Consider the following 106,514-nt stretch of genomic DNA (forward strand, 5'->3'; position numbering starts at 1 on the left):
AATATATCATCAAACGGTGAATCTCATTTAAAGTAATAACGGATTTGTGCTACATGAGCTCACACATCTCATATTAAAATTTTTGTATTTTATGAGCATAAAGTACTATTAAATTAAACTTAATATATGCTTTCATTAGATATATTAGAATGACCCATAAATAAACACATTTTCTTTTGATATAAATTTTAAAAAATAAATGTTTACCCTTGACTAACAATTAAAACACGTCTACTGCATGTTCTCCAATAATACATATTATCATAAGGAATCACTTTGGTATTGCATACACAGGATAAATACCACCAATCGCAGTTAGGTTCCAAATGTTCTACTTTGCCCAATATAGCGTACACCGACCCCTGCAATATTTAATTGTGACAACTTAGGTACAACTTCATAAATCTAAAATGAAAATAGACAAACAAATCAATATCAGTAATGGTTACCATTGCACATAAACCAAGGGTTGATAGAGTATGTCTAATTGTTTTGTACACCCACTGATCCAATACATGTGCTTTTGTAGTTTCATTTATTGCATATATCGAATGAGGCTTAGAAATTGTTCTGTCCAGCATTCTATAGATATAAAAGACATATTTTATTAAGTGAACATAAAATGCATTCCAAACTACTCCGTGTATATACTGTAAATAGGAGAAAACTATAAACCTTTGCTTCAATTCTGCAGCGGCATCAATATTTGGATTGAATAACACCCTTGTATATTGTCTGAAATTCTGAACAGTAGGTATACCTGAATTATAATTTAGTTATGTTGAATTTTGTTTAAGCATCGAAGCCTTATTAAAATTACACGGTGAGGGTTATGTGATACCTTTCCAAAAATTCATCCTTCCAAAAAGCAATACAACACATGTACTGTCGGATGCATCAGACTTTAAAAAATTAATCAGCTTGTCCACATAATGGCCACGTAGAATACACTTAAATCGATAACTAAACAAAACATAAAGATTAATAAGTTACTCTCTCCATCCCAAAATATAAATAAAAATAAAAGAAAAAAACTTGATGTATTGGGTTAAAAATTTGGAGTACTTTACATTATTTATTTATTAAAAAAATAAATAAATAATTGACAAACGAAAGTCTTAGTTTTATAGACAAACGAAAGTTTATTTAATTTTATGCTAAGTATATATTATAGACAAACCTATCAAATAATCGGTATCATAGTTATCATTAAAAATCTTATGAGGTTCACTGATCATGTATATATTAGCAGGTATCAACTTGTCATCAAATTTTTTGATTTTAGTTCCAAATTGAAAATTAATTTTATAGGCATGATTGGTGGTTCTATATGATCCCACATTAGTGGCAACACTAAAGTTGCTTATGGAATACACATGGCCCTCAGTGAGTTCCTTTTCATATTTGTAAATTAATGTTCTTCGAACTGTTGCATGGATCTTTTCACCCTAGAATACACACAAAAAAAAAAAAATTAGATATGATTGCTTAAAAAATTTAAAAAATAAATTGAAAATCAAGATGTGAATAAACCTTCTTATCCATCAAAACCATTTCTAAAGAATATGGCAGCACATCTCTATTCATATCTTTAACAAACCACATGCGAACAATTCTAACCAATACATTCCATGTTTCTTTGGATGGAGAAATTTCAGAAATATAATTATATTTTGGAGGCATTTTCTTAAAAATTCAAGTAAATAAAAAACAATGAAAATAAACAAAGAGATATAACTATAACTAAAGAGAAGAGAATTGAGAAATGATGAGTTTTAGGGTTGAGATTAAGGTCCTATATATAGTGAAAAAAGGACATATGAGTAATTTGGTCAAATTAAATGTTTCCTTTTAAATTACCCTAATAAAAATTTAGGAATGTTTTATGCACATGATTTGAATCAAGACACAAACAATGACTTTATCCATACCATCCCCACATATTTGCGATCCAAAAAAAAAAAGCATAAAAACTATAAGCAACAATCTTCCCCACATATTTCCTTTTTAATACTATTGTGCCACAATTTGACAGCTTTGATTGCTATGAAATAGGATCACCACATTAATATTACTTTTTATAAACATAATTACATATTTGCCGATCAATATCAATTTGTATTGAATGTAAATAATCAATTCCCTTTTTATATATTATTATTATTATATATTTGATTATTTGAATTTTTTGTGTAAAAAAAAATTATATAAATAATTAATAACAATTTCCGAAAAAAAAACTATATATTATGTCTATCAATATAATACAGATGTTGTGACAAATTTCCGGAAAAAAAAAATTAAATTAAATTAAATGGACAAATATATGAATGTCAATATATAGAATAATCAATTGCCGAAAAAAAAAATTATGCCTATCAATATCAATTTGTATTGAATGTAAATAATCAATTCCTTTTTATATATTATTATATTATTATATATTTGATTATTTGAATTTTTTGTGTAAAAAAAAATTATATAAATAATTAATAACAATTTCCGGAAAAAAAAAAACTACATATTATTAGTGAGCAATCTCATATATTCCTGTTTTATAGTATATCCTACAATTAGTGACAAATCTCGGTCATAATACAGATGCTGTGACAAATCTCGGAAAAAAAATTAGTTAACATATTTCCTTTTTAAAATATCTATATTCAATACAAATATTGTAGGATGATTGTGAGCAAAACATTTGAAATTGAGCAATAAATACAAATATGTGAGGATGAATGTGAGCAAAGCATTTGAAAATTTGCATTAAATGAGGCTTAGAAAATAAGCCTCAAATGTATAGTATTAAGATTAAGATTAAGATTATAATAATTCAAAATTTAAGATGAGTCGAGTTAGTAACATGAATGAATTATTTCGAGTTTGTATATTGTACTAAAAAGTGTGGTTGTATAATTTTTGGTAGTATAGTTGTATATAGACATATATCATACTATTCTTTTGTGCTAATTCAAAACTCCAACAAATGATTTTGTGTCAACCTCAAGTTTTAAACGAAAAGTACAGATAATTCATTGTTGATTATAGACGTTGTAAAAATTAAATTATACACAAATGATTGCTACTAATTCATTGTTGATTTTTTATTTAGAATTTTTTTCTTATTGGTCTAGTAAATATCAAAAGAGATGATGGTGAGTATGCATTTAGTTTGTGATGATGTTAAAATTTCTATTTTCTATATAAAAGATTTTTTTACCGGTATTAATGAAATTTCTTTTATACAAAAAAAATAATTTATTTAAGAAAATAACTTTGCACGGTATCTTAAGCGTGTGTAGTTGATGGTTTCCGGTAGTAAATATAAATCATATCTAAATTATAAAAAAATTGCACATAAATTATAAATGTTTCCGGTATTTCTTTAGTAATATTAATTAATATAGTACAAACTCACATAATGATGTTGGCTAGAGACTTTGAAGTGTGCCCATCTCAAAGGGCTCAGGTTTGATTCCTCTCGGAGAAAGAAAAAAAAAACTCTAATTTTAAATTGACCCCCACAAGTGAACGGTAGAATTGATCCCCTTAAATAGTCGATCATTGGACGGGATACTACATTTTCAAAATAGGAAAAAAAATTAATATGGTACAATCATATTTTATTTTACCATAAAGGATTATATATATGTATATATATATATATACAACAACAACAAATAAATTCATTCATTTTATTTCCTTACTATAATAATTTTTGTTTAAAATAAAAACATATTTTAAAAAAAAGCACAAAAAATTAAACTTGTATTTTGTTAAAAAAATTCCTGCAACCAAAAATAATTAATTTATTCAAGTTTTCAAATTATTGGAAAACAAATTTGTGATAATAACAATTTGAATTATTTCTTTTTTAAGTATGCAAATTAAACGCAATGTTATGTTTGACTTTTTTTAGTGAAAGTCATACGTATGGAGCATTGAAACTTAAAATTCTTTTCTTTCTTTACCGGGTAACCGATTGCACAGGTTGACAGAAAATATTTTGTTTTTAACGTGTTGTGAACATTGTTGTCTTCTACTGCCTTTCCTCTGTGTTATATTTTGCTGCGGGATGGATCTATTCATTAAATTCAATATTCAATCTATTAAAGGAAGCCAATAATTTCGGATCAAAAAATGGAATTCAATAATTTCATGGAATCAATTTAATGTTATTTATGTATGAGAAAAATAAAAATTCATTCAATTATAAAAAAATTAACAAAGAAAACATTTAATATTATATATTTTTATAATTAAATTCGTTTATTTATTTAATTTTATTTAACATTACTTTGTTACATATATTGCACGAAAATTCATATAAAATATTTAAAATTTATTTATTTTTATAAATTAGTTTGAATTCATATAAAATATAATTTGTTTCAATTCAATATATTTTTTTTACTTTGTTACATCCTGTATGAGAATTCCTATAAAATATTTTAAATTTTATTTCGCTTATTTATTTCAATTCATTAAAAAAAAAAACAAATTCATTTTATAACATGAAAATTCATATAAAATATTTTATAGTTTATTATATATACACAACACATTTTCATGACAACATCGTTTTATAATTTTTCTTATGATATATATGTATGAGACTCTTAAAGAAAAATCATAATAAATAAAAAGATGAAAGTTAATTATACTAAAGCAATAACATAATCTTTCAAACCAAAGCAACACATTGCTTAAGCTGTAAAATAATATTTACGGTAGAAATATTACATCTTTTCTATATATAAAAAAAATACACAATACACCTTTAAAATTAATTTACATTCATACTTGTGAGAAAGATTAACAATCACTTAAAACTCATATATTATGATTAACAATCACTTAACCCTAGTTCACATATCACTTATATTCTTCTTTTGGGTTCCACATCTGCAAAAAGTGAAAAGAATGATGAATATATAGATTAAGAAGAATATCGATAATAGAAAAATTGAAAATAGAAAAATTGAAAATAATACAAAGAAAATAGCTAAAGAGAAAAGAGATGGAAAATGTGTGATTTGAATGTTCAACCAAAGACCATTTATATAGGGAAAAACATGGGTATATAAGTAACTTTATCCATAATATGTAATTAAACCGATTAATAACAAATATATTGATTCCTTTTTTGGTGAATGTCATCTTATGATTTTTTGTAGAAAATTTAATATTTAACACACAAACATTAGAAAGAAGCAAAAAATCTCATGAAAATTAAATGCTTATAATGCAATACTAAAATTAACTTTGAAAAAATTATTATAATTTTTAAATAATTTCGTGATTATTACTTTTAATTATAAAAATAATTTAACAAATAATTTATTTATATAAAATATATAAACCGACTACAATTTTTAGAATATGTTTTTAATTTTTTTCTTTATTTTTTCAATATCAATCACTTGAAATTAAATGTTTCCTTTTAAATTACCCTAATAAAAATAAATCAACATATAATATTATATTTTAGGAATGTTCTATGCACATGATTTATACTACCTTTTATATATTGAATAAATCTGTGATACGAAATTTGAATTTGAATCAAGACACAAACAATGACTTTATTATAAGCAAAATTTGACAACAATGAAAATTTTAATTTAGGTAGTAAAATTATAACAACTTTCTAAGCAAGCCAAAAAAAGCCAAAAATCTCGAAATATTGAAGTCAATTTAATGCTATTAATGTACAAATTATTTTCAAATAATAATTTCGATTTAAAAATTATTTTCTTTTGAAATAATAATAAAATAATAATTTAAATATGAAAATTAGTATTTAAATTCGTTTTTTATTAGAAAAAAAAATCATGAAAAAAAAATTTGTGAATAAATTTTTTTCTTCCATAATCTTTCATAAATATGTACTTTATTTGAAATATAAATATATATTATTAATTTAAACTTGGTTATATTTTTATAATATTTAAACAAATTTGGTTAATTATTACTTAAATTTATTAAAAAAATAAATTGACTTTGAATATCGATTATTCACGAAATTTAATATATAATATTTTATAATATAATTTATTTATTTATGTGTTATATATTTGTGATTTATTTATTATATTTCATTTATATTATACTAATTATAATTATAATTGTATGTTTGGAATTTTATTATTTGAATTTGAAATATTTCCTTTTTAAAGTATGCTTTTAATATGGTTGTGTGAGGATGAATGTGAGCAAAGCATTTGAAAATGAACAATAAATGAGAGCTTAGAAAATAAGCCTCAAATGTATAGTATTAAGATTAAGATTTAAATTCAATACACGGTATATATTAGGCCACAATATGCACAATGATTGCATGAAAATTCTAATATTCATCTTACACATCAGCTACGCGCTTATTTATTTTGCGACATTCATAAGGAAGACCACAAGCATAACGTCTAAAATCACGACAATAATCATAAACAACCCATTTTGAATGAATCACTTTTAGTTGCTTCCTTGTTTTAGAACTAAGACCTTTATTTTTTCCACCATTGAAACTTAAGCAATTATTTGATGGACTAGGAATGCATGCACTGGCATCGAAGTTTCTAAATCCAGCTGTGAATGGAGCCTTTGACCAATCAATTTTCACTTTTCCACCTCTTGTTGCCCATGTATATCTCCATTCCATAGTGTTGTGTATAATTTCATTGGTTTCCTTGTTGGGAATGCAACACCAATATTTTGTCTATTATGTATCACTCTTATAGGTATGTTATCCACCAATATATATTCTGCATAGATTCCAAACAAGTGATATAGTTATATATACATTGTTCCATATATAGAATTTTACATCTTTTTTATATTCTTTTAGAAACAATTTGGTTAAGGGAATTAAACTCTTGTCAATTAGATCAAGGTACATAGATTTATTATAGTTATAGAATCATGTAATCTTAAGATTTGGATCGTGTGCAATGTTATTGCACCCAATCAGACCCAATCAGCCATGAGTCCAGATCAGCTCCATTACCTTATGCTCCATTTTGCTCCATTACCTTTATAGATGTTTGCCATGTGGCAATCAATGTATTTAATGGCTCAGATTTAATCTTAAAAAATCAACAACTATAACAACACTCTTTCCTTCTTCTCCATCGATAACGTTTCTCTCTTCTCCCGTCAAAGCTTCAACAACCACAGCAACAACACTTACGAGCTAACAGATCTACGCATCTACAACAACACCGATGTGGCTATCTCTCTTAATCACCGTCCATTTTTTGATTTCCTGCTTCCTCGCCGTTCATTGTCGCGGTGCCGCCGCTATGTTTCCCCTTTTTAGTTATACGATTAAATGAAATCAAAGAATGTTTGGTTAAACTATTGAGGGAGACGAACAAAATTTGAGATTGTCATTGAAATTGAATATATTTTTTTATTAAAAACCGAAGATTGTTTTGGTGGTATTGTAATTGATTTTTAATATACTGGATTGCAACTTCAAAGGGAGTGTTGCTGGGAATTAGAAGAAAGAAGCACCAATCAGAATATTCTGTTGTTGGGTTGTAGAATCAAGAGCAAAGAATGAGATTTTTTTTTTTGCAGAAACAACTTTAAACAGGACAAAGATTGGAGTTTTTTTGCATGAAGTAGCGTATCAATATTTCGGTTAGAGAAGAGAGTGTTTGAAACTTGTTTCTCTCCCTTTTTTCTTATTCAACGACGAAATTCGTAGCGGCGAGATTTCAATTTCATGGCAAAAAGATGGCAGATTAGAGAGACACACACAAGAAGAAGAAAGAAGAAGAAGAAGAAGAAGGGTTATACTATGTTTTGTGTTTTCTAAAAAAAAAAACACAGAGTAAATCTGGGGCATTAAAAACTTTCATTGCCACATGACAAACATCTATGAAGGTAATGGAGCAAAATGGAGCATAAGGTAATGGAGCTGATCTGGACTCATCAGCCATGTTGGTTAATTTGTGGAGGTTCTAATTAACATTTAATTTCTAATTGGTGTTATTGATCATTAATATATTAAATTTTTGTGTAATCTAATATAGAATTTGGGATATGGGTTAACTCAGGTATTAGGTCTAGAAGAAAGTTTATATGGTGATCCAAAATTTGAATTCAGCAACAAGATGTGCCATATTTAGTGGATGACATGTCTTGAATAACATTACTTATCTTTAGTGGAGTGAACCAGTGAAAAAACAAATGAAAATCCTAATAAGTTTAAAGAAAATTTACTTATAAAATAAAAAAAAACTTACATTATGCGCTGAGGATTCCAATCAATAGAGTAGGTGTGAAAGTCTTGTGTAGGATCAAACCAAAGATAGAATTGCACCTCATGACCTCCATTACCATTGGCATATAAATTGGTTGAGAGAATATATGGATCACCAGACAAGTTGCCCAAAAATTCCATATCAATCTCATCATGGTGTGGTCCTTGAGAACTTAGCTGCATATATACATATAGGGGGCTGCTAACTTAGACCCAGTTGGGTCTAAGTTAGCAAGGTGCACCTTTTCAGTTGGACAAAAATACTCATTCTTTTTAATTAATTAACCAAATTACCATCAATGGACGCGGATCCAGTGTCGCGCGCGTACCGCAGGACCATGGTTACAAACCGTTGATTTCCATCAGACAGCCAAGATCTGATCTCATCAAGACTGTCTGATCAATCAGACAGCCCAGATCATCCGAATCCATCAGATTCCAGCGCGTGCACCACACTGGATTACACCCTGAAGAGAGAAGAATCTACTTTTTAAAAGCAGGACACGTGTCGCTGTCTGATCGGCTGGGCGTGATTTTTTTCCATTTAATACTTTGAACTCAATTATTTCGTTGTAAATTAATTTTTTTTTTTTTTTATACCAAAATTCATAATTTTTTTTTCTCTACAAATAGAGACTTGGTTCGTTTGATTTGGACACAGAAAAAAAAACCCAATTTTTCACTACCTTAATCTCATTTTTCACTACCTTACATCAACTCACTGAAACCATTCTACCAGCAAAATGGTTTCAGATTACAACTCTCTGAAACCATTGTACCAGATAAATGGTTTCAGAAGCAAACACAATTAATAAATTACTCACTGAAACCATTATACCAGTAAAATGGTTTCAGAATACAACTATGTGCAACCATTCTACAAGCTAAATGGTTTCAGAAGCAAATAACTAATAATCAACTTACTGAAACCATTCTACCAGCAAAATGGTTTCAGATTACAACTCTCTGAAACCATTGTACCAGATAAATGGTTTCAGAAGCAAACACAATTAATAAATAACTCATTGAAACCATTCTACCAGTAAAATGGTTTCAGAATACAACTATGTGCAACCATTCTACCAGTAAAATGGTTTCAGAAGCAAACACTAGTTTTTAATTACCGTTTTATCTCATTTAATTAACTAAAAATAGTTTCAGGTCTCCAAAAATTTCATAAAATATACCAAAAGTTCCAGAATATTATCTACTATTTTCCTGGTATAATGGTTTCAGTGAGTTGGTTGAGTGGTGCGTGTTAAATTACAACACACAAGTAACGTATTTAGTAGACAAAAAATGAGATTAAGGTAGTGAAAAATTGCATTTTTTTTTCGGTGTCCAAATCAAACGAACCAAGTCTCTATTTGTAGAAAAAAAAAATTATGAATTTTGGTATAAAAAAAATTAAAAAATTAATTTACAACGAAATAATTGAGTTCAAAGTATTAAATGAACAAAAATCACGTCCAGCCAACCATTGTGTGACACGTGTCCTACTTTTAAAAAGCAAATTTTTCTCTCTCCAGGGTGTAATCCAGTGTGGTGCACGCGCTGGAATCTGATGGATCAGGATGATCTGGGCTGTCGGATTGATCAGACAGTCTTGATGAGATCAGATCTTGGCTGTCTGATGGAAATCAACGGTCTGTAACTATGGTCCTTCGGTACGCGCGTGACACTGGATCCGCGTCCATTAATGGGTATTTTGGTTAATTAATTAAAAAGAATGGGTATTTTGGTCCAATTGAAAAGGTGTGCTAACTTAGACCTAACTAGGGTCTAAGTTAGAAAACCCCATACATATATATCAAATTAAATAAACAATACAGGCAATAGTACCTAGAATTACGACTGGAAAAATATATAAAAGATCATTAGGCCATGCGGGTTCTCCATAATAATTATGACCCATCCCTTTAGCCAATTTTACTCTTAATACAGGATCATTTAAGTCAGGTTTTTTTGTTATTGGGATAGGTGAATTCTTAATAGATCCATCCTCCGAAAGTTAAAAGCTCCTTATATTATGCAATGTGTTAGTGTGTGTAACCATAATAGTTTTAATTTGTTTTCCCTGTGTATAATTTATGCCGCGATATAACGATTTGAATTGGCTACTGCCATAAATGTTACCCATATATTCTTGCGGTTATAGCTTATCGATGACATTTAAATCAAGACCTTTATTTTTTCCACCATTGAAACTTAAGCAATTATTTGATGGACTAGGAATGCATGCATTGGCATTGAAGTTTCTAAATCCAGCTGTAGCAATTATTTGATGGACCAGTTTTCATTCAGCATAGTTTGACTGCTAAAGTTAGTGACTTCATTCAAAACAAGCAATGGCACATACACCATATAGTGTTTCTCTTCTTTTCCCTACTCTAAGGCATTTGGTGGAACATATCTAAGTCTGGTAACAAATGGACGATTGCATAGTCTGGAACTCATCTAAGTCTGGTAACTTGTCTCTCAAGGAAGCATACTTCAGTTCAGGTTCATTGGGCTAGTAACATTTGGGGTGCGTTTGATTCGTAAAACAACAAGTACTGGACAGAATAGTACAGGACAGAACAAGATAATACAGGACAGGACAAAACTGTACCGGAGAGATATAGAGCGATAATATCTTTACATTCGAAAATAAAATGGGTATTTTCGTATTTTTCATAGTTGTACTGTGGACAAAAAGTTGTCCTGTGGTTCGGTGAAGGACAAAAAATCTTGTTTTTGTCATGTCCCTTGCTACCTAGTTTGTCCAGTCCTATAACCAGTTTCAAATCAAACAGGGTACAACAAAAGTTGTCTAGTCCAATCCCCTGTTTTTTAGCGGATCAAACGCACCCTTGGAGTAATGATATGCCACCTTCAAAATCATTGGTAGCTTGGCGTCTTAGAAACTAGACAACACAATGCAAAACTGTGATTCAATGAGTGATTTAAGTATTAATGTTGCAGATTCGGAGACATGATAGAATATTCTGGTCACTTTAATTTTATCATATTATATGTAGTATGAATTTTGCTGTTGTACGCTATTAACTTCAATGTTGTGAATTTGTTCGCAGATTCATCTTTTATTAGCGATGTTGAATATGTGGTTGTATATGATGTATTCTATCCAATAGAATTTTGTCTCTCATACTTCATTATACTTCATTATACAGTAATGAGTATTTTTACAAATGTTGAGTAGGCCTAATTATTATCTAACTAAATATAGAAGATAATAATAATTTATACAATTGATACGATGAATATTTTATATTCTAATACTATCGATTTGAGTGAGTGAATATCATTTTATTATTGTCAAAAAATAATAATAAATTTCATCGATTAAAATGAGAAACCAATACAATTTTAAGGACTCATTTGATAATTTACTTGTTAAAACAAAGATAACATAAGAAAAGGTAGAAGTATTCAAATAAACAATATTTCACATTAAATGTATGATTTAGTTAGAATTTGATACGAGAGTATCTTTTGCTTTGCGATGCAAGGTGAGAAACACTACTATTGTTGTGAGCACTACAAATATATATAAGCAGATTCTATCTCCACCACATAAATTACACTCAACAAATATCTTCCATATGAGTGATGATCTTATGGATATCCAACAGTGATATGAACTGCATTTTTTGGCCACAAAAAAGACTGGAACATGTTACATGACAATATATGTATTTTGGTACCAAATTTTTTTATCCCTTTTTTATTTCAAGATAAATATTTTTTTTTTTTTTACATAGGATAAATGTTCTGTTCTTATTTGAAGTTTAGATCTATATCAAAATCAAATGTTTATAATATTGAATTCTTTTTTTAGTGCACACATAGTTTACCAAACAATTTAGCCATATATGTCACGGTTACATCTGTAATGGATAATTTTTAATTATTAAAAGTTTATTCCGTGAATGAGACTTCACATTATTAAAAGTTTAGATCTACATCAAAATCAAATGTTTATTATATGGAGTATTAACCGATAGTTAGCCGGTTTAGTAGTGATTGACGTTGAACTTGGTAGGGAGGATCATAGTTTGATCCCCGTAACTGCAATCGGGAGGAGGATGAAACTACTTGATGTCGGAACTGACCTGCACCAAACTAGGCGGTCCAGTGTACCAGATACTGATGGTGAAAACCAACAAAATAAAATAATATGGATTATTATTTTTGGATAACTTAAGTTATCTCCCACATGTATATCAACAACTTAACTCAGTTGATAAGAACATCACATTTTATATGCAGATGTCAGGGTTCGAACTCCAGACACCCACTTATCTAGCTTATGGTGGAATTTCTAACAAATAAACTAGTGAAACAAAACAATAAAAAATAAAAAGAGACAAATATGTGTTTGGATTCTCTCCATTTTCCAAAAAAAATTGAGATGCCAATTATTATAATGTTGAAGTAAATAAATGATATAAATACATGTTTTTTAAGAATTGTTGATATTATTTAAGTATTTATACATCAAAACTTTTGTAACTATAGTATCTAATTATTTTAAGAAATGAACATAATCTCTAGTCCTAAATTACTTGGAAAAAAAAAAATATATTGTTAAAAGTTGATTGCAATATTATTTCATTTATTGAACTTTATTCCACTTTACGAGTCAAAAAAATAATAATTTAGGTCAACTAGTTTAGTTGTTAGAAATTCAACCTAAAATAGTTTAGCTCAATTGATAGAAATTTCAAGTCATATATACTACCAAATGAAATCTTCTCTCTTTATCAAAATCGTTTTTGATAACAAGAGGAAAAACCAACAGGAGGGAGGATTGACAAAAAGGCAAAAGTTGAAAGTGACATGAATTGAAATACGTGGGTGCATTCAAATGCACACTAGGATCTAATTGGCCAAAACAACTTGTGGCTCACAAAACTTCACACACCATATAGTTCAACGAAATCATTGAAATATAACAATCTAGAATGCATGTAGAAAGAAATAAAATTCAATCAAGAACGACATTGTAATTTTTTTTACCTATACATTCGATTAAATTACACTATAATGTCACTTTTTTAAAATTAGTTTCTAAATTATTATTATGTGGTTGATGAATATTTACTATATATGCTGATGATGATATGTTTAGGATAGTGGTAATGTGTTAATTGCTATGCTGGGCGAGTTTAGTTATTGAGATATTTGATAAATAAAAAATTGTTATTTTAGATACTACACTACTCGACAAAAAAATCTCATTTATTGGACGAAATTATCTCATTTTTGGACAAACCGTTTACTATTACGAAAACATCTCTTTTAGATTCACATATCTCGTCATTTGGGTGAGTTGAAAATAGTTTTATTAGACGAGCACAACATATCTCGTCGTCATGTTTAGTTTAGATGCCTTGGGCGGGAGTATCTCTCCCCTTTTGGCGAGGTGATTTTATATATTCATTGTGTTTACTCAAAGTTAGTGGCATATAGGGGAGTGTATCTCGTATATGTATTTTATCTTATTGCAGCTTATCTCGTTTTACTTATTTGTTATAGCCCGAACCATCTAGCTAAACTTAAAACCGATAGTTGAGCAAAGATTGTCAAACCTTTCTAAGAATGAAAAATTGGTGCAAAGACATTTCAAACCTTACTAAGGAAAGAAAATTGGTAGAAAGTCTTATTTTGTCAAAGAAGCATATTCATAAGAGGTGTATTTTGCACGTGGATGCCCAAATTTATATGCTTGGTTGCAGTTATCTTGAATCTGTATCATATCTCTTCTTTGATTGTGGTCCTTCTCATAGGGTGTGGTGCGGAGTGTTGCGTCGGTAAAGTGAAAGTTATCAACAATGAATTAGTTCAAATGGTAAGAATTTTCAACCTCTTACAAAATGATCTGAGGATTCAATTTTTAATTCCAACGTATGAAAAGAATTCAGTTGAAAAGAAAAAACTTACATTGTCATCCAATTCGATCCAATTCCACTTCAGTCCCACCTTAATATACCAACTCAAATATATCCAAAAAGAATGAAGAGGAAAGGGCAGGTCAAAAGTTAAAGGTAGATATACATATACCCTAAGGCCTAAACAAATGGAAATATCATGAAGACCAAGGAAATGAGAAAAAGGAGGTGATGACATGGATGAAAAGGGTGGGACAGAAGAGAAGTATCTTTGTAATTACAAGGGTGAATCCAACTGCACACTAAGATCTTATAGGCCACAACAACTTGTGGCTCATAAATCTTTCCCTTTTCTGATCTGGCATTCCAACACAACTTTATTCCTTTATAAAACCTCTTCATTCAAACACATAAACCATTGTACCTCCCTCTCTATCTTTCTATCTTTCTCTTCTTCCATAACAAGTAACATAGCAACTCTTCATTATCCATTTTTAGCTCCAAAGTAAACAGAACAAATAAACAAAAACAACAACATGATGATTAATGATTCAACCATAAAGCTTTTTGGGAGAACCATTTTTCTAACACACAACAACATCGATGTCTCTACCGATGATTCTTCCTCAGAACTTGCTTCTCGACTTCCTTATGAAAATTTATCTGATCATAGTCTTCATTCATCTTTATCTTCAACTTCTCCACTTGAAGTGAATTCTCCAACAGAACATGTTGCAAAGAGATATAAGGTATGTACCATACCATGGCTGTTCACTTGTTTAATTTGAAAACATTTATTGTTTTTTTGTTTCTTTTTCAAATTTGGTATCCGGCCCTAGGACCGACAAAACATTTATTGTTTTAAATTATATGTTGTGCTAACTTAGGTGTGCATAGATGTTAGAACTTAGAATAAGAGAAAAGCCTCTGAATCCTAACAAATAACAACCATATAATGAAAGATGATTTTTGTTCTTTAAAACATGAGATTGCAAAAATTGAAATAAAATATAGTATAAAAAAGAACCATATAATTACTCTTGCCGATGTAGCACGGACACTTGACGCTTCCATTTCCAACAAGACACGGACACATGTAGTTACATCCAATTTCTTTCAATTTTCAAATTATTGTCAAGTATTGTATGTAGTATTTGTGTCTGTGTCCGCGCTTCAATACAATTTTGATGTTTATATGTTAGTCGTATCTTATCTAACAACTATATATCGATTTCAGGAAACATCAATCAAAGAACTAACCTCAATGCAAGATGATGAGGCTTCATTCCAAACTACAGAGGATTCAAAATCTCCCACATCCTCAAGCCTTGTTGAGAACCCGAAAACGCCTTTATCTGAGACAGAAACTTCTGAACTGAATTCCAGTAAAATTGATGAACAAAGTGATATGTCACAAGACAAATCTCCAAACAAACCAGACATAATTGTTCCATGTCCTAGATGCAAAAGCATGGACACAAAATTTTGTTACTACAACAACTACAACTTCAAACAGCCTCGACACTTCTGCAAAAACTGCCAGAGATACTGGACTGCTGGAGGAACCACGAGAAGTATGCTTATAGGCGCAGGCCGTCGCAAGAACAAAATCTCTTTTCCTTCTGATGTCTCGCATAATGGTCAAATGAGTACTACTGTCTTGGCCTTTGGATCAGATTCTCCAATGAATGTTGGATCACATGAAGGAACATCTGGTAAGAGTTCTCAGAGTGTTTTTCCTCCGCAGTTTCCATGGAACCCGACAATGTTTTATCCTGTGGCATTCTATCCCAATATAGCATACTATGGTGGTTGTTTGCCACCATCTTGGAGTGTACAATCTATCTCACCACAATCTTGTGCTCCAAGTAATCCTTCTTTAAGGAAACACTCAAGAGATGGAGAGATTATCTTTCATTCCAACTCAAAGAAAGGAAAACTTGGCTCAGAAAATAACAAGATAGAAAGTAATAATAATTGTGTGTTGATCCCTAAGATACTAAGAACAGGACTTTTCAAAGGATTTGCATCTAAGGGTGACGAGGAGAGTTATGTCGTTGAAGCATCCTCATCAATATTGCAAGCTAACCCTGCAGCTTTATCAAGGTCTCTTGTGTTCCATGAGAGGATTTGATTGGTAATATTTAGCACTAACAACTCGGATCGAAGGCATGTCTGTGTCTGATGTACAACAAGTTGCACTATCAATGTCATGTCTGGTGTCAATGTCTATTGTAAATTATAGTGAGAAAGATTCATGAGATTCCAAAATGTTTCTCAAAGTAGATCATAGTCCAGTACAGTTAAATTCTGCTCTAGTGCTTTTTTTTCAGAATTAGATGACTTTGTTGAGTAAATATCTTTTATGTAAATATTATGTATATGAGACACTGGAAATGAAATGAAGTTTTTGGACTGAAATTCAATGGTTTAGAATAAATATAAGTACAATTAGCTATCATATTGATCTCTTACTCAAATGAAAACACAATTTAACCCTCGATCGCCTGTTCTACCATAAGGCCCTCGCAGCGGATGAGGCGGTAGAAAACATCAAGGTTTTGTCGTGGCATTGGTTGCTTGAGCTAGGGACAATTCGACTCCTGGTTGTTCAGTCCTCTCTCATTTTCCTGATCTAATAGTTGTTGATTCACAAAGGAAAAAAGAATAAAACAGAAGAAATTTCTATTATATGGTGAGCAGAGGCGGAACCAGGGGTGGCTGGGGTGGACCGTGGCCACTCCCGGAAAATGAGAAATTACTATAATACCCTTGATTTTTCATAAAATTAAAACGATATCTATATATATAAATCATAGATAGTTGTCCAATTGACTATCTAAATCCTAATCTACATCACTCACTTAAACCAATGAAAACCTTTCATTTAGCCACATCACTCACTTATATTAATAATTAATTTAATGAGTGGTAATAATTGTTGTTATTATTATTATTATTATTATTATTTTGAGTTACTATTCATTTTAATTTTTTTTTTCATTTTATTATTTTGTGTATTTTATTATTTTTGGTTCAAAATAGTTAATATTTTTGCTAATAATCAATTTACTACCTATACAAATAATTTTTTGACGTTATAGTATAAAACAACGCATAAGACCCGTGCATCGCACGGGTAATCGTCTAGTACAATATATGATGACGTCCAAGTCTTCATCAGATCTGTATGTCAATTTGAATCAACGAAACAGAGTACTAAAATGAAAAACCAACAAACGCCGCACAAAACGACGACAAACACAACGCTGCACAAGACGACCACAAACACAACGCCGCACAAGACAACAAGAAACTTAAAAAACAAAAAACGAAGAAGCAAATCTATGTGAATAATCACTTATTTAAATGAAAAAGAAAAGCAAAAACAATTTAGAGGGGTGATTTTGGGTCAAAAGTTGATCCTAAAACCACCCTTTCTTGGTGGATGAACAAAGGAAAAAACTATGGTTGATGGGGAAGGAGCGCATGTAAAATTATTTTATATTATCGGTACAAATTCTATTTTTTCTTTAAATTATATAATAATTTATAAATTTTTAGCGGTCCATCCCAAAAAAAATTCCAGTTTTGCCTAGGGATGGCAATGGGGCGGGGCGGGGACAGGTTTTGCCCTCCCCAAACCCAAACCCATAAAGTTTGGGTTTCCCCAAACCCATCCCAAATTCGAGCGGGGATAAAAATGATAATCCCAAACTCATACCCAACGGGGATCGGGTATCCCCATTACGCCCCTTTCCACATGAATTTAGATTATATTTTAGTATTTTTTTATTAAAAAAAAAGTTAAATGTCCAAAATTATTTTCTCTCAACAATATTTTTTTAAATAAAGAAAAAAAAATAGAGAAAATGGTTTGTTTAATACTCAAATTAAAATAAAAAAATAAATATATGAACGTAATTTAAGAGATTGTTTAAGCGTTTCTAATTTAAAAGAGGTGAAATTTAATTTTTAGTATAAGCGGGGACGAGGACGGGTTCGGGGTGGGTATCAATGTACCCATTACCCGCCCCAAACCCATATTTTGAAATCGGTGAAAACCCAAACCCGAACCCAAACCCAGTCAACTCAAGTTTTCCCCATCAAAGCGAGTATGATTTGGGTGGATACCCACGGGTATGGGTTTTATTACCATTCCTAGTTCTGCCACCAACGATGAGTATAGAAGTAGCGATGAATGAGATGAGTGTCCACTAAAGCACGTGTGAAAGAAAAAGTTAAATATTTTTAACTTTTCCCCCACTTCTTAACTTTTACCGTAAAAAACAAAAATTCCCCCACTTTTTATGACGTTGAATATCTATATGTAGATATAATCAATTTCATTGCTTTACAAGGATGGTTCTCCATTTGTGTTCTTGATACCTACCGGTACCTGAAAATGGAAGTATTGCCAATTCATGAATTTGTACATTGTTTCTACTCTAAGTACAATAATTAAGAAGTACAATAACACGTGATTTTTGTAGTGTGGAGGACAACATTGCCTTGCTAGCTAGCTCCTTTGTACAAGATACATTCGCTTAAGTGGAGGACAAATTAACACAGATCAAAGAGATGGAGGAAACAAGTACTATCTTGAAGCAGCAGCAGCAGCACTTTGTGCTTGTACATGGCTTTTGTGCAGGAAGTTGGAGTTGGTATAAAATCAAGAGCCTTATGGAGAACTCCGGCTACAAGGTCTCCTGCATAGACCTCAAAAGTGCAGGAATTGATCAAACAGATGCCGATTCTGTTCATACATTTGATCAGTATAATCAACCACACTTGGATTTAATGTCTTCTTTGCCTCATAATGAAAAGGTTAGTTCTTGTGTATATGTTTCTCTTATACTACTTGTATGGATCGGTCATCGGATCATAAACAAATGGAGCTGATCTCAACTCGTAACCAAAACAAAAAAAACTATATGATAATCATTAGACTAGAAAGTTAACAATGTTTCTGTCTTTAATTTCTATTTATTTATGTATAGGTAATATTGGTGGGCCATAGTGCTGGAGGATTGAGTATTACTCAGGCTTGTCATAAATTTCCCAACAAAATCTATTTAGCAGTGTATTTGGCTGCAACTATGCTCAAATTCGGATTTTGTACGGATGAAGATCTAAGAGATGTGAGTTCTGTTTCCTATTTCAATAACTAACTTTTATAATATCTTGGGTCGCTCGATGGTGAATGTTTGAGATCTTAGAGTGTGATCCTCTCAGGATCTCAAGTGAATTATAGCCAGTGGCGGAACTAGGAAAAAAAGTTGGGGTGGGCCGAGAAAAAATTATTCTTTAATTTATAATGTATAAATTAAAGAAAAAATAAAATTTGCACTGATAATGTAAAATAATTTTACATTAATAGTACCCGTTTATTTTACCAAATCATCTCATTAGTCCTCATTAAACTCTGAGCACAAATTTATATTTCATACAAAAGATTAAGTCATAATAAGCACAAATTTGGTCATTAAAAAATTTAATTGTGTAACTCTAAATAATATATTTTTTGAAAAAAAAGATAGAAATTGTGCTTCTTTTATATTGATATATCTATATATTTTTTGGAAAAAAAAAAATAAGATCGAACAAACGGAAGAAAAGAGAAGAAAAAAGAACAAAATGTTAAAAAACATGCTTTGCAAGATTCGAACTCACGACATGACTATGCTATGGCATGCTACGATCCACTAGGCTAATGCCTACATTTTGCATTTGGACGCGTAACTAAATATATATCTAGTATAATTGTTTATTTTATAATAAAATCAAGGGTATATTAGTAATTTCCTATTTTTCCGGGGTGGCCGTGGCCCACCTCAGCCCCACCGTAGTTCCGCCAGTGATTATAGCTTATAATTTTTAAAGAGATTTAAATCAAAGATTCTGTTAGTGTTAGATTCCCTAGGTCAAAGTGCAGTTGATTCTGTTAGTGTTAGATTCTATTAGTGTTTCATATTTTTCTAAAGTGTATTTGGTGGTTATTTTATAATATGCTCAACAAAGTGCATTTTGAATGCTTGACATCTTAGTGTGATTCTCTCATAATCTCAAGTTCGAAAGCTCTTGATGTCACCTTTTGTATTGGATCAGTCTACATAGACCAAAACTCTTATTTCAAATGAGTCACCCGCTAGTAAATGATAGAATTTGTGTCCTTTAAATTAGTCGGTCAGAGTGGACCGAATAACGTCTCCTTATACTTTATCGGTATTTTAAAATGTCATTTTTTGACAAACAAATATTCAAATATAACACTTAATATATAAGATAGAGAGCACCATGACATCATATTTGGAAAATGCCTTTGATTAATTTGTCTCATGTTGTAGGGTGCACCTGACCTACCCGAGTTTGGATTGGGACATGATAAGCCTCCAACTAGTGTTTTCATGAAAAGAGAATTTCAACGCACAATCAGCTATCCTTTAAGCTCTCACGAGGTATATGAATAATGTGTTTACTTTAGAGTTTAGATAAACAAGCATTTGTTGAAATTAATAGTTCTAAATTTGCTTGAAAAGTATTTTTTTTCTTATCTAAATTTTCATTCATAAATTTTTACCAATGTGGCTTAGGATTGGACCTTAGCTGCAATGTTGTTGAGGCCAGGACCGATTTTAGCCGTGAAGAGTGCTAGATTCGAAGAAAATGGTGAAGTTGAGAAGGTACCGCGCGTGTACATAAGGACAAAACAGGACAAAGTGATAAAGCCGAAACAACAGGAAGCCATGATAAAGAAGTGGCCACCATTGAGTGTGTGTATGAACTCGATAGTGATCATAATCCCGTCTTCTCTTCTCCTTTCATTCTCTTTGGTTTGCTTGTAAAAGCTGCAGCGGCTTTTGAAGTTGGATGCAACTAAGAGCTGGGAAATCATGTTTTCCTTGAATTGAAGAATAGATGCTAATCTTGATGAAGGACATGTCTTAAGTGCTTTTGTATATTGTGTGTGTTATGTAAAAGTTTGTATGAACTCTTTCAAGTGTGTGGTATGTAACTTATGAATAATGTGCACCCAAAACTCTGCATGGACTGTGTTTATTACTAATTAAATTTGGTTAATGTTTTGGAATGAGTTATATGTAGGATGTTTGCTTTATATTATTTGTGTATCATATTTGCAATATTAAAAAAAAAAAAAAAATCTTTGGAGAAGAACAGTGAGAGGAGGGGAGAAGATTGAAGAGGATTTGTGAAAAAAATTGGAGAGAATGCTGTGAAGTACAGTGAGAGGATTGTTGTGAAGCAGATGGATTCACGTTAACTTGTTGGAATATGTTAACGTTCTATCTTATAAATTTTCCATTTTACCCCTCTTCAAAATTTGACACCTTTTTGGTTCAAAAAAAAAAATAAAAAATTTGACACCTTTTCCTTTTAAAACATTTCAAACATATTTTTACACCAAAATTATTTTATATATTGACCTTATTTTGCTAATGTTTTTTCATATATTAAAATGTAGGTCTAATATCATCACATAATAATTTTTTATTACTTTTACATCGATTGTATGTTATTTTTTATAATATAAATTTATATGGGAATCAATATTTCTAATCATATATTAATACGCGTGTTTTTTTTTTTTTTATTTCTATGCGAAAATTTTTACTCGTGTAAATTTTAAGAGGGTCTTATATTTAAGGACGGAGGTAGCTATTTCCATGAGAACCTATATTTTTACTCATATATTAATATATTTGTCTATTTTTTTATAAAATTTTACGAGGACCTATATTTTTAATTATATAATAATATGCGTGTCTAATTTTATGTTGCGGACTTGTATTTTTATTCATATAATAATATGCGTGTCTGCTTACTTCTTGCTTACTTCTTAAGTGAGTTCGACCACCAATGAGCAGCAACCCATTGATTTTGGTGATGTTTTCGAGTTTTGGGGTTTTGAGAGGGTTTGTGATTTTTTGCAAATTGTCCAAATCAGGGGAAGAAGGTGGGACACGCCTTATATAGGAAATGAGTTTGCATTCCACAAAGCAAACTTATACAAGGTATTCGCTTCCTAGGGCGCAAATGTTTTTTTTGCTTCGAAATTCCTCATGGAGGTGGTAGCATTTTGAGGGTGGCCTGATGGTCACATCTTTTTTACACTTTCTTTCTAGTATGTGAGCAGTGTTCACACTCTAGTTGACGAGGGGGTATTTAGGACGTTTCAGGGTCGAGTGAGAATTGTGGGGGGGGGGGGGGCGCAAAAAGAATATTTTTTTTAAAACTGATGTTTTTTTTTTGAAGTAAATATCCCAATAAACTACCTATGTCACTAATAGATTATTTGGCAAGTATACTATAATATGTCAAGTAATACAAAGTAATACATGCATGCAAAAGATCAATTCCACAAGGATTGAGATTAATTTTAGACAAAGCAATTAAACATTTACTTAGGTGATAATATAAAATAAGTGGGGGGTTTGCATTGTAAAAGATCGATTAGGTCTCATCGAATCATCTAATTCTAGTTATTTGATAGTTCGATCTATCTCAATTAATTACTTGATTAGTATCACGATAGATTAACAAAATAGTTATGACCAATGTCTTGACTCATAATCCTCTATTTTAACTATAAACCCCTAATTTCTTAGGCGAGTTTATAATTAAAGAAGGTTTTCAAAGTAGGTTAATCTCTAAATCACAATTAACAATCCAATATGTCTAAAGTCATTGTTAATTAAACAATTAGCCTAGATCCAAAATCAAATCATACTTTCATAGTGAAGTGATGCTTGAAATCATTGCATATGTGATCAAGATATAAAAAGCATTAAGAACAAGGCGTAATTGAATAATACTAACTTCGTAATTAAAAAATAGAAAGGATAAAAAATGGAGAGCTCCTTACTCCTCCATGCTGCTCCTATATATTCTTTTTCTTTTTTGTTACAATGGAGCCATAGAGAATCGAACCTAGGACCTCCTGCATACTACTCAAATCCCTTACCACTAGACCAAACTTAGTGACTTTGCTCCTATATATTCTATTTCCATTGGTTCTTCCCTTTTTTCCCAACGCAACCACACTCTTTATACTCCAACCAAGTGAACTCAAACCCTTGGTCTATTGGATCCAGGTCAACATACAACTTTAAGGCCCAGGTGCTTTTTTCTTTGATTGGGCCACCTTGTAAAAATATTCTCTTTTTTTTTCTTCTTTCACATCGGCCCATACACTAAAACACATATAATATAATAGTAATATTTGCACTCAACCATAAACTTGTTATATTGAACCAAGAAAATATATAAAAGCTACACAAAATATTATTTTAATAGAGAAAGCATCTAATTGACTCAATAATTAAAAACCATAATTTATTTAAAATGACTCTAAATTAAACACTAAACTAATAAAATTATCCTAGTAAAACTTAATTAATATTAAAAGACTCTAAAAACTGTGACTAATCAGGACTCACTAGTCACTTTTTTTTAAGTATAAACCAATTTTTTTTTGTCTTAGATGAAGTGGTAAATCCACTGAAATTAAACTCACATAATTGTGAGATTTCGGGTTCGAACCCGGGTCACAACGTCCAACCTAATAATTTCGACATTTTTTATCAGTTGAGCTAGGATTTATGGGAGAAAGTATAAACCAAATTATATTGATGATTGGGACAAATATAAATAGATCTAACAAATAATTACACTTGGACAGTCCTCTATCCAAAATTTATTTCCATCGGAAAGTGCATTTTGGGCAAACAAGTGAGCAGCCTTGTTCCCCATTTGATGATTGTGCTCTGCCCTTACAAACTCAAAACCCCTCATAAGAGCCCGAATCTAAGTAACAATTTCTCCCAGTATACAATCAACATTCATTTCTTTCTCTTATGCTTTCACAATCAATCTTAAAAGCGAGAGTTATTTTTCGCGCGCCTGACTATTTCTCACGTGCCATGTAAAATTATAAAAATATCTCCTCGATACTTAGGTAGCAAACTCATTTTACACCTTAAGTAGCGAATTACGCTTATTTTTAACTCAACCACAATGTTTGCACAATCTAGATGTCAAAGCAATGGTGAATACGACGCAAAAAGTAACAATAGGCACAATATCAAAAGAGACACCCATCAAGTACCCCAAACACAATAACAAGTTTGAATACCACATATAAAAACTACAATCAAAGACCTTGAATTTTACTTTAAATCACCAAGTCTGAATTTTGATTTTATCAATCACGGAATCTACTTCAATGACTTTTTGATTAAAAATCCAAACATTTTTAGCTTCCCGATCATCCAGATTGTTCCAACCAAATAGCTTTGTGACTATCTTTAATCTTGAGAAAATGAACTTGAAGACCACTAAATTGAAGAGCATGAGAGATAATATTATTAGAAAAGACACACTGCACTCCAAGCCACCGCCTCGCCCCACACCACACCTGTTGAGAACTATCGCAAACAAATAAAAGGTGTGCTAATGATTCAACAATACCGCAACTGAGACTACAATACAAATTTGCTTGTCAACACTTAGAATGTTCATCCTCAGTGGCAACATCATCTCTACATATCAAGGTCAAATAGGCTTCCTCAACGAAAAAAGACTCAGAATGAGCTGTCATCCATAAATGGGCTGAATAATATTTCTGATAAAACAATATTATGTAACATAGCACAAACGTCAACCAACAACTCCTCCTCCCACGCAACGATCGTCTCCAATCCAGCCCCCATCGCCTACTCCCCACCACCTATGACATAACTCCGCTACCGAAATCATCGACTCTAAAAAAAAGATCGGCTAAACGGGAGAAACGCTCCCTAAGAATTATACCTTCACCCAGCCAATGATCATCTCAAAATAGACACTCCTCCCCATTACACACTTCTCTAAAAAGAAATTTTTCAAACCAATTATCTAACGATAACTTTCCACCTAGTCGAAGCCTTCCTCCCTCCAGAATCAATCTCACCTTTGCAATCCCATATTTATTGACTAAAACTTGTCTCCATAGACATTCTCTCTCATTTTTTAAACGCTAGCACTACTTACCCTCCTTTCCCTTCCTAACACAAAGACCCCCTTTGCTTCAATCCAAACACAAATTATCTCAATGGATCCAATAGCTAATGAATCCAAAGGGCCTTCATAGCCTCCTCATCTCAACCGCACAAAAAAGATTTAAAAAAAGATTTGTTGGTATAAATAATACATGTGGGAGCCTTAAAAAAGGGGGGAAAAAAATGACAAAGGGTCTTCTTGTCTCGGGCCTCTCTCAAAATAAAACTCATATGTGGGGCTAATGTTAACTAGCATTGACGCTGATGCTAGACGAATATACTTTCAAATCCATCTCCTCTATTTTAATGGGAAATTCATCTTGTTCATTCATAACATAAAGTAAGTAGTTCCACTCCACCGAATCATAGATTTTCTCAAAGTCCACTTTGAACATGATCAAACTATTTTTCTTCTTTCTCGCTTCTTCCACAACCTCATTAGCAATCAAAATTTCATTTAGAATTTGATGACTTTTCACAATGCAAATTGATTAATTAATGAGGAAGAGATAATCGTACCCAAGAACACATGTTAAGAATATTAAAAATAGTAAGATTTTAAAGTAAAAATTAGTATTTAAACTTTTAAAAGAGACAATTAATTTTCAAGATAAAATTTCTCCATTTAATTAATTCTGGAACATGTACCTTAGGCACATGTTAAAAGCACAGCATTTTCCTAACCATAGTAATAGCTAACACACATGGTTGGCATTGGCATGAATTCACACAAAGATTCTGATGATGATAGAAGGATATTGAACAGTTCCTTATTATGAATGCACATATGGAGTCAGTTGCAGAAATTGTGCCTCAGTTATTGCATTGCAGGCCCATGAGAAAGTGATGTTCTCAACAGTTCCATTCCCCCCTTTCTGCCTCTCTCACTTTTTTTACTCAATTTATCCTTGTCACTTTTTTCATCACCCCTCCTCAAATGGCTCATAAACCCACTATCTATAGGACAAAATAACCTGACTTGGATAGCTACAAGCCCAAAAATTACATTAAAAATTGGCCCCATTGTTCAGGATTTTGTTTCATGTGAAAGAGTGGCAAATACTTTTTGTAATGAGTAGCTAAAGTAATTGAGATAAAAATGTTAACTCAATAGTAAAAATTATAATATTGAACTCATTGTAAATTTTGACTACTGAGTTAACATAATGTTGAACTCATTTTTATAATATTGAAAAAATATATAGTAAAAATTGAGCAGAAAGTAAAAAAAAAATAACTCAACTTATTTTTATAATATAGTAAAAAATATTGAAACTCTAGAAATTAACATAATATACTAACGACAAAAATAATGACTTTAAATAAAACAATCTGCATATTGAGTTTGTTTGTTTGTTGTAATGAATATATATCAGAAGTACTAAAAAACAATAGGAAAGCTACAAACATGAAAAATTGAAAGAAAGGCAAGACAAAAAAGAGGGATAAAAACAACAAAATCAAAGCTATTGGCCCTTAGACCAAACGGAACACACAAAAGCAGTCAAAAATATAAGGGTGTGCTTAGTTTAGTTTGAGGGAAAGAAATAGGAAATAAAGAATAACACAAAAATTAATTACTCCAAATTTTATACATTAATTTTTATATTTTTCTTCTTTTTCTCTTTCTTTCCCTCAAAATATACGATTTTATCGTCTCGTCGCCAACACAAAACAAGAGTTGTAGTTGCACCATCACGTATAGTAGTGATTTCGTAAATTTTTTTGGTGTTGACCTTCCGGTTCTGAGGAGAATGAGTCATAGGGTCTGTTTGGCAAGCCAACAAAGTTAGTTTATAACTTATGTCTTATGGTTTATAAGCTAAAAAACCTGTCTTTTCAGAAAGAGCTTATAGCTTATTTTACTAACTTATAGCTTATTTTCCAGAAGCTAGCTTCTGAGCTTATAGCTTATATTTTTTCTTCCAATTTTACCCTTATAATTTTATTTTAAATACATTTTTATCCTTTAAAATTTATTACCATTGAAAACAAAATAAGTATGTTATATACCGTATTTTTTTTTTACGTTTGTCCCTATTTTTATTCCTGAAACGTTGCTGTAAGTACCCCTATATTAACACGGTTGTTTTATTTTTATACTAGTATTATTGTATCATTACTTTTGATTTATCTTTTTATATATATGTTACTCCGGATAAGGAAATTGCTTGTTATTACTTGTACGTACCTATATTTGTTATAAAAACCTAAAAAATGTTATGTTTAGTCTTTTTTATAAATTATAATCATTGAAATGAAAATAAATTTAAAACAAAATTTCAAAGAATAAAATTTAATTTAATAATATATAAAATATATATTAAATTAATAAATTTAAATAACTAAATTTGAAGTATCTTAAATATTAATTAGATATAGAATTTATAAAAAAAAATTACAAGAGGTTTTATATATTAAGAATGACCTTTTATGTCATTTTACGTTTATCAATCAGTTGAATCGCTAATTTTTTTCAAACACTTAAATTAGTTTATCAGTCATAAGTCATCAGCCATCAACTATAAGCTATAAGCTAGCTTATCAGTCAACCGCTATTTTTGCCAAACAAAACCATAGTAATTTGGAATTCGACCATGACCAATAAACACTACTAGAAAAAGTTCAAATACCGACGGAATTTAGAGACGAAATTTGTTTCTTCTCTAATAGAGATGGAATTAGAGACAGAAAAAAGTTGTTAGAGACCGAAATTCAAATATATGTATTAGTCACGGATTTTAGAGACAGAAATTTCCGTGTCAATAAAATTTCGTGTCTAAATCCGTCTCTATTTTATTATTTTTATAATTATAATTGAAATAAATAGTTAGAGACGAAAATTTGAGACGGATTTTAGTCGTGTCTAATAATTTCTGTCTCTATATTCGTCTCTGATTGATCAACTTAAAATTAAAATAGTCAAACATTTGTCAGAGACAGAAGTAATCCGTCTCTGAATTAATCTGTCTCTAGAATCCGTCTCTAATGAAATAACATTGAAAAATTATTTTTCGTGTCATCCCTCCAAAAAGTTTACCCAATTTTTCGTGTCATCCCTCCAAAAAGTTTACCCAATTTTTTCACTGCCCGCCAAAAAGTTTCACAGAATTATAATTTTATTAAATATTTTTTTTATAATAATAAGATTTTATTTTAATCACTCCTCCATGAGTTTCTTTGAGTTAGGTTTCACCTTCCTCGCTGTTTCATCTTTATCCACTCCTCCACGATTCAGAGGTCAGGTTCACTCCTCCATCCACGATTCAGAGGTCACAATTCCTCCATCCACGATTCAGTCGCGAACTCAATTCGTTTCCCGGATTCGGTAATGCTTTCTCTTAGGTTTTCTTTTTGTGATCTTTTCCTTATTAACCCTTCTTCTCTTAGATTTCTACAATTTTCTGCAATTTTCTCTTAATTGTTGTTGTTTAGTGGCCTGTTTTGCAGGCCATCGATTCCAAGGACTCGCCGTTGTCACACCTTGCTCCTTCCATCCATCCATCCCTCTACTACGAAATTAAAGCACTACTAGAAAATTGATCATTTGGAACGGATTTTTGGGACGAAATGAATTTTGTCTAAAGTAAAATTGCACTTTCATACAGATTTTGGACAAATTTCAAATTTTTCTGAAAAGTTGGGACGAATTTCAGACGAAACACATATTGTTGATTATTTTATAATTTTTCACGATTTCCGTCCCAAATCTATGTGAAATATTGGGACGGCTTTGGGACGGGTCCATAATTTTGTGCATTGTTACTGTTTCTAACCAGTTCCGTCCGAAATTCGTGTGAAATATTGAGATAGATTTGAGACGGATCTATTATAAAAATTAAAATGTACTCCATCATAACCCTAATTTACTTTTCTGTCTATATACCTTCCGCCGTTTCATTTTTTGCCTTCACTTTTGCTTGGCTTCTTCTCTGTAACACATGCCTCTGTTTGAGATGGTGCTTCGAGCGTGACTTGCTGGTGACAAAGAACCGAAACCCTTCTAGTTCAATTTCGCCCATGTCCCTCAAGAAGATACATCTCCCGTCGTTACTTTCTCCCATCGAGGTAAGATCCCTCCACCGCAACCAACATCATCGTGGTAAAATTCTTCCCCATTATAAGTTAACATTCTTTCTCCTTTCATTGCTGTAGAAAACATAGAGCCACTATTAAGATAGATTCACTTGTTGTTACATCTCTTCAACTTGTGTTGAGTTGGATCTGATCTAATTCCCCCAAATATGGAACCCTAATTCAGTAATTTGTATTTAACCAAATCTTTGGCTCACATGATACAAGAGTATATCTCTGATTTGTTTTATTTCAATTGCAGAAATGAAACTAAAAAGTTAAAAGTTTGCTTTCAGGTATGAATATCAAAGTTTATTGTTGTTAAAATTTAAGGCAGCGTGTAATTTGATAGATATTAATATCACTGAATCTGGCTTGTTTAGTGTGGCAGACGTTCCTGGGTGTGATTAATGCAGATGCTTCTTTAAGTTTGATGTATTTTATAGGGTGGTATCTGGTCTTGGTTTTGAGCATGATAGTAGTGTTGTTTTCAATTGGCAAATGCAAGTTATGTAGGCTGGTTTTGAGCATGCTATAGTAGTGTTCTTGAGGATCTTGAAATACTTCAATTGATACATAATAGATATTATGGCTTTGTCTAAATATCATGTCTTTAATTAAGTTTGATGTATGTTTAGGGAAGAATGATGCATGCTTTCATTATAATAGAATGATGTATTTTATTGATGTATTTTTAAGCTCAGATTATCATGATAACATTTTAAATTAATTAGAAGATTACCAACTAATTATTTGCTATTGTGGCATCTTAAATTACTTATGCAGGCAGCATGGTTTGAGAGTTGAGACATATATCCTTCTCTAATCTCTTTGTTGTTTCCCCTGTTTTCATTGAACTTTTTATTCTATTAATATTTGATAAGAAATTTCTTTTTGGACTTGTTTAAGTTAGCATTTACTAATGTCTTTTTGAAATTGTTTCAGAGTGCTGTATAAACAAGTATAACTAGAAGAATATGAAAGAGTTGCTTCTCTACTTGATGAGGAGAGGAAGAGTATGCTACTTCTAGTTGATGAGAAGGTCAAGCCTATGTTGTTTCAAGTTGGCAAATGTAAGTTATGCAGGCTAGTTATCTTGGGTAGTTAGTTTAGGCTCTTGCTCATATTTCTACTAAACAAGATTTTAATCAATTTATGCTAATATTGTGTTCACTTGTTGCATTCAAACCAAATGTCTAGGGACTTTGATACATCATGCATCTTTTTTTTAATGGCAATGCATCATGCATCTATTTTTAGACTATCTTGCAGTAGATAAGAATTTACTATGAAAGAAGAAGTTAGTTAGACATTAAAGCTTGTTGAAAGGAACTAAAACTATAAGAGCTTATTAGATTGATGTATATTGGTCAATCTTAATTTCTGGTGGGTTTTGTTTGATGAAATTTATGTAGTTGTATTCTAGTAAATTATGTAATGTGTGCTTTACTAATATATAATTTTAAAATGGTTTTTAGGGATATGCAAACTGAAGTATGACAATGTGCAAAGGCTACTTGAACAAGTTTTGATGCGGATGAGAAACAAGTTTTATTGGGACCCTTGCATTTTATCATATGTAAATGTATTTTAGTGACAATATTTATAGAGTTCATTATTTACTTGAGCTGAAAATAGTTGTACATTAACGTGATTTTGTAACATTTGAATGAAATAATTTATGTGTCTTGGTTTATTTCAAAATGCAATTAGAATAAACTTCTTTATGATTTGGATTATTTGTAGTTTTGTTACGTGTGAGCTTAATTGTGTTCTAATCTAATTATAAAACCAGTTCTGTTTAATTATGTTTAGAATTACTTATCTGTGAGATTAAGTGAAACCAGTTCTAATTTAAAATGTGTTTTGTCAATATGGAGACAGAATTCTATGCTTAGAGACGGAATTTTTGAGACAGAATTATTTGAATTTAGAGACGGACAATTCTGTCTCCTTTAGAGACGGATTTATTATGTTTTGAATTCAATGTTTAGAGACCGATGTTTATTTGATAGTGACAGATAAATTCTGTCTCTAATCAGAGACAGAATATAAAATCCGTCTCTGATAGTTTAGAGACGAGGAAATTAAAGACAGAATCAAATCGGTCTCTAATTCTGTCTCTAACATGCTTAGTGACGGAATATTGGCATTTTAGAGACAGATTTTGGCCGTCGGTATTTAAGATTTTTCTAGTAGTGAAATTATTCTATTCAAAAATTGAATTCGAATTTTTTCGAATAATCCATCATTTAGTAAAGCTCATTAATTACTTGAAATCAAGATATTAGTTAGTGATTTCATAATTCTATCTACCAATTGAAGAGAAACACTTTTTTTCTTTTTTGAGAAACACATTGGTTTAGAGTTTAAATTTTGTCTCATGTTATAAATGAGACTTGATTGTCAGAACACAACTCATCTTGTGTGTTTGATATATTGGCTAACAAAGATTAATTAATAACTTAATTCAGAAGTGTAATTTAGCATATTTAAAAGATGAAGTTTGAATTTCAAATTTTTTACTTCTCTGTACTCTTAAAAATAATGAAAAAAAGAATATATAAATGGATTTCAAGTGCTAATTCATAGAGTTGTATTTGAACTCAAAATATTTGATTAAATGAAAGAGATATATATCACCTTATTTAAAATGTTATGGATAGCCCACAACACATACGGATTTCATTACAAAGTAACAAAGAATGTCTAAGACTAAGACACATTAATTATATCCAAACTAACCATATAGAACAAAATGCCATAAGAATAACCATCAAAAGAATATTATAATAAAATAAATTAAACTCTGATTATTAATTTGAAATAAATATTTTTAGAAAAGGGTTCCCATGTGAGTAACAAAAAGTGTGACATCATTATCAACACAAATGGTGCAAAGGTTTACACAGTCACCACCAAACTAAACCCAACTATCCTTTCTATTTGCCCCTTGAATGACTTCTCATTTATGTTGGACCACACCTATATTCAGCAATTTCCGTGGAAAATTCTGCAGCTTTTTTTGGACTAATTTCAAGATCATGTAGCACCTACTCCAAGGAAGTCAAAAAATTGAGGAGGAGTTTGAACTGCATCTGGGGTGTCACCAATTACAACTTTTTCACTGTTTTCTCCATTATGATGATGATGATGTGTTGATGATGCTGATGAATTTGAGAAATTGTAAAAATTGTGATTGTTTTGTTGTTGCATTGACATAAGATATTGTTGTTGAGGATAATGATGGTAGAAACTAGATAGTTGTTGATGTTGTTGATATTCATCATTTGTTCCATCCCAATAATTGTTATGATTGAAAGACTCTTTCATCACCATGCCATTATTTCTACCACCTTCTAATCCAAAACAATGAAGTAATTAATTTAATCAATAGAATAAAGAAAATGTTTATATCATTTTTTTTTATCAAACATGTTTATATCATGTCATGTGTGTGACAAAAAAAATGAAGGGTTACATTTACATCGGTCACAATTAAACCAAGCAATCGTTTTATATTGCAAACTTTTATATTGTAGGAAAATGTAAACAACAATGGAGGCTTGATGCAGCCGAAATTGTGATTGTGTTATTGTTGTAGAGATCTCAAAAACCGTTATGGATTTCATTGTGATTGCACAATGCAAACAACAATGGAGGCCCTGATGCAGTCACAATTGCGATTGTGTTATTGTTGCAGAGATCTCAAAAACCATTGTGGATTCCATTGTGATTGTGCAATTTAAAACTATGAAAATAAAATACTCAACTTAATCACATCATAACAAAATAGACAATTGAGACGATTCTATTGAATCGTGGAAGGTTAGTGTCTAGGTTGACTAAGTTTTGCGGTTCTAAATTGCGGTCATAGTTGCTATTATACTACGAACTTTCATATTATAGTGAAATGCAGACAAATGTGGACCAAACTACTAACGGATGCAATTTCATTCTTGCAAATTCTAAAACTATTATATTGTAGCCGCAATTGTAGTTGCGGCCAAAATTTTATAACTATAGACGTATCGTCACACACTTCAATTTTTGTACTTAATTCAAAGAAGTGGTTGGTTCTTTTGTGTTTGTGGTTTAAATGTGTCTAAAACAACAATATCAAAGTGCACAAAAAAGAGAAAGATTTAGATGATGAGTCAAAGAGAGAAAGGACACAAACCAGAGAAGAAATCAAATGGTGCTTGTTGAGCATAGAGACCAACATGTAGGGGTCCTTTCATAGCTTCTCTCTCACCACTCATGTGAGGTAAAACATTTAAACCATAATCAACCCCACCACCATGAACACCATGTTGGAAAGAAGTAGCATATGGGAAAATGGACATACTATTTCCAAGTGGGGCTCCATTTAGAAAATAAGGTGTTGATGATTCTGTTTCCATTGTTGTGGTGTTAGTGTCTTTGCAGATAAAGCTTGGATTTTGATCCATTCTTCTGTAAACATTTTGGCTTAATCTTCTTCTCCTGTATGCACTGGATTGTTCTCTGTACTTTCTTGCCATTATAACATGCCAATGATTCTTTACAGCATTGTCTGTTCTTCCTGGGAATAGTCTTGCTATCATGGCCCATTTGTTTCCATAAATTCTATGTGCTTGCATTAGTCTTTCTTCCTCTTCTTCATTGAATGCTCTTCTATTGATTCTTGGATCCAATTGATTGAACCATCTTAGCCTACAACTCTTGCCTTAAAAAATACAAACAAAAAATGTTCCAAGTTAAAAAATAAAAAAAGGTTGCAAAATCCAAATAATATTTATAAGTTCATAACAAATAGACACACATAGTTTTGTGGTCTGAAACTACAATTACGACTTTAATATAATAATTTCAAAGGTCATTGTAACGGCATCATAATCACAAGTATGGTCACATCAACCATATTTCGAAGCAATATAGAGATTCACGGTGCAACTGCAATCATGACTAACGCAACTGCAATTCAAAACCATGCGCAGACACAAAAATGACAAAATAGAAAAATATATTTTTTCAAGATTTACATTAAAAAAAAAAAAATTGTGTGAGTATGCTTGAAATCATGACATAAGTTTGACGAAACCACAGTCACATCATGGTTTTGTTGAAACATTAAAACATAGTTTTTGACAAAATCACAACGAGACATACTGTGATTCTGTCAAATTCACTGTTAATCCAGACATGAACAATAATAGTTTTTATAATGAATACCAGATCTTCCTTCCAAATTTTCAGCTATGAGATTCCAATTCTGAGGACCATAAAGAGCAACAAGTTCTTTAAGCTTAGAATCTTCAGCAGGTCTCCAATGTCCTCTAGCACATTTACTAGACTGTCCATTATCTTCTTCTTTACCACTTCCATTAGGGTTCTCTAACTCATCATTGAAGTTAATAATATCATGATTTGTTTTCTCACTATTTTCTCCATCCTCACTACAATAAGAACCTTTTCCTTCCATAATATCATCATCATCCATTTTTTGTTCTTCTTCTTCAAATCCTTTAGAAACAAACGACTCTCTCATAAATGGAAAAGAATTACTCCATCTTGATGAACTTGAAGAAACTACACCACCATAGTTTGAAGTTGAACTAAGAGAGAGAGATCCAAGGTCTGAATATACCATTTGCATAGAAGAAGAATGAGAAGATGAAAAAGGGTAAATAAAAGAATTATTATTTTGGTTTTCTTGTGAAGAGATATTCATATTCAAGAATTCATTTGATTTCACTATCTATATATTTTTCTGACAAGACAAAAGCTAAGTAACAAAAGAATAATATTAATATTAAATGTTTGTGTGTGTGTGTGTGTGTGTTAGAGATTAACATGAGAAAGCAAAGTTTGACAGAAAGTGTAAGAAGAAGATGAAAAAGTTTTGCAGTAAGTGAGAAGAATTAAGGGAAGGGGTAAAGAGACCTGGACAGGAAAGGTGGTTTTAATTTTGAAGTCTTTAAACAGAAATAGGAAAACTCCAACAATGTTTTTTCACTATTTCATCACTGTCCTATATTCAAACTTATTTACCATTAGTACTATTTTAGAAGAGTAGGGGCACTATAGTCTATAGGGGTACCACACACGAAACTTTTAATTGCTCAACCATACCAACTGACCCCATCATATATCTTTATATTTATATAATATTATTATTTTTATGTTTTTATACTAATATTAATTATTATTAATAATAATAATAGAGAAATTTTGTCTTACTCATAAGAAATTTTAACATTTTAATCAATTTAATTATTTTTACTATTTTAGCATTTTTTTTTCTGATTGGATAACCATTAAGAAAAAGTATATTGCACAAGAAATTATAACAAAAATATTTGTGAGATATGTATGAGTTGGATATCTTTTATTTTTGGTGAAAGTATGAGTTGAATATTAATATTGGTGTTGTGAAAACATCAATCAGTTGAGCTATTCATTACACCCAAAACATCAACAATATTGCGTCGGAGTTTTGTTGTGGTCGTATATCAGACCATTTTATCCATTGTGAGAGCGGCATCAATTTGACTCTGCCCTATTGTATGTAATTTTCTAAAAAAAAAAAACTCAATATTTCTCAACTCCAAGAGCTCTTATTTACTTTTGATTTGGAAAAAATGGTACTATGACATTCAATTCAATGAGTTTTTTTTTTACTCATTTTAATGGTTCCCGAACTTCCAATGTTTCAAATTTAGTATTATCAATTTTTTTTTTTTGCCTTTCCATGTTGGTTATATTGATTTTTTTTTTTTTTTTTTTTACTTTCAAAAAAAAAAATCAATATTTTTCAACTCTAAGAGCATTTATCCTGAAAATCAAGATCTTAATTATCATGTGACCTTATTAGGGGATAGAATCAGAGCTTTTAGATTAAATAGAATCGACGATTTAGATTTGATGTTAAGTTAAATTTAACACATTTGATTCTAACTCTCATATATATATATATATATATCAAACTAAATCACTTAAACGTTGAACACGCTACAAAGCACGTGCAATATGCATGTCATGATATTTGCAATGGCAACAACCACAACAATATATAGTAGTGTAAACATTTAACATTTTCTATTAATTCAATCACTATATTTACATATTGTGAGACAAAATAATAAACACTATGGATACTGTAAAAAAAAAAAAACAACTATGAATTTAAAATTTATATTTTCTAAGATACTATTAATAGTATATAGCAGTAATTTCAACAACAAAAATTATAACAGTAAATTTAAACATAGTATACTATATGGTTTCTTTATTCCCTTGACATGAAATTATTACAAAAACTATTCCTTTCTAAACCGTTTTGTGATTTATTTAGGCTGTTGGCTGTTGCTATCATTATACTATATATACATAATATAAATACCTAAATAATTTTTCACTTCTTTATGATAAAGTGATATTCTTTTACTTCTTGACTCACACGTGTGAGAGTGAGACAATGAGAAAACTCTCTCACAATTTCACAGGGTTGGCAGAGACTATGGCTGTCTCTCTCAAAAGAGTCATGAACGTGGTAGATGTTTACGTGTGGTTCTATATAGTAACAGCAGCATAGACACATTTCTTTTCAAAGCATAGTAGATAATTAAAATATGACAAATTTTTCCACACATAAATAAAATAAAGGTAAATAAACTGTATATATATTTGTACAATTTTCAGTTTTAAATATTTTTTTTCTCTCTTCGTGTACTTGTTCTACAACGGGAGGGGATTGTCTCCCATGACATTACCCTCCATTGAAATCTCATCCATTCATTTTTTTTATCACATATTATTTTAATTATGAAAAAAATTATAAAGGATGAGGATACACATTTTAATCTCTCATGTTGGATTCTCAGGGAGAGAACCCGTTCCCTTCTACAACATTGAAAAAACAATCGTATATAAATAAATAATTAGAAGTGTAAGTATGTTCGGTTTGTATGAAATTTTAGTTTTTTTTTTTGACAATGTATTAAATTTTAGTTAAAAAATATTTGAACTGATAAATTTTTTATCAGTGTAGTTTGGTTTCAATTTAGTGTCTTTTAGAAATGGAACCTAATTAAATTAAGGTTCCGCGACTTAATTTAGTTCAATTTGATTGATCAGTTTAATACATTTATTTTACAAATATAACGCCCAGCCAACACTCATGTGTTGGTTGCGCAACAACGTCAAACGTAAAAAATTTGAGGGTTTTTTTGGTTACATAAGAGAAAAAACAAAAAACCAATAAGGGATCATCGCCTAATAAGCTCTACACTTCAAATATCATTTTAGAGTGGCTTAACCAGATCTCTAAAAAGAGTAGGGACATTCAATAATGGAGAATCAGAGGTAGCACCCAATTTAACCAACATATTGGCATATGCATTTTGTAGAGTATGAGTAAGCATCAAATTTTAATCCAAGATTATACTCCAGTTTAAATAAAGGATCAAATATATCAAGCAAATAGTTGCCAGGAGTATATTTTATGTATTTACAATAAATAAAGGATTTTTTTTAATTGTTTTTTTCTACAAAAAGGTATTTTAATATTAAAGCATCAAATAAAGCATACCCAATAACTACGATTGTTCGTATATTATGGACTTAAAGTATACCCAACAACTTTATCAAAAAAAGTATACCCAACAACTATTATGAATTAAACATATCTTTTAAAAAATAAATATATTTTAAAAATATTACAACAATTATATTTTAAAGAATTGTGATTATTTTATATAAATAAAATCAAAAAAGTTTAAATATTCTCTTACAGGAGTAATAAGGACGCAATACATCTTAATAGTCGTTTGGCTGGGTGGAAAGAAAGTGGAAGAAAGAAAATTACGAAAATAAATGAATGAATTTAGACTAATTTTTGTCCAAGTTCATTCATTGATTTCCTTTGATTTTCTTTTCTTCCTCTTGATTTCCTAAAGAAATTTTCGAAGTAATAGACTCGACTTGAATCACCTCCCATAAAATTTTCACATTAGACCAATAGCAATGAGAGTCTTGAGTTTGAACTCAACAATGAAAAAGGGGTCCAATGGTTGTTGAGATAGGTGTTGAAGATGACATGGAAGAGAGAAGTGTTGAGGAAACTCAACACAATTGAAACTGATGCAGGGGGACACTTGGCGCGTTATGTTTGGCTTGATCTTGGCGCGTGTAATACACGCGAGGACAGGGGCGTGTTCTGGTTCTTCACGCGGAGAAATAAAGAGTTTTTGATAAGATCCAGCCACGTGGCTGGTTGCGATTGGCTGGCTGGATTTTTATCCACTTAATACTTTGAACTCAATTATTTCATTGCAAAATAATTTTTTATTTTTTTACCAAAATTCATGATTTTTTTTGTCTATAAATAGAGACTTGGTTCATTTGATTTGGACACAGAAAAAAATTTGATTTTTTCACTATATTAATCTTATTATTATCTTCCTAGCTATAAGTGTTAATCTTGAAGTATTAGTCTTTTTTTTTGTGAAATAGATCCCAATAATCATTTCAACAGCCAAAATTCTTCTAATTATCCCAACAATTATCAAAATCCCAACAATTACGTTGTGTTGCATTGCATTGCATTTTAAATTATTTGTATCGTACTAATTATGTTGCTTGTGTGTTGCATTGCATTTTAAATTATTTGTATCGTACTAATTACGTTACTTGTGTGTTGTATTTTAAATTAAGTTAAGATGATTTGTATCGTATAAATTATTTAAATAATTTTTTTTATTACAAAAAACAAAAAAATAAATTGTTAAGTGTTAATTATTTTAATTTAATTTTAATCGATAATTGTAATTTTATGTAATCATAAAACAAAAATATAAATTTAAATGAGAATATGAAATAAAAAGTGGTGGGGTAGAGAAAGTGGTGGGGTAAAGTGTTGAATGAAAAAACTATTAGAGAAGACAAAAGTTGAATGAGTGTTGAATGAGTAGGTGCAAGAAAGAGAAAATGATATGGAGTGTTGGGAGTTGAAAAAAGTGGTGTTGAGAGTTGAAACCATTGTGAATGGTCTTAGGGGAGTTGCCATATATATATTCTTTAATTTTAAATTAAAAATACAAATAACAATAAAAAAATAAAAGGTTGAGATATCACTAGACTAAAATGTGATGGAAGAATCAATCGTTAGTTGATTCAATAATAATTAACGCTGAATTTGATAAAATTGACAATGGTTCGATCCCAAGAGGATTGAAAAAATTTGATGTTAGAACTGATCCTGTATTAAATTAATTCAATAGACACATCGTGTTGAAAAAAAACCTAAAATAAATGTGATCCAAGTCCACTAGAGAGTAGAGACCATGGCCCTGCCATGTTGAATTCTCATGTACACCTAGCTACTACATAGGTTATAGCTAGGTATCCTATTCACTCGTGTTTTTTCCAGTCTTTTCTACTGTTACTTTATCCTCACATCATCATCAGACGGTAAGTGCGTATGTGTCTGCTATCATCCATTCCTCAGACGTACGTGTAAAACAAATGCAGTCACCATTTCTAATGCTATTATTTTTTTATTTATTATAACTTTTTTACTATAATACGGAGTAACTAAAGAATAATCTTTATATATATTTTCTCCGTCCCAAAATATAAGAAAAAATAAGTAAAATAAACTTAAACTTGATGTATTTAGTTAAGAATTTTGATCAAATATATTCATTTTTGTTGATCAATTTTTGCTTATATTTATAGGGACGAAGTTTAGACATCTTTTTTATGGTCTGTTCGATTGTAGGAAGAAATTGATAAGAGAGAAATAAGTAAGAAAGAGTATGAGAAAAGAGAAATAACGAGAAATAGAGAAGAAATAGAGAAAAATAATAATTAAATAATATATATATACATTTTTTAAATAATTGTATTGTATGATTAATTGTGGTTTTTTTTTTGAGTTTGTGAACAAAAAAAAGTGTCTAAATTTTGTGTCCAGACAATAATTGTTCATAATTTAGTTGTTAAATTATTAACGGAAAATGCTTGGCGTACGAATCTCAACTGATCTCATATATAAAAAAAATAAAAAAAAAATCAGATTTATTTAACGACTAATGAATCTGATTTATCATCACATACATTAGCATTTCAATAAATTTAATTTTTTTTTATTTTATGTATGGCACTTGAGGGAGTATATTGGTAACTGGTAACGAAACACAAATATTTGGTTAGAATGTGTGGATTCAATTGGTTAGAATGTGTGGATTTTTAAGTATTAATTATTTTTTTTACTATTAAATGTAAATTTTTTATATTTGATATTGTAACATATGCTAAAACTTTTATTAAAGTAAAAGATATTTATTAATTTAAATTGATAAAGTACATTAGATTCAAGTATAAAGTCAATACAACTAAAAATAAAAAAATTTATCTGTGAATAAACTCACAATATTCAAGTTAATATCATAAAATTGTTTAATCATTCTTATAAATAATGTGATAAAATCAAAGCGACGGGAATATCATATTTCCGGATCTTCATCATTGACAAACTTAGTCACTATGAGAATCAATAGTTGACTGAAGTTGATCTGTCAATCTAAATCAAATGAACATTGCAATAAGACAGAAAGCAAACGAACACCATACGCAGACAGAAAATTAAACGAACACGACACGAAGATGTCAAACCAAACAACGTCGCATTGAGACAACAAAATAACAAAAAAAAAACTTAATCTTTCTAAAAAATCACTTATTTAAATTAATGCAACTGAAAAAATTCACATTGGTGATTTCAGACCGAAAATTACCCTTTCATGAAAGAAGTTAAAAAAAAACTTAGAACGAATGAATGAAAGAAGTTAAAGAAAAACTTAAGAGAGAATGAAGATTGAGTTTTTCTCTTGGAAACATAGATCACATGTTAGCATAATCCATTATTAATTAACATTAAAACGAAACGAATACTAACACGTCCATCTATTATTATATTATATGGAAAAAACTAATATGTACTCTTCAAATACTTGTTAGTAGTCTCTCCGTCCCAAAATAAATGACCTAATATTGACATTGTATACTATTCATATGATCAACTTTGACCATATTTTTCTACTAATATGTACATGCAAATATTAGCATATATGAGATGTTATTTGATTTGTCTTGATAAGTATTTTCAAAATATATACTCCCTTCGTCCCAAAATAATTGTCACAATTTTACCGTATGCACTATTCATATAAGTTACTTTGACCACATTGTTTTACTAATGTATAAAGATAAATATTAGCATATGAGATATTGTTAGATTTGTCTCGATGAGTACTATCAAAATATCAATTTTTCATAATTTTTAATAATACACAACAAAAGATATTCATGATCAAAATTGTGCATTGACAAGTGTGCAGTGGTAAAATGTGACAATTATTTTGAGACGGATGGAGTAATTTTTAGAATTTTTTTTATAATAAATAAGATATTAATGATTAAAGTTATACATTGACAAATGCGAATGTGGTCAACTAAATCATTTATTTTGGGACGGAGGGGGTATTTTATTTTATTTTTTAAGCAAAAGGGGTGTAGATGGAGAACCAACTACAACACCCTAGATAGATAAATAAAAAGAAGGAAATACAAAAAGAGAATGGGGACATGGACCAAAACCTTCTCAAGCAAAAAGAGCAAGAAAATAAAAGCATAAGCTGCAAAACAAACAAAGAAAAACAAATGCAACAAAAGAAAACGGAGGTATTACTTACTTCCCGAAGAACGGGTATAACGAACTGGGAATCCATGCTGCGATTTCTTTTTCTTAGCCTTAGATACTACTTCAATAAAAGGTTCTTCCTTAGCAGCAGCGCGGTTTTTCAAGTAATTAATAGCTGCTGCAGTCTCTTCTTCATCAGTATACAGCCTATGCCCAATGTCACTAGCCTCATTATCTTTCTAGTTTCTCAAAATCTCCAAGTCATGAGCTACATGAGGATTTAGAACAGCATCAGAAATAGTGATGTTGGTAGAAGTACCACACCAAGATGGGGGATCTTGAATGTAGTCTAAGTCTGTCACTGCGTCACTCTGTGGATCCACTCTTGGTTTCTTAGCCGCTAGATCATTAGCAGGAACTGCTTCAACCGAAATGCTAGAAAAAATCTCTTCTTCAAAAATTAGAACAACTCCCATAAGAACACTAGGTCTAATCTCTTTGTCTCTTGTAATATCCTCAATAAGTGGATCTACATCTGCCACAACTTGATTGGATGCAATTGCAACCGGTTCTGATGCAGAAGGCATAGGAACAGGCTGCACTTTTCTCTTGTTCACTAAACTAGTAGTGTTTATTGGGAGATTCTGATACTTGCAATTCTTAAAAGAATGCCCAATAATCTGACAAGAGTGACAGAACGGAGGAAGATTCTCATATTCAATATCAACATAAAAATCAAAGTCATTCCTTTCAACAAGGATTCTTTCCCGCAAGTTTGAATTCAAATCCACATCTATTAAAATTCTTGCAAAGTGACCAAAAGTTCTCTTCTTAGTTGCTTCATCGAGAGCCAAAGGACTACCTACAGCCCCCGCAATTTCAAACAGAATTTGAGGCCGCCAATATTCACGGGCAAACCCGTGAATACGAATCCATGTTTGAGCATTAGTTGGTTGCACAATATATGGGTTAAAATCAACAGACCAAGCAAAAGTCCTAAGTAAACCTGGTGAGAGGTTCCAAAACCCTATGAATCTCACTGCACTTAAATCATCCAAGGAAGAAAAAATAAATTCAAAGTAGCCTTTACCTAAGGAAACCATGGACCACTCCTCATTAGTTTTTCAGAACTTGAGAATTTGGTATTAAAAATTGTACATTTTTATCTCTTTAAAAGTTAAAAATTATTTTGTTCAAAAATAATTATTATTTAAAGTATTCTTAATATGTTCATAAGACCACATGTTAGCATCACCATTATATTATTAATTTTAGCAAAGGGTGAGTTGGCTAGTCCATATCGATTGACATGTGAAAACTTAGAACTTTAGAGATTTTTTATTTTAAGGTTTTAGGTTTGAATTTTTCTCAATAACATTTGCTATACTAGGTTAGTCCATGTAGATTAAAAAGGGTTATGATAATCTGTACTTTAAGGATACATGTTAATAACATTTAAAATAGTAATTATATTTTGGAAACAAAAACTTTTGACTCTTGAATAAATGAAAAAGCACAATTTACAATACACAATTTTTATCTATAGTATATTAACATGTGTCCGCACATGTTATTATTTTCCGAATAAAAATTCTAATTTTAAAATGACTTTTTATTAGTGAAAAATGAAATTAGTATATCTTTCAAATTAATCAATCCTTAAATCGAATATTGAATCTTCAAAAAATAAATAAATTGGTTTGTCAAACTCTTGTTTCTAAATTCTCTTCTATAAGCTAAACTCATAGTCTATGCTCATGTGTGCATTGTTCTAACTCTAAATTCTCACATTCTAGACGTTTTTTATTTGATTGTCAAAGTGTTTGCGCCGCCTATAAGAGTTGTAGATCAACGGTCTGTTATCAACAACCATTATTCCACTTTCAAGCCAACGATCTTAATTAAGTCTAAGAGGACCAATTTAATCCAATTTACAATTTAGTCCAATTTAGTCTAATTAAATAATTAATTCCGAAAATATATACAAATGTGTCTCCTTATCTCTTACAATTATAAAAACTCTTACAACTATATTCATGGACAAATATATTTTTTAGTAAAAAAAGAAAAGAAAGGATAAATTGGACAAGTTTAATTATATATTCGCCATCGACAACTTAATTTGTATATAGTTTTTCTAATAACTTCATATAAACTTTTAGTCGACATAATTAACAAACAAACCTTTTTGCCTTACTAAAGAATTAATGAACAGTTTTAAACCAAATATGTCGGTGCTATTGCTTGCATACATGATACATGCTGTCTTATTCAATCAATTAATTAATTATCCAAAAGTATGTCTAGTTGAGCTAAATTATTTACAAACTCAGCTGATCTTGAACAGATGATTGATGTTTTCCGGGGCCAAATTGTTTTTCAACGTGCATTAGAAAAAGGGACATCTTATCATTGTCCTATTTATGTGGTGTGTTATTCTAGATTTTTATTATTGGAGTAAAAACTATCAACAAATACAATTTTTTGTGTGGGGTTTTAAGTATATTTTCAATACATTTTTTGTTCAAAGTTCATATCAATCGATTATTATAGATTTCAAAGTGTTGATTCACTCAATTATTGCAAACGAAAAATAAAAATCTAAAGCAAAGTGTTTTAATGTAGAAAAGTAAATAAATTTCAATGTAAGGCCGCGTATTATTTCTAAGTGCAAATTGAGAGAGAATCCTCTCCGTTGTAAATTTCACACGATGTGATTCTGTTTAATTTTCACCTTTCAAACTTTTTATTTGAGTAAATAGTACACGATAAAAAATGATTAAATTGTTGAGATGTAACAAGAGATATATTTGATGGAAGAGGATCTGCTCTCGTGTAAATTGGTCACTAATATTATTTATCTTAGTGCAAATTGGTCATATGGAAGGCCAATTGTAAGCCTAGATTAATATAACTAGGAGGCATTCTAAAAAAAAGTTTTCCCCAATATAATGGCGGCCTAGAACTAGATGTTGAAGGGATATTTGTGGCAAAATTTGAGTTAAACTCAGCCCAAAAATTGTATTTTCCTGTATTTTCTTAAAATGTGAATCAATATGGCATCTATACAGCTTCCATCATGGGCATTGACACAATTATGTCTTGAACATTGCTTTCCAAACAAGTTCTATTGGTCGTGTCAATTTGACGTGGTTCATATATTGTTCTCCCTAAACCCAAATTCATATTCAGATAAAAAGTAAAACTTTAAACTCAAATTCGACGGAGTTCGGGTATTTTCGATGAGGTTCGGGTATCCTTTTCTTACCTCATTCTTACATGAACTTGAGTTGCATTTTTGTATTTTTTATTAAAAGAAGTTAAAACTATTTTGTTTCAACAATTATATTTTTTTATACACAGAAAAAATGGTTTGTTTAAGACTCAACTTAAAAATAAGTATATGAATATAATTTAAGAGTTTATTTAATGATGAGTATCAATGTCCTTATTACCCGCTTCTGTCTTTTGAAATCAGAGAAATTCAAACTCAAATCAATCAACTCTGATTTTTCCTATCAAAGTCGGGACGGGTTCAAACGAGTACTCTCATACACAAATTTTGTTGCGATGCCAAGCAATGTTTGAAAGTTCATATGTTTCATGTAAATCAACAATGTTGACGCACATTATCTTTGAAACAAATTATTTGAAACATTTCTACCAAGTAAAACAATTTGAAATTCAAAAAGAGCTAGAGTTATGAATGTTGTTTTTAAGGGAATTTATTTTGTCATTCAAAAAGTACTAGTGGCGTATCTTGTTATCCGTTTGCATTTCATTCATATATGATTATCTTATATTTATTAATGAAAAAAACGACACATAACTAATAATTTGAAATTGAAAGAGCAAAGTGCAAAAAGAAAATACATAAAATAAATTGAGAAAAACTTATAATGCAAGAAATGTAAGAGACTAAGAAAAAAAATATTATAATGAAATTAAGAGAAATAATCTTTATTATGTAAGATAGTTCTACGAAATTGGAAGAATAAATCTTAAGTATAAAATCAACTATAGCATGATTTATGTCAAATACCAATTTTAACTTTTGATGTTTATAAATGAACTAGTTCTTGCATTTCGTGGGTTTTGGTTTCATAAAACGTGCAAAAAAAAAACTTGTAAATTATAGGAAGGTAATTTGCGATGAATTTTTAGATAAATTTAAATGTGTAAAAACGTAAAGAAACATGTAAATTGCAAGAAAAGTAAATTAAACAAAAAAGTAAAAGACATATTTGCCCCGTATCACATTTCTAAATTCAGTCTTCGATCGACAAAACATGCGATTAACAAAGCTTATAAATACTAGTTGAAATCATAACTAAATCTTGTAATCAACTAAAAAAAATTGGTTGGCTCATTTACTGTATTTTTCACTATGTTGTTGAAACACAAATACAGTAATGAAATTCAATTAAAATGAGAAGTTTTGCAAAGAGTATATCACTACAGGAGCTTGTCACTTGTTCTAAAGCTTGAAAAAGAGATGTAATTAATTTTCAAGGCAAAGAAGCAAAGTCTACTGAACCATGAAATCATAATAGTTGTCACCAAGGAACATTAACCTTTAGTGTGCAAGCACTAGAGTATACACATCAATATCAATATGAAACTAAGCATGTGAGCTAAGTGTTGACAACTCAAAAACATTTCAATTTCTTGTGCTTATTGAGTCTGTAACAGTGAGCACATGATGAACATAATTTATGTGAATCAATAAAGTCACATTGTGGATGGTCTCCTCTATAACATGAATTGTAAGAATCAAGCATAATACCGACATTTCGTATTGAAGATGTGTTGGTGTCGGATTCAGATCTGCTGCAGTTACTTTTAACACAGTTTTCCACTGTTTTAAATCACAGCCATTAATTTTAGATCGGATGGCTGCAATTAATATGTGACCACTAGATTTTAATCGTTGATTTAGATTGGACGGCTGATATCATTTCGTATTGAAGATGCATTGGTGTCGGATCCAGATCTGCTGCAGTTACTTTTAACACAGTTTTCCACTGTTTTAAATCACAACCATTAATTTTAGATCGGATGGCTGCAATTAATATGTGACCACTAGATTTTAATCGTTGATTTAGATTGGATGGCTGATATCATTACGGCTTTTACAAAGTTACTGCACATAATTCTATTATTGTTGTTGTCTAACACATGTTAGTGTCTGACATTAAAATATCATGTAGTTACACTCAGGGTCCGTTTGGTAAAAATAAGCTATAAGCTAGCTGATAGCTGAGCTTATTGAAATTAAAGTATTTGGTAAAATTAGCTTTTAAAGTGGTTATTAAATATAAAATTACATAATTGATAGTGGGTAGTTTATTTTTTAGAGTGGGTAGTTATTAAATTAAAGGGTAAAAATGGAATAAAGTGTAAAAAGCTATAAGCTATAAGCTCAAATGCTACTTGAAATAGCATCTGAAAAAAAGCTATAAGCTAGTACAAAAAGCTTGTTACCAAACACCTCTAATTTTTTGAAACAAACTTATAAGCTCATATAATAAGCTATAAGCTAGCTTATTTGTGTTACCAAACAGAGCCTCAATCACTTTAATTTTTTTAAATTATTAGCAATTTTGTGTCATTCTTAATGTTACATCAAGTATCCATGCAGGGCCAACCGAAGGGTTAAGTGGTCAAGGCAAAGACTTTAGACTTAAAAGATTTGAACAAAAAAAACCTCAAAAGCAATTTTTATTGACTTAAGTTCAGCTCTTAACCTTATTAAAACTTCAATTTTTTTCTTAAAGTATTTATAAAGTTCTGTGTAATTTTTTTAAAAAAAAGGTTTCACAATATAAATTGTGTCGGATCCTTAAATATGTTGGATGGTCCTACGTTCATGTTTGTGTTAATGTTTCAAAGGTTTGAATAGTACTCAATACACCTACACTACCTCAACAAAAAAAAAATCGTGAGGAAAACAAAATGAAATCACTCTCTAAAAGTTATGATCGCTAAAACATTTCTTTTCTAGTAACATAAATGTGAGAAATCATGCATTGTAGTAACAAACCAATCTCAGCTATTTATTTCAAATCAGAGGGTTTATATTACATCTTTTAATAAAATCAGTACAAACCAATCTCAACCATTAATTTTGGATCAGACGGTCCTGATTAAAAATAACGTGAAAATTGTGTGAATATTTACGGCAAAAAAAATCATGTTCAGGGAACCACTTGAAAGATCAAAAGACATATCCTCCGGCGGTACAAGGAATTTGATTTAACGTGATAACTAACTGCATTATGCAGTTATTCGTTCTAACCATCTAATCTATAGGATTAGTGTTCAAGATGTTTATAGTTAATTTTATTATTACTCCGTAACATGTCAGCTGAAATAACTAATTAAAAAATTAAGGATTAATATTTAAAATAGCGTAAAACTACGTGGTATTTTTACAGCAAACGATCCTGATCGATGCTCTAGGCCCCTCCCCCCTTCCCCTCCAGCCCTTCCGACTGCAAAGAACAGGACAGATCTATTATTGTATCTACAATAATTGAAATCACGTATACACTGAGTGAGGGACAAAGAGCACAAGTAGTTACAAGCCATAAAACAAAAATGCATGAATATATGAATTCAGGTAAGGTTGTTATCAAGTCAAGTGAAATAAGAATATAAAAGAAAGTAAAATCTGTACAAATGTGTCCTATATGGTTCTTGAAAATTCTCATTTTCTTGTTTGTTAATATGTATTACATTTTTTGTACAATAGAAAATAACAAGTATATCCATTGTAAAAAAAAAAAGAAATTTAAAAGATTAATATGAAGATTAACATGTGAGCAACATACATTTTTTGTATACCAAGTGATTGAGTTTTGGTAGTTTATGAGTTCTATCAAACGACAAATTGTTCAGAAGAATTTGAATTTAATTCATTGTTGATATAATTTTTTATTAGATTTTATAAGGGCTCATTTCCTAGAAGTAGAGCATTCAATTTTTATGTTTTTTTATAATGAAAATAAAATTATCTTAGATTTGGTAACAATTATTTTATTTAATGTTTCATATCCATGTTTATAAAGTCATTAATTTTTCTTTTAGAGGAACAAGAGCATTGTGCAATGCTAACAATTTTTCATTTATCATCACTATTTTCTTTTGTCTAGTAGTCAAATAATTAAACTCACATTTTTTAAATGTAGAATTATCAAGTTTAAATGTAGGTACTAACTAATCTGTACGGGACTAATGTCACTATTTTATTCAATGTGAGTTAATTTTTGACATAAACTAATCTGTACATTTTGGTGCATGTATTGACTGCAAGATTTATGATACAGTATGTAATTATGTATGATCATAAAAAGGACAGTCTTAGCTTAGATGGAAACAGACAGAGCTGAACACCAACGATACCTGCGGTATAAATGGATGCATCTCACTGCAGACTGCAGTATAAACTATTGGATCGTCAAAAAAAAGCACCATTAACCGGTTATAACGGATATGCATTATTATTTTACATTAGTACTGTTTTTTTAATAATTTAATAGATTCTTCAAAATAATAATAATAATAATACTTCAATAGACAACCATATCGATATTTTCAGTATTGCCGATTGATCCCACAAACCAACACAAGTTTTTTTTTTATCGTGATTTATCTTCACTTGCACACTTTATTAGAATTTTCCATAAGTCACTCATCTAAAGAGTGGTCCAACTCAAACACATTTAAATGTATAGTTCTTATGATATGAGTACAGAAAAGATAATGCATCTTATTGGTATATAAGTAGTGCAAATCAATTCTTATAATTCTTCTTTTAACCATACAATCTTATACCCAACCTCAAAATTTTCACACATCTTAATGTATCTTTCGTTCTTTCAAATGTTCTCTTTTATCTAAAAACTTTAAGAAACCGCTCATTATTTATACATGTTTTTGTACGCCAACGATCAGCCTTCCCCCTTCAACATCAAAATTTTAAGCAATTTTTAATTATCCATCCACTATATAGACCAGGTGACACAATTAACCAGAAATGGATTAGGTGCAGTTGAATTTTTGGTGCAGTCACTTTATAACCGTTCGATCATGATCGGATGATTTAGATAAATGCAGTCAATAAATAAGCTTTTAAATTATGACCGTCCGATTTTGATCCGACGACTACAAATAAACCGACTGCACACAAAAAATGAATGCATGGAATCAGGGCCGCAATTAACCACCTAAAACTTTTTAGCCATTAAAAAAAAAAAACACCCAAAAGTTTTCTTAATAGGATTCCAAATTTCAAAAACACACAAAATTCAACATATAATCATAGAAAGGACAACCTAAAAATACAAATTGTCAATTCATAGTTCAACATTAATTGACAACAAATTCTGATGTTCCATTATTCACATCTCTAGAGCCAAAAGAAAGTTCAAAATTATGTCAGCAATATATAAGTCAAAGAAGTAGTACATTGATCTAATCTCTCTTGCATTCATTAGTTAAGTACGTTCAAGTACTACCTCCCATTTTATAAAAATTATTTTGACTAAATGATATTATTTACTTATCTTACTTTGATCATATTTTTTTAATAATATACATATATATATAAATATTAACATATAAGATCTTCTTTGATTTGTTTTGATGAGTATTTTCAAAATATCAAATTTTTTATAATTTTTACTAATAAACAATTAAATATATTAATGATCAAAATTGTGTGCTAGTATACGTGCAGCAGTCAAACTAATTCTTATATTTTGAGACGGAGGGAGTATAACATAAAATTCATTATTATTAATTAGTGTTAGACTGTTAGTACTATAAAAGTACTGAATTTTATCAAGTGATGATACTTAAAAAGAAGTGTAAGAGATTCTTGACTGTAATTGTACAGTATCATTAACCAGAATTCGTTGCTGTCTCTCTCGTGAATATTTATTTATTTATAAATATATAAAAAAGGCTATGATGGTAAATATAATGATATTAAGCCTTAACAGTGAGTCAGTAACATTGCATACACACACTGCCTCATAAAAGAAAAGGACCAAGTTGAATCAGAATGACCTCATTGTTAATACTGCAAGTTTGTATTGGAATTGGTTTACATAGAGTACTCTTCCTGTTATTTCCAGTTGTTAAAATAAATGTGACAAATATGTACCAAAATAAACTAAATGTGACAAATGGTTAGTTAAATACCCAATGCACTTTTGAGATTTGCCAATTTGGTCTTTTCTTTCACATATAATAATTAAGTTGAAAGTATCAATAGTTAGTTGGTTTACTGATGATTGACGCTGAATTTAGTATGGAGAACCGCGATTCGATTTCTCGTAACTGCGATCGGGAGGGGGCTGAAACCACTTGATGCTAGAACTGACCCCCGAACCAGATTAAACAAGTAGTGAAAACCAAAAAAAAATAAAAAATTAAGTTGTAATTAAGTGAAATAATTTAAGGATTTATTAATTTTCTTAGTAAGTGATATATATATGTAAAAAGTTGATTTGTTAATAACTATAAGGTGTTCATGGGTACGGGTGATCCAATTCGAACTAACCCATTCAAATTCAAAATAGTTTGCTTCGGGTAACGGCTTTATGATGTTAAACCTATGAATCCAGAAACTCAATCCGATTTAAAAAAATATTACATTTATTATTTTTTATAATATAGTTTAATATTCTTATGTTTTAAAATTTTAAATTTTAATATAATATTTAAAGTATTTCAAGTGTTTAAATTTTAGATGGTAAAATTTAGTTTGAATTACTAAATTTTAAAATTTCTATGAAATGAATGTCAGATAAGCATGTATGTTTTTCTGAATTGTTTAAAAAATTTATACGTAATAACAAGTTGTCCTACCCACTCACCACCGGATTGGATCAGTTCGGGTTTAATATAAAAAATACGGATTTCACATCAACCCAACCCAGTTAACTTTGATCAGACCTGATAACAAATTTGGCAAAAATCAACCCAATCCAACCCGCGTACGCCCCTATAGTAAGTGATGTAATTTAACTGTCGATTAGATCACTACTAGAAATTTACTATTTTCCAGCGGAAAAAAATTCGCAGGTATTTCTAAAGATTTTCCTGCGGCTTTCCCACTTAGAAGTAATTTCCTGCAGATCTGGAGTTTTCAGAAAAATCTGCATTTATTTCCAAGGATTTTCCTGCGGATTTCACACTAAGAAATAGTTTCTTGCGGATCTGGCGTTTTCAGGAAAATTCTGCGGGTATTCCCAAGGATTTTCCTACGGATTTTGCAATAAGAAATTATTTCCTGCAGATCTGGCGTTTTCGTGAAAATCCGCAAGGATTCCCAAGGATTTTCTTGCGGATTTAAAAAAAAAATCAATTTTTTTCATAACTTAATTTTGAAATAAAAATAAATTATTTAATTATGATTAAGATAAAAGAAAATTATGGCAAATATATTAAAACAAAATACATGTTAACAATATTTAGGCGCCTAAACTTGTCATAATCCCACCCAAGTGATATTTATTATTTAGCTTATGTTTGGTATCACGGTGGGTAAGCTAGAATCACGGTGGCTCACCATGATTTTACATAAGTTACAAAGTGTAGCTTCTGTAAAATCACGGTTCCAGTCTCTTCTATTTCATTTTCTTTTTAATGAAAAGTTTTTCCCACTCTCTCTTTGTTTCGATGCCCTATTTAGGCAAAATTAAGTCTTACGTTTATATCAGATAGATCCTTTAAGTTTTACGTTTGTAATAGATAGGTCATTTAAATTTTTTAAGTAATAAAGGTCATTTAAGTTTTGTAACAGATATGCTCAGAATTTTCTTCTAGATACCCCTATTGATGGGTTAAATCAACATATCATTGTTAGAGTATTGTGTTATCCTCACGTATCGCTTCATGATTCCATTATTTTTTATTGATGAAGTTTTTCTGTTTGTTGTAAGACGTGTATGAATACCTTTAGGGGTCACACAGTTCATTATAGGAAGCTTCTAAGCTTCAAATACATGCATGCCTTTATTCCTAACGTCTCATGCCTTTGTTCAGACCGTCCTTTTTAAATTTTTAGAAGCGTGGAAGAATATGTGATGAAAGAGGCACCTTAAGTCATCATATGTTCCGGTGTACGAGTGAGTACAAGGAAAACGTGTATGAGTGAATTTTATTGGGGTCACCCCACTTGGGGGATTGGTAAATAAGGATTTTACTGTAGTTAAGACAACCCTAAAAGCCGCTTCAAGCAAATGGGCAAACGTGAGAAAACTTGTTTTGAGAATCAACATGTTCTTTTTACCTTTGCGTTTGACAATTTTAGCTTCATAGCTCTAGAGATTATCGATCTTCTACAAAGTGTTCAATTGTTAAGCATAGCAATATTGTATTTCCTAATTCTATGGATATAACTTTTAAGCGACTTTATCATTCAAAAAGGATTTGCGGCGCAACTTATTTTCCGCTTTCCTTTTTTTTTCTTCATGTGTAATTTATCTTCTAGCATAATTGCTTTTTTTTTTGTCCAGAGCATAATTGGTTCTTTAAATATTAAAAATAATATTAGCTTTTGTTAAAAAAAAATTGAACAAATAGCCCAACGACTTGTAACCAAAAAAAAAAAGCCCAAGGACAACAACGAAAAGGCCATAATGGCTTGAATGCAAAAATAAATTAACAAGACACTGGATATCTATATATCTATATTATTTATATCTATATCTATATCTATATCCAAAACCCTAGTCAATGGATTGGCCAATAGGTGTTCAACACATTTGATTTATGTCCAATTGTATCTTGCCAACATAGGCTTGTCTTCATCCAATTATATCTTGCCACTACTTGATTCACAAAGTCAACTATCACATGCAACATTCCTTCTATTACTTGCTTCATGTGACATGTGTATTATAAAATTTGATCTTGAAAGGTCCACTATAAAATTCGGTGTGATCCCTCACTTGAAGGATATACAACTTAATTTCGTCATGTGCATATGGTTTGCATTTATGTTTGCAATGATAAATTATGCTTAACTCACTTGATTAACAACATCCATGATTGAAATATATATGGTGATGCTTAACCCACTTGATTAACAACATCCATGATTGATATATATATATATATATATATATATATATATATATATATATATATATATATATATATATATATATATATATATATATATATATATATATATATATGGTGATGCTTAACATACTTGATTAACAACATCCATGATTGAAATATATATATGTCGTTCCTACAAACCCCTCTTTTGGATATAACGATTATGCAATGTACTTCTTGATCATATTATCAATGATTATATGAGTGATTTTTAATTTCATCATCTTAGCGTACTACTCATGAGAAAATTAAATTAATTATGCTTTTCGACAAAAATTAAATTTTATACATGTTACGGGTCTTGAAAGCTCCACTATAAAATTCGGTGTGAAGCTTTGATTAATTTGTTTTATTATGGTGCTCCCCAATTAGCCTCCAATCAAATATTCAAAGCATCCTAACACTAATATGCTTTAACAAATGAGTGGAATGTGATAGTTAAAATTAGGAATTGATAGTGTAAAAAAAAATTAGGAATTGAACTTTTGTCAAAAAAAAAATTAAAATAGGAATTGAACTCTCACACTTACAAGAATTTGTAAAATCATGCTATATTAATTCTCTCTTGATGAACCCATACCAATTACTCAAATATTACTGATAAAAATTTATAATTCATGATATTGAAAAATGTTATAAAGCATGGGGAGATGACCATTTTCACCGTTCATAGTCATTTTATAATCACAATTACAAATTATTACTGATAAAAAAATTATAATTCAACGAGAGATGATAATTTTTATCGCTAATAAAAAACATTTAAATTACTATTACAAGTTTTTTTTAATAATACTATTACAAGTCATTACTGCTAAAAATTTATAATTTATCGAGGAGATGACAATTTTGATCGCTAATAAAACTTTGAAGATCACTATTACAAGTTATTGGTAATTAAAAATTATCATTGACGGGAAAATGACAATTTTGATAGCTGATAAAACTTTGAAGATCACTATTACAAGTTATTGCTGATTAAAAATTATCATTCACGGGAAAATGACAATTTTGATAGCTGATAAATGTTTTAAAATCACTATTACAAATTATTACTGATAAAAAGTTATAGTTCACCGGAAGATGACAATTTTTAGCACTTAAAATAACTAGTATTATAAATTTGTCAAAAAAAAAAAACTATTATAAATTAAAAGTAACTTATGCTTTAATAATAGGTTCTGCCTTTTTAAGGTAATCGTTAAAGCTACGGGTTTAATATAGATGCTTGAAGTATATATGGGGTGGGGAGATTAAATATCATATCTCTAATCTTCTTGATTGTGGCGCATGATAGTTCCAATTTATGTAATTATCTTTGATGTAGGAGGATTTCTTCTGTATATTATTATTTTAGTTAGATTTAGTTTTATTATATTTTAGGTTGATTTCTTATTTTTATATTTCACCTAGTTTAGTTATTTTTATATTTTAGGTAGATTTGTAATTTTTATTTAGCTAGGTTTGTTGTTTTTATTTTTACAATCTTTTAGGAGATTTGTTAATTTTATTTTTCACTCCTATTTAAGCTAAATTATTGTAGCCTTAAAGGAAACTTTTTGATTTAATAAAAATACAGAGATTTCTCTCAAGTTTGGTGGATTCCAAATTACTCCTTCTGGTCGATTCCGGAAGTCTAGTGGATTCTAGATTAGTTACTCTTTCTGGTGGATTTCGGAAATCTGGTGGATTCCAGAGTCTTATCTGACAGGTTTGTCGCTTGTGAACCTGTTTTTTATTATAGGATTAGCGCTTGCTTTTTCTTCACGCTTCCGTAATGCCCAAACCAGTCAAAAATAAAAATAAAAAATTGCCCCAAACCCAAGACTTTTTTTTTTTCTTGACGAGGCCAAACCAAGACATTTTATAAGGTAACATTGTCTTTTTAGTGAACTATGTAACATTAAGATTCACATATTTGTTTTAACACTACACTCTTTAATACACACTTTTTAAGTTTTAACACACATCATTTTTTTCGTTAAAATTCATATTTGAGTCCTACCAAATTTATATGGGATCCACATGTTGGGTTGATTGCAATGTAAGTCTCACAATGCTAATGAAAGGGAAAAAAAAGTCAAAGAAATTATATTGGAGAAGTCTCACATTGCTTAGAGAAGTGAATGGGGAGGGAGTTAGCTCAATGCTATATATAGAGACCTCAAGTTCCTTATTTCAACACACCAAACAGTAGCACTTGTAAACACTTTAAGTTTATATTTCTGTCTTTCTTCTTTTCTCTTATGCTTTTGTTTAAGAATATTTAAGATGTAGTTCAAATATTTACGTTGAAGAGTGTGGGTGTACTGGGGCATGAGGTGGTTGAGAGGATAGTCTATGTGTTATAACAATTTTTCACATAGTGTTATTCTCTGGTTGTCGGATTAGACAACAGCCGTGATTTTTTTCTCCGGTTTTGGAATTTTCACGTTATATTCTTGTATTATTGATTGTGTTCTATTTTCTTTATGTCTGTTTTTCCAACACGTGAATATAACCAATAAAAATGTGAATTGAAACAAAGTTCTATATTAAAAAATGTGTTGTTAGCTATTATAAAAGAAAAAAAGTGTTGTTAGCACTTCTATTTATTTACAATACAAAAATTTTAGTTTATTTTTTTTAAGCTTTAACTCTCTCTTTTTTTTTTAGTAAAATGTCAAATACCACCTGAAATTTCAAAATTCGTCAAATACCCTCCTGAAACTTGGAAATAGGCAAATACCTCATGAAATTGTAAAATGTCAATCAAATTGCCCACTTTTTCGTTTGCTCTGTCTATTTTGAGCCTTTGAAAGCATATTTTTTGAACTTTCAACCTCCTTGTAACAAGGTGAATAACAAGGAACCAAAACAATAAAACTATCATAACCAGAATCATCCTCGTCATCATTATCATTTCTTTCAAAATTAGAACAAGAGGTTCTAACCACTTAATAGACTAATCTGAGTCATCAAGAAACACCAATCACCAACATCATACTCTTTATCAATTTTTGTCTCATTCATCTTTTCCTCATTAAAATAGACGGAGTAAACGAAGCAAAGGGCAATTTGATTGCTATTTTACAATTTCAGTGGGTATTTGCCTATTTCCAAATTTGATAGGGGTATTTGACGAATTTTGAAATTTTAGGAGAATATTTGGCTTTTTTTCTTTTTTTTTATTAAAAAAAACATCGCCGTTTTTAAAGGAAGGGGAATCATGTAGTTCAAAGTTAGGTTACTCCCTCTGTCCCAAAATAAATGACTTGTTTGACCACAGTTACGTTTGTCAATGCACATCTTTAATCGTTAATATCTTTATTTATGTATTATTAAAAATTATAAAAGTTGTATATTTTGAAAATACTCATCGAGACAAATCAAACATCTCATATACAAATATTTGCATGTATATATTAATAGAAAAATAAAGTCAAAGGAGATTATATGAATAGTACACTAAGTTAAAATTATGTCATTTATTTTGGGACGGAGGAAGTATAAGGTAAGTATAATTTAATTTGATCGAGAATTATTGTATCGAAAATTTAAATTTGAATAAAAAAACTTCTCTTATAACAAAGGGAGTGAGTATTTTGACATGTGACCTTGATTGAAGTACTAACAAATCCAAAATTAAAATACTCTCTAAAATGCATTACATTACTCAATGTTGATGCAATGTTATGAGACAATCCTAGTACATCCATAGCTTGTGCTAGACTCCAGACAAAAAAAAAAAAAAACTTATGCTAGACTATGCACGAATGAATGAATGAAACAATTACATTTTAACAGCATTTTGCATATACATGTGATGTGACAAGTCACAGTCATAATTGGTGAGTGGGAGGGGCACGGTGAGTTCTCTGTCTTTGGATGAATGGTGATGAATTAGAGTCTACTGCTATGTTTCTCTCTGTTTTTGGTCAAACAAAGCATCAACAGTAAGAATTTCCATCATGGTCTTCATCCTTTCAGGTGTTGATAGTGACTATCATCATATAGTACATTTTTAAATTTGTTGTACATTGCAGATTACCATGATTAAATTATTGCTACTGTAAATTTTATTGCAGACCGCCCATGCAATCACATTTAATTTTGTATAAACACATTAACGTTTGTTGAAGAGTACTAGTTTTTGAAAGTGTTGCTTGCTGTCATAATAGTCTTTGAATGGTTTAATTAATAAAATAGTCCCTTAAAGATATTTTTGGTTTCAGATTGGTCCCTTAAAGAAAAAAAGGTCCAAATAGGTCCCTTAAAGAAAAAAAAAGTCCGAATAGGTCCCTTAAAGACATCTCCGTTAATCAGTTTGGTCCCTAAAAAGATGTCTAAATAGGACCAAACTGATTAACGGATATGTCTTTAAGGGACCTATTCGGACCTTTTTTTCTTTAAGGGACCTATTTAGACTTTTTTTTCTTTAAGGGACTAATATGAAACCAAAAATGTCTTTAAGGGACCATTTTATTAATTAAGCCGTCTTTGAATCAACAAAAAACATTTAAAAGTTCCTGATTCAAACTTCCGTTAGTCAGAATCGTCCCTGACGTTATCTCTTGACCAAATTCTGTTTGTTTTTTATGATGTGTATCAAAATTTGACACATTGGATTGGACCAATATGTGGCAATTTTTAATTCAAATTTCACTGCCACCTAGTCAAGGATCAAATTGACACTGAAAATCAATTTTTTTTTAAAAAAATAAAAACAAATTCAATAAATATTTTGAAATCAATCAAAAACCATCAACTCATCTCTTGCCAATAATTCATAAAAAATGTAGTAGTTAACAATTTTTAAAAATGCAAATAATATGTATTAAAAATAACAAACTAATGCATAAAAAATACACCATTGGAGAACAAAGGACAGATCCAAATTCACTCATTAAACTTGAAGTCCTTCAGGTTTTGCATCAAACCCCATATTCATCTTCGTTTGATAACAATCCTTGGAACCAAGTTTGTGAACAAGTTGGAGTCAAAAGCAACTGAGGAAAATATGACATTTTACTTCAACAATCTACAAGGTTTCCTCTTGATTTCACAAGACATCTTAGTAGGTTTAGTACCTACCTTTCTTCCATTTTCATAAATTTATCAAGCATGTTGTTGATTCCAGCTTCAGGTTTAGATGGATCTTGTCATGAAGGTTTAGATCTCGCCATATTCTAGTTTTAGTCAAAGCTCAGATATGTGCAACAATGGGGAAATGATAGTTAGGTTGTTTTCAACTTGAAGAAAATTGGGAAGATGATTGTGTTAACTATCACTTTGGTCCTTGCCAACATGGATAATCAAATTGGCAATAAGAAATGCCACATATTGGTCCAACGTGTCAAATTTTAGGACACATCATCAAAGTCAAACGGAAAATGGTCAAGAGATAACGCCAGAGACGATTTTGGCTAACGGAAGTTTAAATCAGAGACTTTTAAATATTTTTTGTTGATTCAAGGACTATTATGACAGCGAGTGCCACTTTCAGGGACGAAAGTGGTTGTTTACTCGTTTGTTGAAGCTTACACCAACCACCAGTTACTAGTAAGTGGAACTAGATTATCTGTTGTAGGAATTCTATGCACTTTTACACTACAATGAATCTCAACCGTTAATTTAAGATTTAGTTTATGCAATAAAACAATTTTAATAACTGATTTGAGATCGGACGTCATATATTAATCGTTGAAATTGCAGGAAATCCACTTCTTAATTAAGTTGGGTTAGAAAAACAAATGATTAAGATTAAGGAAAATGCTAAATAGTGTCCTCGGAGCACTAGTTAAACATATTAATATAGAAATTTTATTTTAGAATTTGTGCATGCAACATATTAAAGATGTAAAAAGTCATATTCATATCATTAATTTTGTTTTCTTTTATGGTATGTTTAACTAGTGTTCCGGAGACACTATTTAGCATGACCCACGTGAAACTTGTGAAACATTTACCTCAGATAATCTGGTCCTAGTTAAGTTACCCTCTCATCAACTTGTGACTTATATAATCTGGTATGTTTAACTAGCATACATTCAAATGCACACATTTATTACTCCCTCTATTTTAAAATGAGTGTCGTTTAGAGAGGAAAGAAAAAACTTAAATATATTCTTGGACCTTACAAATAAGATTCATTTTGATTTTAATACATGTAAAAATAAAATTTTGATTTATACCCTGCAAAATTATAAAAGTTTTAAAAAAGTCACTAAACTAACTTTTGAGCTAATGTGGTCAATTTTAGATGATGTGGCATTACTGACCGTGTAAATTGAATTGATATGGTACATAATGATTGTATAATATGCGTTGATTGGACTAATTTTATTTAGGGCTGATAAATTTTGTCCCCCTCCATTTGAGCGAGTTTTGGTTTCCCTCCCTGTAATTTGAAGATTCCTTGTTTTCAGTCTCTCATGGCATCTAATGGCATTTGACTAAAACATAATCTACTGAACATAAGTCAATTATGTAACGATGGTTATGTTGTTGAGTTTAATAAGAATAACTGCAAATTAATCAATCCTTCTAACAAATCCATATTCTTTGTTGGTCCGAGGAAAGATAATGTTTATAAAATACTTTTTAAATTTGGCTGAACATAAGGTAGTTTGTCTGCTGCCACTGAATGATGAAAAGTAGGTATGACACATAAGATTAGGACATGCTAGTTGGAGATTAATCTCAAAACTCAGCAAGTTAAATCTTGTGATGAGAGGGGTAAGTGACTTCATCAGTCAAGATGCTTTGTGTGAAGCATGCCAAAAAGGAATAATTGTTAAATTAGATTTTAAATCCAAAAACATTGTTTTCCTCTCTAGACCACTTGAGCTTCTTCACATTGATCTTTTTGAGCAAGTGAGTATTGCATCTATCAATGAAAAGAATATGAACTAGTCATTGTTGATATGACTTCAGCATATCGACTTGAATTAAATTCCTAAGAATAAAAGATGAATCATATATTATGTTCAATATCTTTTGCACTCAAGTAAAAAAATGAACTTTATTTGAAAATCAGAAGTGATCATATGGTAGTGAATTTGAAAATGGATTGTAGAACTGAAAGAATATATCTTTACAAGAAATGACACACACCATGATCCATGAAAATAATTTGGGAAAGTATTTTTGGGCAGAAGTTGTGAACTCAACATGTTATCTTCAAAATAAGATGTATATTAGACTTATTCTGAACAAAACACCATAGGAGTTGTTCAAGGGAAGAAAACCCAACATATCATGTTTTTAACAAGGTTTATCTAAAAAAAATTGATGTTAAAACTCAAACACCTTAATATTATCAAACACCTTGATTTTCCATATCCACCGCCAAGACAAGTTTTGAGACATAGGATGTGTTTGATCTGTTAAAGGGTAAATACTGGACTGAACAATACAAGACAGAACAACACAACACATGACAGAACAGTACAGAACAAATTTTTCGGATATTGAACATTTTTTTGTCTTATACGATATTTGGTTAATAAAATGGTATTTTGGTATTTTAGACAACTTGTACTGCGGACAAAATGTTGTGCTGTGGTTTAGTGAGTGACAAAAAATTTTGTTTTGTCCTATCCATTGCCACCCAGTTTGTCTAGTCCTGAAACAGTTTTACAATCAAACACAGTACAACTAGAATTGTCCTATCCAATCCCTTATTTTTTTAGCGGATCAAACGGAGCCATAGTCATCTTACTTTTTGGCAACCATTATCCAGAGTTGGCCAAATAAATGTCATAATGACCCACATCCCAATTAAACCATTATGGAGTAACATCATTAATTGAATTTTTTTAAATAGAGATGTTTGTTGCTGAATCATTTGAGATGGGAGTATTTAGCATGTTCAAATCATTCCCTTCATTCAACATCGATTAAGCATGGCAATGGGGCGGGGAGGGGACGGGTTTTGCCCTCCCCAAACCCAAACCCATAAAGTTCGGGTTTCCCCAAACTTATCCCAAATTCGAGCGGGGATAAAAATGATAACCCCAAACTCATACCCAACGGGGATCGGGTATCCCCATCGGGTTTCGGGTATCCCCATTACGCCTCTTTCCACATGAATTTATATTATATTTTAGTATTTTTTTATTAAAAAAAAAAGTTAAATGTCCAAAATTATTTTCTCTCAACAATATTTTTTTAAATAAAGAAAAAAAAATAGAGAAAATGGTTTGTTTAATACTCAAATTAAAATAAAAATAAATATATAAACGTAATTTAAGAGATTGTTTAAGCGTTTCTAATTTAAAAAAGGTGAAATCTAATTTTTAGTATAAGCGGGGCGGGTTCGGGAACGGGTTCAGGGTGGGTATCAATGTACCCATTACCTGCCCCAAACCCATATTTTGAAATCGGTGAAAACCCAAACCCAAACCCAAACCCAGTCAACTCGGGTTTTCCCCGTCAAAACGGGTGTGGTTTGAATGGGTACCCGCGGGTATGGGTTTTATTGTCATGCCTAACATCGATGTTATTCTTGAAATTAATATCAATATCAATGTTGATTGAAGAGAACATTTGGCGTCAAACATCTCTATTATTAGATTATTACTTAATAATGCTTATATTGATTAAATAAAAGAATATTTATAGAAAAGTCTAGAAATTTTTATTGTAAAAATTTAATTAAGCTTTTAAAAAGATTCTTGTCTCTTAATAATGTCAACGGTCACCACCACAAACAAATATATTCTTTAAATAGCAAATCACAATAAATCAATGCATCTCGTTACATCTTCAAATCGTTACATCAAATTTTCTACATAAAAAAATATTGAAGGCAAAATTATTACTTTGCAAATATTAAAAAAAAAAAAACAGAAGAGGGAATTTAGGGAAATATGGGTTACACTGAGAAGCAGGAAGCTTTAGTTAATGGTTCATGGGAATCATTCAAACAAAACCTTTCTGTTTATAGTGTTTTGTTCTACACTATGTAAGTATTATCTCTTTTTTTTTTGTTGAGGTTTTTGGCTTATTTTTTCCTCTTTTATTGAATGTCGATTTAAAAATATATGGTATAAACTAATAAGAATATTTGTTGTTTTACTTAAAAAAAGTATACTAGAGAAAAAACCTGCAGCAAAAGACATGTTCTCTTTTCTTAAGGACTCAGCTGGAGTACATGATAGTCCTAAACTTCAAAGCCATGCTGCAAAAGTTTTTGAAATGGTGAGATAAATTAACTTCAATCAACTTTTAAATTTTTATTCTCCATTCAACATCAATGATACGCTCAAGACTAATAATTTTGGCCGATTACAATTATTGACACTGAATTTGGCCGATTACAAGCATATGCCTATAAAAATTTTCATCATGTCACTAGGATGCTTTTCTTTGGTCGTATTTATTTGTCAAGTTATATATCTTATGTTTGGAAGATAAAATTTATCTTGATATGATATGAAATTATAAAACATAGTTGTCCGGGCAGTGAAGTGTGCAGTAAATTCTTCACATAGCTGTCCCCAGGACTTGATTGAGCCTTTTGGTAAGCCTTTAAACCATGTCATAGTTGATTCTTTGAGAGTGAGGACAAAAATTTTGCACTTGACAGCGCCCCGTGCTCCATGCTTCATGGTAATCGAGGACGGTGTCACTATGCTATACATGTTCATCTGAATTAGCGGTCTCGTCATATGTTTACAGTTTTGGAGACTTTTCCAAAGACCTTGGGATCCTGCATTCTGAAATTGTGCTTGAGAATGAGCCTCTGGGGTGATGAGGACGGTCCTTCTTCTTGTTGTGGTCATGGTGGGTACTTCATCTTCTTCCTCCTCGTTGAGGTGTCTTATTGCATTTATCACTGTCAGAGTCATATGGAGGGGATCCATCTCCTCCTCCATTTCCTACTCTGTGTCCTTTGTTGCCTTCGTTGTCGTTGTTTCCTCATGGTGGAGGACGGTTCTGCTCCTCTTGGTGTGATTGAGAAAAGGGTGTCGCCTAGGATGATGATTTGTTGGCTTTGTTGAATTTGACTAGCTATCTGATGAGGAATCATCTCTCGTTTCCTTTCTACATTCGACAACCCGGTTCCTTGCTGCTGGAGGACGCTCACGATGATGAGAAGTTTGTTTGTTTGGAGCCCGGTAACAATCTTCTATGGCTCTTCTCTAGTTGCAATGGTCCGTGGTACACCGGTTCATCCAAGAGTTGGAATCTTTAGTCGAGTTTTGTTTGGGTTTGGTGGCTCCAACTCCAAGGCAGATCTTATGAAGGTAAACACATTGGTGACACTTCCTTGTGGTTGAGTTGTGGTTTTTGGAGGTGGAGGGTGTATTGTGTTTTCATCTACCACTAACGTAAGGATAAGTTCACGTGTGATGTCTACATTGTGAAGGTTTGACAAGCTGAGAATTGTTTGTAGCAGTGGTTTTGCTACGTGTGGTTCTTGATCCCACCATTGGCATTGTTTGATTGGAGGAACTATATATGGATTGATAAGAAGATGGGTAGCGATGGTGAACTTGAGAAGGTTTATAGAAAAAACCTTCCTACAGACGGCGCCATTAATCTGAAGTATCAAAACTAGATGGTTCATCCGGTGAGATAAGGTGTAATCTGATGGTGGTTGTAAGCTTCAGGCACAGTGGGGAAAGGTTACATGCAAAAATGTTAATTAGCACTCCAACGTTCAAGTCAGTAACAGCTTAAGATGAGTGTGTATGAATTGGGTGAAATGTGTGTACTTTGAGTTTAGGTGCATATGCATATTTGTAGGAGTGGATATGCATAAAAACCTTGTAGGCCCCATCACGTGAGTGGAATTGAGGAGTGCACACTCCATACAGCGATCATTATATATCTTGTTGTGGGTAGCATAGCATATAAAGTATAGTGTGCCTTAAGTGTGGCGTGGACAAGCTGGATTGGTCCTTAAGATGTATTGGACCTTCAAGCATTATGAGCTTTAGTCCGGTCTGAAACTATATATATACTTTTAATTATATAATAAGTCACAACAGGATAAATAAGTTCACAACTAACCTCCATAAATCCACCATAGTTATGTGTACAGTCGTTTTGTTTTGATGATTTAATGAGAATATCTCAAAAACCAACATATTATTATCTCGAACGGTTGATATATCAATAACTATTCTAACAACAAAATATGAGGCTCTTATAATAAATTGATACAATTTATATAAACAATAACGTGCATAGATATGATAGTTTTCAATGGGTTGTAAGTATTTCTCAAGATGTTATCCTCGATAATATTTCACAAGTGAATGAATATATAAGCAACAACAAAGAAACATAAAATTTATACGATAATTAAAAATTCATATACACTATATTTTGTCATAATTTAAAAAATTGGCATTTCACAACTACAACACTTTTGTAAAATAATTGGCATTAGTGTTACTATTATAAAAGAGATTTTTACAGATAATATTGTAGGTGCGCGACTCAGCTTATCAACTCCGAACAAAAGGAGAAGTCGTTTTGGGAGATGCAACATTGTGTTCTATCCATATTCAAAAGGGAGTCATTGATCCTCATTTTGAGGTATCATAATATTTATTTGGTTACATTTTATATCTTTTGTTATGGCTACATATAAGATTTCATTGAATATTGTTGGGTTATGAGGAGTAAGTGTTAAAACTCTAACCCAAAATTAATGATTATGGTGTCTTCTAGGTGGTTAAAGAAGCTTTGTTGAAAACAATAAAGCAAGCATCAGGAGATAAATGGAGCGAAGAATTAAGCACTGCTTGGGAAGTTGCCTATGATGCATTAGCAACAGCAATTAAAAAGGTAATGAGTTAAAATTGAGATGATAGATAATTATTAGGGTTTAAATATGATTTTGATCCTCTAAATATACCAACTTTCCTTTTTAGTTCTTCTAAAATATTCTTTAAATTTTTGTCACTCTAAATTTTCAGTTTTCATTTTTAGTCACTTTTTTTTTTATAAAAGCTTGTGTTGCATGCTCCAAAGAGAAAATCACTATTTCAGTATCAAAATTGCACATGCATCCTTAATATCTCATTTGATAGTGATTTTATGGACTAAATTGACCAACAAAAGATATATTTGAGGACTAAATTGACTTTCAAAAATAGAATCAAGGACCAAACTTGTGGATGTATGTGCATATGTTTATGATGTGTATTTGTGTATGTATATCTATCTAAGTAAATAAAGAAAAGGGGATAAAAGAAAGAGACACAATATGTTGTCTACTCAAGTACCCACAACCTATGGGATTTTCCAATATGGTGCTTGAAACTTCAAACTTCTTGGTAAGCTGACCTTGACACTGTCTATGCATCAACAGACATCCACAAGTTTATCAGCCTCTCCAGACTATCTAACACTCAAATAATTCATCCTTAATCCCAAAGAATATTAAATGTGTTACAATAAACATATATAAAGATTTATAGTAATTCTTCGAATCTCTATTTGAGAATGAGTATGATCTTGATCAACACACTTAAAGGATTTATACAAAGATATAGTGTATGGATTGAGTGTGATTGTGTTGGAACAACTAGTAACAAAAGGAAATAATAACGAAAGCAAATGATAATGAACAGACAAGAAGTTTGATAACGGAGTTCCTCAAGTGGCGGGTATGTTTCCGACCGTAGAATTCGCTACAGCGCGTTTTTATTAGATGAATGAATGAATTAGGGTTCAGTGTTACAAGCGGTATTTATAATAATAATCCGGTCCAGATAACAACAACAAATACCCCTGAACCACCCAAATAACAATAATTCAGTCCGAGCTTCGCTACGCTCCACTAGGTTGGCTCCTGGGCTGCCCCCAACCTCTTCCTGATTCATATGAGCCATATTCAACAGATTGATTTTCTTTGAAGAGATCTAATCCTTAACCAAATGATTTGCTTCTGATGTTTGAATTGTATTGCAATCTATTGGTTCTAAAGTGCAGATCTCACAATTGTTGTCACAGAGGGCTTAGTAAATATTATGTGTGGTAGAAAGATGTGTATGGTATGGAGAATGGTGTCGGTAGTAGTTTTGTTTACTAAAATACCAATACCAACCAGTTGAGTTAGTCAACCACACATAGACACACCACAAATAAGAGGAGAAGCAAGGAAAAAAGAATGGGGAAGAAGAAGGTAGAGAGAGCTCGTGAGCTGGACAAGGAAGAAGGGGAGAAAATAGAAATAAGGGGGAAGAATTGAGGAGAGAGAGAGAGAGAGAGAGAGAACTTGGATAATTCATCATCATCTTTGTTGTCGCCGTCGTCCTTCATCATCATCCTCACCATCTCAATTTTGTAAACTACACTTGATGGGGGTTTCCCTATCATCCCCCTTCATGCATGACTGAGGTGAGTGAACAATCGAGAAATTTGGGGTTTTGGGGAAATTATATAGAGGGATTTTCATGAAGTTGAGAAAAATTGATTTAATTAGTTATTGATGCATACATGTAAGGAATATTTTAAAGAATCAATTGAAAATGTGGAGCACTAGAATTTCATATGCATTATTTTAGGGAAATTGGTAAACCATAGTTTCCATTGTGGAATTTTATGTGTTGCGTGCATTGATAGGTTTCAATTGTATTAGACTATTAGTACTCGACGTTCCTTTTTCCTACCTTATTAGTACTTGAATGTTTAGGATTCACTCTAGTTAGGTGAGTTCTACAAGAATTAATTATGTCAAATCTTATCTAGGATTCACTCTAATTAGTCCATAAGACAACACTTGTCAGTAAGGCGTAGATCCTTAAATTACTCTCATTTGAGGGTTTAGGTATTTTGATTAAATGATAGTTAGAAGGTTGTTGATACAATGATTTGAAATGTTATTCTTGCACCAAAGACAAGAACTAGTCTACTCAAGGAACTCATTGAAATGTAATTTCACCCCCAATATTGTTTAAATTTTTACAGGAAAGAAATCGCAGGTTTAATGCTATTGGAGGAGCTTGGGAGCTACTATTTGGACTTAGTTTTTATGTTATATTTTTTAATTAAGATGAGATTGTTTACATGTAACTCTATCTTTGTATTGTTTTAATTTCCTTGTACTTAAGTTATGGTGTGGCTTTAGCCAAGACATTCCAGACACCATATTTGAAGTGTCGTTATGAAACATTGTTATATAATTATTCTAAATGCATAATATAACAATGTTACAGTTAGAGGAAGGAATACTTAATTTGGCAGAGGGCATTATTTATTTTTTTAAATGACAAATTGTTAGTTGTTAGTATAAGTAACAACATTAAAGGCATTTTCTATACTACCCTTTCTTCTCTATTGTGGCACTACCGATGGGATTTGAGACGGTTTAGCGGTAGGCAATGAAACATGTTTAGGCTTTAATCTATTCTAACCCCCTTCACATATTCTATTCAAATCATCCAACAATATATCAGTAACCTTGGGACAAACCTGAACTTCTTGACCGCAAATTTTCAATAAGGGAAATCTCACTCTCGAGTATGAACTCTTCACCTCTTTTTGACAAAAATTGCACCTCCAAAGCTTGTTTCCACCTGCAGCATCATTATTCTCAATCACAGTGAGAAATCTCCATAGTGGTTTATTATCGTCTTGGAGTTCTTTTGAAGCAAACGAACTCGTAACGCTTTCTTCTACAGGAGGCATAACTATTAACAAAACAAACATTAATAAAACATTAATTAACAAGAGAGAAGAAGATACTAAAGGGAGAAGAACATAAAGAAACAGAGCATTAGAGAGAAGAATAGAAGAAAATAAGGAATAGAGCATTAGAGAGAAGAGAAATAGAGTAGAACTCACCGGAGGTGTTGATGGAGGTAATCGGTGTTGCTGATGTTGAGATTGAGGTAATCGGTGTTGCTGGTTAGAAGGAGAATAGCTATCGCTGGTGGTAGTAGTGACAAACTCTATTTTTTGATTCCATCTGTTTTTTGAGAGCGCTTCCAGCCTTTATTTGTATTTCTTATTTTATTATTATTATTCTTTTAAAATGAAATACGTAAGACGTGGACTAGTAAAAAAGCCAAAAACAAAATAAAAAATCTGCATACCTATCGAGAGAAAGTGTCAGTTTATTCAGCTGTATCGTAGTATAAGTTAGACGTATCCGACACGTATCGGACATTTTTTTTTAAAAAAAATATATTAATTGCCGATACTTCTCCGATATGCGTATCGGGACGTATCAGTATCGGATACGCACCATTTGTGGAGTATCGGGGGCTTCACAGAACCTGGCAGAATATCAGTACTTGACTGACAATGTAGCTGAAATTGCTGATTATAAAATATAACAAGACTAAACAAAAGAGCAGAGTTATTCGAACATCACAAATTCAACATCATCTGAGAACCATATAAAAATACATCAAACACAACTATCAAAGTAGCTAGAAAAGCGAAAATAAATCAACCAAAACAAACTGTATCAAAAGATAGTGTTGTTCAATATTCGTGTTGTCAAAATATCATTTATGAAAACCAAAATTGGGCATATTACAAACAAATTACATCATTGGTTTGAGAACCCCAAGGACAATGAATTGCATACACACATGAACTTAATTACATGCAGGGTAGTCAAGCATTCTAACAGATTAAAGGGATCCCATCCATTATTCAGTGTAGAAAACACAGATTCATGTCATGGTTATTCAGCCGTATCTCGAACACAACTAATCAGCTATGCTATGCACAAACATTTGTCATATTTTCTCTCTTATATTACAAAAACAACAGCTACAACTACCCTGAATGTACATCAAGTTCACTAAACCGAAATTCAAGCAACCTAGACTCAAATCCTCCATCACTAACCTGCAACATTTCTCGCAAAGGAAGCGACAAACCAAGCCGAACCAACATAGCGTGTCTCGGCTTAATCCTCCCTTCCAAGCTAAAAGAGAAAAAATGAGGAAACCTCTTCAATTCAGCAACATCACCCTTCATCTCATTCAAGAAAAAATCAAGTTTTGGAACCAAATTATTAGCCACACTATAAGTCAACAACCCATGTGACCTCAAAACCATTTTCGAAACCTCAGCACGTGTGAACCCCAAACTCATCAAAAACTCAACTTTAGGCATAAGGGTATCCTCAACACTTGAAACCAAAAGCAATGTAGTTTGGCACGTGAGAGAATGTGGCGCAACAAACCCTAATTCCCTCAAAAAACAAAGTGCAGGTCTTAATCGATTCTCAACACTACTAACCAACAATCTAGGACACCGCAAGATTGATTTTTGTACATCATGGTAAGGAATTTCAACCTCATCGAGAAGAAAATCAAGAATAGGGTAAATGTCATTGTGTGGTTCACACGTGAGAAGTTGAGGAAGCATATCGAGAATTCGACCCATTTGGCTTCTCTGTATGCCAATTGCTGAAAGACACTGTTCAACCGCTTCTAGGGTTCTTAGAGGAACACATCGAAGATTAGGGTTTTGTTTGAAGGCTTTTTCTGGGTTCACTTTCAGTTTCTCGAGGTAAAGAACTTTTTCCCGGAAAATTATGCCACGGTCTGAGGTGGTAGTTGTTGGTTGATGAGAAAATTGAGCAATTGGTTTGGAAATTTGATGAGATTTTTTACTTTTGGGATTGAAATTGGAGTTTATGAAGGGTTTTGGAATTGGGTTTTGGGGGAAGAAGAATTTTGGGTATAGTTCGATTATCGCCATGTGGTTGAAGATGACAATGTTTGATATTTTTTTGACATAGAAGATGACAATGTTTGAAGATAACAATGTTTGGGCCTAAACCTTTTATGGTCTCTAAAAAGTTAAATAAAATTTAGTCCAAATGCATTCGAGATTCTTTAAGTTTCGTGTTTGTTTTTGGTTTACAATGTTGACAATGAGAAACGAACCTAAGACATCATGCATACTACTCAAATCTTTCACCACTAGATTAAACTTAACAGTTAAGTTCTTTAAGTTTTTAAGATAACAAATAATTCTTTTACGTTTCTAACTTGTTGCACCGTTGTCCTTCCGGTTAACATTTATTACTTTGATGCACCGTGGCAGTTAACGTTTGACTTTCACCATTGTAGATATTTTGAAGAAAAAAAAGGCACATTAACCTGAACAGAAGGATGGTTATTCGGAAACATTAAGGACATAGAGACCCTGATCACAATACTCCTTCCCAACAAAAACATTATTCTTGTCATTATCATCTTATCAGATTCGAACGACACTTTAACCATATTGTTAAGAAGTCTCACATCTGTTGGGAGATGGCCTGAATATGTGTTTATAAAGTAGCGGGAATCATCGCCATACAATATGATTTTGTAGGGTTGAGTTAGGTCGAACTTCCAATTCTAAGACTTACTTTATTCAACATACTTTGCATTTTCATTAACTGTAGTGATTCTAGAATCACCAAGATAAACTAGATCTTCATCATCCCAACAAAAATGTAAGAGGTAAATGATTATTTACATAGATGTGTCTGGGAGCCCTCGGGCCTACCACCTATTTTCTCATATCACTAACAACATTTACTTCCGATATCAATACAATAATAATATCATCATCATCTTTTTTATCATCCCCTTGAGTCAAATTTGCTTTTGCCTTAGGAGATTTGGTATTCTGTTTCCGATATCTGCGGTGATACGCTTTATGAACTGGCTTACCACACACATAACAGGAATCTTGGTTTGCTTTAAAGTTGGTGTTAGTAACTCTAAGTATGTTATCGGTTTATTTTCATGCCTCCTCTGTTTGCATGCAATATTTTGGATTAAATTTTCTCGTGACTCCAAAGTCTTTGCTCGTGCAGCATCACATTCCTTTTCATTGGTGTCTTCAATGATTATGTGCTTGACGAGATTAGCAAATCTGTTTGTGCTTATGCTTCAATTGATGCATGTAATCATTCCAAGAGCTCGGTAATTTTTCCACAAAAACACCAGCAACAAACTCATCTCACAGGTTGATATTTTCTACCTTCAATTCTCTAGGGAGTAGCTCAATTGGTAGTGGGAATGAATTGAACATGTACTTGAACGCCAGGGTACGTGGTTCGATTCTCACAGAAGGCAAAAACTCTACTAAAGAGGGGAATAGAAAAGATCGTGAGGTGGCAGCACTGAGATTGTCTACTAAATACGTAAAAAATGGGTCTGGGCTGTTACAATGCCCTTCAAAAACTTCAATTTTGGTTACATCAGGGAACAATTTAGGTAGTTAACCATTGTTGAGGTGCCGGGGGGGGGGTAGCAACTGGAATAACATAATTGTTGTTAGAAGTCTCACATTAGCTAGAGATATGACATAGATAGCCTTTATAAGTGTAGTGCAAACCTCAACTCTCAAGCTAACTTTTGTGGTTGAGAATAGGCCTGACATATTCTAATATGGTTTCAGAGCCTATCCTAGATCCATTTGTTGTTTGTTGTCGAGACCTCCCATATTTGGACCATCCGTTGTTGTTGATTTCACGTTCCAGCTTGTTCAGTCCTGGACGTGAGGGGGTGTGTTAGAAGTCTCGCATTTGCTAGATATGGCATAGATAGCCTTTATAAGTGTAGTGCAAACTTCAACTCTCAAACTATCTTTTGTGGTTGAGTATAGGCCTCACGAATTCTAATCGGTAGAAACTGGAATAACTGAATCATCAGCTTATTTTTTTCGTTGTAAGATTTTTCACCATCGTCTCCAACCATAATTCCTTGGATTGTTATTGCGGATGATTGAAAAATATAACCGGAGGCGTGTTATCACACTGAACTAAAGAATTATCCGAAGTATTGTGCAACTGAGTACAACGATTCATCTCGACAATAAACATGTTGAACCTAAACGATATACGAGAATAATAATAAGGTAAGTAAGTCATGACAAATAGTAAAATTTAAATTATTAGTGGCTTATCAAGAAGTATTTTTTTTATTGATCCTAACTATCATATAGATGCATATGCATAATGCATGTTATGCAAAGTAAGCAAAGACCATGAGTATCTCTAGAGAGGAAGTGCACTAAGGAACATACTGATAGTGATAAGAGAGACATCCGATCATGGAAATTAAATTATTTTTTTGGTTACATCATGGAAATTAAATGATGATGATGATTTTTTTTTTGACAGGATTGATGATGATGATAATAATAACGTATTTGAGATAATTTGTGGGCAACGTTCAGTGACGAAAAAAAAAAAAGAGAATATTTCCAGTAATATTCCTCAAATATTGTTGCCAATGTTATGAATTTGGAGTACTCGGTCAAATAAACTAAAAACAATACTAATACACAATCAATTTTCAAAAAAATAATACACATAATCAAAATAAAATTTGAAACAAAATGAATTGAATAAATAAAAGAATTTAATTTATATGCACCGTCGGTGTAAAGTTATTTTGCACATGCATCCAATAAAAAACCGACACATCATGTATGGTCATTAAAAACACATGATGTGTCACATTCATTATGTGACGTGGCAACGCGTCATTGGATGCATGTGTAAAAATAATTTACACCGACGGTGCACAACAATTAAACTCTAAATAAAATATAAAATACTTTTTTACTTTTGAAATATCCAACACTAACTTGGTGACATGGGAAATCAAACGAAATCTCTAACAGCCCCCTATTCTCTAGGACGCTCCAATGACCGATTTTTCTGGTTACCCTCTAGTGTTCATCAAACTTATATATCATCATTATCATTATACAATAATGTTCAATTAAATCTTCCATTACCCCATCAATATTCCAAACGTAATTTTGATTGTGAATTCTTCAACTTTTCTATTGCAAATTCAGTCTTCATCGTATGAGTTTGTTCCTTTTACATTTTTGTTGCTACTTTTTTATATGAATTATGCATGCATGCTCTCATCAATTTGCTACATTGAAGTTCCTTATTGGGCCTAGATCAATTTAATGTCATGTGTTATGAGAATTATGTAGTTTATAAATCAAAGGGTATAGATTAAAATTGCTACAATATATGAGAAATGGAAATTAAAGTAATTGTTAAGCTAATTTTATTTTTTATTTTTTATTTTTTTGAAATATGTAGGATGGGGAGGGTAAAGCTAAAGATAAAGAGGTTGGAGAACACAAATGGAAGACAAGCAACCTATGCAAAAAGGAAGAATGGAATAATGAAGAAAGCTAGTGAATTATCTATATTGTGTGATATAGATATTATACTTCTCATGTTCTCTCCTGGTGGAAAACCTTCATTATGCACAGGGAGACGCAAGTATGTATTTGATTATTATTATTATTCTTCCCGTGATAAAATATAAACAAAATTTCACTTTTTAAATACATGCAATTTTGTTTATATTTTACCATAGAGGCGGTATGTTGTTATATCACATTTAAAAATAATGTACTTTAGAATCACACTCCCAATGATAGAGTGAAATGAGTTTAATTTAAGTGTGTTGATTTTGCTATAAGCAAAAATATCATCAATTATATGAATTTAGAACACTGATAGAACTCTTGTCAATTGTCACATGTTTTGAAGTATAAGTTTTAATGGAGCAAACCAATTAAGCAATTTCGCTGTAATGGTAACGGGATTTAGCCTTATATGTATAATAACAACACAATCTTAGGCACTTCCTCCCTACCATTACAAGCGGTAATTGTTCTCTTCCACATTGCTCGCACAGACAAAATACACTACCTAGAATTTTATTCTACTGACCATATTTTCAAGTAATACGGGGGAGAGGGGAAGAGATGAGTAACTATAGGGAATTTATTGTCTAAATCCTCTACAAAGATTATGATTATTCCTTTTCTAATTATTCTCTCCTCTACTTTGGTGGATGTAGCAACTTTGAGGATGTGATTTCAAAGTTTGCTCAACTAACCTCACAAGAAAGGGCAAAGAGGTGGTGAACTTAAAATCCTTTGACAAAAGACAAATTATTTATGCAGTTTTGTTCTAAAAATATTAGATTTTGATAACATTTTCTCCAATTGAATTGTAACAGGAAATTGGAGAGTCTTGAAGTAAGTAATTTTCTTACAATTCGAAATATACATCTTTCTCTTTTTTAATTTGATAGCAAAAATTGTTTCCTCATTCATTATTAGTAATGATTCTTTGTTTGAGAATTCAGGCACTAAAGAAAACATTTAAGAAGTTAGATCATGATGTGAACATACAAGACTTTTATGGTACAAGGTATGTTCTGCTACAAATAATTTAACAATGCACCATCTATAGCAATGTTTTAAATTTTGGACCAAATGAGTCAGTTCAACCGGTTAAACTGCGAATCAGACAATTCACCTGTTGATTTGATTCTGGTTATATTGCAATCTGGTTGAATTAGATTGAACCTGTTGAACAACGGTTCAACTTACGTTGGTTCAACCGATTTTTAAGACATTGATCAATACATTTAACCATTTATTTCATTTAGTTGAGACACTGAAATATTCTTTTCTCTTTTCTTTTTTGCAGTAGTCAAACTGTTGAGGTAAACATCTCAATTACCTTTTTTTTTCTTTTTCATTTTCTATTTCAATGTTATGTTCTTCACTAACTGAATTTGTGCAGGATTTGAATGATCAAGCTAAGCTATTACATAACCGTATCTCCGAAATACACGAGCGACTAAGGTGGAATTTATTTATTTTATTTGTATAATCTATAGTTTCAAAATAATAGTTATACTATAATGAACATGTTCTAATAATGTCCTATTGTTGTAAGCTAATCTCAAAAAAAAAAAAAATCTTTGTTGTTGTTATTCTGCAGCCATTGGAGTGACATTGAAAAAATTAGCAGTGTGGATGAATTGGGACAGATGGAAAATTCACTCAAAGAGTCTCTTAATCAAATTAATACACACAAGGTATGCACAAGATTTTTCAATGATTAAGTTGAGAATCAATCTAGGTTCTTAACATAGTTTATAAGTTTGTTTTAAATTGAAACACTTGGAAAATTTTAAATCTATCTTGTATGAACAAATTGGACAAACTTGAAGGAATTTTATATCCTAACAATGTTGTATTTAATTTAGGCCTTGTTTGAATAAACAGGTGAATTAAGTATTTGTAACATAAACTTATCATATAAGTGTTTATATATAAATTATTTCTATTAATAAATTCAAACTGGTTTTCATATAAGCTATAAGGTGTTTACATAAGCCATACCGAAGAGTTTATGAAAATAAGCTGAAAACTGTATATAAATATATCATAAGTTGATTTTCATAAATTTTCAAATAGTCTTATAAGTGTTTATATTAGTAGATAAACTCAAATAAGTTAATCGAAAGAATCCCTTAACTTACAAAAGTAGTTGATTTTCTCTGCCTTCTTTTTATAGGAAAATGTACAAAAGCAACAATTGGTATCACTGCAATGCAATAATCAGGTAAATAATTGTTTTTGGAAATTTTGTTTTCCTTTTTTATCAATTTGTTCTCATGATATTGAATAAAAGACATGTCTCTAAAATATCTCTATCTTTCTAGTTCAATGAAATGCATGTTCCCTACAAAATGAATCCTCAACAGCATCTACAATCTCTATCATGGATTGTTAATGGTGACAGCCAGAGTATAGTACTACCTGAAGACTCAAGCTTGCTTCTCCCCAAGTGAGTTATTTTTATTTGATTTCTGATTTCTGAAGTTGCTTAACATACTCTAATAGTAAATTATACTATTTAAGAGTAATTCAGTTAGAACAAAAGCAAACAATATCATAGCAGAACTCATTAATGATATAATTAACATTGTTTTTGTCTAATATTTTAGAGGCTCAGAACATATTTTAACCTATGAAAAAAAAAATGGAATTTGGACTTAGAATTTAGGAGTCTCCTAACTCAAGACTACAAAATCGGCTTATAAGGTGAGGATTGTGTCTACTTTATAAACATGTATTCAGACTATCTCGCAACTGATGTGAGACTCCTAACATTTGGGAAGAGAATAATATTGTAACTTTAAGAACCTCCTTGTAAGGAGAGGACTACCTATCACACCTGTCACACTCAGGTCTGGACATTTGGAGCATGGCCCGGGAGCGATGGTGATCTTATAGCTGGTCCATTAATGAATCTTAGGTAGACTCACCATATTAGAATTTGGGTTTGAGCCTAACTGGCTAACTCAACACGTACAAAACCAATTGGTAAGATAAGGTGACCTACTCATTTTCATGTCATATCTCATTTAATGTGAGACTCTTAACGATAATTATTTCCCCCTCCCTAACTTTTTACATAAATCACGCAAAATAGATCATGGTGGAGTTCTATATATACTCAATTCATTAATAAATATAGGATAATTACATATGAATGAAAGGAAAACGGACAATAAGATGTTGCCGCTTGTTCAAAAAAAAAAATGTTGCCGCGCTGCTAACCATTTTGAATGACAAAACCAATTCTAACAACTTTCTTTTATATATATCTTTAAAGTTATTATCTCTAACTTTACTTATGAAACTTTTTTTTTCTTTCTATACTAGAGATGTAGAAGGCTCAACAAGCTCATCATTTGGAAGCTATGCAAGTTATCTTGGCTCAAACACAAAACCAAACATTTCAAATTCAGCACAAGAAAATTGTGTCCTTAGTGACATGAGCAATAATGTTACTAATGCTCCTGTTAGACTACAGTTTAATGGACAATTTCCATACATACCAAACAATTTCAACATAATGAATGATATGAAACTCCAAACACCTCCACCAATGAATAATAATCCACATGAAAATCAAGTAGATCATAACTATCATGTCAATGGAAACTTTGAAGCACCTAAACAAGTGTTTGATCAATCTAACCACCATGGTTGGACTACTAATTCAGGTCCTTGTGCTGTTAATATCTTTGATGAACATTTGTATCCACAGCCAAATTTTCCACAAGTGCATTTTGGCTTCACATAGTAAATTTATTTATTTTTTTACTTGTTTTTTTGTTATTTCTTCATGAGCTCCTTTGATTTGTTACACCTTTTGATAGCATATTAGAATTGTAAGTAACTTATAATAGAAAAAGAAAAATATTGTAATGGCCCAATTCAAAAGAAAATTTATTTTTGTATATTTTTTGTCCCAAGATTCCATGTTCTAGGCATTGTTCCTAGATGTGTAAAAAAAAAAAAAAAAAGAGACATTGTTCCTAGAATGATCGCAGTCAAAACTCAAAAGGCGATGAATACTTTGTACATATAACATGATTGAAAAAAATACATAATGGATAAGGTTTTTTTTTATTTAACAACTTTGTGTATCATAATTGCAACTTCTTTCTTTTAACAAAATTAAAATGTGTATCGTCATTGCAACTTATATACTTTGTTCTTCTAAATTCTTTTTGCGAAATGTGGTTTTACAAATGTTATTTGGTATAAATTAAAGTTTTTAGTTGGTTAGTGTCTCTATGCCGCTATCCAGAATATTTTCCTATTGTTAGAGAGTTCTTTTTTCTTCAAAACAAAAAACTTGATAAAAGGGTTGGTTGTGATTGATTTGGCATTTAGTGTTGTGGTTAATTTAGAAGGTGAGGGGTAACATAGTGTTCTTGGGTATCCATCCGATGGTGGAAGAGGTGGTAGATTCTTTCCAAAGGATTTTGGGCAAATGGCTCTTGGGTCCCTCTTTTAGGTTTGCATTTTTTTCATCATCGTTATATATTTATTTATTTTTTTTATAATGAAGTTGATGATCGAACTCAAGACTTCTAGAATATAACCTAAACATTTCACTACTAGATCAAACCCCTCATCGATATATATTTTGCCATTAAAAAATACTCATTCTTCCAAAATCATTAATAATTTTATTTGTAATCTAAAAATTTAAGTGTTGTGAATATTAACTAAAAAAATATTTTAAAAAATACAATTAATTTTAAATTCAAAAATTAATTTTAAATTTTAGATAATTCACACTCAATTTATTTTCTCTCATTCTCATGAATTAAATCTGCCTATAGTCATGAATTTCAATAACAAATATTATTGGTGTTGGTTTAAAATATGCATGTTGAAAAGTCGATCCTTATTTTTCCAACAAATAGCACCAGCAATTGTATACCCACATTATATCTTGTAAAGAATAATATCACTCTTTTTTTTTTGTTGTATTAAACATGACTCTTTAAATCATGTATATCATGTGAGAATAAATATTATTATATATGATGGAACTATAAAGTGATTATATTGTAAATTTTAACGCCTATTATTTATTTATTTATTTTGATAAGATGTTATTTTATTTTTTACAAAACCCTATTACAATTATGTATACTAGCGGGCCAGGCAGGCGCGTTCCGCATCTGCCCGTGTCTAACTTATGTCCAAAAAAAATGTCTTATTATGGTGAGTTTGTTAATAAAAAAAAAATTGTTGCTACTAAAAAAATCAAGGGTATTGTTGGTATTATGAAAAATCCACACCAAAACACATATATTATCTTTATATAGATATTATTTATTAAATAACTTATTATATTTGAATAATTGCATCTCTCAGATATTTTCATTTACTGCTAGGCTGCTATAGGCAAAAATTTGCTTTTAGAGTAATTGATGCACTTGATCTATAATATAAACCGAATATTGAACCTTACTAAAATACTCACGAGTTTCAAAAATTGTTACCCCTCTAATTATTACGTACTGTTATTAAAAAAAATTATGTGTCTCTCTAAATACTTAGACATGTCATATTATATGTATTTTTTAAAAGATTGATGCTCCTTGTCAAACAAAAAAAGATTTATCTTCAAATGACAAAAATTAGCTTTTGAATTGACAATTTGTTTTTTCTTTTTTTAGATTTTGAATCGTGCAAGTAGGACAAAACGTGCAAGTTTAAATAATTTTACCAATTTTACAGAGAGTTAAATCGTGTAAATTTATATTGACCTGGGATTTTACTCAAAACTATTTTAGCATTAATTTAACATGAAAGTCATACCTAAAAACGTAAAATCGATAAAGTTAACAATTTTTTTGGGTGAAATTATAGAGTTTACGATTTAAAATGAGATTTTAACAACCTTGGGTACGTTAATATAAAATAGGCTTAACTACACATTTATTCTCTTACGTTTATTTTAGGTTTCAATTTGTTTCCTTACCTTTAAAAAAGTATCATTTTTTTTTTCAAATTTGTAGGATGGGGAGGGTAAAGCTGGAAACAGATTTAATGCTTTAAGTTCCCCACAAAGGAATGCCCGATCAAAAAGGAACGGTCAAGATCATAAACAGTTAATTTTATTAATATGTAAGTTGGATCGTCCGATCTCTTTTCAACGATTTAGATAAAAAACTATGTGGAACTGCGTGCAAAAAGCACTGCAGTAATTCTTGGTCCAGTAAAGATAAAGAGGTTAGAGAACACAAATGGGAGACAAGCAACATATGCAAAAAAGGAAGAATGTGATAATGAAGAAAACCTTCATCATGCACACGGACGCAACTACTTTAGAATACAGGCTTCGGAAAAAAGAAATGTACTTTAGAATCACACCACCATAACCTAGAGTAAAATGAGTTTAATGAACTTTATTAATTTAAATGTATGTTAATTTTGATTTTGATACCATCAATTATATAAATATATAACATTGATAAAACTCTTGTCAATTGTGACCTGCTCTTAGGTATAAATATAAATCCATGGAGCAAACCAAGTAAGCAATTTCGCTGTAATGGTAAAGCGGATTTATCATGTATGCTTAGGCCCTCATAAATATATATAAAAAAATGGATTTAGCCTCGTATGTATAGAGATATATTTCTGTCATCCTACCAGTTTTTCGTGTGCCTTACACATTTTCTGTTTTATCCTTCCGATATTTAAGTAGCGGACGTTATAAAAATGAGAATTTTTTGAAAAATGTTGTCCGCTACTTAAGTTGTAGACGTTATAAAAATATGTTATTTTTGGAGTATCTGCTGCCTATGTAGCGGACGAGAGTGTTTTGGTAAATTCGTATGACGCGCCAGAAAATAAATATGATAGCAAAAGTAAATTTCATCTCATATGTATAATAACAACCCAATCTTAGCCTACATTGTCATATCTATTTGGATTAGAATTAGATATTCAAAGAAAATTACATTTTTTTTTGAACAAAATAAAATGAGATTAACAAACCGTCTCCCCAACACAAGATGTATCAAGGAAAACTACCAAGGTTTACAAAGAGTCAAAGAAAGGGAACTATAAACAAATCATACAAGGCCCAAACAACGCAAATGTCAAAGACAATTCACAATTACAATTGGTGATGGTTCTCCCCTCATATTACTCGCACAGACAAAATACACTATTTAGAATTTTACTTTACTGGACGATATTTTCAACTAATACAGGAGAGGAGAAGAGAGGAGCAATCACCATTACAAAATTAATCACACTACTATAGGGAATTCATTGTCTAACATGTCATAGGCCCAATTGGAGTTTGGGCCATTCCAAGCAAATCCGTTTAAACTTTAATTCTTCGATGGAGGTAAACTGAAGAAAATTCTCTTTCCACCACCCCCCATCCCAGTTTCTTTCCGAAATTTATTTTTCAGTGTAAATTTTCATCAAAGATATTGACAGCACAAGGACCTGAATTAGTAGTCCAACCATGGTGGTTAGATTGATCAAACACTTGTTTAGGTGCTTCAAAGTTTCCATTCACATGATAGTTATGATCTACTTGGTTTTCATGTGGATTATTATTCATTGGTGGAGGTGTTTGGAGGTTAGTTGAGCAAACTATGAAATCACATCCTCAAAGTTGCTACAGTAGAGAGGAGAGAATAATTAGACAGCGAATCATAATCTTTGAAGAAGAGAGAATAATTAGACAATGAATTCCCTATAGTAGTGTGATTAATTTTGTAATGGTTACCGCTTTCTTTCCTCTCCGGTATTACTTGAAAGTATCGTCCAATAAAGTAAAATTCTAAATAGTGTATTTTGTCTGTGCGAGTAATATGAGGGAGAACAATCACCAATTGTAATTGTCTTTTTTTTTTTATAATCTTCTGGTTCCTAGGGAAAAGGGACGTAATCCAGAACCAATTATAATTGTCTTTGAACATCTAATTCTAGTCCAAATAGATATAACAATGTAGGATAACTTTATGTTTTTGACTTTTAGTTTATCCAAATCTTTACTAAATGATTAATATGATCTTGGTCATTCAAATATATTTTAGATGAATGCGCATCTGCTACGCTTTTAGAGAAAATATCAATCATAGTGGTGAGAAAATAGAAATCACACAAGAGTAGCTAATCATATTGGATTCAAAGATCCGAGTAAACATATTCAAATGGTCTAATAAATTATACATATTCTTTCTAGTATGCAATTATCACAAAAATCTAGTTTATTTGATTTCTCACCACCTATCAGAATTTGTTTAACTAGCTTAACCAAACCTCTTTCACTATCATGCCCTAATCTCACCCTTCAAAGCCTCTACACAATTTTTTTTAAATTAAGATTGATTGCATCTTTATTTTCCACAACTGAAATTGTTGTCTTCGGAAAAAAAATTAATATCACATTTAGTACTCAGGGTGCTCATTTGAAAAATTTATTCTAACTCCCATAGACGGTGCCACTTGTAGTGAATCAAACACTCTTGTAATCAAACAAGAAATTTGAAACAAATAACAATGGCAAACAGTCCAAGCAAGAAAAAAATCCAACCAAGAAAAAAATCCAACAACCTAAGTGCATAACAAATTCACAATCAAACCAAAGAACGTATAAAAAGAGAGCAGATCGAGGAACAAATACATTAACATTATTTACCTAGTTTTCGACACAAATTGATCTACTTCTTGGGTAGAGAACAACTCTCCGATCCACTATCAATAGATATTTACAAGAGATACAAAAGAGTTACAAAAAATTAGCTTTAAGATATGAAGCACGGACTCCGACACGGACACCGCGACAAGACACCGACACGGACATCGCGACACCGCTAATGTAAAAGATATAAGACATCGACACCGCTAAATATTTATAAAACATATAAATTTATAATCAAAATATATATCTGTAAATCTAAGTTCAGTCTTAAAAAGAAAATTAAAACAAAATATAATAATATTTTACCTTTTATTTATCCATATACTATCGAAAAAACAAAAAATATTGATCAATAAAAGGTAAAATATCTGCATATTTTACCTTTTCTTTACCTTTTTGAACATCTTTAACTCTTGTAGGTATGTCTGTTAGGTGTCTAAGGAGCTTATAAGTAAAGAAAAAACAATTTTTTTGGAACACTTGTCTGACACCTGTCGTATGAGTGTCTTACAGGTGTCGGACACCGATCAAAGGAGTGTCAAAGTAAAAGAAAAATTGATTTTTTTTAGACACCAATATGAGCTATCTGACACGTGTCGTAGAATTATCATACGAGTGTCGGACACTGACACGTGTCGGACACCGTGACACACCTAATCATAAAGTTGTTGGTGCTTATGCAAAGCACGTTTTGCTCGGCGTCAGGTACCTTATACTTTTATTCAAAGCATAATTTAAGTGAGATAAGTCTTTCATCTTGCGTAAATTTTTTTGTTACTATTTGATCAATATAAACTTATACATAATAAAAACGTTGTCTCACTTATCCACTATAAACTTGACCGTGCTTTGAAGACACACAATATAATATTATAGAGTCCTAATCTTGGGCCATCACTATCTTAGCTATTTGTTTTTTTTTGTTGGATGTTCGCTCATCATCCATGTGACATAGTAAATTAAAATTGAAATGGCTAAAAACAAGTGATATTAGAGAAAGCGACACAACAACATATGTAGGCCATATTTGTTGTGTGAACATGAAAAGAATCCAATCCATTTGTTATACACAAGTCACATTTACACCATAAAAAGGCAAGTCGTTGTTTCTCTTTGACATTTGCACATGGAAATAGTTGTTTCTCTTTTACCTGTCTTTTTCTACTTTCATATTCTCTTTTGCTTTTCTTTACTTCAAATTAAAATGTTTCACAAAATATTTTATAACAGACTACTCATGTTAGTAAATGTTGCATTCAAGTTAAAATTTAAAGATATATAATATCCTTTATTATCTTTAAAATAATTTATCTCAACTAATTATAATATTTTCTTCTTTATTTTGATAGACGATTAGTATAGTCATTATTAATTTAGTATTTGAGCCTTCGGGCAGTACTGTGTGAACGTCCCGAAGGCAATTGTGCATTGAGCACGAAAGAAACTTGAATATGTAGCTTTGTAAAATTTGTGGTAATGCCAATATTTGGATGTGAGATTGGTAAATCGAACGCCTAACAAAACAAACGAAACTTGAATACGTAGCTTTGTAAAAATTGCGGTAAAACCAACATTTGAATGCAAGATTGGTAAATTTGACGCTTAACCAAACAAACGCTTAACTTCTTCGCCCTTAGCTAAGAAATTTAAATATTTCCATTAGTATAATCACATTAGATAACAAGAGGTAGTAAAAATATACTAGTAAATCACTTCAATTTTTCATTACTTGCATAAATAGGAAAATTTACAATAACATTCCCTAGGACACAAACATACTCAATCAGCTAAGGTTGCTCACAAGGAAATTAGTGAAGCAATCAATGCTTCTTACAATACCATATGGCGGGTGGTATTATTTTCCACCTCTTCCAATTTAGTAAAATATACCAACATAAACATAAAATATAAAATATCATAATCTTCTTTGCTAGCTTCTTTACTAGGTGAAGATTGATATAAAAAAAAACCCAATAATCAAGAAGGCCCAAAAAATATGAACCATCTTGTTACAATCAAAATGATGAAAGGCCAATATAAAAAAAGCCCTTCACATTTTCTAACCCTAGAATTTAAATTTAAATTTCATTTTAAGAACTTACCAACCAACTTCACCTCCTCGATCAACCTCCAAAACTAGCATACTATCTAATACCCTAGTATACTATTGAGTTATATTATACTACTAATACTTAATTTAGGGAATTAATTAAAACCGTACTTTATAATAAATTGTATGTGACTAATTATGTGACTTGGAACTTTGAAATGATGTGTCTAGCGGAATTGAGCACCAGTGTAGGTTTGACCAAAGGACCAACCAGCAGGGGCAACATTGTTGGAAATTACTGTTTTGCCATCACTTGTTGTGACCTTGAAAGATAGGGTTTGGCCATTAAGGTAATTGTTGCTTTGCCAATTTTGCCCCCAGTTTCTTGACATTGGCATCCACCCTGTTCTTGATCCTTTAATAGCCACTGAATGTACATCTCCAGCACCTCCCACGTTTGTTACTAGAACTAAATTGAAGTAGGAATGTCCATTGATTGTGAACCTAATTCCTCCCCTTCTTCTGCAGGGTACCCTACATAAATCCACAAAAAAGTAAATTAATTATTTTTAATAAACACCAGAATTAAATTGCCTACAACTTAGTTATTCCTTCTGTTTCTTTCTATGTGTCCTTTTTTATTTTGTGTAAAAAATATTTTATTTTTTGAAATTGTTTTTTAATTTTTCTGTTGTTAATTTCAAAGTTTAAAACAATATTAATTATTATTTTATAAAAATTATGTTTTTAGAGATCTGCAATGATATAATTAACATTTAACAGTTAAGAGTAAGATTAAGAAATTCATCAAACAAATATAAAAAAAATAATTAATAATATTACCAAAAAAAATAACCTTAAAAGTTAAAACAGTAATTAAAAATAATAAAAGGAGTAGTTTCATGAATCAACAACCCATTTAGCAAAAAAAAAACAGTATTTTCACACTAAAATTACCAACTCCGAAAGGAACCCCACTTACTACCTAGATAAAGTTAAAATCTAAGAAACTACCCTGTAACTAAAAACATAAAAAATAGTTAGGAAACTTCCAAAAACATGTGATTTAAAAATAGAAATAATAAAAAAACCCATTTTACAATTTGAAAGTGACAAGGAGAGCAAGCAGCCCAATATACAAATCAAATTCAAAAGTACAACAAAAAAAAATTAAAAAATTATAAAAATTAAAATAAAATAAAAAAGTTACCTTCTGTAAGAAACAGGAACAATTCCAGCTTTGTATTGAGCAATTCTCAGAAAAACAGGTTGAGCAAGATCAAAGTGATGCAAAGGAGGGTTACACCACCCACCATTATTATTAGGTAAGGCATTGTTTGGTGGACAGAAATTAGTAGCAGTAACCAAAATAGAACCAGGAAGACACCATTTACGGTCACCAACACACATAATCTCAAAACAAGAACCACAGCTTAAACCACTGTTGAACAAAGCTGTGCTTAAAGCAGCAGTGTTTGTTCCATACCCTTGACTGTAAAGGTTACCATATCCACATGCCCCACCTAAAAAAAAAAATTGATTTTTAAGCAAATTAGTCAAATGGGTTTTGTTTAAATTGCTTAATAAGTGATAAAAATGTAATCTTTTTTTTATAATTTTTGGATACATAGTTATATAGTACATACCCATTGTTCCTGATGCATCACTTCCTCCATAGAAGGTTGCATGTGCATTAACCCATCCTCCACCATAGCCATAAGCAGAGGAAAACATTGTGAGTAACACCATCAAGAGAAAAATAATTGAAGCCATTTTTTCCTGAAAATTCAAAATTGGAATTAAAAAGTTAGTTAATTTGTTCTAGTGTACTTTTTTCCTAGTTACAATATTTAGCTGAAATGAAATTGTGTAATATTTTTAGTAGAGAAATGAAATGTAATTACTTTGATGAATGGAGGGGGGGAAAATGAAGTAATGTGAGAGAGAATGTGAAGTGGATGAGTGAAGAAAAATGAAGGGGAGTGGTGATTAATTTATAGACCTTTGGAGAGAGTGAAAGTAGATACACAAGGGATAGAAAAGATTGGGCCAGTTACAACTTTAACTACTGCTTTTAAAATGTTGGGACCAAAAACCGCTAGGAGTTTAAGTGCTTTATTTACAAACAAAAAATTATTATTTCAATCTCTCTCAATGTGTAACACACTATTTTTAAATTGCAAATAGTACATTTTTAATTAGTGACACTTGTTGGCGGAGTCCAGGAGAGTTCGGGAGAAACAATGTGAACAATGTTCTAGGACTACAAGAGAGGAAGACACCACATCTTCACGACTCCACCCAAAATCTTAAAACATTAGTTTAATGGGTCACTTCTCTAATATATCAAATATTTTTCTCATACATAGTCAATGTGAGACTTAACCACTCTCAGACTTGAAACTCAACATACACTTTTTGTTAAACTATGGTATATTGTATTATATATATACATGGTTGAAATTCGAACTTCAGACACCCTATTTATTAACCTTAAGAGTAAAATTTCTTTGATATATTCTGCTCGATATTTTTTAAGGGTGAAATTTCTAATCACCAAATTACGTATTCTAGCAAACCATCCTATTATACTCCCACTTTTAAAATGACTAATTAAAGATGGGAAAATAATTTTTTTAACAAAGCTACACTTTTCGTTTTTTAATATTTATTGCACGCCTAGATATTCATACTTTGAGTGAAGAGAATATGATGTTGTATTTTTATTCAATTTTTTTATGTTTATATAGCACATCTGTAAAAGATATAGTGTGCTAATGAGTTTGGAATTTTAATATATTCATAAACTAGGTGAATATTATCGTGGACCACCCTAATTAATAGTTTGTTTTATAAATTCTAAGAAGATTAATTATCACTAAACAATAGTAAAAATTTCTCTATAATAATAATGTAGGAGTACTAACCAAAAAAGTCTCCTACTATACTAGTGACACTTTCTTGCATATTTAGAGATTAAAATAATATTTTGGCCGTTTATTAACCGTTAATGATAACAGCTTATATTAAAAACAATGCAAATTGGCCAAGGGGCAATTTTTGAAATTGCAACAAAAGCTGTTTTGTGGTGGAAAGCGTGTGGTTTTGTAGCTTTCATTGTTAGAAAATCTCCAAAATCCATGTGGGGCATAGTGGTTTTAACTTGGATGGTTAGCAAGCTGCCAATAGCACATGCAAGCATCTTCCATTTGCCGCAAATACCCTTTTAACACTCCTCTTGGAGGCTCCATATTGCATTAGTATAGTTGTGCCACATTTTGTTTTTTATTGTGAAATTTCACTTTGTGTCTTTGGCATGCTGAGAACTTCCTATTGAGGTTTTGGTATGGTATCTTTTTTAGTCAGATGTTTTGGTTTAAGGACTTGAGTGTAGGATACTTAAAGATGAGTTTAGGAACCTTTTTAGGATGAGAAAAACTCATATCCACAAAACTTAGCTATCTCGCATTGCGAGACATTTATTCGCATTGTGAGCGAGTTCACTTGACAGCTAACACCTTATTTTCTATCAAATAGTATTACATTGTGAAGACACCTACTGACAAATTTACATTGTGAGCTAATTTACTCGAAAGCTCAACATTCTATTAAACTTCACAATGTGAGGGCTCAACTCACATTGCAATGTGTACTGGCAAAAATAAATTCAAAAACTCATATTGCAACGCGAGTAGCTCGCAAAACTAAAGGAAGTCTATTTGGATATTACTCTTGTAAAGTTGGATGCAGTGACTAGTACATTTATGGAAGAATCGATGACTTTACCAAAGAATCAAGAGACTTCAATCAAGAATATTGAACGCAAATAGGTCGAATTGCTCAAGAACTTTCACAAAGAGCTTTTGGTACTCTTCCAAGTAACATTATCTTTAACCTAAGGGGCAATGAATCCATTTATGCATTAATACGCAAAGAGAAGCGGAAAAAATTGACAAATAGAAAATAAAATGTACTAAACCTCAAGGATATGCACTACGCCCAAAAGGCTTTAATAGCATTTTTTTGACCTTTAATAGCATTTAAAAGAAAGCGCTATTATATGATTAGTCTTTACTAAAAGGATATGAGATTTGGATGCGAACTAATAGATACAAAGAGGTCGCAATAGTTTTTAATTTGGAGTTTTAATAGGGACAATTCATTTTAATCTAATAACTATGGATAATTTTTTTTTGTTGTTTCATATACTCAAATATAGATATATAACTAAGTTAATTAACTAAATCAAACATATGAAGTCTTTCCACTATAGTAAAAGGCAACTGAATACATAAAAAAATATTAGGTGAACAGAAAGTAGAAAACAACTAACAACCAACTTAACCAAATTAATACAAGTAACTTATATATATTTTCTCTATTACATTAATAGTTAACTGAGTTCATAATTTTTTATAAGGTACGGAAAGGAGAAAACAACTCCACATGTCTTTGGCATCAAACGGAATCTAGAGTAATTGTTGTAATCGTTCACATAGTTTGAAGCTGTTTTTAAATCTCAAATGTTGATTTGAGATCGAAGTCTAAATTACACATTAATGTAATATATTTAAATGATATTGGTCGCTGATTGAAATCAAACGGTTAAAAACGAAAACTACATCACCAAATCCAATTCCCTTCTAACATGGCTCACAACATCTTCTTCCAAATGATCTCATAAGAAAGGACTTGGATATCTTCTTTAGTTTGTTGACATTGGATACAATCAATTATGAACATTAAGGCCGACCAAAAAAGTTTAGAGGGTTAAATTAATTTTTTTAATGAAGCTGACAAGAGGAATTTATATGAATTTTTAGGTAGATTTTAGATTAGTTTTTAATAGTTTTAACAACTTTTCAAGGCCAAATGCCAAATACTTAAAGAAGTGAAGTTACTCAACCAAAAAGCAAAAGTATAAGAAAATGCATCAAAAGTAGCAAAAAATTGAAGAAAAAAGTTAAATATACCGTGCCACAATGGAAGTCATCATGTCACGATGAACATATTATTTATTTGAAGAAAATCAGACATATTTTGGAAGAAAATCTGGTCCATCGTGCCACAATGCATGTCTATGATAAATCGTGGCACGATTGACACGATGGTGCAAGCCCAGACCCGTTAAAATCCTATAAATAGAGCTCTCCAAGAAGCAAAGAAGGAACAACAACGAAGGCTAAGGAGCTCTCAATGGAAGATACTCTCCCCACCATAGGGAAAGGTAACTTTCTCCATAAGGGTTACTTTGTATGCATAGTTTCACTCTTTTATTTTAATATGCCTATGAGCAGCTAAATTTAGGTTAAATCGAGTAGATGAACTCCTCTATGAATGTTTGATGTGATTTGGTTTGAACAAGTTTATATTAATTACTATTCGGTTTATTATATTTTATATCTATTGCTTTATTCTTAATATCGGTCATATTATTAAATAAGTCTATAGGATTAGGTGATCTCTTGACAACACTACTAATCCCGAACTAGGATATATATAAAGCTAGCCAGCAATGGGGAAGGTAACACAAGAACCCGAGGCTAGGGGCTATATGATTAACGTTCATTAATTAGTTTCTGAATGTTTATAGTTGTTCAACATCTTCAATTGCAATAGGGTGATTTTAGTATGCGAAAGCACATGCATTTCACTATATAAGTGTTAATCCGCCCGATAATAAATGAAATAGTAAGAGATATAACGCCAAATTGCCAAGCAGGAGTATGAGAGAGATTCAAAAGTACTTAACCTAGTTTTCTCATTTGATTCTTCTTAATCTTTTATTTTCTATTTCTATCTCAAAACTTTTTTCAAAATAAAAGTGAATGCAAAACTATCTAAATTCCTAAATCAAACTAATTGTTTTAGCACGATCCCTGTTGAGACAAATCTTTATAAATATTATTATTCGACGATAGACTTATCCACTTATCAGACTGCGGTCATAAGCCTTCTAGAAAATTATAAGAGGCCTTCCAAAGAATATAATACTAAACTTATTAAATTAAATAAAAAATTATAATGAGGCCTTCAGAAAAATAATACTAAATTTGTTAAATTAATTTTTGTTGAATATAATACTTGAACCTAGGTCTTAGAAGATGAAGCCTTATTTTGACTAAATATGCTAGCTAAACTTTTATTAATATTTTATGGGTCGTGATAACTAGTGCTCTAGCTAAGACACTAGTTAAGAATAAAATGAAAAACTAATTTACTGCACTTTGCATATAATACTCCTATTTATTATTTTAATATTTTGGTGATAAATTACAGTTTAGAAATTATGTTGCCACCTGTTAGAAATTATATGTAGTCCTTTCCAAAAAAAATTCTATTTAAAATGTGATGAGTGCCTTATAATAGCAGCAGGTGACAAAATAACTTCTAGGTTGTAATTTATTACTACTAACCTTCAAAAAATTAAACCAAGAATTAAATTTTCATAGGTATAGGTTCACGGCTTAAAGCCCCCTACCTCTGTGATGTGGGTCTCATCTATTGTGATGGACGGTCTCAATACAGCTTAACATATGTTCTGTTACTATTCATGACCATATACCAAAGTACACTGCAGACAAACTTAAAGCTATACCTTGCACATGGCTTATGACACACTTTGATAATCACTTCAACCAGACTCATTTTCTTCAAGAGAAAGTCTTCGCTAGTTACAAGGATTGTCAATTTAAAATTTGAATCCTATCAATGATAAAAAATAGAGAAAATAATGTTAAATTTATACCATTGAAATTACTAGTATAAAATAAAAATAAGATTAAAATTTAGAAGAAAAAAAAGAGAAGAGAGGATTGATATCATAGCCGACCTAAAGGTCAAACGATCTAAGTAAGGATTTTATTTTCTTTTTAGTTAAAAGAAGGGAATTAATTTAAGTGCAAGTGAGTGTAGGTATTTAGTCACGGTAAACTATCTTATTAAGATAATGCGATTTAGACTTTAAAACATTTTTTACGTTGATTTAATATAAAATGTTTAGGTGATATTTGGATCATCTGATCATAATCATTATATGGTTTGAAACTACTAACTACATGACAACAATCATCTGATCATAATCATATTGAATTTGAATCCTAAAAAAGCCTTCAAATTTTTTTATACAGTACAACAACAAATTTCAAGTAAGTCTTTTGGTTGTATTAGTAAAGATAAGGCCCCCAAATTCTTCAAGACACAAGTTCAACCATTGTGATCTTAATAATATTTAAATTTTAGTTATTTTTCGTAAGATTATATGTAATTTTTTGTTTTATAAAGTTTCATGATAAATTCATAAAATCATATGTAATTTTTTATTTTATAAAAGCTCGCAATAAAAGATTTTTTAGGCTTTGAACTAAGAAAATATGAGGTCGAAAAAGAGACACATTCCCTTCAATTCTAATGTAAATTCAATTAATTATATTTTAATTGTACAATTTAATGTGTATTACACTCTCTTTTTTTTATAAGAAATGTGTATTACTCTCTAGTTATCATTATCTATCTTGTATTTTATGATAATAAAAATAGTTAATATTGACAATTAAATAAAATAATTAGCTTTATTCTTTTATTTATCATTTTTTTTTTACAATGAAGTCATTAAAAATCAAACCTAATTTCATAGATATTACTCAAATTCCTCGTCATTAGATCAAATCTAATAGTTTTATTTATCATTTTTTTTGACAAATTATTTATCATTTTTTTAAACCAAACAATTATTTATCATTTTTTTAATCAGTGTAAATTGGTTAATTGCGATATTTTTGTTGACAAGTATATTTTTTATTTTTTAATATGTTTACTTTTCATGCATCTTATTATAAATTACGTTAATTGATCATTCAATGTGTACGATCCAATCAACATAGAACCCGTGAATATAAAACTCTTCAAATATTTTTTAATCGTTGAAATTGTGTTTACTTGTCTTCTACTACCTTGCTGGATTTTGATTATTAATAAAACCTTGCTGGATTTTGATTATTAATAAAGCAACATTTATGGTGATCTATATATTAGGAGTTCATTAATCATGAATCTTCGTAGATACGATTTGTATGGAAAACGATAAAAATTTATTTGAGATTTAACGTTGAAATCTTGCATAACCGCGATTCTCGGCATTAGTGTTTTTTAATCAACTTAATTAATTAATGAATTATGACTTAATACCACTACTAAAGTAGTACTAATTATGTGTAGAAAACAACAAGTGAAACATATATGGGCAATAAAAAAGTGTTTAGAAAATATCATTTTATATTGCTAATTTGTTTTCCATCACCATCACTTCTCTTATTTTTTTTAAACATTTGTGATCATTTGCTAATTAACTAATCTATTTATTTAGTTTTAAAAGACTGTGATATAATTATACAATTAAATTAAAGAAAAACACATCATGATGTCAAATTAATTGGTAGTGTTTGTCCATATCAGGCTTACCGGTTCACTAGTGGAGTTTCTTTTATGGAGTATGGTGGAAAATTAATAAAATAAGTAGGTTAAATAATACAACTCTTTAATAGATTCAATTGATATAAATTATGAGCGTAATTTTTTTTTACAGTTTTATCCAATTATATTTTACTATATTATGTCACTTTGGTGTCATCAAACTCTTGAGATATAATTATTGGATGTGTGTAACTGTTTTTGTAATTATTGTGTGCAAAGTATTAGTATTTTTTTTAAATAGTTTTTAAATCTCATCTAAAATTATAAATTGTGTATGTTTAAGTCTAGTAAAAGAACTTGCGTAAAAAAAAAAGTCTAGTAAAAGAACAACGAATGAGTGTCTTCGGAAGATTAATTCAGTTAATAATATTGATAATGTTATATTTGACACTTTACTTTGGTTTCGAATTCTAAGTTTCACGGCTTTAAGTGTTGTCTACCGACAAAAAGTTTGTAATAATGATGATTATAGTTTTATTCGAAACATGTTACGGGGGTTCTAACTTCTTATGCTATATTTGACTTTTGTTGGTAAAACACATATTATTTTTTATTAAATGTAAAATTTAAAATAAATAAAATATTAAAATTTTATAAAAATAAATTAAATTTCAGAAAAATTGTCATAAATATATGTAACGTTTTCTGTTGTTATAAAATAGGCCACCACAGCTAAACAGTGGTGATAGGCATGGGCTTGAGTGACCTAATTTAATGTTTGGCTAGTAGTGAACCAACCTAATTAATATCATTCCTCTCTTAGCAATTTCTACTCACAGCATAATAGAAAGTAAATATTAATTACTCAACAAAAAAAAGCAAAATTTATTCATCTAAAATTCATTATTTTATTTTTCAGGGGCTTATCCCCGGAGCTCTAAAATTAAATGAGAATGCATGCATGGTTGGTTATATTAAAATGGAAAAAGAACATTTTCATACAAAAATATTAAAAGCATGTTACTCTTAATGTAGTAAAAAATATACAACACCACATGTGTAGTAATGTTTTACATTTGCTTAACGTGAATCAAGGTATGTGCCATTTGCCCTATTGAAAGTGATTTATGAGTTATTTTAACGGCGCCAAGGAAGCAATGCACATGCACCATGTTTGGCTTTTTTCTTGATTGTGTTAGAAATCAAATTGGATTCTACCATTTATTAATTGATTATTTTTGATATTTTGCTTCTTGGGACAGATTCTCTAATGCTAAGAGGAAAGAAACACAGCAAAAAGACGAGAGAGTTCAAAAAACAAATCAGATATTGTGTCAGTTTGAAAGGGTTGCTATGTGATGGGGTAATTCTCTCTCCTTTGTCTATTTCATGAAGTTAAAGCTTTACATAAATGTAAAAGGACATTTTGCTTATCTAACTATTTTCATTTATTAAATGTTACAGCGTTATTAGAATTGAGAGATTGATAAATTTTTAGGTGTTATAATTAATTTTATTGTTACACTTATTAAATTATAATACTACTAGGTTCTTTTTTTGATAAAATAATACTAGTACTACTAGGTTAGGATCTAGTAAAGTCACAAATCAAGGCACAAATATAGTCGACATGCTCAAAACCGTCCAATATTGATCGGCAGGTTAGAATTTTAATCTCAAGTTTTATATTTTAAATTTGAACCATATGATTTTGATCAGTTGACAATTTAGAGAAGATGACTGCAACTGACTGTATCACTGAGTGCATCTAATTCATTTCCTACCATTTCATATTATCACTGACGGGTACGGATTTAAATGGACCAAATACTATCACCCAACCCAGCCCATGTTTTTCCACGTTAAATTGAATGGATCATCCATAAAATTCGTCAACCCGATCCAGTCCAGCCGCTCCGACTCCCCTTTATTTTATCGGATTTCACAGTTTTGGGTCAGGTATGACCCACGTGTCAAACCCTAACTCTATACCATGTGTTGGGTGTATGACAATATAGGTCTCCAAATTTTGAAGGAATTTAAGGGCTTCAAATTTTTGAGATCCTATAATAATAGGTATATATTGTCAATTTTCATCAAATATGATATGTGTATTGGTAAAAAAAAACTAGTCGTAAATGTTTTTGAGATCCTAAAATGTTTTTCATTTTCATTCTCATTTTCCGTTTCGGAGAGTATTTTTCTTTCATCCATGTGGATCATAGTAATTTCGCGGAGATCGATCAACCTTAATGATTTGAAGATAATGGCTCCTCCGGTGGGATAATGTTTGTCTTGATTGTTGTTGTGAGCTACACACACCCATAGTGGGGAAATATGATATATGCAAAAATGTTGGCACTTCAATGTTCAAGTCAATATTTGCTCAAGTTGAGTGTGCATGATTGGGTGAAATGTGTGTACCTTGAGAGCGAGTGCTTAGACGTACATGTAGGCGTCAAAATGCATGAAGATATGCACAATAACCTTGTAGGCCCCTTTACATGAGTGAAATTGAGAATAATACATCCCATGCAATGGTTCATTTATCCGCTAAGGATGATCCATCACCATCTCCACGAAAAAAAAATCTCGTCTTCAAATTCCTAAACGAAACAATTTTCACTAGGATCTCCATTTACAAATCAAAATGACTTCTCTAGTGATTGGAGAAGTTGACATAGTACTAGTATTACATTTGTTCCAATGTATAATATATCTTTCACAAATACACAAAAATTAAGAAAATTAGTTTTTACATTAAATTTATTAGTAATGCGTACTCCCTCTAGACTGATTTATAAGCAACTTTTGGTAGTTTCATACTTATCAAGGAATTCTAATTTAATGTAAAAATTAAGTGGCATAGACTAAAATACCCTCAACATAATGAAAAGTCACACAGAACATCACTCCCGATTACTATTTTCTTTTTAAAATTACACTTCAATTATTAAAAAATAGAAATGATGATATTTTATTTCTCTTCATTTAATTAAGGATATTTTTGTGATAATTTAATTAATACATCTTAAATTTTGAATCGAGTCTTATAAAATAGGACAACAAAATTTTAAAAAAGGTCTTATATATTAAGATGGATTTAATATTTACTTAAACCCTTAAATTTTTAAGTTACCATAATATTAGTACGAAGTTTTCACCGTTGTTAGTAATGACCAATTTCTATTAGGGAACTTGTGGTCAGACTAAATACATTAGTTTTAGAATGAATCTAAAAAGTAATTTATTTCTTATATTAAGGACCGGATAAAGTATTAATTAAGCTGTGAAATTTTAAAGATAAAAAGATAGGATATTAACGGCCAACAACAACCATACCAATCATAACATCCAAAGCAAAAGAGACACAATCTCCCTAACTTGTTTTGTCTCATTTGATGTTTCTCTATCTCTCAGAAACATAACAAATCCTTGCCGTCCATTTGTCTTCAACTCTGTCCACGTTGTAGATATTTTCCGTATCTTTTGATGTTTTCCATGTATGTACAGTACCTTTTTCACTCTTGCCAAGGATGGATACACAGCTTTCACTCTTCTTCTTTCGCTGCTATGGTTACACGTTGAATTCAAATGTTTAAAGCACATACCCTATTTCTGTTTTGACTAATAGCATTGATTCTCTGAAATCTGAATCCTCAATTCCCTCATCTACCTTCAGATTTAAAACCAGCTGCCAAGCAACCAACAACCTTGACGATTGTAACATGCAAATTGATGGTGGATTTTATTTAATCGAGAATGTTAACACGTGTCTTATAATTACAAGTTAAAGAAATTACTGTAATATATGTAATTTTTTTAAAAAATTTATGTATTTTAATTTTTTAAGCATTAATCTTGTTACATTATCAATTATAATTTTTTTATAGTATTAAGATATATTAACATGTGCTTTAGGGCATATATTAATATGACTCTTAGCTTTTTAGATATTTAATTTATATGTTCCAATTAAATTTGAATCCTCTCATGTATTTGTCCAACTCTCTTCTTTTTTGAATCTAATGGTGAAAAGAAAAAAATTAATTTAAAAAATAAAATGAATGAATGGTTCAGATTGACTAACAACATACGAGAAGAGTATGAGGCAAATGCACATTCGGATCAACACGTTCAAGTTGAGCTTCACGAACTCTTGTTTTCGCAAATATATTGAGTTGATATATTTTAATTAAAAATGATATTAACGGTAATTTTAATTTATATTTACATATAAACATATAAAAACAGCAACATTTATCATGTTCAACTAGATATTAATTTATCATGTTCTAATAGTATTATCTCATTCTTAAAAGGAAAAGGAACCAAAGTTTAATTATATAACTATATATGTATCGATATTTTTATACATTCATCTAATTAATCATTTCATCACAAAAATATTTAAGTGACATTTGCATGTGTAAATTTCATATTATTATTCATTAAATTAGTTTGATAAAAAAAGTAATCATTATAAAAGAGTAATCATTAAACAAAAAAATAAAAACCAGAGATAATTCACCTTTGTCAAAGTGTTTTCATTTGAAAACGATTTAAAAAACTATACATTTAATGCAGAATGTGACATTTTTTATTATTTTTTCATTCTATTATGCATTGTTTTTAGGAGAATGTTAACTTGTGCCCTTAAGGCACATGTTAAGGAAGCAAAAATAGAAATTATTAAATGCTAATTTGTGCATTTTGACTTTTGAAGCATTAAATTTCTTGTATCATTAAATGATGAATTTTTATTGGAGAATGTTAACTTGTGCCCTTAAGGGCACATGTTAAGGAAACAAATATAGAAATTATTTCCGGAAACTTGTGCATTTTTACTTTTATGCATTAAATTTCTTACATTATTAAATGCATTATTTCTATATTAGGATACCTTATCATGTGCCCTTAGGGCACAAGTTAACATAACCGATTTTTATTTTGGTATATCTTAACATGTGCCCTAAGGGCACATGTTAACAAGACCCTTGTTTTTATTAGACATTGGTTACATTTGTTTGTAATTTTTACATATTAATTTTTATTATTAATTTATTTAACTTATATGAGTTGTGTCCAATAAAATGAGATAATATCGGTCCCCGTGAACTTAACTCAATTGGTATAACACATTTTATATGTAAGGGTCGAGATTCGAACCCCGGACATCTCCCTTATCCATCTTAAATGTGGAATTTCTAGTCACTAAATTAATTAGCCGATAAAAAAAAGAAAAAAAAGAGATAATACTGTTAGAACATGATAAATTAATATTTGAATTTCGTCTAAGTGAGTTACTCATATTAAGTATACATGCTCAAAAATCAAAATAGAATTGCTTTTTTGGTGGAAGAAATTTTTGTATGAAAAATAAGAAAATACATTTTTTTTTTAATTTTTATATATTACTCCGTATTTTTATTTATTTTTTTACTTTCAAAAAGTATAGTGAACCTATATATGTAAAAGTGATGAAAACATCTTTTTTTATTTAGACAGTTTGACATCATTAGGTCTCATTGAATAATTGATATTTCCGAACTACGTAAGTACATTATTTATTTAATAAATTTGAAAATAATATTTATTTATATTTGAGAATATTAGAGGGAGTATTTCATTACTTACTCTACTCCTCTCCTTTTCCAACTCCATGTGCGATGTTGTTAAAAGTGATAATAACATAATCACATCGTGTTAGGCCAAAGCATGTACCAAAAAGACAAAAAGCCTTAACTCTAATTGGATTACTTCCATATTGACCCAATGCTTTTTCAATAGCATTCAAATTAAAGAATAACCACAATCTAAACTTGAGTGGGACTTTTGAATATTGGACCCTCTAAAAATAAGGGATTCAAATTCACGGGGTGGAAATGTGGAATAAAGTCACTAGTTGCTTAGTGCGCGTGACTAACATATAGTGCCAAACATATACTCTCTCTAGTCCTATATATAAGAGAAAATTTACTTTTTAGAATTCATTAAGAATCTAATGTATCTAGACTATATTATGGATCAGATACATTAGATTTTTAATGAATCTAAAAAGTAAATTTTCTCTTATAAATAGGACCGGAGGGAATACATAATTAAGCACATTAACTTGAACTACAGTACTTTATTATATACTCCTATATTGTGGGAAAGAATTAGTACTAGTTAATTAACCACCCTCGTTGATGAACTCAAAACATGTGAAAAAGAGTGTGTACTAAAATATGCAACTTCGTGTATACTACATTACTACCCGTGATCAAGGGAGGGTTTGCTTAGGAAAGGGTGCGAATTGGTTTACCTATCAACAGATTCTGTCTTCAACTGCTTGGCTTGGTATCGGGTAGTTAACCAAACTAACTGCTCTTCTTCCTGACTTTTCTAGCAATGGTAAAATAATGCCTCGATGATCAGTGATATTTCGTTTGTTTGCACCATAACTCTTCTTTCTTCGTTTGATGTTTATCTCCAGTAATATTAGCGAAATTTGTTTTTTTTTCTTCTTTTAAATGATATATATTTTTTCGATCACCTTCTGGAATGTCAAGATTATGTCATTTTAGTTCCTTATTGAATATGTTAACTTAAGATTCTTCATAAATAATGACGTGACATGCTTAGTGAGGTAGGATAAATCAAAATTCGTTAACATTACATGGGACAAAAAGACGGAATCTTAAGCCAACATATTTAATTAAGGGTTAAAAGGACATAATTTTGACATTACATGAGGTAATTGAAAAAAATTTATATTATAGGGGATAAACCAAAATTTGCTAACATTACTGAGTGTAAACACTATTTAACCCTTAAATTAAATATACACTTTTGATCACTAAGATAAATATATAGGAGATCCAAGTTCATAAAAAATACTCTATTTTAGTACTCATTCTGATCGTAAGTATTAGAGAAAATTGCAACATCGCAATTGAGTTGAACACTAAATCTTCACCCAAGACGTTAAGACATTAGTTTTTTGAATCTTCTGATTTATAAAATACTTAACATCCATTTTTCTATTCAGCGTGGAACTTTAAAAGTCCAAAATCGAAGATACAAGAGATAACTTGCAGAAGAAAGTGATTGTCTTATGCTTGTAACTGTTTTCAATTTCTGTTACGTATTGTAACTACCTTTTCCTCCTTTTTCATTTTTTTTTTATTTTTTTTTATCTTTCTGTTATGAATATTATTAGTGGATGTCCTGACCCATGTAATTGACCCATTATGTTTACCTATATATAGATACTATGTATCACTATATTGTAACCCTAACCCTAACTCTAATCCTAATGGTGAATAACATACACTATTCTTTCTCTCTTTTCTCTCTTCTCAATCTATACTATTGCTCCTATATACATATATTTCATAACACGTTATCAGCACGAGCTTACCAACTGAGGTACGCAACTCTTATTCTATTTTTATTCTATTTTTATGAATCAAAAGTAATTTTTAGTTTTGATTATTATATGATTATGAATCGTTTGAACCTTGTATACTTATAAAAGATCAAATAATAATAATTAAAATTAAATAAATAAATGAGCATCATTTCTTTATGTATTTAATTGATTCAATGTTGTTTACGCTTCGTGATATCCGACATTTGTATGGTGAAGCATAACACTTTGATCATTAATATTACATAAAATGTTGATCAATTATTTATTTATTTATTTATAATATGTATCTTGGATGCTTGATATCGTTTGAGTTTCGTGACCGACAATAGTCTGGTGAAGCATCATTATGCTTCGTGACCGACACCTGTATGGTGAAACATCGACACTTCGATCATCCAAAAGAACATAATTATTTAATTTTGGCTATAATTTAGAACACTTATTTTTAATTATTGGCTTTGCCTCAAATCTCCGTAAAGCCTATTTTAATTTTATTTTGATGCGTACGTCATATCCACTGCTTTACTCTGCTATAATTCTTAAGTCAAAATAATGAAAATATATGCCACACAACAACACTTAAACAAAACTAAACATACAACTAATAGCATATCCATACACGATGCAATTTTTTTTTTTTTTTTATATGCTGTAAATATTTAATTATGTTCCTGTAATTTATTTATTCATTATATATTTTAGAAGAATATATTCATGCATCCCTAAAGGATCGCAAAAGATATTGTTATTATAATATACAGTTCTTGAAGAACTAATAAATTTATTTTATGAATTCCCGAAGAATTCAACAAATTTAGTTCCTGAAGAACTTAGAAAACTTTTTTTTCCATCATGAATTTCGAAAGAATTCACTAATCTAGTTCCTGAAGAACTTATGAAATATCACTATATTATGAATTCTGGAAGAATTTCAATAATCATGCATCCTTGATGGATTGCACATAGACATGATTTTATTTTTCTCTTCGATGAATTCCAGATGAATTCAATATTCCTACATCTTAAAAGATTGTAAATTGATATAGTGATTTATTATTTAGTTCTTGAAGAACTCAACGGTGTATAATAAACTCTTGTATTTTTTTATTCTCTATAAACTCTAGAAGAATTCAATAATCTTTGCATCCTTGAAGGATTGTACAAATGAGTATTTATATATCATAAAGTTTCTTGAATAACTTTAATATTTAATTTATTAGTGCAATTGAAGCATGAATTATTGTAAACTAGAAGTTTACAAATCATATGAAATTTATTGAAGAGAAAAAGAATTTATTTTATATATCATAAAGTTTCTTCAATAATCTTTGCATCCTTGAAGGATTGTACAAATGAGTATTTATATATCATAAAGTTTCTTGAATAACTTTAATATTTAATTTATTAGTGCAATTGAAGCATGAATTATTGTAAACTAGAAGTTTACAAATCATATGAATTATTCATAACACTTTCTTATTTTTATTTTTGTTTAATATATTTCATTATGAAATTTTTTAGGTGATTTCTTTGAGGTGTCAACATAGTTAAAATATCTTAGATTCTTAGTTATCATTTTGTACTTTTTTTGCTTTTATAAAAAATAACTTCATTATCAATTTAAAAATCCCTCCACACTCGTAGAAGAGAGGAGGGATAAGAGATGCTAGTGGTATAGATAAGAAAACACACATTTCTTTGTTAACACTTAACTAGATAAAACTTTCAAACACAAAATTATCAATATTCATAATGATATTGATTAATAAGGACGTAAGAGAGGAGTGTGTGCATGGTGGGCTTGGAAACTACTTGAGATATGAGACCAAGCACTAATAAAGGTATAACCCCACTTTTTCTCACAAACTATAATATATAAAATTTAATAATTGTATATATGGTTTTGTAGTCTAAACTTATTAGCAGTCCTAGCTAGAAGCCATAATTATTCAAGTTAAGCCATTAGGTTTGGTCTAATAGTGAAAGATTTGGATAGTATGTATGATGTCCTAGGTTCGATCCTCATTGCTAACGTTGCAAACCATAATTATTCGAGTTATAGTTTACATTCAGATATAATATTCGGTCTAATAATTTTGACATTTTTTACCGGTTGAGCTAGGAGTCGTGTATAACTCACGTCACTTCATATATTGAATTTTCAAAATCCGTTTGAATAAAGACCGCGCAACTAGGCGTAAACATGTTTAAGACACGATGGTGGTGGGTTACGATATAGACAATAGCCAATTTGCATCTAAAAAGCAACTAATGAGTAATGATCAAGGACCCTCCCATCACATGCAATTCTCACATGCTCTCAATTTAATGTAACATTAGTCAGGGTTGAGTTTTGAATTTTTATGCATTTTTTCTGCTAATATTGCATATGGGATCATGTGGATCATACAAATTTTTTTAAGGTCATGGTTAACACGGAAGTATGCATTTAATTAATTATGTTGAAAACTGAATCATGCAATTATACAAAAAATGTGGGTACGAAAAATAAAAATAAAAAAAATTCATGTGAGACAACAATTTGAAAATGTCAAATAAATTTAACATGTACTTTAACCCCTTAGAAGTACGTGATTCGATTATCACGAAAGACAAAAACTCTACTAGTAAGGATAGTAAAAAAGGAGCCCTGAGTTTTTACAGTTGTTATTTATGAGCTTTGGAAAGATAGAAATAATATTGGTAATCAACTAACTAGTATGACATGTTTAATTGGAAGTCCTTAATTGGTAGTCAACTTTTTTGAATGATAACCAACCAAGTTAATTTCATTATATCAGTTTTCCATTCTAATGCTCAACCTCATCAATTGAGATGTTTCTTGGATACCTCCACAAGATCATTATAAGATTAATGTTATGGGTCTCATAAAAAGTCAACATGAATATCAGAGATTAAAATTTGCATGGTGAGTTTATTTGTGGTTTCTTAATATACACACTATTTAATTTGGTTAAGGAATGATGTAAATTTTTCAGTGTAGGTCTGATTAGAGATTTGCATGGTAAATTTATTTGTGGTTTCTATAATAAATTTGACCCTGCTTTGATGTGTGGGTGGGTGGAATTATGGGCCCTTTGTATTGGAATAGATATGACGAGTCAATTGAATATCAGAAACATCATTTTTGAATGGATTCTCTGGTCATGATTAATATGGTTAATTCAGGCTCAACTCCAAATGTCTTCCTCCAACCTTTTTCCAAGAGGTGATTTCTCTTCTCCGCCGCCTGAATGCATGTTGCTATTCTCCGACACACTTCTTTAAATTTTAATTGCATTATTTTTTTTGTTTCCCCTGATGCTTTGAAAATTCTACTAAGAAATGATGTAAGAGGGGTGTTTGCCTCGTTTTATTTAGTAATTTAATTCATTTACTTATAAAAAAAATATTGCTAGTTTTTTTTCTTCTGAAAGTGAGAATTGAACTCCTAAATGAACATAATATTACTGATTCAAACCGTTGCTCTAATAAATATCAAATATTCCTGCAAAATTTTATCATATGCATTGTATTTATGGGATAAAATGATATCTGCTTCAAATTAATTTAGATTGAATCAAATGAAACTTATATTGTAGCAGATTATGACATTATAAGATAAGATAACGTGCAAAAATGTTGAATCAATTAACGTTTAGAAATACGACACAATTTAATTCAGGAACATCCTTATCTTCTATTGTGCTCTTTGTCTTTGCCACACATCTTATTTGTTTTATGTTATTTTTAAAGTTCTTAATCTTATTATACACACTATTTAATTTGGGATCTGGAATTGCTGCAGTGCATTTTGCACGCAGTTTCACGTGATTTTGGATCTCGGCCGTTAAATTAAAATCAGACGGTACAAATTATATATTACTAAAATCAAACTGTTTGTAATCTGAACCATTCATTTATGATCGGACGGCGGAGAACCAAAATCACGTGAAACTGCGTGAAAATTTTACTGCACGAAATCCAAAATCGCGTGATACTGCGTGAAAATTTTACTGCACGAAATCCTGTTCGTTTAATTTGGTTAAGGAACTAATTACTCCGGGCTTAACAAACTGGATTCTTCGATCAGCCATGCCCATGCACGTTTGAAGATTTGATAAATAAATTGATTTGATTTAATATGATGTGATGTAGATGACATGAAATTCAATCCCTATAGTCCATGTACTTGCAATCCTTTGAATTTCATCGTTAAATTTCCTTTTCGGCCTTTTTTTCAAGGCTTTGTCTAACATGAACAAGTCTATCAAGTTGTGCATGGTGCACAAGTAGCTATTTATATTATAACGAATACGAATTTTATAAAATCGACCGTTGGATTGAAAGTTTATATCATATAGATCATCTATAAATTTTTTGAATTTTTTTAAAAATCATTTGCTACGTTATTGAGACCCATCAAAATTAACGATTTATGGGGTTTTATTGAATACCGTTAATTTTGATGAGTCTCAATAACATAGCAAATGATTTTCAAAAAAATTCAAAATTTTTATAAATGATCTATATGATATAAACTTTCAATCAAACGGTGGATTTTGTAAAATTCGTATCGATTATAATATAAATCGCTACTTATGCACCATGCACAACTTGATGGACTTGTTCATGTTAGAATTGGCCTTTTTTCAATATATTTGTCGTATAATTTCATCTTTCATGTGTCATATAAGTAGTAGTAAATTGACGTTCAAAAAAGAAAAGTAGTAAATATTTGAATCTTTTAATTGTCCAATTGAAATATTTTGATCATTAGTCTATAATATGAAAAACTAGTAATAGACCCGTGCTACATAATGTTATGCTGATATTTTTTTAAGTTGCACTTTGCTTATAAAAATTAAGAAAATAAAAAATTGCATTAAGACAGTCATTTGAAAAAAGCAGAAGACTTTCATTAATATTTAATAATTTATTTAGTATATATAAAAGCAATTTTGAGATTTTTATAAGTTATAATTTATCTCGTATTCGAAAGCATATTTTTTTACCAATGTATATGTTATGTACTTATAAATAATTTTTTTCATATTTGAATCAGTATCGTATGTTGTCTCGCGTGTGATTTAATTAGTATATATATATGATAATTATTTTAAATTTTTCATCAGTTATAATTTATTTCGTATCTGATAGCATATTTTATCCAGTTTTTGATTTTTTTTTGGGTACAACAGTGTTTGATTTATTTAGTACATTATAATTATTTAAGTATAGATTAATGTAAATTTTGATATTAACATTATCTGGTATATGGTAGTTAAAATTTATGTCAGTTATAACTTATCCCGTGTAAAATAGTTTTTTTTGAAATTTTTATTAGTTATAACTTGTCTCACATTTGATAATTATTTTTAAATTTTTATCAGTGATGGTTTAAACCTTATACGATAGTTAAACTTTATGTCAGTTATAACTTATCCCGTGTAAAATAGTTTTTTTGGAAAAAAAAATTAGTTAAAATTTGTCTCATATATGATAATTTTTTTTGAAATTTTTATTTGTAATAATTTGTCTCGTATATGATAGTTAAAATTTATATCAGTTAGAATTTATCCTCTGTAATTAAAATGTATAGATTATATTCTATTCCAAAAAAAAAAGAAAAATATGTATAAAATGAGAGAAAATTGAAAAGTTATAAAGAATATAATTTATGAAATTTGAATTCAAATTCCAAATTGTTCTTTGGTGGGAAAATAAAGAGT

At 30.6% G+C, this 106,514-nt stretch overlaps 6 protein-coding genes, 2 long non-coding RNA genes and 2 pseudogenes across 9 annotated transcripts; 5 read left to right on the forward strand and 5 right to left on the reverse strand.

The window, feature by feature from the left end:
• Positions 1–210: 210 nt before the first annotated feature.
• Positions 211–733, reverse strand: LOC123905036. Its single transcript, XR_006808301.1, has 3 exons — positions 676–733; positions 450–582; positions 211–362 (listed from the first exon to the last, which is right to left on the reverse strand). It is a non-coding gene; the product is annotated as an uncharacterized LOC123905036 (long non-coding RNA).
• Positions 734–6,361: 5,628 nt separating this feature from the next.
• Positions 6,362–8,452, reverse strand: LOC123904427 (annotated as a pseudogene).
• A 6,165-nt stretch (positions 8,453–14,617) lies between these two features.
• LOC123905037 (cyclic dof factor 1-like) lies at positions 14,618–16,728 on the forward strand. The gene is made up of 2 exons (XM_045954657.1): positions 14,618–14,912; positions 15,401–16,728. Exons 1-2 carry the CDS (start codon positions 14,700–14,702, stop codon positions 16,295–16,297), a joined length of 1,110 nt encoding a protein of 369 aa, XP_045810613.1. The 5' UTR covers positions 14,618–14,699; the 3' UTR covers positions 16,298–16,728.
• A 1,923-nt stretch (positions 16,729–18,651) lies between these two features.
• On the forward strand, positions 18,652–21,248 carry LOC123905038 (annotated as a pseudogene).
• Positions 21,249–29,084: 7,836 nt separating this feature from the next.
• LOC123905039 lies at positions 29,085–30,990 on the forward strand. 2 transcript variants are annotated; one of them, XR_006808304.1, is made up of 4 exons: positions 29,085–29,288; positions 29,376–29,590; positions 30,240–30,367; positions 30,773–30,990. It is a non-coding gene; the product is annotated as an uncharacterized LOC123905039 (long non-coding RNA). The 2 variants fall into 2 exon arrangements; XR_006808303.1 differs by having other exon boundaries at positions 29,089–29,288; positions 29,557–29,590.
• A 1,088-nt stretch (positions 30,991–32,078) lies between these two features.
• On the reverse strand, positions 32,079–35,051 carry LOC123905040 (myb-like protein Q). The gene is made up of 3 exons (XM_045954658.1): positions 34,509–35,051; positions 33,475–34,002; positions 32,079–32,650 (listed from the first exon to the last, which is right to left on the reverse strand). Exons 1-3 carry the CDS (start codon positions 35,005–35,007, stop codon positions 32,337–32,339), a joined length of 1,341 nt encoding a protein of 446 aa, XP_045810614.1. The 5' UTR covers positions 35,008–35,051; the 3' UTR covers positions 32,079–32,336.
• A 27,808-nt stretch (positions 35,052–62,859) lies between these two features.
• LOC123905043 (leghemoglobin-3-like) lies at positions 62,860–68,305 on the forward strand. Its single transcript, XM_045954660.1, has 5 exons — positions 62,860–63,064; positions 63,189–63,300; positions 65,542–65,649; positions 65,785–65,901; positions 68,029–68,305. Exons 1-5 carry the CDS (start codon positions 62,970–62,972, stop codon positions 68,110–68,112), a joined length of 516 nt encoding a protein of 171 aa, XP_045810616.1. The 5' UTR covers positions 62,860–62,969; the 3' UTR covers positions 68,113–68,305.
• Positions 63,090–70,844, reverse strand: LOC123905042 (transcription termination factor MTEF1, chloroplastic). Its single transcript, XM_045954659.1, has 2 exons — positions 68,905–70,844; positions 63,090–68,750 (listed from the first exon to the last, which is right to left on the reverse strand). Exon 1 carries the CDS (start codon positions 70,780–70,782, stop codon positions 69,850–69,852), a length of 933 nt encoding a protein of 310 aa, XP_045810615.1. The 5' UTR covers positions 70,783–70,844; the 3' UTR covers positions 63,090–68,750; positions 68,905–69,849.
• A 3,306-nt stretch (positions 70,845–74,150) lies between these two features.
• LOC123905044 (agamous-like MADS-box protein AGL30) lies at positions 74,151–78,285 on the forward strand. Its single transcript, XM_045954661.1, has 10 exons — positions 74,151–74,335; positions 74,922–74,981; positions 75,084–75,102; positions 75,213–75,277; positions 75,560–75,575; positions 75,656–75,717; positions 75,857–75,953; positions 76,436–76,483; positions 76,584–76,708; positions 77,590–78,285. The coding sequence occupies exons 1-10, from the start codon at positions 74,151–74,153 to the stop codon at positions 78,011–78,013; spliced, it is 1,101 nt and encodes a 366-aa protein (XP_045810617.1). The 3' UTR covers positions 78,014–78,285.
• A 6,317-nt stretch (positions 78,286–84,602) lies between these two features.
• LOC123905045 (expansin-A10-like) lies at positions 84,603–87,043 on the reverse strand. Its single transcript, XM_045954662.1, has 4 exons — positions 86,858–87,043; positions 86,600–86,732; positions 86,164–86,476; positions 84,603–85,487 (listed from the first exon to the last, which is right to left on the reverse strand). Exons 2-4 carry the CDS (start codon positions 86,724–86,726, stop codon positions 85,181–85,183), a joined length of 747 nt encoding a protein of 248 aa, XP_045810618.1. The 5' UTR covers positions 86,727–86,732; positions 86,858–87,043; the 3' UTR covers positions 84,603–85,180.
• Between the last annotated feature and the right edge of the window lie 19,471 nt (positions 87,044–106,514).

The sequence above is a fragment of the Trifolium pratense genome, linkage group LG2 (assembly GCF_020283565.1).
Source record: "Trifolium pratense cultivar HEN17-A07 linkage group LG2, ARS_RC_1.1, whole genome shotgun sequence".
Taxonomy (NCBI): Eukaryota; Viridiplantae; Streptophyta; class Magnoliopsida; order Fabales; family Fabaceae; genus Trifolium; species Trifolium pratense.

Bases quoted from the DNA above. Each gene is read 5' to 3' on its own strand.
- LOC123905043 (XM_045954660.1), top strand. From the start codon at position 62,970: ATGGGTTACACTGAGAAGCAGGAAGCTTTAGTTAATGGTTCATGGGAA. The intron at 63,301-65,541 runs GTGAGATAAATT...ATAATATTGTAG, and splicing joins CTGCAAAAGTTTTTGAAATG to GTGCGCGACTCAGCTTATCA. The intron at 65,902-68,028 runs GTAATGAGTTAA...AAATTTTTACAG, and splicing joins TAGCAACAGCAATTAAAAAG to GAAAGAAATCGCAGGTTTAA.
- LOC123905042 (XM_045954659.1), bottom strand. From the start codon at position 70,782: ATGGCGATAATCGAACTATACCCAAAATTCTTCTTCCCCCAAAACCCA.
- LOC123905044 (XM_045954661.1), top strand. From the start codon at position 74,151: ATGGGGAGGGTAAAGCTAAAGATAAAGAGGTTGGAGAACACAAATGGA. The intron at 75,954-76,435 runs GTATGCACAAGA...TTCTTTTTATAG, and splicing joins ATCAAATTAATACACACAAG to GAAAATGTACAAAAGCAACA. The intron at 76,709-77,589 runs GTGAGTTATTTT...TTTCTATACTAG, and splicing joins TCAAGCTTGCTTCTCCCCAA to AGATGTAGAAGGCTCAACAA.
- LOC123905037 (XM_045954657.1), top strand. From the start codon at position 14,700: ATGATGATTAATGATTCAACCATAAAGCTTTTTGGGAGAACCATTTTT. The intron at 14,913-15,400 runs GTATGTACCATA...TATCGATTTCAG, and splicing joins ATGTTGCAAAGAGATATAAG to GAAACATCAATCAAAGAACT.
- LOC123905045 (XM_045954662.1), bottom strand. From the start codon at position 86,726: ATGGCTTCAATTATTTTTCTCTTGATGGTGTTACTCACAATGTTTTCC. The intron at 86,477-86,599 runs GTATGTACTATA...TTTTTTTTTTAG, and splicing joins TGATGCATCAGGAACAATGG to GTGGGGCATGTGGATATGGT. The intron at 85,488-86,163 runs GTAACTTTTTTA...GGATTTATGTAG, and splicing joins GTTCCTGTTTCTTACAGAAG to GGTACCCTGCAGAAGAAGGG.
- LOC123905040 (XM_045954658.1), bottom strand. From the start codon at position 35,007: ATGAATATCTCTTCACAAGAAAACCAAAATAATAATTCTTTTATTTAC. The intron at 34,003-34,508 runs GTATTCATTATA...GTATTTTTTAAG, and splicing joins AAATTTGGAAGGAAGATCTG to GCAAGAGTTGTAGGCTAAGA. The intron at 32,651-33,474 runs GTTTGTGTCCTT...TTGGATTAGAAG, and splicing joins ACCATTTGATTTCTTCTCTG to GTGGTAGAAATAATGGCATG.